The 115,543-nt window shown below is 39.4% G+C and overlaps 8 protein-coding genes and 1 pseudogene across 10 annotated transcripts; 3 read left to right on the plus strand and 6 right to left on the minus strand.

Annotated features, from left to right (window-relative positions):
• Positions 1-953: 953 nt before the first annotated feature.
• Positions 954-9,785, minus strand: LOC117832593 (cytosolic phospholipase A2 gamma-like). The gene is made up of 14 exons (XM_034711791.1): positions 9,715-9,785; positions 6,967-7,077; positions 6,096-6,238; positions 5,028-5,214; positions 4,828-4,933; positions 4,492-4,632; positions 3,167-3,232; positions 2,890-3,036; positions 2,593-2,739; positions 2,429-2,512; positions 2,179-2,333; positions 1,516-1,687; positions 1,249-1,420; positions 954-1,160 (listed from the first exon to the last, which is right to left on the minus strand). The coding sequence occupies exons 1-14, from the start codon at positions 9,739-9,741 to the stop codon at positions 1,151-1,153; spliced, it is 1,668 nt and encodes a 555-aa protein (XP_034567682.1). The 5' UTR covers positions 9,742-9,785; the 3' UTR covers positions 954-1,150.
• Positions 9,786-11,416: 1,631 nt separating this feature from the next.
• LOC117832545 (cytosolic phospholipase A2 gamma-like) lies at positions 11,417-20,660 on the minus strand. 3 transcript variants are annotated; one of them, XM_034711726.1, is made up of 13 exons: positions 20,483-20,660; positions 20,066-20,176; positions 18,065-18,207; positions 16,818-17,004; positions 16,612-16,717; positions 16,304-16,444; positions 15,262-15,327; positions 15,099-15,167; positions 14,735-14,881; positions 14,564-14,647; positions 14,052-14,206; positions 12,139-12,310; positions 11,417-12,048 (listed from the first exon to the last, which is right to left on the minus strand). In XM_034711726.1, the coding sequence occupies exons 1-13, from the start codon at positions 20,507-20,509 to the stop codon at positions 11,873-11,875; spliced, it is 1,584 nt and encodes a 527-aa protein (XP_034567617.1). In that variant the 5' UTR covers positions 20,510-20,660; the 3' UTR covers positions 11,417-11,872. The 3 variants fall into 3 exon arrangements, with proteins under 3 accessions (XP_034567617.1, XP_034567616.1, XP_034567618.1); XM_034711725.1 differs by having other exon boundaries at positions 14,543-14,647; positions 20,483-20,659; XM_034711727.1 differs by lacking the exons at positions 18,065-18,207; positions 20,483-20,660 and having other exon boundaries at positions 14,543-14,647; positions 20,066-20,161.
• A 1,360-nt stretch (positions 20,661-22,020) lies between these two features.
• LOC117831887 (cytosolic phospholipase A2 gamma-like) lies at positions 22,021-33,109 on the minus strand. Its single transcript, XM_034710783.1, has 13 exons — positions 32,608-33,109; positions 32,120-32,230; positions 30,476-30,618; positions 28,854-29,040; positions 28,648-28,753; positions 28,338-28,478; positions 27,406-27,471; positions 27,152-27,298; positions 26,788-26,934; positions 26,621-26,704; positions 25,846-26,000; positions 22,743-22,914; positions 22,021-22,652 (listed from the first exon to the last, which is right to left on the minus strand). The coding sequence occupies exons 1-13, from the start codon at positions 32,716-32,718 to the stop codon at positions 22,477-22,479; spliced, it is 1,746 nt and encodes a 581-aa protein (XP_034566674.1). The 5' UTR covers positions 32,719-33,109; the 3' UTR covers positions 22,021-22,476.
• A 792-nt stretch (positions 33,110-33,901) lies between these two features.
• Positions 33,902-48,084, minus strand: LOC117832527 (annotated as a pseudogene).
• Positions 48,085-50,636: 2,552 nt separating this feature from the next.
• On the minus strand, positions 50,637-56,104 carry clpp (caseinolytic mitochondrial matrix peptidase proteolytic subunit). Its single transcript, XM_034711028.1, is given in 8 exon segments — positions 50,637-50,868; positions 50,871-50,987; positions 51,379-51,484; positions 52,527-52,714; positions 52,894-52,990; positions 53,085-53,156; positions 54,628-54,729; positions 55,979-56,104. Coding segments are annotated over 8 exon segments (801 nt in total). The 5' UTR covers positions 55,991-56,104; the 3' UTR covers positions 50,637-50,761.
• Positions 56,105-56,114: 10 nt separating this feature from the next.
• Positions 56,115-63,849, plus strand: si:dkey-204f11.64 (uncharacterized protein LOC100537752 homolog). Its single transcript, XM_034711029.1, has 4 exons — positions 56,115-56,347; positions 57,988-58,082; positions 62,357-62,483; positions 62,661-63,849. The coding sequence occupies exons 2-3, from the start codon at positions 57,990-57,992 to the stop codon at positions 62,480-62,482; spliced, it is 219 nt and encodes a 72-aa protein (XP_034566920.1). The 5' UTR covers positions 56,115-56,347; positions 57,988-57,989; the 3' UTR covers position 62,483; positions 62,661-63,849.
• Positions 63,850-65,757: 1,908 nt separating this feature from the next.
• carm1 (coactivator-associated arginine methyltransferase 1) lies at positions 65,758-90,784 on the plus strand. The gene is made up of 16 exons (XM_034711026.1): positions 65,758-66,076; positions 76,275-76,400; positions 77,257-77,363; positions 77,873-77,977; positions 79,401-79,511; positions 79,603-79,780; positions 80,003-80,093; positions 81,222-81,303; positions 82,928-83,013; positions 83,099-83,188; positions 83,278-83,415; positions 83,598-83,687; positions 83,811-83,923; positions 84,386-84,463; positions 86,664-86,732; positions 87,533-90,784. Exons 1-16 carry the CDS (start codon positions 65,773-65,775, stop codon positions 87,670-87,672), a joined length of 1,908 nt encoding a protein of 635 aa, XP_034566917.1. The 5' UTR covers positions 65,758-65,772; the 3' UTR covers positions 87,673-90,784.
• Positions 90,785-94,554: 3,770 nt separating this feature from the next.
• On the minus strand, positions 94,555-102,695 carry yipf2 (Yip1 domain family, member 2). The gene is made up of 9 exons (XM_034711027.1): positions 102,399-102,695; positions 102,077-102,142; positions 100,551-100,735; positions 100,387-100,467; positions 100,208-100,295; positions 99,338-99,454; positions 99,086-99,252; positions 96,524-96,706; positions 94,555-96,430 (listed from the first exon to the last, which is right to left on the minus strand). The coding sequence occupies exons 2-9, from the start codon at positions 102,105-102,107 to the stop codon at positions 96,341-96,343; spliced, it is 942 nt and encodes a 313-aa protein (XP_034566918.1). The 5' UTR covers positions 102,108-102,142; positions 102,399-102,695; the 3' UTR covers positions 94,555-96,340.
• Positions 102,696-103,323: 628 nt separating this feature from the next.
• timm29 (translocase of inner mitochondrial membrane 29) lies at positions 103,324-107,862 on the plus strand. The gene is made up of 2 exons (XM_034712143.1): positions 103,324-103,547; positions 106,923-107,862. Exons 1-2 carry the CDS (start codon positions 103,442-103,444, stop codon positions 107,588-107,590), a joined length of 774 nt encoding a protein of 257 aa, XP_034568034.1. The 5' UTR covers positions 103,324-103,441; the 3' UTR covers positions 107,591-107,862.
• Positions 107,863-115,543: the final 7,681 nt, after the last annotated feature.

Below are 115,543 nucleotides of genomic sequence, written 5' to 3' on the forward strand. Positions count from 1 at the left end.
TTGAACTAGTTGGAGTCTGTGGAGGGAGCTCTGATTGATACCTGTTAAAAGTGCATTACAATAATCAAGATGAGAAAAAATTAAAGCATGGATCACTTTGGACTTTGAACCATGACACTAATACATAATGATTCACTAACATCTTAGGGTATGAGGTATAGGAATTACTTAATAAATGTGATTATTAACCTTCTATTTTGATGCATTTCTTTGATGTTTTGTGGATGTCTCAGATGTATGATTGTATTTCAACAGACATACTGAGTGTTTGCATTTAGATCCAGTGTCTGACCTTTGAGTTTATAGCTTCATTTTTGCATTTGCAGATTTTTTTCCTTGCATATGCCTTGACTTTATTTGTATTCAATTGTTACCATGTTTCAATTTATTTTCCTGATACTTAAACTATCTAAAGTTTGGTTCATTTATGTTTTATGTACCGTATCAGTTGCTCTCTTGACATCATTGTAAATGTATGGTGGCCCTGAGGGGAAAACACAACAACATTTAACCTATCTACCGTGGACAGTCCATGTTTGGGATCTGAACCCAGGATCCTTGGATTGGAAGGCAATAGCCCTATCCACCACATCACCAAAAACAGATGTTTTATCACTCTTTGTAAAGCCAGAGTAGGTCATTTTTCTTCATGAATATGAAGAAGTATTAATATACGAGAAGACAAATGCGAGTTCAGGCTGTCTCCTTGAGCATCTCTGATTTCACATTTGCTTCCTTTTCACAGTCACCTGACCGTGTTTACTCACAATATGGTGGTGAATTTGCACTGAAAAGATTTCCAATCACTACCTCTGCTCTGTCATTGCCACCGTTAGGGGTTTTAAAATGTTATCTAATCACCTCAGTTACTGCAATAAAAGTTTCAACTGATGCAGTGTAAATTGTCTGACTGAAATCAATGTGCCAAGCCAGAAGACAAGAAAAATCCAACATCAGGTACTCTCACGCATTGATCTTTATTTGTGGTATATGTCAGTGCAGCCCATCGTTTAAGGAAACATGAGTACATGGTTGGGTACTGGTAATACTATGCTGAAAATTCTCAGAAATTACATTACAGGTACAGTTAAGACACACAGTTGGGTTGCACAAAACCAAAAAGACAAGAATCAGAGATTTTTTGCAGTAATCATTGACTCCTGTAAGAGAAAAGGAAAAGAGGAGCAGACGTGTTAGATATCTGTTTGGTTGTTTTTCATCTTTAGGTTCAAAAACAAAATGACTCACCTCTGCCTCTTGTCTCTGCGGAGAGCGGCCCTGTTGATCTCTCTCAGCAGATTTTCTTTGTTGTTCTCCATGTTTGCTTTTGCCGTGTCCAGCACAAACCGGGATTTCTCCTGATTGAAGGGACGCTGGAAGGTGGAGAACTCTGACATCCTGGCTTGGACCTCCTCTGCATCTGGACCAGAATCAAAAGCATGGGTGATAAGAAAGATACTGTATTTCAGCTGGAAACATTATCTTTATTGAAGGGTTTCGTGGTTTGTATCAGACCTTTGCAGTTTTTCTTGTTGAAGAGCGGCAGGTAAACGATGGTGGGCTCCTTCCCTTTACCTTCGAACACGTAGAAGTCCGCTGGCCAGTCTCTGTCCTCCAGGATCTTCTCATCTATCTCTGGAAAAGGCTTCTTCAGCTGGGCTGCATAATCTCTGGCCAAAGTCAGAGGCTGTGCAGAGAGCAAAGTGTGCATGTTGTTTCATAGTTCACATACTCTGCAAAAGAGTCTGGGCAATAGATCGCTCTGTTGTTAATCTTATAAATAAAACATTGGCTGGAATCGCTTTATGTTAACTTTTATTTTTTATTTTATTTTATTTTATTTTATTTTACTATTTTTTTTTTATTTGATAGGATAGCTGAAGAGACACAGGAAATGTGGGGAGCAGAGAGCAGGGGAAGACATGCAGGAAATGGCTGCGGCCGGGAGTCGAGCGGGCGACTTCTGCGACGAGGACTATAGCCTCTATATGTGGGGCGCTTAGACCACTAAGCCACTAGCACCCCATATCTTAATTTTTTTTTAAAGCAAAATGAAGAAAAAAAAAAAAAAGGACACAAAAAAATTATTAAAAAGTCAATAAAGTGACCTGGTGCAAACACACACACACACACACTCTCTCTCTCTCTCTCTCTCTCTCTCTCTCTCTCTCTCAGTACCTCGAACATGATTCCTGCGCTGTACTCTGGAGCAATGATGAGGTCAATGTCTCTCTTGTCTCCCAGAAATGACGGGTAGGGGTTATTGATTAGAATCCCGGCGTCTACCAGGTAGAAATTCTCCCGAGAAGTCAGGCAGGGCGGAACGCTGGAGTCTGCCCGGCAACAGAATGTTAGAATATTTGAGACATGTCCTGTCCATACATAAATAAATAAACACTGAGTAACTTTGAAGGGTCTGTCTTCTCACTTCTGTATTTGTAGAGATAGTTGTTGGTGGTTCCCCACTCCCACTTCAAAATCAGAGGAAGGACACGAGTAATTATAAAAGCGACTGAAACAGAAATGCACAGATGAGTTTACATCTCATTTCAGGTTTGTTTTGATCAGCCTGACTGTCTGTTTTGAACTGACCCTGTGTTTTAAAAGGTCCCTCCTCCAGACTCTGGCTCCAGAGCTCCACCACGGCCACCAGCTTCAGAGTCCACTGCTTGAATAAACTTTTCTTTTCTTCTGCACTCATTGACTCATGGCTTGCATGTTCATCTCGGTTAGTCTTGTCTAGAAGAGATAAGATTCATAAGGACAGTCTGACATTTGCAGCTTGTAGAAAATTGAGCAACTTATTGCGTTTCTTTCTAAAATCCAGAGGCTACAATCTTGTGAATTCTTTTGCAGAAGTATTTTGTAGTAAATCATCATCCTCATCACCAATGTCGGCAAGAAGTTTCTGCAGTTTATCCAGGTTAGACTGAGATCTTGGATGCATCATGGTGTTTCTGGTCAGAGCGATGAATTTATCGAGGGCAGTGTAAACAAGCAGGTACTCGTCTCCTGCAGAGTCCATCTGTCCAGGCACTGAAACACACAAACCCTAAAATGATGTCTTCTTCCTGCTTCAACAACAGATCAAACCACTGCAGCTTCTGTGAAAATATGCAGGTCGAGTCGTAATAAAGGAATATGTATTGTGATTATTGTGATGTACCGTTCAGCCAGTGAGGGATGACCTCTTTGATCATCTCTTCATGCGCCAACGCAGAACCCAGAACACCTGCATGGTGAGAAAATCATGATTTAGAAACACTTGAAGCACATTTTTTCTGAATAAAGAAATTATTTTTTTATCACGTAAAGGGAAACTACACTCTTATCTGTTTATGCTTTTGCTGATGTACCATAGTTGTGTTGATTTTACAAGGGAACTATCAGTTTTTCTTCCTTCTTTCTTGCTCTAAATTATTAACAAAGACCCAACAACAAAACAGGATACGATCCAGTCCCCTCTTACAGACAGGACTCAGTCTGATCTCATCTTAAACCACCATGAGCAGAGCACCTTGCAGTATCTAGCTTATTACAGTGGCAAGGACAAACGTCCTTTAACAGGCAGAAACCTTGAGCAGAACCAGACTCATGTTAGACAGCCATCTGCCTTGACGCATGCTCACTCACGTTGTCATCGGCTGTTCTATTCACCTGGTCATATCTATCCAATTGCACTGCAACACACTTTCATCATTAGCTGCATCATTTTTGCTGCTGCCCATTTTAAATATGGCTCTCTCTTCCTTCAATTATTCATTTGATGCCCGTGACCCTCCACCTCCCAGTCACCACCCAGAATTGGCACAGACGACATTGTCAGCAATCTTGCCATCTCTGCCCAGTCTATGCAGTCCTTCAGCATCATCAGCCCTAAATGACTTCATCAACCATTGCATCATTACCACCAAGTCTTTTCCGCAGTTTCCCTCAGCTCCTTCATGTCATCAATCTCAGACATCTTCATCGGCAACACCTCCTCCACCAGTGTCTGAAATCTGCGCCCTTTTAAGTGTTACTTCTAACGATGTCAATTACTTCTTTTAGACTCATTGTTTTCCCAGGTTTGTCACTCAAACCGCTAATTGATCGATTATTTTAAAGGCTTGTTTTTAGGGAATTAATTTGATGATTAGAGAATCAAGGATATCTTTGTTGTAATCGAGATGCAATTTGTATCACAGCCAGTTATATCACACAACCATCACACAAATGATAGAAAGTAATAATAACACTATAATATGATGAATAAAAGCAGTGGCAATTGGTAGATTTCATAAATAAGTATCACATTGAGCTGTTTAATAGGCTAATAGGGCTTGAGCAAGATAGAATCAACTGAACTCTCCAAACAGCTGTTTTTTGGCTGAGCTTTTTTAAGAGTCCTGATTCCGGACACCTCACCAAATCATTCAAAGTGGTTCCCAAAATTTCACGGCGCATGTTGGAAAACCTTTTTCATAGACTTGTCGTTGCTGTTGCACACACCTTGCAGTTTGACCATGTCCATCTCAGGTTTCTTCTCAACCAGCGCTCCGCTCTGAAACTTGCTGCCAAGAAGGGAGGTTTCAACGTAGAGATCCAACTCTGTGAAACCGGCCTCATGAGGAGTCACCTCAAACCACTTCCCTGACAGACAGACAGACAGACAGACAGACAGACAGACAGACAGACAGACAGACAGACAGACAGACAGAAAGACAGAAAGACAGACAGACAGACAGACAGACAGACAGACACACAGACAGACAGACAGACAGACAGACAATTTTATTCGCAAACTCATGAGTGCAGAAAATACTGTCGTCTATGAGGTGTGTGTACCTTCCATCGGCCCGTCTGAATAGCCGAACTTCTCGATGGCACAGTAGACGGGATAGGGGTTGGTTGTGTTTCTGTTGGCCTCACCAGAAAGATTTCGCAGGTCCATCTGATGAAACACAGCATACATTTAATATGCTGACTACAATTACAATGTGGTTCACGTTAGATTAGGCAAGAGTGTGTCTTTTTTCTCCAGGGACCTGTTTCATGATCCCAGCAGAGGTCAACGCCCCCCAGATATCAGTTAGGGAGAAATCCTCCTCAGTCGCTCTCTTGACCAGCCAGGACAGAACCGCCTCCAGCTCAACCTCTGAATCCATCAGCCTGGACAAGGTCATGTCCATGTCCTTGCTCCATTCTGGGTCACTGTACAGAAAGGCCATGGCCCTGACAGAGGAGACAGAAGGTAAGGAGAGACTGTCATGAAGAACATGCAGTAACAAGAATCTACAAACCTTTATCTTTCTTTCTTTCTTTCTTTCTTGTTTGTTTCTTTGTTTGTTTCTTTTTTGTTTGTTTCTTTCCTTGTTTGTTTGTTTGTTTGTTCCTTTTTTCTTCCTTTGTTTCTTTCTTTTTTGGGGGTTGTTTCTTTGTTTGTCTCTTTGTTTCTTTGTCTTTCTTTGTTTGTTTGTTTCTTTGCTTATTTCATCCTTTCTTTATTTGGTATTTCACTGTCAGCAGGCAGGTCTTACTCAGGTCTAGCAGGACAAACAAGTAAGGAGAGGGGAGGAGCCAGGTGCAAGTAAAGAAAGAAATAGATCATCTTCAAAGCTGATTTTTAAATCAATTAATTAAAGTTTTTGTAAAGTTACGTTTTGGGGCTTTTTCACCTTTATTAGATAGAACAGCTGAAGAGAGACGGGAAATGTAGGGAGTAGAGAGCTGGAGAAGATGTACAGCAAAAGGGCGTGTTTGGGAGAGGCTGTGACGGGACCTATGGCCTCTGATTTTGAGGTGCTCTCCTACAGCATCACTTTGCAGCCAAATAAACTCAGTTGGCTCACTGCCAGAATTAAAAAAACTCTGCATGTATTTGTATACACAGTATCAAAACAACTCCTATTCCATGTAAGACTTAATGAGCACTGCATTTCACACCCGTCCTTAGGCATGTCACAAGTGACAAAATGCAGCAGAATAAACCTTAGAATTTGAAATATATTATAAAATCAGTTTAATTCGCTCTGCTGAATCTGCACCTGTTCATCTAAGCAGCTTTCAGTTATTCACACACTGATGTTAATGTGTATCAGGGGGGTTATAGTCACCATGTTGACCCAGAAACTCCTCCCAGGTAGAGCACAGAGTCCAACAGACCGTCTTTTTCCATCTGATAGAGGGAACCCACCAGACCCACCGCTGACCTCTGACCGCCACCTGAAGCCAGCAGAGCGATGTTGGGAACAGAGTCCTGTTTGATTGTTCCATAAAGAGATGATTAAAACTCAGCTACAAGGAAACGTCTTGGTCATTACATCACTTTTGTAAAATAAAATTTTGGGTATGATTAATTATGAGGATATGCATCTAAATACGTAGCTTTTGTGCAAATTCACACTGCCACCTAGTGTAAATACTAAAATAAAAGCTTCATAAAGCGATACAGATATCCCAATCATAGCCTGTCAATACTGACTCCTGGGTTACTACCCGGACTGCCAGCCATCCATAATGTGCACTGATTTAGCAGAAAATGTATGATTTGCATATTAGCTAAATATTTAGGATTGCAGAGCAACATCTGACATTTAGATTGAACATTTAACATTTTGATTTGAAATGTATCATTTTTCACATTTAGATGTAACATTATATTTATTTATATTTGAAATTTAGATCTTACATTTAACATTTATATTTATATTTAGCATTTCAGATTTAACGGTGGTTTTCACATCCATAAATAGTCACAACAAAATTAAATGTGAAAAGATACAAAATATTGCTCTATATATGATTTTTAAAAAGACAATTAAGAGCTAAATGCGGAGAAATGTTGCTGTTATTTACAGTGTGCACAACTTTACAAACGGCCCTATACAAAGCATCCTAACAAGATATCTTTAGCGCTAAAGAGGATATTAATACTGGGAGACAGGGATACATATTTCATAGTTAAGTGAGACTTTTCTATCTTACTTCAGAACAGTTGACTCCCAGTCCGTTGAGAGACGCCAGAACAATTTTTTTCCTCTTGTGAACATACTCCCGTTCACCAGCACACATACTCTGCGACTCACGGATGGATTCCTGAAACAAAACAAAGAAAACAGTCTGGACATTTGGACCAACATCTTCTTTGTAGTTTTGGAGCCAGAAGTGTCAACACGGTAGTCACTTGTCTGTCAATCACAGGTAGCCCGGCCCAAGCCCCAGTTTAGTTCAAACAAAGCAGAACTATTGCAACATCCCGAACACAGGGATCTGCGGGACCCTATTGATTATCTATTTGTATGTGTAAGGCTGTCAGTGCGGTGCTATAGGAGAAGGCTATAAATCGGTGCTGAAAACGAGCGCTCCCCCTCTGTCACCGGTGCTAGACCAGGAAGCGCAGCAGGGGGAGACGCTCCACCACGCAGGCCAAACAATTACTCGCATTAAGTTGCGCGTGTCATTAAAACGTTATCTCTGTCATGGAAGACTGGTGACACATTAAATAATTACTAAATAAACTGTATTCATTCAGGTACTTCTAAGAAACGCTGAATACAGGTGGATAATCGGACGCCGCGAGGCACGTTCATATTATGGGTAGGCCAGCTCACATGACGCAATGATTTTAATTATCCCTATAACCATGAGTTTTAATTTATTATAGCTTTTATGCAATTGCTTATAGCTTTCATGTGTAAACTGACGATATGATGGCAATTGTGTGTTTTTATAGCAAACTAAGAATGTTTAGATCAGGTTGCAGTGTGTCTAATTTATTTTCTTTTTTTTAGTATTGCTGAGAACAATGAAACGCACATCACCAGTTGGGGTACCAATTCAATGATTTGAAGGTACAATAATATGGGTACATTTTATAAAACAAGTTATACAGTTTTAAATATGTTTAACAGTGTATTGAATATTAACAAGGTATTTTTAATATTGTTTACTTTTATAGGGCTCTTATGTGCAGTATTGGTGGTAAACTTTTGTGGACACAATACAATACTTGGTGGATAGTTTAGTCACCCAGAGAGTAGAGGCTTCAAAGTTAAAATCCCCTCTGTGTGTCTGAGGGGGACGAGCTGGAGTACAGGGAGGTCATTATGGACTTTGTCGACTGGTGTGAGCTAAACCACCTTCAGCTCAACACCAGCAAGACCAAGGAGATGGTGATCGACTTCCGCAGGAAAACAGCCCAGACTGCACCGGTGAACATCCAGGGGTTGGACATCGAGAGGGTGGAGACCTACAAATACCTTGGTGTTCACCTCAACAATAAACTGGACTGTTCACACAACACCAACGTCCTGTACAAGAAGGGCCAAAGTCGTCTGCACCTGCTGAGAAGACTGAGGTCCTTCGGAGGGTGCAGGACTCTGTTACGGACATTCTATGACACTGTGGTAGCGTCTGCTTTCTTCTATGCAGTGGTCTGCTGGGGAGCAGGGAGCACAGACAGGGACAGGAAAATACTTAACAGACTGGTCAGAAGGGCCAGTTCTGTCCTGGGCTGTCCTCTGGACTCCATAGAGGAGGTGGGTGAGAGGAGGATGTTAGCTAAGCTGACATCCATCATGGACAATCCCTCTCGTCCCCTGCATGAGACTATGGGGTCCCTGAGCAGCTCCTTCAGCTGCAGACTGATACTCCCACCCTGCAGGACAGAGCGCTACCGCAGGTCCTTCATCCAATCTGCAATCAGACTGTTTAACACCAGCACTGCTGTGTCCCGTTAATCATCTGTTCTCATCTTTCATTACACTACATGGAAGTTACTATGTGACTTGACACATTCACAAAGAACTACTGTATCCATCTGAATCGCACTGTTTTTCATACTGTGTATGTTTGTTTTTAAATAAACCTGGTGCAATTTTTATCGTGCAATAACTTACCTTATCTATTTATCAGATAAAAGTGTACATAGTGTTTATACATCTGTAATAGTTGCCATATTTTATTTTGTTTTTACTTTATTTTATTTTATTCTATTTTATTTTATTTTATTTTATTTTATTTTATTTTAACCTTGTCGTTGCTGTTATTACTGTTATTATATATTTTTTAACTATGTTAGTACATTGTTGTATTCCCCTGTCCTGTGTTGTAAGCTGCTGTAACAAAAGAAATTTCCCCTAGCGGGGGGCAAATAAAGTATATCTTATCTTATCTTATCTAGTTCTGTGCATGCAGATTTGGATCATGGTATATCCTTTCCTTATTTAGAGCGTGATTTATCTCATTGGGTTTTAAAGTGTGCAGTGTAATTTGTGTGATATTTGAGGGGTTCTAGTTGCCACTTCTCTGAGTGGTCTGCTATTTATACCAAGCGATTTGTAGTTTTACCGGTATCATAGACCAGTCCTGTAGTGTGAGTTGTACCACCTCTGATTTAAGGAGGCTACTGTGTAGCTCAAACCCATTTTAGTGTCCTTGTTTAATTGTTTCTTTATTTGAAGATTTTGTGAATTAATTTTGTAGCTCGATAGCTATCAGCTTCTTGTCTCCTTAATAGAGACACTTACCTGTTTATGCTGAACCAGTTTAAGGATTAGTAGTTAAAGTGATATAGTGGAAGGGTAATAAAGTCTCAAACTTAGTACTACATATGTGTGTCATAGCAAGAGCTCAACTGATATAAAATATGATTCCATTTCTGGTTAAGGACATAAGACTGGAGTAGATCATGCACATCACAGTACTGATAAATCTTGATCATGCCTTTCTTACCTCGGATACAGCCGTCTCTCCCTCCATGTTGCTCTCTACTGCCAAAATTCCAGAAATAGCAAACCCAAACAATATCCCTGTGACTAAAAAACCTGTATATCCGGTCCAGTGTGGGTGTGGATGCATCTTGGATTAAAAGTGCATTAAAGTCTGCAGTGAAACCCCTTGCACGCTGACTTCTCTGCAGTGAAACCCCTGCACGCTGACTTCTCTGCAGTGAAACCCCTGCACGCTGACTTCTCTACAGTGAAACCCCTGGACGCTGACTTCTCTGCAGTCACAATACTCCAGTCTGTTTTCTAAATCTTCCTCTGAGGGGGCTTCACTGGTGCCGCCTTGACAGATACAGGCATGCATATGCAAGATCAGACGCGAAGACTCAAACCCAAAACAGATTACACAAGCCGTATAAATTCCTGATTTCAAACACTGGGTGCTGGCTTTCAAAGAGAAGACTTTGTGTCAAAAACCAGATGAACAAACAAGAATCAGATTGCAAGACAACATAGGTTGGGTTTGCTGCTGCAAAGGCTCGATAGCCCCTTGTTTTTAGGCGAGTTTTAGGCACATCCAGGAGCAGCTGGTTGGTTGACCTCAGTGCTCAAGCTAGAGTATAAACATGGAGAAGATCAGCCAAGTAAGATGGTGACAATCCATTGAGGGCCTTGTATGTAATGAGCAACATTTTAAATGAAAACATGTCTCTAATTTGAGATCTTTTTGAGCACATGATCCCTTCACGTGTGGACTCTGTTGAATGTTGTTTGTGTTGCCTTGAGGGAGCAAACACACCCTACCAATACGGCGGTCTATTTAAGCTGCAAGATCTCGGGTCTTCCCTCTGGTCTACCACTTTCACCACTGCCCTGCATAAGTCATATCATATGTCATATGTCAATGAACTTCGTGACACTGGCTTTCTTGTATCATAATATGTTTAATTACAACAAACAGCATCAGCATCAGTAACAAGCATCGCGACTGCTTGGAGGACGACTAGACCAGATGAAGTCACCTGTCCTCTGTGTCCAAAGGCCATCTAATAAAGGGTGTAGGTGTCATCACAACACACATATATGGACATCTCAATACCAGTACAACAATGTTAGCTGCTATTTGACTCCATTTCTGGAAACCTTGGTGATAGCCTTAAACAATGCAACATTGAGTTGTTGGACTAAAATAAATGTATCAAGACAGAAGTGGATCAATCAATCTTTACTTATATAGAGCCAAATCCTATCAAATGTTATCTCAAGACCATAGACTGTAAAAAATATGAACGTAGTATCCGTGACGTGACCCATCTGTTCCTGAGAGCTGTTTTGAAGCCAATCGATGGTGGCAGCCATATTGGAAATGCAGAACTTAACCAGGCAGAGTGTGACGTAAAGGGGAGCCATTTGAGCCTCCTAGCCATCAGCTGTGTTCCCGACCGGGAGTCCAGTCAGTCATATCCTTATTTGGGCAAAAACTTGTAATCTTAATATATTTTGAACCGTTGCATTAGAAAAAAATTCACTTACAGTGGCAATAACAAACTTCCTTTAACAGGCAGAAACCTTGAGCAGGACCAGACTCATGTTAGACAGCCATCTGCCTCGACCGAGTTGGGGTTAGAAAGAGGGATAGAGGAGATGAAGAGAGAGATCAGAAACTCCTGTGTCTTACAGAGTGAAATAAAAACAAACATATACTCTCGCACATTGAACACATCTTTATTTATTGTGTATGTCCAAGAGCAATACATCATCTCAGCTTGCATGATGGCATTAAATGGTTGTGTACTTAAAGTGTTAAAATTTCCTCTGAGAGTAAGATCAAAACAAGCAAGGATCTAGACAGAAAGGAACTCCATTAATGACAATCCCAGACTGCTTCAGCAACAAAAACTAATCATCATCCACATTCCTGTTTAACCTGAATATCATCATCCATCACCGTCACCATCATTATCATCTACTCTAAGAGCATGCATTCATAGAAAGTGAAGACCTGCCACCAGAATGAAACTGCAGATTCTGGATCACACCAAACCAAAAAGACAGGAATCAGAGATTTTTTGCAGCACTGACTTCCTGCAAAAGAAAAGAAGGATATGACATGTTTGATATCTGTTTAGTCACTTTTTTGTCTTTTCATACAAAAACAAAATCACTCATTTCTCCCTGTTTTGTCTGCGAAGAGCAGCCTTGTTGATCTCCCTCAGCAGATTCTTTTTGTTGTTCTTGATGTTTGCTTTTGCCGTTCTCAACAAAGTATTAGTGCCCTCCTTGCTGTAGGGACCATGGAAGGTGGAGAACTTCGCCATCCTCTCTTTGATCTCCTCTGCATCTGGACCAGAATCAAAAGCATGGGTGATGAGAAAGATATTTCAGATGGAAACATTATTCTGATTGAATGGTTTTATGGTTTGTATCAGACCTTTGCAGTTTCTATTGTTGAAGAGTGGCAGGTAAACGATGGTGGGCTCCTTCCCTTTCCCTTCAAACACGTAGAAGTCCTTCGGATACGCTTTCTCCTCTGCGGTTTTCTCGTCTATCTCTGGAAAAGGCTTCTTCAGCAGGGCTGCATAATCTCTGGCCAAAGTAAGGGTCTGTGCAGAGAGCAGAGTGTGCATGTTGTTTCATAGTTCACACACTCTGCAACAGAGTCCGGGCAATAAATCACTCCATTGTTGTGAGTCATATAAATAAAGTATTAGCAGGTATCTCTCTGTGAAAAGTCTTTTTGGGAATCATGAAAGTTAGCTTGTTAATTATCAGATTTAGTTATACATATCCTTTCTACTGCATGAATAACATGTGAATTAAGAGAGAAATGTGTGACTGTTCAAAAACAAGGAATACAGTTATGGAAGATATTATTTTAAGGATTTCAAACTTTCAATTTCAGCTGGGTATAAGTGAAATAAGAGGTGGGAGATTTGTCTCTATTGATTTTTTTATTTAAATTATTTTCAAAAAATGTGAAATTAGTTAAAAAGAAACATTCTTTCTCTACTCATCACAGCTTCAGATGAGCTGAATTGTTTTATTTCATTGTTTAATGAGATGTGGCCTCTGAAGCTGAGCGAGGTTCCTTTGTCAACGGTTGCTGGACAGGTTGGCAAACTCCTACATCAGGAAATGGCTGGGCCTGCCAAGGTGCCTCTCAGAGGTAGGCCTCTATGGCAAAATCGCACTCCAACTGCCACTGAAACCCATCAGCTTGGGATGTAGGCAGAAGAAAGCTTGTCTGGTGCTTGAGCTGAGGGACTACACTGACCAGCTGGTGAGAGCAGCTGGTCCCAATGTAAGAACAGGGATGAAGTGGAAAGCCCAGGAAAAAGTAGATCTGGTAGTAAGCAGACTACAGCACCAAGAGGTTGTCGGCAGAGTCCAAGAAGGTCAAGCAGGTCTTGGATGTAGTCAGGCCCCCCTTTTCTGGTCAAAGACCTCCAAGGAACAGCGGAAAGCCATGGCGGTGGGTGAGGTGGCAAGGTCCAAGTAGGAACGGATTAAGACCAGAGCCGTGTCCCAGGATCGACAGTAAGGATTGACAACCTGGGAACGACTCTTGAACAGGCCCATGTCATGGCAAGATCTGTGGAAGATCCCACAAGCCAGGCTCAGCTTCCTGATCAGGGACACCCTACCTTGCACCAGGAACCTGTTATCGCAAAACTATCAAGGAGCTAAGCGATGAGGCAGAGAAGGCCAGCTTCTGGCTCTTGATAACGAGGAAGCAAAGAAGTTGGGGGCCAAATAACACCTAAGGACATCAGCAGAGGGTGGCAAAGAGCTATCCCTGCCATCGCTCTGCCACCAGGAGATATACTGGGATTAAATGAGTGAAACATCAATGACTGGTGGTCCCAAGCTGAAGGTAGAATGAAGTATGACTGTTTGATCTGTTTTGCAGTATGCTGGGTCAGGCGTCGTTGGTTTCAGAAAACGGAAGTAAATAAAGATCAAGCTGATAGTGAAACTGCTTCTTTAGCATTCATGTATGATTTAAAAAGTTAAGAAGTGGTTTATATGGAAGTTAATAATGTTCACGGACATGAACAGTTACCTGTGAGATGTTTACTGCCTCTGTAATTACTGGAAGTTACAAGATTCACTGGCGTTTATTTCACATTACTTCAATGTAAATGTAACGGACCGTTAAACGTCTGGTCCACGCTCAAACACAGTAGGTGACGCTAATGCACATACAAACTGAGTGCAACTGCCATAAACAGAAAACTGCAATCATGTAAACATTATTATCTTCTTCTATCTCCTCAAAATACATTGAAATGCAAAATCCAAAATAAAAGTCCATATAGTGCCCAGCTTGACTTCACTCAGTACCTCAAACAGCTCCCCTGCGCTGAAATCTGGAGCGATGAAGAGGTCAATGTCTCTCTTGTCTCCCAGAAATGACGGATAGGGGACGTTCATCAGCAGCCCTGCGTCCACCAGGTGGATATCCGTCATGGATTTAAGGTTTTCTGGAATGCTGTCATCTGCCCGGCAACAGGACAAAAGAATATTTCAGGTAAACTATTTATTTACCTACCTATGATATTCTTTATTATTATGTCACATTGAACAATACTTCACAGAATTACTGAAAATGGTTTTCTTTTTGTCTGTTACTATTACTATAACACTATAATGAAAATACAGTCAATTAGCTTAGCTTAGCTAAACCACAGGCATGTTTCTTCTCAAGCCACATCAGCTCGAAGCTGCACTTTCATTTTTACTGGTATCAATCTTTCTCTCTGCAAGAAACCCAATTAGATTATCCAAATATAACACAATTAATTTCCCTACAGAAATAAATGCACACTGTGTACCTTTGGAGGGTGTCTTCTTACTTTCGTATTTGTAGAGATAGTTGTTGGTGGTTCCCCACTCCCACTTATGAATCAGACGATGGATGCGCCTCACTATAAAAGTGACTGAAGAAGAAATGCCCAGATAAGTTTACACCTCATTTCAATTGATTTATTTTGATTTTTTTTTCTGTCTGTTTCTTCTAAACTGACACATATTCTTCAAAGGTCCCTCCGGCATTCCTTTGACCAAGTTCTCTACCACGGACACCAGCTTCTGACTCCACCTCTGGGAAATACTTTGCTTCCCTTCCGTACTCTTTGACTCATGGCTTGGATGTTCTTCTTGGTGATCCTTGTCTAGAAGAGATAAGATTGATAAGGAAAGTCTGACATTTTAAATAAGACATTTGCAGCTTTATGAGACAAAAAAAGAAGCAATCTGAGCCACTTATAGGGTTCCTTACTTAAAATCAGAAGCTACAATGTAGTGATTTGTCTTGCAGCCTTCATAGTGATTGGATGAGGAGAACATAGCTGTTGGGAGGTCAGTTTTGTAGAAAATAATGATCATTACCAGTGTCTGTGATAAGTTTTTGAAGCTCGTCCAGATCAGGTAGAGCACTCGGATGGCTGAAGATGATGTCTTTATGGACGGAAGGGTAAATATTCAGGTACAATTTATGTACAGCAGATTGTGTAATAACATAGATATGTATGTTGGGTTCATTGTGATGTACCGTAAAGCCAGTCTATGATGTACTCTGCGTTCTTTTCTTCACAAGCCAACGCAGAACCCAGGATACCTGCACGGTTTGAAAATGAGGATGTATAAACACTTCAACAATTCTACTTTATAAAAACAAGCAGATAAGTCATAAAGAATCTCACCAACTAAAGGGAAAATACAGTCTGTACTATATGTTATCTGTTAATGCTATTTTGTGCCATGATTTTGGTGATTTTATATTAAAGTTTCATATTATATATTATAATATATTATAGTTGTAATAATATTAAATCATATGTTATTATTTTATATTTTTATTTTTATTGTGTTATTTTATTATTATTACATGATATTTCATTTTACTATATTATGTGAGATCACATTATTATTATTATTATTATTATTATTATATTGTATTATGTTATATTATGTATCACTATTATATTATTATTATCATTATTATTGATATAATATTATTATTCATTAAACTGATCATGTTTCTTTTATATAGTGCTTTTTATTATTCTCTATCTCTGTATAAAAACAATTCTACATGCCCATATATAAATATATATGTATTTATTATTGCATAAAAGTTGCCATAACCCCACCATAATCACACCATATTGATCTGTCACTCCTATATAACATTTCCTTACTGCCTGTTTTTACAACCATTTATACTACATGTAACAATTGTATCAATTTTTTGTTTTACTTTTAAAAAAATGTATCGCTATTTGTTATTCTTGTAATACTACTAAGTCTGTGTTGCTGCAACAATAAATTTCCCCCCGGGAATCAATAAGGTATTTTCTTATCTTACAGTTAACTGACAATATGCAACAACTCGCAGCTTTGAGACTGAACTTGTTTGGGGTAATACTTTGTAATAAGATTTCAGGCTTCAATGTCAAATCAATTAAATCACTTCAACAACATTAACAGGTGCCAAATGATCCAGTGATTGATGTAACTCTGTTTTTAACTCAAAATCAAAGCTCACTTTAACATGCCTGCTCCTGTAACTCCAATACTTTTGTTGCACACACCTTGTAGTTTGACCATGTCCATCTCAGGTATCCTCTCCACCAGCTCTCCATTCTGAAACTTGCTGCCCAGAAGAGAAGTTTCAATGAAGAGACCCAACTCTGTTAAACCGGCCTCATGAGGAGTCATCTCAAACCACTTCCCTGACAGACAGACAGACAGAAAGACAGACACACAGACACAGACACAGACACAGACACACACACACACACACACACACACACACACACACACACACACACACACACACACAGTTTTATTCACAAAGTCATGAGTGCAGAAAATACTGTTGTCTATGAAGTGTGTGTACCTTCCACTGGCCCCTCTGTAAAAAAGAACTTCTCGATGGCACTGTAGACGGGATAGGGGTTGGTTGCATTTCTGTTGGCCTCTTCAGAAAGATTTCGCAGGTCCATCTGATGAATCACAGCATACATTTAAAAGACTGCACCTACAATGTGTTATACTAAAGACTGGTTATATAAGGAGTAAGAGTGTGTATTTTTCTCCAGGGACCTGTTTCATGATCCCAGCAGAGGTCAACGCCCCCCAGATATCAGTGAGGGAGAAATCCTCGTCAGTCGCTCTCTTGACCAGCCAGGACAGGACCTTCTTACGATCCACCTTTGAATTCGTCAGCCTGGACACATTCTTGTCCATGTCCTTGCTCCATTCTGGGTCACTGTACAGAAAGGCCATGGCCCTGACAGAGGAGACAGAAGATAAGGAGAAACTGTCATGAAGAACGTGCAGTAACAAGACTCCACCAACAAGTTTTTGTTTACCTAAAAATGAACAACAGACAACTTTGTTTGTTTCTTTGCTTCTTTCTTGTTTTGTTTGTTTCTGTATTTGATTTTTTGTTTGTTTGTTTCTTCCTTTTCTATTTCTTTCTCTGTTTGTGTGTTTGTTTGTTTGTTTCTTTCTTTTTTGTTTGTTTCTGTTTTTTGTTTCTTTGTTTCATTCCTTGTTTGTTTGTTTGTTTCTTCCTTCTCTGTTTCTTTCTTTGTTTGTGTGTTTGTTTGTGTCTTTTTTGTTTGTTGCTGTTTTTTGTTTCCTTGTTTCCTTGATTGTTTGTTTCTTCCTTTTTTTCTTTCTTTGTTTCTTTGTCACGCCTCCAGAGTAATCAAGTTGTGTTATTTAATTCCCTCATGTTACTTTTCTAGTGTTTCCTGTTTTTGTTCTCACCTTGGCTGTTTTCAAAACCGTCTCATATACTAGCAGGAGTTTTGATTTGGCCAAAATTCTGTATATAGTAAGTTTTATGTGAACACGAACAAAATCTGTAGTATGCCAAAACTACCCGGATGTCTGCTGATTCAGGAAAATTTCACAGTATGCATCACTTTTTCCGCTTTTTCTTTTAAAGTGAAGAGCTGGAGAAGATGTACAGTAAAAGGGTGTGGCTGGGTGAAGCTGCAACTGGACATATTGCCTCTGATTTTGAGGTGTTCTCCTACAGCATCACTTTGCAGCCAAATAAACTTTGTTGGCTCACAAAAAAAACTCACTTTTAAAAAAACCCTGCATGCATTTGCATACACAGTATCAAAACAGCTCCTACTCCATTTAACATGCGCTGCGTTTCACACCCATCATAAGGTAAGTCAAAAGTGACAGAAATGCAGCAGAATAAACCTTAGAATTTAAGATATATTGTAAAATCAATTTAATTTACCCTGCTGAATCTGCACCTGTTCATCTAAGCAGCTTTCAGTTATTCACACACTGATGTTAATGTGTATCAGGGGGGTTATAGTCACCATGTTGACCCAGAAACTCCTCCCAGGTAGAGCATCAAGTCCAACAGACCTTCTTTTTCCATCTGATAGAGGGAACCCATCATACCCACGGCGGCCCTCTGACCCCCACCTGAACCCAGCAGAGCGATGTTGGGAACAGAGTCCTGATAGGATAAATCATAAAGAGGTGATTAAACTCAGCTACAAGGAAACATCTTGTACATTACATCACTTTTGTAATATAAATTTAGGGTATGATTAATTATGAGGATATGATATAATCCTCTTGCTTCAAACACAGCTTTTACAGGTATGATCAGGACCTTTGACACTCCTCTGAAAACATCACGTGGGTTCAATATCTTGCCCAAGGCTTGACCTCTAAGATGCATTCAAACTTGTTTAGATTTGTTTTGTTCCAATATATTAACACTCAAATTAATTGATTTACCAGTGTGAGATAACGCATCATTTTTGGAGAAACATTATTTTTAAAGCATTAGGAAACAATACATATGCGACGCCGTTGTCCTAGTGGGCTAAGCGCGCCCCATAAACAGAGGCTATAGCCCTTGCCACAGAGGTTGCAGATTCAATTCCAGCCTCGACCATTTGCTGCATGTCTTCCCCTTCTCTCTACTACCCACATTTCCTGTCTCTCTTCAGCTGTCCTGTCCATTGAAGGCAAAAATGCCCAAAAATAGAAGTTTAAAAAAAAGATAAGAAAACAATCCATATATCGTACACGTTTGGCCAGTTGCTTTAGCTTCACACGTTATGACATCATGTCAGTGTGCTGTCTATTTTTTGTTTCCTGAATATATAACACCATCCCTGCTATGGGGTGCCGTTGGTAAAGTTGTGCTTACTGAAACTAACAGCAACATTTCTCCACATTTCACTCTAAAATGTCTTAAAAATGTAGTGTGAATTTTTAAAAGTCTCTTTTTATCACATTTAGAGCAATATCTGTAACTTTTTCACTTTATTTTTGTAAGGACAAATATATTACAGTTAAAATCACTGTTAAATCTAAATGCTAGATATTAATCTAAATGTAAAGTGTTAAATCTTAATTTCTAATATAAATCTAAATATTAATGTTAAATCTAAATGTTAATGTCAAATCTAAATGTTAAATATTAAATCTAAATGTTAAATCTAAATGTTAAATATTAAATTTAAATGTTAAATGTTAAATCTATATGTTAATTGTTGTTCTGCGATCCTAAACATGTAGCTTATAATCAAATTCACACTGCCGCCTAATGGAAGTACTAAAATAAAAGCTTTGCAAAGCGATACGAATATCTTAACCATAGCCTGTTATTACTGACTCCAATGGACTGCCAGCCCTTGATAATGTGCGCTGATTTAGCAGAAAATGTTGGAAAGGCAGGTTTGGAGGTCATTAAGAGTATTCACAACACTCAGAGACAGTACTGATTCAGTCTATGGTACAGAAAAGCTAAGTTGGTGTTGCTAAGTCTGTCTGGTTTTATGAAGCTTTTATTTTGGTAATAATACTGGGCGGCAGCACAATTTGCAAATTAGCTAAATATTTAACATTCATATTTAACATTTAGATTTAACATTTAACATTTGTATTCATATTTAGCATTTAGTTTTAACAGTGTTTTTAACATAAAGAAATAGTCAAAACAAAATTAAAAGTGAAAAAGATCACAAATATAACTCTGAATAAAAAAAGTAGCATTGAAAAATTCACACTCCATTTTTAAGAGATTTATAAACATGTGTAAAAATGGTGCTGTTATTTTTAGTGTCCACAACTTTACAAACTGGCCCCATAAGAAGCATCCTTACGAGATATTGTTAGCACCATAGAGGATATAAACCCTGATATAAAACTATGTAAGACATGAACTGCTCTCCTCCGGTGAGTGTAAGCCTTCATAAAGGTTACTAAGGATGCGACACAGCTAAAGGAAGAGAATTTTTCAAAGATAAAAAGAGACAGGGAGAAATATTTCATATTGAAGTAAGACTTTTCTTTCTTACTTCAGTACGTTTGGCTCCCAGTCCATTGAGAGACGCCAGAACAATTTTTTTCCTCTCCTGAACATACTCCCGTTCACCAGCACACATAGTCTGAGACTCACGGATGGATTCCTGAAACAAACAAAGAAGAACAGTTTGACATTTGGACCAACATCTTCTTTGTAGTTTTGGAGCCAGAAGTGTCAACACGGTAGGTAGCCCGGCCCTAGCCCCAGTTTAATTCAAACAAAGCAGAACTATTGCAACATCCCCAACAGATCAGGGATCTGCAGGACCTTATTGATTATCTATTTGTATGTATGTCGTAGCAGGAGATCAGCTGATATAAAATACGGTTCCATTTCTGGTTAAGAACATAAGACTAGAGTAGATCATGCACATCATGGTACTGATAAATCTTGATTATGCCTTTCTCACCTCGGATACAGCCGTCTCTGCCTCCATGTTGCTCTCTACTGCCAAACACCCGGAAATTTGCGAACACAAACAAATTCACCGTGACTAATAAACCTGAATAAAAAGTGCATAAAAGTCTACAGTGAATCAGAGTGTTAAAAAACACAGGTAAGGTTTGTTGCTGCAAAGGCCGATTATTATCTCAGCACTGCTCGATTTCTGCATGTACGAGGGGTAATAAGGAAATAGCCTTGAACAATGCAACATGAGTTGTTGGACTGAAATAAAAGTATAAAGACAGCCGTGGATCAATCAATCTTTACTTATATAGCGCCAAATCACATTAAACATTATCTCAAGAGGCTTTACAAACAAAGCAGGTCTGGAGTCCAGATTGTTATCATGTTCAAATATTAACAAAGACCCAAGATCCAGTCCCATCTTACAGACAGGACTCAGTCTTATCTCATCTTAATCTTCCAGAGGAGAGCACTTAGCAGCATTTAGCAACTTACAGTTGCAAGGACAAACTTCCTTTAACAGGCAGAAACCTCCAGCAGAACCAGACTCCTGTTAGACAGATAGATAGATAGATAGATAGATAGATAGATAGATAGATAGATAGATAGATAGATAGATAGATAGATAGATAGATAGATAGATAGATAGATAGATAAGGTAATAGCCTTGAACAATGCAACATGAGTTGTTGGACTATTTCGTGTCTTAACAGCCCGTGATGTGCAGATGCAGAATGAACTTCGTGACACTGGCTTTCTTGTATCATAATATGTTTAATTACAACAAACAGCATCAGCATCAGTAACAAGCATCGCGACTGCTTGGAGGACGACTAGACCAGATGAAGTCACCTGTCCTCTGTGTCCAAAGGCCATCTAATAAAGGGTGTAGGTGTCATCACAACACACATATATGGACATCTCAATACCAGTAGAACAATGTTAGCTGCTATTTGACTCCATTTCTGGAAACCTTGGTGATAGCCTTGTACAATGCAACATTGAGTTGTTGGACTAAAATAAATGTATCAAGACAGAAGTGGATCAATCAATCTTTACTTATATAGCGCCAAATCCTATCAAATGTTTTCTCAAGACCATAGACATTAAAAAATATGAACGTAGTATCCGTGACGTGACCCATCTGTTCCTAAGAGCTGTTTTGAAGCCAATCGATGGTGGCAGCCATATTGGAAATGCAGAACTTAACCAGGCAGAGTGTGACGTAAAGGGGAGCCGTTTGAGCCTCCTAGCCATCAGCTGTGTTCCCGACCGGGAGTCCAGTCAGTCATATCCTTATTTGGGCAAAAACTTGTAATCTTAATATATTTTGAACCGTTGCATTAGAAAAAAATTCACTTACAGTGGCAATAACAAACTTCCTTTAACAGGCAGAAACCTTGAGTAGGACCAGACTCATGTTAGACAGCCATCTGCCTCGATCGAGTTGGGGTTAGAAAGAGGGATAGAGGAGATGAAGAGAGAGATCAGAAACTCCTGTGTCTTACAGAGTGAAATAAAAACAAACATATACTCTCGCACATTGAACACATCTTTATTTATTGTGTATGTCCAAGAGCAATACATCATCTCAGCTTGCATGATGGCATTAAATGGTTGTGTACTTAAAGTGTTAAAATTTCCTCTGAGAGTAAGATCAAAACAAGCAAGGATCTAGACAGAAAGGAACTCCATTAATGACAATCCCAGACTGCTTCAGCAACAAAAACTAATCATCATCCACATTCCTGTTTAACCTGAATATCATCATCCATCACCGTCAACATCATTATCATCTACTCTAAGAGCATGCATTCATAGAAAGTGAAGACCTGTCACCAGAATGAAACTGCAGATTCTGGATCACACCAAACCAAAAAGACAGGAATCAGAGATTTTTTGCAGCACTGACTTCCTTCAAAAGAAAAGAAGGATATGACATGTTTGATATCTGTTTAGTCACTTTTTTGTCTTTTCATACAAATACAAAATTACTCATTCCTCCCTGTTTTGTCTGCGAAGAGCAGCCTTGTTGATCTCCCTCAGCAGATTCTCTTTGTTGTTCTCGATGTTTGCTTTTGCCGCCTTCAACAAAGTATTAGTGTCCTCCTTGCTGTAGGGACCATGGAAGGTGGAGAACTTCGCCATCCTCTCTTTGACCTCCTCTGCATCTGGACCAGAATCAAAAGCATGGGTGATGAGAAAGATATTTCAGATGGAAACATTATTCTGATTGAATGGTTTTATGGTTTGTATCAGACCTTTGCAGTTTCTATTGTTGAAGAGTGGCAGGTAAACGATGGTGGGCTCCTTCTCCTTCCCTTGGAACACGTAGAAGTCCTCCGGATACGCTTTCTCCTCTGCGGTTTTCTCGTCTATCTCTGGAAAAGGCTTCTTCAGCTGGGCTGCGTAATCCCTGGCCAAAGTCAGGGTCTGTGCAGAGAGCAGAGTGTGCATGTTGTTTCATAGTTCACAAACTCTGGAACAGAGTCTGGGCAATAAATCACTCCATTGATGTGAGTTATATAAATACGTATTAGCAGGTATCTCTTTGTGAAAAGTCTTTTTGGGAATCATAAAAGTTAGCTTATTAATAATCTGATTTAGTTATACATGCATAGCCTTTCTACTCATGAATAACATGTGAATTAATTGAAATGTGGGACTGTTCAAAAACAAGAAATACAATTGTGGAAGATATTATTTTCAGGATTTCAAAATAAGAATCAAATGTTCAGTTTGGTATAAGTGAAATATGAGGTGGAAGATTTGTCTCTATTGATTTTTTTGTTCAAATTATTGTCAGAAATGTAACATAGGAAAAAAATCATTCTAATCCTGATCGTCACAGCTCCAGATTAACTGAATTGTTTTATTCCATTCCTTCATGTTTCTTGTTGTGCTTCCTGTTTTATTTTGACACTCACCCTTGTGTCTCGTTTCAGATCTATGACTTCCTCTTCCCTTGTGTTTCCTGCTACCCTGATTATCTTAATTTGTTGCACCTGTGTTTGGCTGTTTTTGGAAAAGCCTGCTACATACTGCCTACGAATGTAGTGTACAGAACGTACTGCATAGTGCGTTTGAATGTAGCATGAAGTATGACTTTTCTGTTCGATCTGTTTTGCAGTATGCTGGGTCAGGCGTTGTTGGTTTGGAAAGCAGAAGTAAACAAAGACCAAGCTGATGGCGAAACTGCTTCTTTAGCATCCATGTATGGTTTAAAAAGTTAAGAAGTGGTTTATATGGAAGTTAATAATGTTCACGGACATGAACAGTTACCTGTGAGATGTTTACCGCCTCTGTAATTACTGTAAGTTACAAGATTCACTGGCGTTTATTTCGCATTATTTCTTTGTAAATGTAATGGACCGTTAAACGTCTGGTCCACACTCAAACACAGTAGGTGACGCTAATGCACATACAAACTGAGTGGAATTGCCATAAACAGAAAAAGAAGAAGCAGTGCATTGTGGGACAAAATTTCCCCAACCTTGGCTTGATTAAATGGATTCTGAACTTTGGAACTGTTTAGTGACTCTTGCGTTTGGGCCCAATTTCTTGGTTCAGTGTTCGACTAACTCTTGTATCTGCATGGTTTAGATCAGAGGCCCTCAATAGGCGCCCCTTGGGCCGTATCCGGTCCGCCGGCCGCCTATTTGTGGCCCCCAAACTGTTATCCCTTCACTCTGTGTTTTCGTCGGGTCACTGCGTGTTTACCGGGACTTGTCTCCATGTCAACGATACGCAGACAGGCTGTTACTTGGTCACTTAAGGCTGATTTATACTTCTGTGTTGAATCGACGGCGTAGCCTATGCCGGGGGTCCACGTAGTTCCCGTACCTATGCAGAGGCCTACGCACGTAGCTGACACGCTCTGTGATTGGTCCGCTCAGCGGCATTGTGATTCCCGCATCTACAGGACTTCCGTGATCCCAGACATTGGCCGTGTACTTCATCTCCTCCTCTCTATTCTTCATGTAATCATGTCTGTATGATAAACAGCAACATGTATCAGCTGTAGATTAACATAACACGCTCTGAATCGCTGAGGAAAAGTAAACAGAGACCGTAGCGGGGCCGGAAGGAGGCGACCGGCTATCAGAGAGACCACACTGCCCTCAAGTGTTTCGGCAGAGAATTGCTGCGCGACACGGACACATCGACGCACAAGTATGTGGGGCTCATGTCTGAGTCAGCCCCTGCTGCCTAGGGGAGAGGCAGAAGTATAAATCAGCCTTTACCGTCCACTGCTGCAAGTGCAATTTTTTAACTTTCACTTTCATTTATGGAGCAGTTTGCATATTGGCACTTTGCCAGCTGTAGGACCCTAGAATGCACGAAGACGATGTGTTCCAAGTTTGCTGCTCAAAGAAAAGTGGACAGTGAAAATCAGCGATTGAAAGGAGAATTGAGTGAAACTTTTGAATTCACTCAACCTCCAACCACCACAAGACCCATGTGCTTAATATGCCAGGAGACTATAGCTGTGCTGAAGATTTCCAATTTGAAACAGCATTATAAGACGAAGCATAGGAATTCTGAAGAGATATTTCCTCAAAATTCAGAGGTAAGAATTACAAAATAAATTCACTAAAATCTTTATATCAAGCTGCAAGCAGGACTCTTGACACATGACATAAAAAAACACAACATTTACAGTTGCTCATAAGTATACATACCCTGGCAAAATATATGATTTCTTGGGTTGTTTCTGTTGTCATTATGATATAAAAAGAGTAAACACAGTTGTTTGATAATAATTTGCTTCACCCAACCGCTAACCATGAGTGAAATTTTTTTTTTTTCTTTTATCTTTCATATTCTCTGAAAAATGGTCAAAAAAATACACAAATTCTGCCTTTGGAGCTCAAATGTAGTTCATTTTTTTGTTGTTATTTTGAACGAAAAGGACATTTTGTTTTAAATATTACAGTATTATTGCATATGGTCTGACCAACCTCATTAAATGGACCTTTGGCTCATTGAAAACATTATTTGTGGCCCTTTAAGATTTGTATTTGAGTACCCCTGGGTTAGATAGACTTCAACAGAAACCAAATCCTAATCCAGACTTGACAGTATTGTTAAAATGTGCCTTTTTTGTAAACTGATACAATGGTTCTGTTGTTTAAAAAGATTAGGCATTAAAAGCTAACCATTAATAACTACACTTAGTAAATGGCTGGATGTGCAGCGAATGATATGGTAGGTGAATTAGCTGAATAAAATTCAGGTTAAATTTGTCTTGATGTTGCTCAATCATATAAAACAAACCTAAAACTGCAATCATGTAAACAGTATCTCCATTGAACTCAAAACTTTAAAAGTCCATATAGTGTCCAGCTTGACTTCACTCAGTACCTCAAACATCTCCCCTGCGCTGAAATCTGGAGCGATGAAGAGGTCAATGTCTCTCTTGTCTCCCAGAAATGATGGATAAGGGACGTTCATCAGCAGCCCTGCATCCATCAGGTGGATATTCTTCATGGATTTAAGGCTTTCTGGAATGCTGGAGTCTGCTCAGCAACAGGACAATACAATATTTTAGTCCAACTTAACTGCAGGCAAACTATTTATTTCCATACCTATGATATTCTTCATTATTGTGTCGTATTGAACAATATTTCACAGAATAACTGAAAATGTCACATGGCTGGAAGAAAGGCCCAGAGTGTCTGTGGGAAGTGGACTTGAAGGATCTGTTGCTAATGTCTTGGTCCCAGTTGTTGCTTGAACTGACAGAAACTTAAATTGACCTCGGGGCTCAGGGGAAAGGTTTTTATTTGTCTATTAATTTTTTTCTTCAATTGATACCTGCGTTTTTTTTTTGTTGGTTAATGTCAACCTGCAAATAACTGCCTCTACAGATACAGAAGGCAACCTAAAGTGTCTTGTCTGGGTTCACAAAGTGCTTAAGTCTTAACACTAAAATGAAAATACAGTCAATAAGCTTAGCTTAGCTGAACAACAGGCATGTTTCTTCTCAAGCCAAATCAACTCGAAGCTGCACTATCATTTTTACTGGTATCAATCTTTCTCTCTCCAAGAAACCCAATTAGATTATCCAAATATAACACAATTAATTTCCCTACAGAAATAAATGCACACTGTAACTTTGAAGGGTCTGTCTTCTTACTTTCGTATTTGTAGAGATAGTTGTTGGTGGTTCCCCACTCCCACTTCACAATCAGAGGAAGGACGCGCTCATTTATAAAAGTGACTGAAACAGAAATGCAGAGATTAGTTTACATCTAATTTCAATTGATTTATATTGATTTTTTTCTGTCTATTTCTTCTACTGACATGTAGTCTTCAAAGGTCCATCTGGCAGTGTTTTGCACCAGTTCTCTACCACAGACACCAGCTTCAGACTCCAAGTCTGGAACACATTTTGCTTCTCTTCTGTACTCTTTGACTCATGGCTTGGATGTTCTTCTTGGTGAGCCTTGTCTAGAAGAGATAAGATTGATAAGGACATTCTGGCATTTTAAATAAGACATTTGCAGCTTTATGAGACAAAAAAAGAAGCAATCTGAGCCACTTATAGGGTTCCTTACTTAAACTCAGCAGCCACAATGTAGTGAATTGTCTTGCAGCCTTCATAGTGATTGGATGAAGAGAACATAGCTGTTGGAAGGTCAGTTTTGAGAAAAATAATGATCATTACCAGTGTCTGTGATAAGTTTTTGAAGCTCGTCCAGGTCAGATAGAGCACTCGGATGGCTGAAGATGCCTCTGACCATACTGATGACTTTATGGACGGCGGTGTAAGTATGCAGGTACAATTTATGTGTAGCATCCACAACTCGAGGCACTGAAACACAAAAACTGTGAAGTGATGTCTTCTTTCTATTTCAACATCAGCTTTTCAGCGGACTGTGAAATATCAGAGATATGTATGTTGTGTTCATTGTGATGTACCGTGCAGCCAGTGCTCGATGTACTCTACGATCTGTCCTTCACTAGCCAATGCGGAACCCAGGATACCTGCACAGTTTGAAAATGAGGATTTATAAACACTTAAGCAATTCCACTGTATCAAATCAAGCAGATATGTCATAAAGAATCTCACCAACTAAAGGGAAAATACACTCTGTACTATATGTTGTTATCTGTTAATGCTATTTTGAGCCATGATTTTGGTGATTTTACATGAGAATGTTCAGTTTTCTTCCTTCTTTTTTGCTTTCCTTTAAGGGCCCTAAAATCTGTAAAAAAAAAAAAAAAAATAGGGCTGTGATCAGACTCAGGCTCAGTGGTGAAATGAAGGGTTAAATGAACATGACACAATATTAATTTTGTATGAGTGTGAGGTATGTATCATAAATTGTACTTATACTTGGTTGTTAAAGTAAATGCATATTATATTATATTATAATATATTATATTATATTATATTTTATTATATTTTATTATAGTATATTATAGTATATTATGTTATTGTTATAATATTATATCGTATTTTGTCATATGATATTATGTTATATTATTATAATTATTACTATTACATTGTAATATGGTATTAATCTGATCATGTTCCTATTATATAGTACTTTTTACTATTCTCTATCTCAGTTAACAAACAATCCTAAATACCCATATATCAATAAGGTATTATCTTATCTTACAGTTAACTGACAACATGCAACAACTCGTAGCTTTGAGACTGAACTTGTTTGGGGTAATACTTTGTAATAAGATTTCAGGCTTCAATGTCAAATCAATTAAATCACTTCAACAACATTAACAGGTGCCAAATGATCCAGTGATTGATGTAACTCTGTTTTTAACTCAAAATCAAAGCCCACTTTACATGCCTGCTCCTGTAACTCCAATACTTTTGTTGCACACACCTTGTAGTTGGACCATGTCCATCTCAGGTATCCTCTTCACCAGCTCTCCATTCTGAAACTTGCTACCCAGAAGAGAAGTGTCAATGAAGAAACCCAACTCTGTGAAACCGGCCTCATGGGGAGTCATCTCAAACCACTTCCCTGACAGACAGACAGACAGACAGACACACACACAGACACACACACAGACACACACACAGACACACAGACACACAGACACACAGACACACAGACACACAGACACACAGACACAGTTTTATTCACAAAGTCATGAGTGCAGAAAATACTGTTGTCTATGAAGTGTGTGTACCTTCCACTGGCCCCTCTGTAAAGAAGAACTTCTCGATGGCACTGTAGACGGGATAGGGGTTGGTTGCGTTTCTGTTGGCCTCTTCAGAAAGATTTCGCAGGTCCATCTGATGAAACACAACGTACATTTAAAAGACTGCACCTACAATGTGTTGCACTAAAGACTGGTTATATAAGGAGTAAGAGTGTGTATTTTTCTCCAGGGACCTGTTTCATGATCCCAGCAGAGGTCAACGCCCCCCAGATATCAGTGAGGGAGAAATCCTCTTCAGTCGCTCTCTTCCCAAGCCAGGACAGAACCTCATCCGGATCCACCTCTGAATCCACCAGCCTGGACATGGTCATGTTCATGACCTTGCTCCACTCTGGGTCATCATACAGAAAGGACATGGTCCTGACAAATGAGACAGAATGTTAGGAGAGACTGTCATGAAGAACATGCAGTAACAAGACTCCACCAACAAGTTTTTGTTCTAGCTAAAAATGAACAGACAACTTTTTTTATTTCTTTGTTTCTTGGTCGGATACTGTTTTTTTGTTTCTTTCTTTACTGCTTTCTTTTTTTCATTTGTTTGTTTTCGTTTGTTTCTTGGTTTGTTTGTACTTTTGTTTTTTTTGTTTTTTTTTTTGCTTGTTTCTTTGTTTCTGTTTGTTTGTTTCCTTGTTTCTGTGGTGTGTTGTTTATTTTTTCTTTCTTTCTCACCTTCTTTGTTCTTGTTTTGTTATTATTTGTCTTGGTTCCTTTCTTTGGTTCTGTATTTGTTTATTTATTTATTTCTTTGTTTCCTTCTTTCTGTTTGTTTCTCTGTTTCTTGGTTTTTTTTCAATTTTTGTTGATCTGCTTCTTCCTTTTTTTCTTTGTTTGTTTGTTATTTCTGTGTTTGTTTCTTTGTTTCTTTCTTGTTTGTTCTTTGTTCTGCGTTTGTTTGTTTTCTCTTTGTTTCTGTTTGTTAATTTGCTTCTTTCTTTCTTTCTTTCTTTCTTTCTTTCTTTCTTTCTTTGTTTCTGTGTTTGTTTCTTGGTTTGCTACAATTTTTCTTTGTTTGATACGTTGTTTCTATGTTTGTTTATGTCTTGCTTTGTTACTATTTTTCTGTTTTCTTTTTTTGCTGTTAAATGGGATGTGGCCGGGAGATACTACAACAGGACCTATGGCCTCTGATTTTGAGGCATTGCTTTGCAGCCAAATAAATTCAGTTGGCACACTACCAGGATTTAAAAAAAAACTCAGCATGCATTTGCATACACAGTGTCAATACAGCTTTCATTCTGTGTATGCTTAAGATTTAATGAGCAGTTTACTCGTCTTTACTCAAGTCACCAGAGAGAATATCTCTTTCAAACTAACAGAAATGCAGCAGAGTAAACCTTAGAATTTAAAATATATTGTAAATTTCACAGTATGCATCACTTTTTCCGCTTTTTATTTTGAAGTGAAGAGCTGGAGAAGATGTACAGTAAAAGGGTGTGGCTGGGTGAGGCTGCAACTGGACATATTGCCTCTGATTTTGAGGTGTTCTCCTACAGCATCACTTTGCAGCCAAATAAACTTTGTTGGCTCACGAAAAAAAACTCACTTTTAAAAAAACTCTGCATGCATTTGCATACACAGTATCAAAACAGCTCCTACTCCATTTAACATGCGCTGCGTTTCACACCCATCATAAGGCAAGTCAAAAGTGACAGAAATGCAGCAGATAAAACCTTAGAATTTAAAATATATTGTAAAATCAATTTAATTCACCCTGCTGAATCTGCACCTGTTCATCTAAGCAGCTTTCAGTTATTCACACACTGATGTTAATGTATATCAGGGGGGTTATAGTCACCATGTCGACCCAGAAACTCCTCCCAGGTAGAGCATAGAGTCCAACAGACCTTCTTTTTCTATCTGATAGAGGGAACCCATCAGACCCACGGCAGCCCTCTGACCCCCACCTGAACCCAGCAGAGCGATGTTGGGAACAGAGTCCTGGTGGGATAAATCATAAAGAGGTGATTCAACTCAGCTACAAGGAAACGTCTTGTTCATTGCATCACTTTTGTTTTGAGGATATGCAATAATTCTCTGCCCCTCTGTTGGAAAACTGCTACCACAAAGCTAACACTCTGCTCTTTGTGCTCAAGGATACATTCATTATCTGTGAGATTCAAATGATTTCTTCACACATTTTTGGCTTCAAACACAACTTTTACGGGTATAAATAGGACTTTTGACACTCCTCTGAAACCATCACGTGGGTTCAATATCTTGCCCAAGGCTTGACCTCAAAAATGCATTCAAACTTGTTTCGGTTTGTATTTTTCAAATATATTAACACTCAATTTGATTGATTTACCAGTGTGTGAGATAACACATAATACTCAATGGGGAAGCTAATTTGGCACCAAGTCAATTTGTTAACACAACAAACAATACAGACAATACATTCACAATACACTTCAAATATATATGTAACACTGATAAACTGGGCTATTCGTGCAAACCCAACTTACGTTATCATGTGTCTGTCAGATACATATGATATAAGACGTTACTGTGAGCGAACAACACGTTTCACTAGTATTCTTTATTTCTATTCTTTTTCAAGACTTTTTTTAAAGCGTTAGAAAACAATACATATATTGTCCGTGTTTCGCCAGTTGCTTCCTCATCTCACCCTTTATGACATCATGACGTCAGTGTGCTGCAGTCTATTTTTTGTTTCCTAAATATATAACACCATCGAAGCTATGGGGCGCTGTTTGTAAAGTTGTGCGCGCTGAAAATAATAACAACCTTTCTCCACATCTAGCTCTGAAAATGTCTGAAAAATGAAGTGTGAATTTTTAAAAGTCACTTTTTATCACATTTAGAGCAATATTTGTAGTCTTTTCACTTTATATTTTTCAGGACAAATATATTTAAGTTAAAATTACTGTTAAATCTAAATGCTCAGTATGAATCTAAATGTTGAATGTTGAATCTAAAAGTTAAATCTAAATGCTAAAGTTAAATCTAAATGTTAAATATATATATGTGTGTGTTAAATCTTAAATGTTATATACAAATGTTGATTGTTATATCTTTTTTTTTTTTTTTCGTCCTTCTTTTTTTTTTTTTTTTTTTTTTTCTCTCTTGTCTGCATATATATTTCTGGTTTGTGTCATGTTTGTCACAAACTGTCAAATATTAATGCAATTTATTCTTGCAGCAAAAGAAAAGAAAGAAAACCTTTTTCTTGATTGTTATATCTAAATGTTTCAGTGTGAACAACTTTACAAACTGGTCCCATACCAGATATCTTTAGCACTTAAGAGGATATGAACACTGAAATAAAACTATGTTGAACATGAACTGCTCTGCTCCAGTGAGTGTAACCCTTCATGAGGATTACTAAAGATGCGACACAGCAAAAGGAAAGGTTTTTTTTCAAAGATTAAAAGAGACAGGGAGAAATATTTCATAGTTAAATGAGACTTTTCTGTCTTACTTCAGTACAGTTGACTCCCAGTCCGTTTAGAGACGCCAGAACAATTTTTTTCCTCTTGTGAACATACTCCTGTTCACCAGCACACATACTCTGAGACTTAATGATGGATTCCTGTAACAAACAAACAAAGAAAACAGTTTGGACATTTGGACCAACATCTTCTTGGTAGTTTTTGGGTCAGAAGTGTCAACATGGTAGTCACTTGTCAATCACAGGTAGCCCGGCCCTAGCCCCAGTTTAATTCAAACAAAACAGAACTATTGCAACATCCTTTATTACCTCATCTTACTTATAGAAATGCTTGATATTGAAGTTATTTCCCTTCCTGCACAGGGTTCTACAGGACCTTGTTGATTATCTATTTGTATGTGTGTCATAGCAGGAGCTCAGCTGATATAAAATATGGTTCCATTCCTGGTTGTGGACATAAGACTGGAGTAGATCATGCACATCATAGTACTGATAAATTTTGATCATGCCTTTCTCACCTCAGATACATCCGTCTCTGCCTCCATGTTGCTCTCTACTGCCAACATTCTGGAAATCGCAAACCCAAACAATATCCCTGTGACAAAAAGGCCTGTCCATTGTGGCTGCATCTTGAATTAAAGGTGCAAAAAGTTAAACACACTTGAAAGTGAAAGTTCTGCACGCTGCCTTCTCTGCAGTCACCTTTCTCCTGACTGACTCTTCTTCCTCTGAGGGGGCTCCAATGGTGCCGCCTCGATAGATATAGGCATGCATACACAAGATCAGACGTGAAGTCTCACCCAAAACAGATTACACAAGCAGAATACATTCCGGATTTCAAACACGGTGTGCTATCTTTCAAAAAAAAATACTTTGTGTCAACAACCAGGTGAAAAAACAAGAATCAGAGTGTAAGAAAACACTGGTTGGGTTTGCTGCTGCACATCCAGAAGCAGCTGGTTGGTTGACCTCGATGCTCGAGCTACAGTATAAACATGGAGATGATCAGCCAAGTAAGATGGTGACGATCCATTGAGGGCCTTGCATGTTATGAGCAACATTTTAAATGAAAACATGTCTCTAATTTGAGATCTTTTTGAACACATAATCCCTGCAGGTGTTTAAGTGTTGTTTGTTTTGCTTTGAGGGGGCAAATGCACCCTCCCAATATGGCGGTCTATTTAAGCTGCAAGATCTCTGGTCTTTCCCTCTGGTCTACCACTTCCACCATTGCCCTGCATAAGTGCTACACACACAGCGTCCCCCTGCATGCTCCAGCTGAGGGCATCCATTATTATCAGCAGTCCTCGATTTCTGCATGTACGAGGGGTGATAAGGTCATAGCCTTGATGGTCAAATACAAACAAAGTTCTCCTGTAGCATTAAGCTTCAACAATGCATCATGAGTTGTTGGACTGAAATGAGTGTGTCAAGACAGCAGTGGCTCAATCAATCTGTACTTATAATGCGCCAAATCACAACAAACGTTATCACAAGACCCTTTACAAACAGAGCAGGTCTACCGTACTCTATGTTCAATTATTAACAAAGACCTAACATAAAGACAGGATAAGACTCAGTCAGATCTCATCTTAATCCACCATGAGCAGAGCACTTTCATAAGTATTTAGCAACTTACAGTGGCAAGGACAAACTTCCTTTAACAGGCAAAACCTCAAGCAGAACCAGACTCATGTGAGACAGACATCTGCCTCGACCGAGTTGGGGTTAGAAAGAGGGATAGAGGAGATGAAGAGAGAGATCAGAAACTCCTGTGTCTTACAGAGTGAAATAAAAACAAACATGCTCTTGCACATTGAACAGATCTTTATTTATTGTGTATGTCCAAGTGCAACATGTCAGCTTGCATGATGGCATTACATGGTTGTGTACTTAAAGTAAAAAAAATCCTCTGAGAGTAAGATCAAAACAAGCAAGGATCTAGACAAGAAGTAACTGCTTCATGTCAAATCACTCACAGAATTTATGTTTTTTTTTTAAATTTGTCAATTTTTGATTTACATCATAATTTCCACAGCAACAAAAAGTATTCATCATCCACATTCCTGTTTAACCTGAATATAATCATCCATCACCATCATTATCATCTGCTCTAAGAGCATGCATTCATAGAAAGTGAAGACCTGCCACCAGAATGAAACTGCAGATTCTGGATCACACCAAACAAAAAAGACAGGAATCAGAGATTGTTTGCAGCACTGACTTCCTGCAAAAGAAAAGAAGGATATGACATGTGTGCTATCTGTTTAGTAGCTTTTTGTCTTTTCATGCATAAACAAAATTCAAAAAATCACCCCTCTTTGTTGTGTCTGCGAAGAGCAGCCTTGTTCATCTCCCTCATCAGATTCTCTTTGTTGTTCTCCATGTTATCTATAGCCGTCTGCAACAATGCTTGAGTGTCCTCCTTGCTGTAGGGACCCTGGAAGGTGGTGAACTTTTCCATCTTTTCTTTGACCTCCTTTGCATCTGGACCAGAATCAAAAGCATGGGTGATGAGAAAGATATTTCAGATGGAAACATTATTCTCATTGAATGGTTTTATGGTTTGTATCAGACCTTTGCAGTTTTTCTTGTTGAAGAGTGGCATGTAAACGATGGTGGGCTCCTTCCCTTTCCCTTCGAACACGTAGAAGTCCTCCGGATACGCTTTCTCCTCCGCGGTTTTCTCGTCTATCTCTGGAAAAGGCTTCTTCAGCTGGGCTGCATAATCTCTGGCCAAAGTCAGGGTCTGTGCAGAGAGCAGAGTGTGCATGTTGTTTCATAGTTCACAAACTTTGCAACAGAGTCCGGGCAATAAATCACTCCATTGTTGTGAGTCGTATAAATAAAGTATTAGCAGGTATCTCTGTGAAAAGTATTTGGGGAATCATGAAAGTTAGCTTGTTAATAATCATTTTAGTTATACATGCATAGCCTTTCTACTGCATGAATAACATGTGAATTACTAGAGAAATGTGGGACTGTTCAGAAACAAGGAATACAGTTATGGAAGATATTATTTTAAGGATTTCAAACTTTCAATTTCAGCTGGGTATAAGTGAAATAAGAGGTGGGAGATTGTCTCTATTGATTTTTTTATTTAAATTATTTCAAAAAATGTGAAATTAGTTAAAAAGAAACATTCTTTCTCTACTCATCACAGCTTCAGATGAGCTGAATTGTTTTATTTCATTGTTTAATGAGATGTGGCCTCTGAAGCTGAGCGAGGTTCCTTTGTCAACGGTTGCTGGACAGGTTGGCAAACTCCTACATCAGGAAATGGCTGGGCCTGCCAAGGTGCCTCTCAGAGGTAGGCCTCTATGGCAAAATCGCACTCCAACTGCCACTGAAACCCATCAGCTTGGGATGTAGGCAGAAGAAAGCTTGTCTGGTGCTTGAGCTGAGGGACTACACTGACCAGCTGGTGAGAGCAGCTGGTCCCAATGTAAGAACAGGGATGAAGTGGAAAGCCCAGGAAAAGTAGATCTGGTAGTAAGCAGACTACAGCACCAAGAGGTTGTCGGCAGAGTCCAAGAAGGTCAGCAGGTCTTGGATGTAGTCAGGCCCCCCTTTTCTGGTCAAAGACCTCCAAGGAACAGCGGAAAGCCATGGCGGTGGGTGAGGTGGCAAGGTCCAAGTAGGAACGGAATTAAGACCAGAGCCGTGTCCCAGGATCGACAGTAAGGATTGACAACCTGGGAACGACTCTTGAACAGGCCCATGTCATGGCAAGATCTGTGGAAGATCCCACAAGCCAGGCTCAGCTTCCTGATCAGGGACACCCTACCTTGCTCCAGGAACCTGTTATCGCAAAACTATCAAGGAGCTAAGCGATGAGGCAGAGAAGGCCAGCTTCTGGCTCTTGATAACGAGGAAGCAAAGAAGTTGGGGGCCAAATAACACCTAAGGACATCAGCAGAGGGTGGCAAAGAGCTATCCCTGCCATCGCTCTGCCACCAGGAGATATACTGGGATTAAATGAGTGAAACATCAATGACTGGTGGTCCCAAGCTGATGACCCAAGTAGGCCCATGGTGTTGAAAGAAGCATCCCAGGAGGAGGTCCTGGAAGAGGACCTCGACACATGGCACCGCAAGAGGTGCATCAGGCAGCAATGCCCAGCATGTATACCAGCAGCCTGTATGAAGCTACTTCATGTTTTTGTCATGTTTCCTGTTTTATTTTGACACTCACCCTTGTGTCTCGTTTCAGATATATCACTTCCTCTTCCTTTGTGTCTCCTGCTGCCCTGATTATCTTAATTTGTTGCACCAGTGTTTGGCTGTTTTCGGAACAACCTGCTACATACTTCTTATGAATGTAGTGTACAGAACGTACTGCATACAGCGATTGAGGGTAGTATGAAGTATGACTGTTCGATCTGTTTTGCAGCATGCTGGGTCAGGAGTCGTTGGTTTCGGAAAACGGAAGTAAACAAAGATCAAGCTGATAGTGAAACTGCTTCTTTAGCATTCATGTATGGTTTAAAAGTTAAGAAGTGGTTTATGTGGAAGTTAATAATGTTCACGGACATGAACAGTTACCTGTGAGATGTTTACCGCCTCTGTAATTACTGTAAGTTACAAGATTCACTGGCGTTTATTTCAGATTACTTCACTGTCAATGTAACGGACCGTTAACGTCTGGTCCACACTGAAACACAGTAGGTGACGCTAATGCACATACAAACTGAGTGCAACTGCCATAAACAGAAAACTGCAATCATGTAAAAATTATTATCTTCTTCAATCTCCTTTAAACTCAAAATACATTGAAATGCAAAATCGAAAATAAAAGTCCATATAGTGCCCAGCTTGACTTCACTCAGTACCTCAAACAGCTCCCCTGCGCTGAAATCTGGAGCAATGAAGAGGTCAATGTCTCTCTGTCTCCCAGAAATGATGGATAAGGGACGTTCATCAGCAGCCCTGCATCCACCAGGTGGATATCCGTCATGGATTTAAGGTTTTCTGGAATGCTTTCATCTGCCCGGCAACAGGACAAAAGAATATTTCAGGTAAACTATTTATTTACCTACCAATGATATTCTTCATTATTGTGTCACATTGAAAAATACTTCACAGAATTACTGAAAATGTTTTTTTATTTGTCTGTTAGTTTTATTCTTCAAATTGATACCTGCGTTTTTTTTGTTGGTTAATGTCAACCTCCAAATAACTGCCTTTCCAGATACAGAAGGCAACCTATTGTGTCTTGTCTGGGTTCACACAGTGCTTAAGTCTTAACACTATAATGAAAATACAGTCAATTAGCTTAGCTGAACCACAGGCATGTTTCTTCTCAAGCAGAATCAGCTCGAAGCTGCACTATCATTTTTACTGGTATCAATCTTTCTCTCTGCAAAAAAACCCAATTAGATTATCCAAATATAACACAATTAATTTCCCTACAGAAATAAATGCACACTGTAACTTTGAAGGGTCAGTCTTCTTACTTTCGTATTTGTAGAGATAGTTGTTGGTGGTTCCCCACTCCCAATTCACAATCAGAGGAAGGACGCGCTCAATTATAAAAGTTACTGAAACAGAAACGCACAGATTAGTTTACATGTAATTTCAATTTAATTATATCGATTTTTTGTCTGTTTCTTCTAAACTGACACATTTTCTTCAAATGTCCATCCTGCAGTCCCTGGTTCCAGCTCTCCACCACGGACACCAGCTTCTGACTCCACCTCTTGAAAATACTTTGCTTCTCTTCTGTACTCTTTGACTCATGGCTTGGATGTTCTTCTTGGTGAGCCTTGTCTAGAAGAGATAAGATTGATAAGGACAGTCTGGCATTTTAAATAAGACATTTGCAGCTTTATGAGACAAAAAAGAAGCAATCTGAGCCACTTATAGTGTTCTTCACTTAAAATCGGAAGCTACAATGTAGTGATTTGTCTTGCAGCCTTCATAGTGATTGGATGAAGAGAACATAGCTGTTGGGAGGTCAGTTTTGTGTAAAATAATGATCATTACCAGCGTTTTCGATAAGAGTATGAAGCTCGTCCAGCTCAGATTCATCACTCCAAGGGCTGAAGATGCCTTTGATTATACTGATGACTCTATGGACGGTGGTGTAAACATGCAGGTACAATTTATGTATAGCCTCCACAACTCCAGCCACTGAAACACAAAAACTGTGAAGTGATGTCTTCTTTCTACTTCAACATCAGAAGAATCCCTGGAGCTTCTCAGCAGACTGGGAAATAACATAGATATTTACAGCGGTGGCCAAAATTATTAAGACACTTGCATAACTTAAGAGGTTCAGTTGTTTTTGTTGAATCTGCTATTTTTTACCCATCAAACAAATGAAATATCCACAAAGTCATCATTATTTTATATAAACTAGATAAAGCCATCATAAGGAGATTTGGGTCATTGTCCTTACAAAAAACAAGCTAGGCCTATCTCACTGTCATTGTCACATCATCATGTTCCTGCACAAAAGAAGCCAAAGTACTTGTGTAATCATTGTCAGATTTTGATCATGGTTTAATTGATGGAGAAAAGCTGTGTCATTCTTTTGGAATGTCAAAGGCCTATCATGCTTATTAAGTGATTGGTAACATCAGGATTTGTCACTGAGGCCACACTACAATTTGTATAAATTCAAAGCCTCTTTCTTAACAAATGTTGTTCTCTGAACATGGCTAAGGTGAAGCAGGAGCTAACAAGTGAGCAACAGGTTTCAAATAAAGGCACTTTTTGATGGCTGGCTGAAGTTACTGCCACATAGCCAATAACTTGAGATGCAGTCCAGCAACGTTGAGTACACTTTAGACCACCGAGATGCCACTATTCACACCAGAACCAAGGGGAAAGGTAGAACAAATGAACTCTCAAACAGACAAGTGAAGCATCTCAAAATGTCATTTCAGCCGAAGGAACACGTGACTTCCGTGAAAATTGATGGCATCATGGATAAAAAAGTATATCACAACATTCTGGTGAGGCACGGAGTACTATCTGGGAGTTGTATTATTGGGCCTGGATTTATTTTCCAAGAGGACAATGGGCCTCATTCACTAACAGTGCGTAAGCACAAATAAGTGCTTAAACTGTGCATACGCACGTTTGAAGCACAAATCTGGGATTCATCAATATATTCTTACTTGAATTTGTTCTTACACAACGACAAAATAGAACTTCCTCAAACCATGCGTACGCACAAATGATGAAGACCAACTTTCTCAGAAATATAAACACATACTCTTTTAACTACTGCATGACATATTTAAACTACTTAAGTGAAAGAAAAAAAGCCAGATGACTGTCATATATCAAAAAGAAACCATTTTCTATTTTTTTATATAATGGGTGAAAATGTACTATTTTTAGATAACTTCAAAAAAAAAAATTCTGGAAGACATCTAATGACCCCCCATTTGTGTCTTGCGACCCCCACTTTGGGAACCCTGCTCTAAGAAACTGATGGCTAGTTGGTGAGCATATTTTTTTGTTTTATTTAGATAAGTCTCTAGTGTACGCGCCTGTCAATTTAGAATGATTCTGATTCACTAATATACGCAAGGTGTGTGAGAACAAAATTGGCTGGTACGCACGTGTCATGAATCTGACGGTGATTTCGCGGTAAGCACTTATTTTATGCGCAGAGTAAGAACATTCTACACATTTATTAGTGAATGAGGCCCATTGACCCTAAACATTCTTTTAACTATTGCCAGGAACTACCTGCGTCATAAGGAATCTGCTGGAACATTGAAAATGATGGACTGGCCCCCTCAAAGTCCAGACCTCAACCCCATTGAGCAAATTTGGGGCTAGTTGGAGAATTAACTGGACAGATCTATTGTACATTCAAAGGAAAGTCTTTGGCTTGAGTTGTGGAATGCACGGGATAATATTAGTGTTGAGGGTCTCAGGAAATACACTACTGTTTAAAAAGTTTGGGGTCACTTAGAAATGTCCTTATTTTTTGAAAGAAAAGCACAGTTTTTTCAATGAAGATACATTAAATTAATCAGAAATACACATCTATACATTGTTAATGTGGTAAATGACTATTCTAGCTGCAAACATCTGTTTTTTAATGGAATATCTACGTAGGTGTATAGAGGCCCATTTCCAGCAACCATCACTCCATGTGTTCTAATGGTACATTGTGTTTGCTAATCACGTTAGAAAGCTAATGGATGATTAGAAACACCGTGAAAACCCTTGTGCAGTTACGTTAGCACAGCTGAAAATGGTTTTGCTGGTTAGAGAAGCTATAAAACTAGCCTTTCTTTGAGCTAGTTGAGTATCTGGAGCATTACATTTGTGGGTCGATTATACTCTCAAAATGGCCAGAAAAAAGATAACCTTTTATATGAAACTCAACAGTCTATTTCTTGTTCTTAGAAATGAAGCTATTCCATGCGAGAAATTGCCAAGAAACTGAACATTTCCTACAACGATGTGTACTACTCCTTTCAGAGAACAGCACAAACAGGCTCTAACCAGAGTAGAAAGAGAAGTGGAAGGGCCCCGGGTGCACAACTGAACAACAAGACAGTACAGTAGAGTCGCTAGTTTGAGAAATAGACGCCTCACAGGTCCTGAAACGGCAAGCTTCATTAAATAGTACCCGCAAAACGCCAGTGTCAACGTCTACAGTGAAGAGGACTGGCCAATAAAAGAAAAAGATTAATATGGGCAAAAGAACACAGACATTGGACAGAGGAAGATTGGAAAAAGTGTTAGGACAGACAATCAAAGTTTGAGGTGTTTGGATCACACAGAAGAACATTTGTGAGATGCAGGACAAGTGAAAAGATGCTGGAAGAGTGCCTGATGCCATCTGGCAAGCATGGTAGAGGTAATGTGATGGTCTGGGGCTGCTTTGGTGCAGGTAAAGTGGGAGATTTGTAAAAGATAAAAGGGAATTTTGAATAATGAAGGCTATCACTCAATTTTGCAACGCCATGCCATACCCTGTGGACAGCTCTTGATTGTAGCCAATTTCCTCCTACAACAGGACAATGACCCAAAGCACACTTCCAAATTATGCAAGAACTATTTAGGGAAGAAGCAGGCAGCTGGTATTCTGTCTGTAATGGAGTGGACAGCGCAGTCACCAGATCTCAACCCCATTGAGCTGTTGTGGGAGCATCTTGACCGTATGGTGCGCAAGAAGTGTCCATCAAGCCAATCCAACTTGTGGGAGGTGCTTCAGGAGGCGTGGGGTGAAATTTCTTCAGATTCCCTCAACAAATTAACAGCTAGAATGCCAAAGGTCTGCAATGCTGTAATTGCTGCAAAGGGAGCATTCTTTGATGAAAGCAAAGTTTGAAGGACAAAATTATTATTTCAATTAAAAATCATTATTTCTAACATTCTCAATGTCTTGCGTATATTTTCTATTCATTTTGTAACTCATTTGATAAATAAAAGTGTGAGTTTTCATGGAAAACACAAAATTGTCTGGGTGACCCCAAACTTTTGAACGGTAGTGTATACTGACACTATGCAGAGAGATGTGCTGCTTTAATAGCTGCAGAAGGTGGACATACCGAATATTAAAGTTAAAAGTGGATAAAAACAGTAGGACTCACTTCATTTGATATATGTTGTGCTCAGAGCAACCACCTGCATGTTTCATAAACCTTATGAAATGAAATCACGTTTTAGATGCAAAAAAAAAGTCAATAAATCCAGATCTATCAGGTGTTCTAATAATTTTGGCCAACATTGTATGTTGTGGTTATTGTGATGTACCGTGCAGCCAGTGCTCCATAATGAACTCTAGGTTCCTTTCTTCACTAGCTATCGCGGAACCCAGGATACCTGCAAGGTTTGAAAACGGGGATTTAATAAACACTTAAACATTCTACTGTATCAAACAAGCAGATATGTCACAAAAAATATTGCCATGTAAGGAAAAGTACCACTCTTTGTACTTTATGGAATAAATAAGATAAGATATTACTTATTGATGGTGGGGGATATTCGGTTGTTGCAGCAACCCAGATATAAGTAGATTCAATATTATATCATATCATTATTGTTTATAACATTATATTGTATTATATTATATGACATTATATTAATACAATATATTATATTATCTTATTATTATTATGATATTCTGATATTTGTAATATATTATTTATATACAGTATTATAGCGTATTACATTATATTTCAGTTAAAAATATCTTATGCTTAATTATTTTATTTAATATTAGATTATATTAGATTAATTATTACATTATTATCATTTTTTATTTATTATTTTATTAACTTATATTATATCATTATTTATTAAAACTGATCATGTTCCTATTATAGTACTTTTTACTATTCTTTATTTCAGCATACAGACAAATCTACATACCCATATATATATTTAAATTTATATTGCATACAAGCTATTATAACCACACCATAATCACAACATGTCGATCTGTCACTTCTGCATAACATTTTCTTACTGCCTGTCATTACAACTATTTATACCATGTGTGACAATTGCATGTACATTACATTTTATTTATCTTTTTTTCTTCATTCTTGTTTTTACTTTACTTTTTTCCCCTTTCCTGTAATACTCTTGATACTAAGTCTGTGTTGCTGCAACAGTCAAATTTCCCCCAAGGGATCAATAAGGTATTATTTTTACAGTTAACTGTCAATATGTAACAACTTGCAGCTTTAAGACTGAACTAGTTCTGGGTAATACTTTTTTTATGTTTCAGGCTTTACACATACCCTCCACAATGTACAATCAACCAAATCACTTCAACATTAACAGGTGCCAAATGATCCAGTGATTGATGTAACTCTGTTTTTAACTCAAAATCAAAGCCCACTTTAACATGCCTGCTCCTGTAATGCTGTAGTTGCACACACCTTGTAGTTGGACCATGTCCATCTCAGGTATTTTCTTCACCATCTCTCCGTTCTGAAACTTGCTGCCCGAAGAGAAGTTTCAATGAAGAGACCCAACTCTGCGAAACCGGTCTCATGGGGAGTCCCTTCAAACCACTTTCCTGACAGACAGACAGATAGACAGACAAACAGACAGACAGACAGACAGACAGACAGACAGACAGACAGACAGACAGACAGACAGACAGACATTTTTACTCCCAATTCCAGTGACTGTAGGTTCTAATTCGTCACAGTGCATGTGTACCTTCTATTGGTCCATCGTCAAGGCAGTGCTTCTCGACGGCACAGTAGACGGGGTAGGGGTTGGTTGCCTTTTCGTTGGTGTCACCAGAAAGAGGGCGCAGCTCCATCTGATGAAACACAACATACTGTTTGAAGGTTTCTCAAACATTTAAAATATGTTGCACTTAAGATTGGTTCTAAGGAGTGAGAGTGGACCTGTTTCATGACCCCAGCAGAGGTAATTGCCCCCCAGACATCAGTGAGGGAGAAGTCCTCCTCAGTCGCTTTCTTGCCCAGCCAGGACAGAACCTCCTCTGGATCCACCTTTGAATTCTTCAGCTTGGACAAGGCACTGTCCATCTTCTTGCTCCACTCTGGGTCACCGTACAGAAAGGCCATGGACCTGACAGAGGAGACAGAAAGTAAGGAGAGTTGTCATGAATAACATGCAGTTACCAGACTCCACCAACCAGTTTTTGTTTTACCTAAAAACGAACAACAGACAACTCTCTCTCCTTCTGTTTCTCTGCGGGGGAAGGTTACTGTCAGTAGATTTGTCACACCATATAATTAACTAATCTGACTTTTTTAAAGTTACGTTTTGGGGCCTATTCACCTTTATTACATAGCACAGCTGAAGAGGGACAGCAAATGTGGCGAGTAGAAAGCTGGAGAAGACGTACAGCAAAAGGGTGTTGTTGGGAGTCACAACAGCAACCACTGCCATGGGGCCTGTGGCCTCTGTACATCGGGCTCATACCATACCAACCTCAGCCAAAGTGGTGCCCAGATTGAATTAGATTTTTTTTTAATTCCAGCTGTTCCTGAGATCCAGTGTTTACAAAAAAGGAGCCGTAAAAACCTCCTGAAACGATTGAAAATCCAAGATGGAGACATCCGAAGTGTAAAACTCAAAACTGTAGAGCTCCATAAACCAATGGATGATGTCATTGTGCCTACATTAAGCTAAACATGGCTTTGTAAACAGTAACTTCTTGAAGTGAGTATGTTTTCACCCTTAAGTTAGTGGTTAGCTCACAGCCAAACTCTACAGAGCAGCATGGCTGTTTCTTGATGTCTCTTATTAACAGGTTAATTTTAACATCTCAAAATTCAACCAAAGCTACAAACACTGCCCGTCCCAAAAAAAGTCACCAGCTGGATTTAACAAAGCAAGTAGGTAAGGGCCTTCCATTGGATAATTACTGCAGGGATGAATATGTTTCAGCTAGCAACAACTTATTTAACCCAAGCTGATAGGGGGAGTAGCTTCTCATTTCTTAAACAACAACGTCGGAAGACATTTCCCTCGGTCGTGGGAAGGATGCTAATCTGTTTCAGAAGGGTCAAATTATTGGCCTGCATCAAGCAAAGAAAACAACTGAGGAAATTTTCTAGGGAGCATAAAGATTAGACTCTGGAAGAAGGTCATGTGGTGGAATGAGTCCAGATTTACCCTGTTCCAGGGCGATGGGTGTATCAGGGTAAGAAGAGAGGTGGATGAAGTGGTGCACTCATCATGCCTAGTGCCTACTGTTAAAGTCTGTGGGGGTAGTGTTATGAGCTGGGGTTGCTGCAGTTGGTCAGATCTAGGTTCAGCAACGTTATGCGCACAAAGAATGAGGTCAGCTGACTACCTGAATACTGAATGACCAGGTGGCACAGGCATATTCCACGATGACAATGCCAGGATTGATTGGACTCACATTGTGAATGAGTGGTTCAGGGAGCATGAGACATCATTTTTATACCATCATTGATACAAGGTCTTGGTAAAAAATGAATGCAACTGTGGATGGAAATAAATGTTGTAACGTTGCAGAAGTTAATCGAAATGATGCCACAGCGGATGCGTGCAGTTCTCAAAGCTAAAGGTGGGCCAACGAAACATTAGAGTGTAGGACTTGTTTTTGGACAGGCAGTGTGTAACACTGGCAGTGTCTTATTTCTCATAAAAATGTATTTTCCCAACATCATGAGATGATTCACTTTTGACTTCAGATAACTTCTCCTATAGCCTCAATTTGCCTCCAAATGAAATCCCTGTTAGCTCACTGCCAGGATTTTAAAAACTCATGCATGCACCGTTAAGACGTCTGTATCTCCCTCCAAAATGACTGAAAAATTGTAAAATAAACCTTAGAAATGTTTGTATTCATATACTGCAGTATTCATTCCATAACAAATAGATTTCCAAAAGTGCTTCAACAGCGTCACACAACTCAACCAAACCTGCACACTGGACATGTTCACCCATGCATAACTTTAAGTTATACACGTATTGATGTTGATGGATGTGATAGTGAGTGTGGTTACCATGTTGACCCAGAGATTCCTCCCAGGTAGAGCATCGAGTCCAACAGACTGTCTTTTTCCATCTGATAGAGGGAACCCAACACACCCACGGCAGCTCTCTGACCCCCACCAGAAGCCAGCAGAGCGATGTTTGGAACAGAGTCCTAGTGGGACAATTTATAAAGAGGTGATTCAATTCAGCTGAAATTTCACTCTAATATTTTTGGGTTTCATTCAAAACTTAGGTTTTTAATGAGAATGTCACTTATGTGACTTGTCCCACTGTTGTAAAGCTGTTTTACAAACAAAGATACCACTCGGCTCTCTGGACCCAAGAACAAATCAATTTTCTGGGAGATCAAGATTATTTCTTCCACATTTTGGCCTCAAACTATGTTTTTACAGGCAAGAACAGGACCTTTGACACTCCTCTGAAACTGTCATGTGGGTTCAATACCTTGCCCAAGGCCTTACCTAAAAAATGCATTCAAACTTGTTTTAATGTGTCCTTTGCCTTTTTGATGAGCCCCAATTTAATATCAGTGTATGGGATAACACACAACAATGTTTGAATCCAAACAATCCACCTCGAGGTTATCAAAAGATGGTTATAAAAGAAACAAATATTAAAAGAGGTTCACGTTTATCTGCGGCAAATCTATCCCATGGCGTTCCACAGGGTTCAGCCCTTGGTCCTGCTCTTTTTTCCGTTTACAGTATATGCTCCACCTCGGCAAACGGCGACATAAATATATGCCTGCTATCATTACTATGCCGATGACACGCAACTTTACATCCCAATGAAACTAATGAACAATCAAAAATCATACATTAAGATTCTTTTAATAACTTTTAAAGCAAAACATGGACTCTCCCCACTCTATGTTGCTGTGCTTTTATGAACCTGGACGCAGTCTGAGACCTCTGGCAGTGCTCTGCTGGCTGTTCCAAGGTCCTGACTGAAAACCAAAGGGGACAGGGCTTTTTCAGTCAGGAACTCCTAAACTTTGGAACAGCCTGCCAGAGGAGACCAGACTTGCAGTCAATCCCTTGTTTTATTTCATTACTCAAAACACATTTTTACAGGAAAGTTTTTGTTGTGTGATTTCATTTAATTTTAACTCTGATTTTATGGGTCTGTTATTTAAGTCTGTATGCTTTAAAACATTTTATCGCTTCATTTTGTTAACATTTCTACTCGTTTTTATTGCCCATTGTGAAGCACTTTGTTACCTGTATTGAAAAATGCCATATAAATAAAGTACTATTATTATTCACAAAAACACAGAGCAAGGGCGTAGTTACAGCGGTCCTCTTCTTTCCATCTTACCTCCGCACATTTGACTCCCAGTCCATTGAGAGACTCCAGAACGATTTTTTTCCTCTTGTGAACATACTCCTGTTCACCAGCACACATACACTCAGACTTACGGACGGATTTCTGAAACACATAAGTTTGACATTTGAACCAACATCTTCTTTGTAGTTTCAGAGCCAGTGGTGGCCGGTTTTGGACCTATTGTAACCCTTGATTCTCTCCACTGGCTTCCTGAGCATTTTAACGCATCACATCATCAAATGTTGACACCATATGAGCCCTATCGCAGCTTTACATCCTCATGTGGGGCACCTACAGTCATTCTAAAGTCGAGGCTTAAATTGGAAGGGATCATGCTTTCTCTACCTCTTCTTAAAACTCCTTTACAGACTTGCTTTTATGTGATTACAACTTTTTAATTGCATTTATTTAACTTAATTAATTTGATTTAATTTATTTGTTTTATGACGTATCTATTTGTTTTTGCCTGTTTCATTTATTATTTTAACGCTCTTAATCTCTTTATTTGTTCGCAAGACCTTCTCTGATCCCTTCTATCGGCATGACGTCCTTACGTTTTTAATTCTATTTTGTTATTCATTCATTTCATTTAATGTACTGATCTAATTTATCTCATTGCTCCACACCCTTTTACCTGTTTTAATTTTCTCTGATGTGATTTTATTCACCTTTAATGCTCTTTACCTCTATACTAATAAGGATTTAATGATCTACTGTTGCATCTTTTTAATCTTTTATTTTGCATGTATCTTTTTTAATCTTTTATTTTGTTTTTCCATGGTTAAAATGTCTTGTCTGTTAGGTTTATTTATTATCTTCCTCCTAAGTTTCTGCCATGCTTTGTCCGTCAAATCACTTTGCAAAAAATTTTTTAAGTGTTATCTAAATAAAAGTTATTATTCTTTTTTTTTAAATTTAATTATTATTTTCATAGAACAACTGAGAAGAAATACTAGAGAGGATCATGCACATCATGACACTAAGTCAATATCATGCCTAACTCACCTCAGATGCAGCCGTCTCTCCCTCCATGTTGATTTCTTGTGCCAGAGCTCCAAAAATCGCAATCTTAAATATAGTCACCTTGAAACCTGTTTGTCAACTAAGGCACGCCTTGACCTAAACTCTGAAGTTGGCGACTGATCAGATCAGATCAAATGGTCCCTCCCTGAGGGACAAGTGATGGGGTAACAGATAACAACATACAATAACCCACTAACAGATAACAGCCTACTAACAATAAATAACAACGCAATAACAGATAAACCACCTCCAGCTCAACGCAGGAAAGACCAAAGACCAAAGAGCTGGTGGTGGACTTCAGAAGACGCAAGTCCCCTCCTCCCATATATATAGATATATATATTATATACTGTATGTGTATATATATATATATATATACATGTATGTATGTAATGTATGTATGTATGTAGTATGTATGTAGTATGTATATATATATGTGTGTGTGTGATTTTAAGATATGCTTATTTTTGCCTCTTTAATTTTAATTTTAATTGCTAATGAATGTTTAATAATTGTTACTTTATAGGCTCTTGTTTGCTTTATATATTTATTTTGCACTGTCTACTCTGTTACTGTAACACTTTCCCCGTTGTGGGATGAGAAAAGGAATTTTCTTATCTCTTATCTTATAACAACATACAACAACCTACTAACATTATAACAAAAATAACAGCCTACTAACAGATAACAAATAACCTAATACAGATAACAAATAACAGCCTACAAACAGATAACAAATAACAGTCTACAAACAGATAACAAATAACAGTCTACAAACAGATAACAAATAACAGTCTACAAACAGATAACAAATAACAGCCTACTAACAGAAAATAACATAACAGTCTTCTAAGAGATATCATCAAATAACAGCCTTCTAACAGATATCATAAAATAATAGCCTAACAACAGCTGCCTCTGGATTCCTGATCTCACACATATAGATTATTTCAGCTGTCGAGGACCAGATTTCAAATTCAAACCAGATGGAAAAAAAACAAGAATCAGAGTTTCCGAAGACAGATAACGGGCAATAGAGAGATGTCTAATGTATTTATATTAATCATATCGATAATAATTAGATTAAATATCAAAACCTAAAATTGAATTCATTTTAGGCCTAGATGCAATCTGGGTGGAGAAGCAGCTGTAATTCAATATAAAAAGAGGAATAAGGAGGTGTAAGAGCACGTCCACGATGGGTGGGGTTGCCAATGTGAGGCTTGATAAGGTCATGAAGTTACACAACAGAATGGGAAGGAAAAAAAGGGAAGCCCCCGTAAGCAGTTATCTGGAAAGGATCAAACATCCAGCCGTTGAATCTCTGTTGAAGCGTGAGAGAGATAACACTTAACGAGTTACATGGAAATCAAACCATTTCTCTGTAAGAGGGGGAAAATGGAGTGAGTCATGGTTTTCTGAAGAAAAAACATTCCTGACAGGTTGGTTCACACAAGTTATTATTGGTCTGTATCCAAAACAATCCATCTAAGGGGGATTAAAAGCTGTGAGAAAATAAAAGGACAGATTTTTCTTCTTGCAAAATGACTTTATTGATTGCCGTTAATCAAATGTCATCATCTTTCTCTTCACTACATGGCAGTTACTTTGTGACTTGACACTGTCTCTGTCTTTCCAGGTCATTGTTTATGATTCTCGCACAAACTGTTGTAACCATCTCACATTTGAATTACACTGTTTTTCATCCTGTGTATGTTTTTAGTAACCTGGTACAATTTTATCTGCGCAATAACTTACCTTACTATCTATTCATAAGCTAGAAGTACATAGTGTGTATACATCTGTAATATTTGCTATATTCTATTTCATTTTTTCCTTTATCATTATTATTATAATATTTCAACTATGTAAGTACAACTGTTGTATTACCCTCTCCCGTGTTGTAAGCTACTGGAACAAATAATTTCCCCCTTGGCACCTTTAAAAGACACGCCATGTTTGTGGAAAGTATGCTTTATAGAGGCTTGCGTGTCTAAAAGGGGATGAATGAGGAAAGGAGATTGAGTTACTGGCTTTGAAAGAGGGGGAAAAGGAAGGTGAGAGTCCAAAGAACTATCATGCAAATTTTCTCTATCCTTGTTTCAATCTTTCAGCCAAATGAGGAAATACAAGTCATGCAGAGCTCAGATAACGGTCAGAAACAATGTGCTATTCAGTGTTATGTATCAAGGGGGAGTTATAATGCTTTACTTCTCAAATTTCTTTTGCATGTTTTTTTAATGCCTCACCACGGAGCAACTGACGCGCATCATCCTGGTTTCACACACAGGATAGTGTTGGGAGGTCGCTCCTACCTGAAGATGGAGTTTACATGTTAGGGAGAAGAAGAAGCAGTTGATTTCGTGGTCAAAATAATCATATTTATTAAAAATATGAGTTCAGATAAAGGGTAAGACAGTCCTCTCTACTGTTAAGTATCTGCAGCAGGACGGTACAGACAAACATGGCTCCACGGTCTTAATGTTCTTCCACTCTCTTCAAAAAACTGTAAATCATGTAGCTGTGTGTTGGTAACTTAGCTGTAGTACTCAAGTGTTCTTGAGTTATGAGTTATGAACAGCTTGTGCGCCCAAACGATTGACAAACTATTTTCAGAATCTGTCTTTTCCTTCCACTTTATTTCATGACTGGGGAAATTTAGATCAACCTGAAAATGTGTTTTAAAAACCTCCAACAAACATGAGATTCACATTCCATGAAAACAAGTCTCTACTGTCAGATCTTTGCATAAGATCCCTGCAGGTGTGGACTCTGCAGAGTCTTGTTTGAGTTGCTTTGAGGGAGAGGAAAGAAGCCAGTAAGACAAAAGATGAACACGCCACAGAGGTTTTTGGCTTCAGGAAATCCAGTGAGCTGCGCCACGGTGCGTTCATGGCTCAGGTTTGTATGAGGAGGGGGGGTTTGTGCCTGGGGAGGTGTTCTCTGGAGCTGTGGACTCAGGCTGCGGGGTGGGACTGGCTGTAGATGCTGGCTCTTCTGAACCAGCTCAGGTTCGTCCTGGCCGGCCTGAGGTGGATGGACTAGGACGCGATCAATGATGCCAAAGTCCTGCGCCTCCATGGGGCTCATGTAGCGATCCCTCTCCATCACGCCCTCTACAGGGAAGAGAAAGGAGCATCCATTCAATACTGACACCTTACAGTACCATGAGCACGTTTTACATATGTCTACACAGCAGTTTATCAATGAACACCTCCTGATGCACTTCTCCACAGCTCAGCAATACTCCCTGTTCTTAACTTGTACACTTTGTTGAACATTAAAGCAGAAATAGTTTGCTAAAAATCTCAAAATGTGCCTTCATGAGTACTTTTCATTTCAGTGGAGTTATTTCAAAGTTTAACAAAAGGTGGCAGAAGAAGCAGAAAATGCAAACAGACATTTTATTCCCTGTATCAAGTTGTTTTGGCCAACATACTGAAACTAAATGTGTGAAGTGAGAGATTTTCTCTGTAGGCAGCAGCAGCAGTGACTTGTTAAACCTACCGATGGTTGCCAGAGGCTGCCCCGTGTGTTTGGCGTAGATGGTGTTGATCTGTCTCTTCAGCTTCAGGATCTCTTCAGCCTGGATGGCGATGTCTGTGGCCTGACCCTGCACACACAGAAACACAGTTTTTACTTTATACTAAAGCCTTCTGGAAACCCCTCTTTGTCAGGTTATTAAAAACAAGAGAGGAGACAGAGCCTTAATAAAAAAAAAATTAAAAAAAATTGTTTAATAAAAAAACAAAGTATGACAAAATTAAGAGACAATAATTCAGAATTCCAATTCTTAACACATAATTACAAATTAATCTCACAATTTGAATGTTTCACTCATAACTGTGACTTTTTATTTCACAATTATATCCTTTTATAATTTAATTAAAATTACTTACTCTATCATTTCATTTTTATCTCATGATTTGGTCTTTTAATCTCATAATTTTAATTTATCTCAAATTTTGATTTTTAATCTCATAATTTAAACTTTCAATCTCATAATTTAAACTTTCAATCTCATAATTTAAACTTTCAATCTCATAATTTAAACTTTCAATCTCATAATTTGGAGTTTAAATCTCAAAATTTTCAATTTTAGTATCATAATTTCTATTTTTGAACTCGTGATTTTGACGCTATCTCATGATTTATACCTTTAATCTTTTAATTTGGAGTTTTAATCTCAATTTCAACTTTTAGTCTCCTAATTTAAACTTTTAAACTCATTATTTTGACTTTTAATCTCAAAATTTAGATTTTTAAACTCATTATTTTGGCTTTTAATCTCATAATTTAGATTTTTTTAACCCATCATTTTGACTTTTAATCTCATAATTTTGATTTTTGATCTCACAATTTAGACATTCTCATGATTTAGACTTAATCTCATTATTTAGACATTTTATGTCATAAATTTGACCTTTTAACCTAACTATTTGGACTATGAATCTCATAATTTTTAAATTGAATCTCATAATTTCAATAATAATTTCAACAATATATAATTTTTCATCACAATCAAATCTCCTTTTTTTCATTAGTGTGGTGGAAAGTCTTTCACACTTCCCCTCTAAATGTCAGACCTTGTATTACTACCAGCCTACTGATTTCAGATCTGTATTAATGGACCCCCCGGTGAGTAGACCCCCTACCCTGGCTCCTCCTGATGGCTGGTGAACCATGATGCGGGCATTGGGCAGTGAATGCCTCATGCCCGACGTTCCTGCTGCCAGGAGCAGACTGCCCATGCTGGCTGCCTGACCGACACACCAGGTGGAGATGGGATTAAGGATGTACTGCATAGTGTCATAAATGGCTAGGCCTGCTGTCACCACACCGCCTGGAGGGAGAGAGAGGAGGAATATTAATTTTATGCACTCATACTTAAGCAAGATTCTTGAACTTAGGTTCTGAATCACAAGAGGGATCAGATCACTAAAATATATCTGTGTTATTTGATATCCTCATATTCAGGATGTTATGTTTTGTACATTCTCAGCTCCTTTCTGCCGCTCTTACCAGGACTGTTGATGTACATGTGGATTGGTTTGTTGTTGCTTTCTGACTGTAAGAAGAGCAGCTGGGCAATAACCAGGCTGGCTACAGAGTCATCGATCTGCGCAGAGGAGAGAGAGAGAGAGGGTAAATATCAAAAATAGAAACACACATTTCTAAAAGGTTCACTATAGTCACATCATGGAGACACTTACAGGACCCATCACACAGATGATTCTCTCTCTCAGCAGGCGAGAGTAGATGTCGTACGCCCGCTCTCCTCTCCCCTGGGAACAAAACAAAAAGACAGATTTGGTTTTAACTGCAGGAACACAACAAACCACTTCATGAGGGATTGTGTCGAATGAAAGAGCTGAACCGTTGTGTAGGGACACTTCTTTTGGTTGAGTTTTTAATCATATTATGATGTCATCACCATGCACAGGAGATATGAGACCTTATCCTCCTTTGTGTCTGTTTTTAAATTAATTTTTGACTGTTGCTGTATTTACAACGGCTGGGAAGTGCAATGCAGATTTACAAAGTTGGAGACAAATTTACAATTTGGAAACATTTTAAAATTTTATAAAGCAAAATTACATTTGCAAAACACTTTTACAGAGGACAGAACACATGTACAAGATTAGAAACACTTTTACAAGCAATGAGACCATTTTACAAGCAACGGAATATTTTAGCGGTCACGAAACAAAATTACAAACGTCAGATTCTGACAGAAAAGGAGTGGACCAATGATTTTCAAAAAAAGATGTCTGTAATATGAAAATGTGCAGCAGCCAGGGAATGCATATATATTTGACATTAATAACCATGTTTCCTCTAAAATATTTTGACTCAGACTGGTAAGAGAACACCTCAAAATGTGTTCCTACCAATCACAGCTATCTGATTTGGAATTTAAAATAAAAACCATTTATTTTGAAATACCAAATCAGATATAGCTGTGATGGGCAGAAACACATTTTGAGGTGTTCTCTTATCAGTCTGAATCAAAATATTTAAGGGAAAACAGGGTTGTTAATGTCAATATATATGAATTCCCTGGCTGTTGCACAGTTTCATATTACAGACGTCTTTTATTTTGAAAATCGTTGGTAAATTCCATTTTTTTCAGGACTGATAAAAATGTTCCGTCACTTGTAAAATGGTCTCATCGCTTGTAAAAGTGTTTCAGATTTTGTCATTTGTTGGGGCCTTGGTAAAAGGGTTTTGCTAATGTCATTTTGTTATATAAAATGTAAAAATGTTTTTTTCCAAAATGTAAATTTGTCTCCAACTTTGTAAACGCGTTTCATCCTTCGTAAATTTGCATTGCACTTCCCAGCTACCATAATTATTCCCTCATAGTCCCTCTTTAAATGTCACTGGAACATATCTTACAAACTGGATATCTCTGATCTTCCTCAGAGTTTTTGTAATACTCCCACGCTGCAGACATTTACTTTGGTGTATGAGCATGAAATGTGAACCAGCTGTTAGGTGAACTAGCTTTCACCTGCATTGAATTAATGCCAGAAAGATGAAGATAAGATGGGATAAGATACAGATAATCATCAGCTACAGCTTATGTTTGTACTTGTCTTTTTAATGCATTTGAGGACGCTCTGACTTGATGTTTCTACTGCAAAAAAGATGACATAGGATTATATTGATTACGTGACCCTCATAGTTTGTGTGCTCGTCAATGCATCAGCTGTTAGAAGATGAGTAGATGAGTATTATCTTCATCTGACTTACCGTCTGCTCTACAACTATGGGTATAAGAGGACTCCTCCATACAGGACTGTGGTGGATGGACCTGCTGTGCTTCAGTGTCAGGCCTCCAATTTGTAACACCCTCTGAAAAGCAAAAATTGGTAGATAAGTTATCATATATTTAAAAAACAAACAAATAAAATATAAATATCTCTTTGACAACTTTGCTATAGTTAAATATACAGATATTAAGCAGTTATTGCAGCTAATGTGGATCGTTTCTGTGCTGGAATGAAAATAGATCTCATCTTTGAAGACCTTGAACTGATACATGTAGATATACAATGCAACAATTCTCAAGCAGAATTCCATATTTCTATTTTTGTATTATTTAACTTCTATTTTATAATGTAAAACTACCTCTGCAACTCACCACTGCACTTTATCATATTTTTACCTGTACATATTAGTCAAGCTATTTGTTGTTTCTTTGTATTTATAGCTAAGGTTATTGTTATTATATTTTCATTTTATTTTTTATTGTAGTTCTTATTCTTATTCCTATTCTTATGCCTTGTACAAAGAGAGCACAGTTTACCAAAGTCAAATTCCTTGTGTGTTCAAGCATACTTGGCGAATAAAGCTGATTCTGATTCTGATTCTGATTCTGATTCTGATATGTACTCACAAAACTGCCTCTTTACATAACTTTAAGCGCAATATTTAACATTAATAACTACTGTTTTTCTATTTATAGTGTCTGTACAGCGGTGATGCTCTGCTGCATGTGCTTCAAACAGTGCTGAAAGGATTGTAGATGACGGAGTCATGGCACACAATAATACAAAAATAACCCTCTAGACTTCTGTCAGTGTGATAAGCAGCTTATAAATGTTTTTTAAAAAGAATCTAAAATATTTGATTCACTAAATTGTTTAAAATTATTTCAACTACAGTGCAATTATGTTACTTATTTAGTTTATTTGAGCGGTATAAATTGTTATATCTTTGTAAGAACAGCTGATTTTGTAACATAAGGTTATTCACTCTGTAAGAGACACAGTGTACACAACACCACTGTTATGTCATCCTTAAAACAACAAGGTGTGAAAATGTTACGGGTAAATTTACGATTACATTGGCTTTATGTCTTCGGAGAGAGGTATCATATTAAGGAGATTATTGTTTTAAAGTTTATCAGTGACGTTAGAGATGGAGCTGTCAGGTTTAGAGGTGATGCCATGAAGTAATGTTACACAAGCTAACTCAGAGCAAACACGCTAAACACGACCAGCTGTCCATAACAACACGAAAACACGCTTTTATCATCAACTTAATTACATTAAGACTGGTATTAAGAAGAAGGTTCCAGAAAAATAAGAGTAGTACTCACTCGTAACAGCATTTTAAAGTCTTTAAGGTTTTACTCCCCCCGTGTGTGACCCCGACGTGAGCCGGAAACAGTTCTTGTTTGAACTTTGAACCGTGTCTTCTTCTTCTACGCTTGAATTTAAGCAGTTGTTGCTGAAGCGCCCCCTGCCGGACTGTCTGTGGAGCGTTTCGGTGTTGAGTTTATATCAAACAACACATCAAACTCTGGCTATTCTATGCTCATAAAAGCCGACTCAAAACATTTAGTATAACAATCCGATACATGACTACCTTATAGTTTGATTTCGGTTAAATCCATCTATATTTAGTACATCTGCAGTGATTACTCCTCTGTTGAAAATTAGGAATCAGGAACGGGTCCATTGCCAAGGTTTGGTTTACATATACACACAGACTGTTTTACGTAGGTTCTTTTTATTTTATTTTTTTATTGAACATTAAGTAAAATACACAACATATCTATGAGGATAAACAGAATATACATCATAAAGAACATATCCTAAATAACCTTGAAATAACAAGATAAGAGATAAGATAAGATATTCCTTTATTTGTTCCACAACGGGGAGATTTAAAGTGTTACAGCAGCAAAGTAGATAGTGCAAAACAGTATAAAGTAAATAAGAGTCTATTAATAGTCATTATTAAAAAAGTTATTAGCAATTCAAATTAATAAGTAAAATAAGCATATCTTACGAAATTATATACACAACTAAACAAGTAAATTACAAATATTTACAAAACCAGTGATGCGGTGCACAGACTTGTAGCATAGGTACAAAACAATGTACAGAACCTAGAGGATGGGTAGAAAAGTATTTCACATGTAAGAAGAAGGGATGAAGTAATTATTGCACGTAAATAGAGTCTGATAAACAAAATTAAAAAAATAAAATATGTACTATATCTGGGGTATAAGTAACAAACAGTTTTTCAAATGTAAATTTTTAAATAAAATACAAGGTATATACAGTATATAACACAAAACAAAAGGAGAAATATAATTTAAAAAATACAAGATCATAATTTAAACCAAGAGTAAGTTAGAAAATTTATGTTTTATCTTTTTTGCAATCCTACTTGAGTTACACTTTTTCAGTGATGGAAAAAAGTCTTAAACTTGTGTATAAAACAGCTAAAGGAGGGTTGTTGTTTTATGTAGGTGCATACAATAAACAGAAATAGCACAGAAAAGAGAGCAAGCAAACAGCTTTACTCCTACTTTAGAGAAAAAAACAAGATAAAATAATGAAATAATAATTAAATGATATTTAAAGTGTACATTTTATAACAGTTAAGGCCATCTTGACTTTATGTTAATACTTTCCTTTAATATTTATATTCATTAAACATAAGAGTTTATGTGTTGTGGTGAACTTTAAAGCCTCAAATTATCTAATAGAATTTAGATTTAAAGATTTAAATTATAGGCCCACCTTGACTAACTAAATAAAAGTGACCAAAAGTTGCTTTTACATCAGTACAACTTTAGCATTTTTATCAACATTGATATAATATCAGAACATACTATATTGTCTAATATAGCAATGATCATGTTGAATAATGGCACATTTGTGGTCATACACTTACTGTGTAATGCACAGTATTAAATAAAATGTAAATGTCATTATAAAAGAAAATGTTAAGGATCTTCATTAGAACTACATTAACAAACTTAATAATAATAATAATAATAATAATAGTAATTAAAAAAAGTGAATTGTTAAATTCGTAACACACACTGTTTTGTTAAAGATTAAGAATATTTTATTAGAGTGTTTCTCTGTTTACTAAAGCAATATTTTCTTCACCATTAAAAGCAGGCTACAATAATTTACAACAAGTTATTTACAGAAACAACTCTGAACTCAATGTGTGTGTGCTTGAGAGTGTGTGTATGTGTGTGTGTTGATGGGTGGGTGGGTGTATAAAGCAGTGAGTGAATGGGCTTTTGTGTGTTATTAGCGCCTTGCACTGAAACAGAACTGACTCCTCGTGTCTCTGTCTCAGTCATGTCAAATAACAGCGCCGCCAGCAGCAGCTTAGCTCTCGCTCAGAAGGCCGTGAAGCAGCTCCGTTTGGAGGCCAGCGTCAGGAGGATCAAGGTACACGACACACACCGTACACATGCTTGTATCAAATCAAAATTCAGAGTATGTATGTGGTTGTAGAGTTCTGATTTGTGTTTCTGTTTAGTGACTACACACTTGTTTAGATTTTTTGAAACTCCATAAACTTCAGCTACGAATAAGAAAACTTTTTTCCAACACGATAGGTTTGTGTGAGAAGTTATTTAAAACCCAGGGTGTTGTATCCTGGTGTGCAAAGTAGTGCAGTGAAATGGTAGCAAACAGACGTCTCTTTGCGAGAGCAGCACAGTGAGATCTTTGTTGATTGTGCTGCAGACTGCTGTGATTGATTTAGAACAGAAGTCAGACCAGCTTCAAGTGTGTCTGTGTTACACATGGAGCAGTGGGCTGCAGAAGAAACAAATCACAGAAATACTTGACATTAGTTACAGTCGCAAAGGTAGTCAGTAAACAAGCAAACAGGATTTCATACTTCACCTTGTGATTGATAGTCAGGATGATGGAAACACAGCTGGTGAAGGCTCAAATGATTTTGAATGAGTGCTGTGGTGTGAGGTGGGGGACACTTTCAATGTTGTATCGTCAGATAAATTGTATATTTGGATTAAAATGACTCACAGTTACAAACAGTTTTAAAATTGCCCCAGAAGATTGCTAAAGTCCATTTCTGCAAAAGTGCAACTCAAAGTCTGTCCACGAGAAGTTCTTGTTCTTGTCACTGACAGGCTCGTACTGTTATTCAAAGAGTCTGACAACATTACAGAAATGATCCCCACAGAGAGAGATCTTCAGCTCATCTAGCGCTCTCTTCTAAGTTACTAAACTCCACAAATAATGTAAATGTACCTCAGAGACACAGGTGTTATTGGTTTATCAATCCATATCATCAATCTATTCGAATTAGCTCCAATCCATAACAAATGTAAGACAGTTCACCTTAAAAGCAGGTCTAAGCTGTACATTTTGTAATATTATTTACAAAGACCCAACGTCAATCTACCACGAGGGGGCCTTTGGCAACTCTTGACAACAGTGGCAAGGAAAAACATTCTCTAACAGGCAGAAACCTCAGGCAAAACCAGACTCATGGTGAACAGCCATTGTTGTGATGGTGTTGGATAAAGGGATGGTGCGATATCATCTCTCTGTCTTTTCATCCCCTTTATCCCTCTTTCCAACCCCGACTCGATCGAGGCAGATGGCTGTCTAACATGATTCCGCTCGAGGTTTCTGCCTGTTAAAGGAAGTTTGTCCGTGCCGCTGTAACTTGCTAAATGCTGCAAAGTGCTCTGCTCATGGTGGATTAAGAGAGATCAGACTGAGTCTTACCCTGTCTTGATGTTGGGTCTTTATTAATAATGTAACATAGAGTACAGAGCTAGACCTGCTCTGTTTGTAAAGCCTCATCAGATAACGTTTGTTGTGATTTGATGCTATATAAATAAAGATTGATTGATGGATGGACAGACAAAGAGTAATAATTTCTGCCTCTACCTGGATTATGTGTTATTAGATAAATACATGTATACATACACTACCAAACAAAAGTTTGGACACACCTTCTCATTCAAGGTTTTTATTTATTTTGATTATTTTCAACATTGTGGTTTAATACTTAAGACATCTAAACTATGAAATAATCTGGTTTTGCCATAATATGGGTTACAACAGTAGTCAAATAGGGCTATCTATTGTGTACTAACCCTACCTCTGAACAACACAACTGATGGTCTCAAACACATTAAGAAGGCAAATCATTCTACAAATGAACTCTTGACGAGGCTCATGTTAATTAGAAACCATTCCAGGAGACCACTTCATGAAGCAGACTGAGAGAATACCAAGAGTGTGCAAAGCTGTCATGAAGGAAAAAGGGGGCTACCTTACAGAACCTAAAATATAAAACATATTCTGGTTTGTTTCACAGTTTTTTGTTAATTACATAATTCCATATATGTTATTTTGTTGTTTTGATGTATTTGGTATTAATCTACAGTGTTTCAAATAATTAAAATAAATACAAACCCTTAAATGAGAAGGTGTTTCCAAACTTGTGACTGGGAGTGTATACACAAATGTTGCTCCAAAGTACCCTTCAAAACACAAAAGTCCTTTTAACCCTACGAGAAATACAGAGCAGAACGTTCCTCATCTAATATAGTGTCTCCAGAAATGTAAAATGTTACATTCACATTAAATAAAAAGAGCTGACATCAGAAATGTGTTGTGTGTGGCATTCAAAATATGTTATTAGTCATATCTGAAAATGTATTATTTCAATCTTATCTGATAGTGTCATAGTGGTCCCATTCTGGATATCAGATATGCTCCCGATATGGCATCCTAAGTGCTGTAGTTAGACAATATCCAGTACATCTCATATCATCATACTTAAAAGAATCGAACACACACTCATACAAAGACAGGGACGGACTGGGACTACAAAACAGCCCTGGACTTTGACTCGGCCGGCCCACAACAATCGGTTCGCGGAAACTCATCAACGCCTGGCACAGCTGTCACAATACTTTAATCATGACTCACGACACTATACCATCCAAATTATACTGATGTTGACTAGATGTTGTGTTACGAGCATAGTATTCTAGTCTTACTTTGAATACTCACAAAGTTATTCAGGTTGCTACATTTTTTTTTATCTATACCCAGTTTGTGTTGCTCAGTACAATTCAAAAATGAAATGAAATAAAATAAAGTGAAACAATGCTTGTGCTTTTACTTTTTAAAGTTTAGGTAAAGACTTTGAATACTGAAGTTACATTTGTAGTGGTGTGTTTTACATTATTATTTGCAGTAAGATTAATTACTGCATAAATTAATTAAGATTATTAGTAATAAAGTAATTTTAAGATTGCATGGAATAGATGATATATGCTGTTATAATCAATTGGATACGGGTCGTTGAAAAATAAGCCTCAAAAAAGTTTTTTTTTTTAAGTATTTCCAGAATGGTTGCAATGCATATTTTTGTGTCTGGAATAATATGTTCAAACAAGGCTTGTTTGAACATATACCATTTTTTTAAAGCGTTTAAATTGTTGTTGTTTTTTTACCCTTTTCTTAACTTGAACACCCAAAAAATGTCAGATGGAGCAACCAGATATTTGTCAAAATATATGTACTTACCTATCATTTATTCTAACTGAAAGTTTAAGGAAGTATTCCTTTACAATATTAGGATTTTTGCATTATTTTGGCCAGGTATAAATATAATTTTTACAATTTTATGTTGGTTGTACCACCTGACATGGAAAGTGTTACCGTCCACCTATAAGTTGATAAAAGCTTTTCTATTGTTATTTAAGCGAAATCTACAAACCTTTTAACTCAGCCAGAAGAATTATTTAATATGTTGAAGTCCATTATAACTAGTTACTTTCAAAATGTAAAGGTCCATTAGTACGGTGGTGCCACCCTGACATTTGAGAACATGCAAATTGCCGGACAAAAGTTTTTAAATAACCTTAAGTGCCTTAAAACTATTGATATTTATGAAATTATGTTTATTTCAAAGCTCTTACATGTAAAATCATGCCATGGTGTTTTAATTTGAATTTATTATTATTAAAATACATTTTTATAGTGTTTTAAGTCAGTTCACTTGCTCGGAGGTTGCACCACCGGACATTTTTAGGGTTTGAGATACTTTAAAATAAAATAAATCTCAATATTTGAATGTACTGAAATTGTATTCAAAATAAGCAGGTTTTATAGAATCAATTGATGTATGTCTTAAAAATAACAAATTATTTCAAAAGAAAATAATAGATTCGGACACAAAAATATGCACGTCATGTCAATGACCAATACATAAAACCATAAAAAAAAATCATTCCATCATTTGTTCAGGTTCAGCTTAGACCGAGGGCAGAGGATGACACCCACGCCAGCTCAACCTTAAATTTCTTTAAGCGCCCCAAGTCAGACAGTCACAGCCAAGAGGTTTTTATTTCTTACCACCCTCAGAAAAATGTATGTTCTTAAAAAATACCAAAATTAAACCAGAATCAGAATCTTTGTTTCCCCCGATATAGTGTAAAAACAAAACTTGTCTTAAGGAAAATGATATTGTTTATTTTCTTTGAAGAACCTATTTTAAAAGGTTGTGTCACGGAAATGACTGTATAGATAAGGTTCTCATCAGTGACATTTTGAGTGCCCTCAGTTCTTCATGGACAGTAAAATAGATCTGGTTTAGCGCTCATCAAAAAGTGCAAATAAATGGCAGACCACAAACCAAACAAAGTGATATGTGGATAATTTTCCAGGTCTCTCAGGCTGCTGCAGAATTGAAGACTTTCTGTCTGCAGAATGCTCACAAAGACCCCCTCCTCACCGGGGTTCCCTCCAGTGATAACCCTTTCAGACCTCCAAAGTCATGTGTGCTCCTCTGAGGTGTGAGTACAGCTCTTCTATTATTGACCGCTAATATTTGCATTCCCTCTTTTTCTTTTCTGCCCTTCTATGTTATACCCTCCCCCTCTTCTCCTCTACTAAATAATGACCCTGTTTTAAGTAAGAGCACAAGACTCATCCCCGTAAGCTAAATATGCTTCCTGTTTGTTTTTTTAGGGCTTTGTAAAACATCCAAACATGCACTTGATCTGATGTTCATCATGTGACCCGCTGAAGATACAGAAGCAAGGACGCAGAGAGTCAGCAAAGCGACTGAGGAATGATGCAGACAAATCCAGTTTTTAAACAAGGATTTCACACTTACTCTGACAGGATGAGTTTATGAAGACTTTGGAATTTTCCAGGATTCAAAGTTTAGATGATAGCAGATTTATAGCGGCCTTAATATGTGTTCTGTTGACCATATTCTCTCGTTGACCTCGTGTTATTTTTGCTGTGATAGCCGCACTGCACTTTATAAAGCGGTTGCAAATTTAAGAGATCTTTGAGTTCATAAAACACGCTTAGTGTCTCATGAAAGTCACACTGGTAGATTCCTGACTGATTGCAAGCAACGCCCAAAGCGAATCTAAAAATTAGACTCCATGTGTTTTTTTATTCCTTCTTTTGCACGTTTTCAATAAACATCCAATCTCTGCCACACGTGATCACAACCAGACAGAAACCTTTTTGTATCCTCACTTTGGCATTTCCTTTCATAACAGCGTGCACTCAGAGACAAGGTTTGGTTAGATTCTGTTTACCAGCAGCTGCATTTTGTGAGTTTTTTTTACCCCATTTATTTATTCCATATTTCAGAGTAACAGGAGGAAAAATAATTCATTTAGCTCTTAATCATGTAAAGCTACAAGAAAGCTATCAGAAGGACAATATAAAGCCAGAAAATAAGCCCCCCCCCCCAACTAGGTTTGGATTAATAAATCAGTAAACATGTATCAGTTAATTCCCTATAACTTTTTCTTGCATTTTTATTATCAAGCAATAAACGCTACCACATATTGTTTATGTCATGTGTTTGTGAAGCTGTATGGGGTATGAAAGATACTGATCTAAAGATATCTTACCGCAAATTGCAAATAAATCAGATTAATATCACCTGACTTGTGCCCTCTGGTGAAAAACCCCCAAGTTTTTTTGTTTTTTTTCATGACACATAAAGTGTAATTTCAAAAAACACACTGACATTGCCGAGCACACTGACAAAACGTCATTCTGGTGATTCTTTGTGTAAACTTAACTAAAGCATATAGTATATAGTATACCTTTGTGAGTAACAGTGATATTGTCTCTTCAAATAAATGTGTCTGACTGATTTTTTTCTACATTAAACTCACTTTACATATTATTTGTTGAACCTTGCATACCTGAGCACAAACACATTTGTTTGCATTTGTTGCCAATTTTATTTAAGATGCTTCTCTCTAGATATACAATGGTGGAAAAAAGTTTTCAGACACCCTTAAAATTGTACAGAATCTCAAATATTGTCATGAAATATTTGTAGAAAAATATTTTTTTGTGTTTCAAGAATTAGACAGACATAAACAAATACAAATTATATATTTTCTGTTTATTGTTTACAAGAAAAACTAACAAAATAAATTCTTGACAGTTTCAATATGTCAGTTCTCAACATTGTTGGTAAAGTCAACAAATAATAGAGAATGTGTTCAAAACTGAACAAAAAATAAATAAATCTGGCTGTGACTGTACTAAAAGAAGTTGCACTTGAAGACCTAAGAGTGATTCTCAATGCAATATATCACAAATGCATGGGGTGTCCTAAAACTTTTTTCCACCTCTCTCTCTCTCTCTCTCTCTGTCTCTCTCTCTCTCTCTCTCTAATAAATTATTCCCAAGGTCATTTTGTCTTATTGTTTCCTCGATTTTTCATGCTTTTTTGTTGTTGTGATTGTCATGATTGGCCTACTTTGTTGTTGTTTGTTTTGTTGTTGTTGTTGTTTTTAGTATTTCTTATGGTAGCCCTGAGAGCTCACAGCACTGCAACTTAAGAAAACACATGCAAAAAGACAAAACACAAGCAAATTAAGAAACATCTTCATCATGTTAAAAACACATGCACAGCATTTAGAAAACGCGCTCCAATAACCACAAAATAATACATTAGAAAAACGCGCTGCAAAGACCACAACATAATACATTAGAAAAACGCGCTGCAAAGACCACAACACAACAGAAGTATTTCCAGAGGAAACTTAAAAGTGATGCACAAGTCCGGACGGACGTATAGGCTGAATCATGAGATCACAATGTTAAAATAAATCAAAAACACTTACTTTTTTATCTTATCTTTATCCCAGCATCACTGAAGGTAGATAACATTAATAGTGCTGCGTTTTTTTTATGTGTTGTGGTCTTTGCAGCGCGTTTTTCTAATGTGTTGAGGTCTTTGCAGCGCATTTTTCTAATGTATTGTGTTGTTGTCTTTGCAGTGCGTTTTTTGAATGTATTATGTTGTGGTCTTTGCAGCGCGTTTTCCTAATGTGTTGTGTTGTGGTCTTTGCATTGCGTTTGTCTTATCTGTTGTGATGTGGTGTATGCAGCGTGTTTTTTTAATGTGTTGTGTTGTGGTCTTTGCAGCGTGTTTTTCTAATGTATTGTGTTTTGGTCTTTGCAGTGCGTTTTTCTAATGTATTATGTTGTGGTCTTTGCAGCGCATTTTCCTAATGTGTTGTGCTGTGGTCTTTGCATTGCCTTTGTCTTATCTGTTGTGTTGTGGTCTTTGCAGCGTGTTTTTTTAAATGTGTTGTGTTGTGGTCTTTGCAGCGCATTTTACTAATGTATTGTGTTGTGGTCTTTTTGCATGTGTTTTCCTAATGTGTTGTGCTGCGGTCTTTGCATTGCATTTGTCTTATCTGTTGTGATGTGGTCATTGCAGCGCATTTTTCTAATGCATTGTGCTTTGGTCTTTGCAGCACGTTTTTCTAATGTGTTGTGGTCTTTGCAGCACGTTTTTCTAATGTGTTGTGGTCTTTGCAGCGCCTTTTTTTAATGCTGTGCATGTGTTGTAAAATTGCTGAAGATTTTTCTTAATTTGCTTGTGTTTTGTCTTTTTGCATGTTTTCTTAAGTTGCAGTGCTGTGCAGGGCCACCGTAATTTCTGTATATTTGGAGTCAGAATTCCTCCATCTTTGGCTTATGATTTCTGTTGTCTGTCTGATGAGATTCAATTTGATGATGAAATATTTCCTGTAATATTAGTCAGAAACATGTGTTAGTCAGAAAAACGCTCCTGAGGTATGAGGTCATGACGTACGCAGCCCGTGTTTACGTCGTTCCCGCTCTCGGCCGTTGGGTATCGCTGTTGCCGCGGCTCCTCGTGTTGATGCCCGAGCCGCTGCTCCCAGAGAGCAGTGCGTTGGTTGGATGTGAGCGCCACCGACCTGCTGTCTCTACTTCCAGATCGAAGATGGCGGTCTCGGTGTTCCCCGGCGTGCGGCTCCTCTCCATCGGAGACGCGAACGGAGACATCCAGCGGCACTCGGAGCAGCAGCCCCTGCGGTTAGAGGTGAAGAGCACACAGGATGCTGCTCTCATCAATCTCTCCAATGGTGAGTTGACCTTTCCCGCTGCCGCTGCTCGGATGATCGGCCTGTGCGTGTGCTAATGCTAACACAGCTAATCTGGCAGTACGTAGCGCTAGCCTGAAGAAGCTAACACATCCTGAGAGACCACGTCGCCTCCCCCTGTTCATCACGAGGGAGCCCCAGAAAGTCCTCGTTTTTCTTCTTCTGATGTTGTCTTTAGGCTCGTTTATATCAGACCCCCGGCTTCCTCTAAATCTCACTACTTTTAGATATTTCTAAAAACATTCTGTGAAATACTTGAGCTTACTTATCCACATAAATATTGAGGGCAGCTAAGTGAGGTTAGCGTGTAGTTTAGTGCTGGTTAAACAATGAGTGCAGCCCGGCTCAGTGATGCGCCAACGGCTCATTCCAAGGTCTCTGCCCTTCATGTTTCACTAACACTTATTTTGTCTTTAATTCTTACTGATGACTAATTAACATTAATGTTTGAGTCCTGAAATCACACTGCAATGTTATTTAGCTTTTAGCTCCTGGATTAGCTTGTCCAGGTTGTTTGGAATAGTGATGGGAAATCCGGCTCATTTTTGGGAACCGATCATTTGACTCTGAAGAGGGTTATAACGGCTCAGTTTTCATTACTTTGATTTACTTACTTCGTTTTGACTTTCTGTTTTCAATTTTAATTTACTATTCATTCATTTTCACTGCTTTTTTGAGAGCAGGTTTCTTTTTTTTAATGGTAATTTTTAGTTGAGATTTTTTTTTTTTTTGTTTTAGAGGTAGTAGTAATCGTATTTATTTCTTTATTAGGATCCTCATTAGCTTCCACATTGTGGTTGCTAGTCTTCCTGGGGTCCACACAACCAAACAAAAAAAAGAAAAGAAATATTAAAAATCACACATTATCCATAAAACAAAGATGCAGTAGCAGCCAATTATAAAAATCAAGAATGTAAATGACAAATAAACTAAATATCTGAGCAAATAAATGATGTGTAGCATTAAACTGCAAAATGATGGAAACAAAAGCAAAATTGTCACAAACACATGGCACCAAAAATTAACAAAACAAAGATTTTCAGTGATTACATCATAAAGTCTATGAGAAATTCATCAGCATTTGTTGAAGTGACTTTTTAAAAGAAAAACTATTTTTAATCATTCTCATGTTGGTGGGGAGTTTATGCCAGGCATAGGATCCTCTAAAAGAACAGACTTTAACATACAATTAGTTCTAGGACTTGAACCAGTGCTCACATGACGTTTTGTATACCTGTGATTAAAACCAGAATATTTGAGTCTACCACAAAATAACTGGTGTGCTATTCCATATAACAGTTTGCATAAATGACAGGAGACATGATTTGAATTTAGCCTCCACAGTTAGTCAATATAATCTTTTAAGAATCTCAAGCACATTGGTACGAAAAGAACAGTTCAGAGCCAATCTAGCAGCTCTATTTTATACAACTTGAAGTAGTGTTAGATGTTTTTCAGCAGCACTTGACTAGATAAGCGGACAGTACTCAACGTGTGATAGAACAAGTGACCTAACAACATCTTCCATGACAGAAGGTGGAACAATCCAGAACATTTCCTTGAAATAGCTTTCCTTTTCCCATCTTGGAGACAATATAAAAGTATGGCCAGACTCAAAAGAACCAGGAATTAATCTTATGTAACAAAAACTCAAAATCAAACCATTACAAAATGTATTAAAAACCACAATATGAACAACCACCATCATCCATAAAAATCTAACATCACAAATCGTGTATTTGTCAATATGTGCCACAGTTTGTTTGTTTTATACGTATGAAATCAATTGACAAATATGAAACTTAAGACCATTCCTCATAGTTTGAGATCATATTACTAGTTTCAATGTAGTTTCAGTTAGTTATGGTATTGGAAAGCCTCATTTTATCTCTTGGTTGGCAAACAGTGTAAGACAATGTGGTTGTTGTTGTTGTTTTGGTAGCTTTCATTAACAATAATAAGCATGGCCCGATCAGTACGCTGAATTTTTTAGCTACCAAAGTACACTTATTTAATTCCCACGTCTAACTTCTACCAGTCATTTGGTTTTAGTAATCTTTAAAGTGGTGCATGGGCAAAAATATTATTCAAAGCATTTAATAGTATTATACTTCACTTAATTGTCTCCAAAATTACATATGGTTTTGTTTCCCATGGTATGGTTTTGATATTAATAAGTATCCATAAGTATTTTATAGGAAAATTCAAAAATATATCTAAAACATAGAAATGATCATCATAACCATTTTTTAATTCATTGCTGACATATATTTCATTCACGTTGTGTAAATTGAGAATACTTCTGCTCCATACAAAACTCTTACTGTAATGTCAAATTATGTATTAAGTAAAATATAAAAGAAAGAAATAGTCTGTCAGACGAGATATGGCTCTCCCGCTCACAAACAGGAGTTGGCCTTTAGAGCAGACTCGTCCAGGAAAGACACATCAGTAGTTGGGGAGCCAGGAGCAGAGGGCATGGCTCCTGACCCGCCGCTGTGCACTGTGGTCTGACCGGCTGTTGCAGTTTTAACTCAACATTACAGCTAGTAGCACAGCCTTATAAAAGCAGTGGACGATCAAACTTTTGAACCTTTTATTTTTTGGGGGGGAAATACGGCCATCAGGTTTGAAGTGGTTCAGAAAGAGCGAGCCCTCATTACTTATGCAGCTTTGTTCTCATTGGAACAATAGCCGGGACCCCGCCGCCTCCTGCCCTCCTGTGAGGAGACAGCATCAGAGCCGCTCTGCTGCTTTTCTTATTCAATGGGGTGTCCTGCTGAAAAGAACAGACCTCCTCTGATGGGATGCTCAAGTGAAAGAAAAGAACCCACATTCATTGTGGATCTTTTTGGAGCGGTCCTGCATCAGCACAGCTTTAGCGGCGCACATTAAAAAAGATTAAGTTTGTGGGAATCAAGGCTATTAGTGAGAAAATACAATGAGTCAGAGAAGTTTAAGTAACCACTAAGAGCTCCTTAAAAAATTAAGAGTGTATGTTATGGATTTTTATAACTTAGTCTACAAATATCTTCTATCTGGCCAATAAAAGATATAAAGATGAACGACTCCTTTTAAGACTGGTGTAAAGATTGTGTCTTGTATTAGAGTTGATAATATTTCTTTTTGTCATTTAAGTTTTTTATTAACTTTTCATTGTATTACAGATAAAACAATAATGAAAAGAAAGAACAAAATCAAACAGAAATATAAAATACTGGGACACATTGCACAGGCCAGACAGACAGGATACATATACTGACAGGACATCTCTTCAAAGAGAAAAAGTCCATTGTATGTTGTGACTGGAATAATACAGTGTTAAAGTAATAGTCATACCGGAGATCCTTATACTGTTCAGATCTCCACAGTGTCTCGGTCAGTTTTTATGTGAGCCCAAAAGCAGTCCCAGGAGGTGGTCCCACCTTCTGTATTACCTTTTAATCTGTGCATCATGGATTTGTAAGATGCCGTCTCTATAATTGCATCTACCCAGTCTTTCAGACTCGGGCTTGTGTCAGATTTCCAAAGTCGTAAAATAATTCTGGATGCAGTGATCAAACCAACCATAATGACAAAAAAAAATCACTCTTTGAAACATTCTGTACTTGAGATTTATCACCCAGAAGACATAGATCTGGGGTCAGAGGGATCTTTGAACCAAACCAGCTGCTCAGAGTTGATAATTTTTCTAAACACGAGACCTGTTTCACAGATTTCTAATTATAATCGACTAAAAGGTACAAATGTTCGAGTTCAGTGTAACCCTTGAGGCAAATGCTCCAGTTTAAAGTAGAGACCAGACTCAAATAATACAATCAGTCATTTCACAGTGTAGGAGTTGCAGGTCTTCCTGGATTGGTAAGTCTGCGTCTTTTACTATGAGTTTGATTTTTGAGTTGGGTATGAACTTGCCCTTTCAAAATCCATCAGTCATAAATTAAACTAAGGCGAACAAACTATAAAAATGGAGGCAGAGGTAGAACAGCAGCCTCAGATGTCTGGAAGGTTAATGTAGCTTGGTGGTTTTGTGGAGAGTGATGTAACAGCTGTTACCGGTTAAAAGAGGAGCCCAACAAGCTTTGAGGTTTTTTTTAGTCACCTCAATATCCTTTATATACAACGCACAGTATAAACTTTCTATTAAGGGAGAACTTCTTCATGCATCAGAGTCTGTTTGTGAGTCTTAGGTGTGATATTTACTGAGGTCTTTGAACACCCCAACTTCTGCTCGGTCAGTCTTCTCCAAAGAGTTGTTCCAGAGGGGTTTCCCAAGCTGAAGTCCAGACATCTGGAAGGCCCCACTTTGACTGAGTGTGAATTTTAATCTGTTAATTTCGTTGGCTTCAACTAAGTTTAGTCAGCAATCCTGCTAAAGATCCTGCCGTGCTAAAAATAAAGAATTCCTTCTGCTCAGAGGAGGCTAACATTATAGACACTCTGCTTATGTAACATGAAATCCCTGCATGAGAGTTAATTATTTATCATGTTGCCGTCATCTTATAGTCAGGCTGAGCTTATGTAGGCCTGCAGAGCACGTCATCCCCCTGTACCGAGACTCACTGTGGGGTTTAATCCTTGTCTGAAAGAAGAGCAGCCTGTCTGACGGATGGATCAGGGTGCACTTTTATGAATGTTTACCCCATAGAAACAAAACAGGGTTACATTTACCCAGACTAAATTTAATCTCACAGTTTAAGAGATGAAAACATGACATCAGCGTGCCAAGAGCCCAGACTTGAGAGATTGACGGCTCAGTTGTAAGCTGTTAAAATGACGAAAGTAAACGTCTGGCAGCTCAGATAAAAGATTAAACGTAGTTCAGTAGTCCAACGGTTTTGGAGAGGTTTATTGTTGGTGAGAAATAAAACACAAACAGAATTTATTAGCTGACCTCAGTTAAAGAAATACCGGACAGATGAATGCGATCAGTGACCGACAATGACTTGTGAACGTGAGTTCGGATAGTAGAATCACATATCATTATGATACATGGGGCGCATTAAAGCCAAGTAACTGTGATGCTCGACTCACTTTATTTATAAAGTAGCTTTCATACATACAAGCATGCAGCCCAAAGTGCTTCACAAAAGTAGGGCCCTATGAAATCTGTTTTATTTTTTCCAAATTCCATTTTTTTTCCATTTAAATTTTTTGGAATTCTGCTTTTTTACCCTTTAACACTTATTTACCACCATTTAGTGTGTTCTTTTTGTGTCAGTGAATAAAATATCCGTTAATGAAATGAGATCAGTTGAAGATAAAAGGATCAGATAAATACAAGTAATAAATAGATAACTAAATACTTAGGGTAGATCAATGGTGTTAAAACATTGATATGATAATTATAATATAATAATGCATAATAACAATGCTCCACTCTTTTTAATTTCAATCAATCAACCCACCTGGAGCAAAGAAGCATTTATCAAGTTACTGCAAGGACAAACTTCCTTTAACAGGCAGAAACCTCGCGCAGAACCAGACTCATGTTAGACAGCCATCTGCTGAGACCAAATTTGTTGTTTATTGTAAGGCTGTTACTTACTGCATATCAATCGATCAATCTTTATCTAGATAGCACTAGATCACAATGAATATTATCTCAAGAGGCTTTACAAACAGAGCAGGTCTAGACCGTATTCTGTTATATTAGTAACAAAGACCCAACATCAAGTCAGGATAAGACTCAGTCTGATCTCATATTAATCCACCATGAGCAGAGCACTTTACAGTATTTCGCAAGTTACAGTGGCAAGGACAAACTTCCTCTAACAGGCAGGAACCTCGAGCAGGACCAGACTCATGTTAGACAGACATCTGCCTCGAACAACTTGGTGTTTATTATAAGTTTGAAAAAAAGAAGCCTCAAAATGCAGATTTCTTTTGTTATATCTGATCATTTCCCAGCTGTATGAGGGAGTGTGAAGGAAAACTACAACACTCACTTTGAATAAGAGCCATTATTTATTCAAAAACATCCCTCGCTAAGGGGTTACTGATGTGACTCTGTCAGCATCCAGCTCCCACAAAGTCACCTGTCATAGCCCGTCCAATCAAAAACAACATTATAATAATGTAACGCAGCGTCTGCCTGTCTGAGCGGCGGCTGAGCCGTGATGGCACTCTTTAATCGAGACAGGAATAAAATCACTAACCGGATTAGTGATCCTGTTCAAAACCTGACAGCTGCAACAACTCAGTTTATCAATTTATTATCGGGACAGAAGCGCCTTTCTCTCCCTCTCTCCCTCTCTCTCTCTCTCTCTATCTCTCTCCTCTCTCTCTTCTCCTCTCTCTCTCTCTCTCCGCTCCTCTCTCTTCACTAGAATGTGGAAGTAAGAAGATACAGACATTTCAGCTGTGTGTGTGTGTGCGTGTCGTTTTCTCATGCTTTTGATCAAAAGTGGATGTTCTTAAAGGGAAAATATCCCGCTGACTCATCAAACAGGATGTCCACTAGATTTCACAAATGTAGGTCAGTTTAGTTGTCACAGTTAGTTATACTCACCGTTTGGAAGCACTCGTGTAACGCTCTCTGCTCCTCTACTTCATCACGGCTGAGAAAGTAAGCCTCTAGAAGATAATCATCAGGGTTGTTTTTGTTTTGGACTGAGATGACTGGTTTAGTACGGGAAGTCTACTGGACGAATTTTGAATGATCGGGAACATTTTACAGGCCAGGTAGAGTTTAGATAAAAACAAGGGAAAGATGCTCCAAGTGAGCCGGGCGGCAGGATATAAGAAAACACTAAGATTATGATGTCAGTGAGTGGTTTTTATGTTCGTATAAATAATAAATAAGCACTATTCTACCTTGATCTCACACTGTGTTCAGCAGCTCTGACACCGTCATGGAGAAGAAGAGAGATGAGACGCAGAGAGTCCAAACGTCAATTTTTCTAACAATGTTCAGAGTTACATTAATCAGTCACATGATCCGCCCTCTGAGTGGATCTTCAGCATCCACACTGGAGTGATTCTCCCACATCACTCTCGCCCTGTTGGTGAGGGTGAGGGTTAGGGCCCGTGTATGAGGCCACAGCGACGTAGACCAGCATCAGGACAAAGTGCTGCCGGTAAAACCCTCATTAGAGATCTGCCTCGTGTAACTCGGTGCCTGCGTCACGCACAAGCGGCAACCTCCGGTCTAAAAATATGATTCCAATGCGGAAGTGCTAAAAACTGCAGTTCTTCGAGGATCTGCTCAAGGCTGACCCCGGAAGTACTGGAAACCACATACAGACTAATTCAAAAAAGCCGATCTTTACAGCAGAAAATAAACATGTTTACAGCCTGGTACAAAAGACGAGTGTAGTCTGGATAGCTCATTTCTAGATCGGTACACACTGTACGGGAGTTAATTTTTTTCTAACAAGGCAATTTTGAAGATATTGAGATTATGAGTTTTCCAATGAGAGGCACAGCTGACTTGATTGACAGGCGGGAACACTGTAGCTGTTGGCTAGGAGGCTCAAAGCCCCGCCTCTTTACGTCACAATCGCTCAACAGCAGCAAGCTGGCTGCCGCCGCCGATTGACCACAAAACAGCCCTTCAGAAACAGGTGGGTGACATCACAGATACTACGTCCATATTTTATACGGTCTATGGTCACGCATCATGTCCAGGTATCTGTGAAGGCAGTAGTGTTGCGTACAAGTTAACATTTACAGACTCGGCATGCAGAGTCTGTAAAACTCTGGTGGACTTCTTGTCGATCAGTCGTGGGAAATGAGAAGCTGGTGAGTTTCAACAAGAAGTGGTTTCAGGTCATATTTCAAGTTTTGTGATTGACGCTGCACTGCTAGTGTGATGGTTAAACAACACATCAACAAAACACAACCAAACTCATCCATGTTCACGTTAAACCGGGCACCACCTGGTCCATGTCTTGTCCGTCTCCGTCCGTAACAGCACCGAAGTCGACAGGTTTCTATTCTAGTCAATGTGTTAACTTCCACTGGATCCTCTGCGTTTGCGTTCCTGTGTCTCAGATCCAGCAAGCCAAAGCCTTCCGGATCAGATACACAAGACTTCTAATTTTGTGGGGTGCCTGAGCATACATCACAACAGAGCACATGGAGGAAGGAACACAGGAAGTCAGGCACCAAAACAAAATAAAACATCCAGTTGATTTTCAGAATAAAACTCTGTGTTGTCACCAGATCATATTTCACTTAGCTACAACAACAAACATCATAATGAGAAAAGCCAGGTCTGGAGTCATCAGGTCAGAAGCCGATAAAGACAGCATGGATGAGGAGAGGAGTCGGATAATCGTTGATCAAGTAATTACCGCGGGAAAAACCTTGGTCACATGACTCCACCTGAAAGCATGGAGCCGGACCAGACACGGATCTGGTGGAAGTCTTACGTCAGTGTATCAGAGTTTCTTTAAAGCACTGGTTTTCACCAACATATAAACTTCTGACTACACCAGCCAGCTGAATATGACAGAGTCAGGGTCTTCTGACCTGAGTCCTCAGTGGACACTACTTGTCACTTCTGATCATCACACACCTCACTCACTGTCTCCAGTATACTCAGCTTTGTTTTTGTAAGTCTGCTGCTTCAGGTGTCACTCTGAGATCCTGCAGGTAGCAGTGAAGGGAAACACTCCTCAGCTCTCTTATCTCTGGAGAGATGTGTATGAGTTCATAAACAACTTGAATAAACCATTCGCCTGTCTTCCTGGATCCTTTGTGTTTGTACTTGAAGCTGTACGTTCTCACGTTGTCTCTAAGTGAGCAGTGTAAGTGGTTGGAAGGACAGCTGAGGTGCATGTGTTTCTCTGAAGTGCTGATCTCAATCCCTTAATTTATGCTGGATTAGCTCAGGCTGGTTACGGAGTGTTTGCTGGACCAGGAGCTGTCCAGGAACAGGAACAGAAATCTAGACTCTCATTCCTTTATTCTGAAAAACTGACAACCATCAAACAACCTGTTTTACTGTGAGGACACTTAAAAAAGAAAAACAAAACATCACACCTTTTTAAAAACTCTCTCTGTCCCTTTAATTGTCTCTTTATTTTGACTATTTTCAAATGAGGTGGTACATTCTAAACCGGTTTGAGAAAGTCTATTTTTACATACATTGTATTCTAATGACATGTTGAAGGAGCTCAGGAGGTGTGGGACAAGTGTGTGTACTGTTAAATTGAGAGACATTTTAAAAATGTGCATTCCAAACAATTAAAGATGGCGTCCCAAAACTTTGTAATTATCAAGCATTTGTAGAAGTGATCAGTGTACGACATGTCAGTTTTATGAAAATTGATTATTATTATTATTATTATTATCATTATTATTATTATTATTATTATTATTATTATTATTATATTAACTGATTTTTTAACTAATATTATTATTTTACTATCATATTGTTATTATTTTTAACTATGATTATAAGTATATAGTTTAACTATAATTTCTTCTTTTTTTAGTAAGTAATTAAAAAAACATTTATTGTAATTATGATCTATTAAGATTATTTTAATTTTTTACTGCTATTATTATTGTCACTATTTTTCACTATTATTCTTTTACTACTATTATTTTACTTGCTGTAATATTTTACTATAATTAGTTTGTATTTTTTACTATTGTTCTATTGTTTCTATTAATTTATTTTTTAACATGTTTTTTTTCTTCTTTAACATCACATTACATTTAACATGCAATTGTTACTTTTTCTATTAGTCGTATTAATTTTTACTATTATTGTTACTATATATTGTTTTAACATTATTATCATTATTTTATATTGTAACTTATATATTATAATTTTTATTTTTATTATTGTTATTATTGCTTCTACATATTACTTTGAAACTGTACTTTTGTGCTGTTTTTAAAGATATATTCTTGCACATGAATGTCAGAAAGTAACCAGAGATGTGCTTGTGTATTTTTTTTTTGTTGACAACATGTCAGCCTTTGTGTTTGAAGTTTTTGTGGCTGTATTTTTAAAACCTCTGTCACGCACAGTTTATCTTAAGTTAGTCAAATATTGTGATCTCCAGGTTTGTCTAATAAAAAAAGAAGTAAAATCATTCATTGTTCTGTGTATTTTCTTCCTCTCTATGCCTGGAGATATTCCGGAAATTTTCCAGTAAATGTTTGCAGTGACTCGTGTTTCATGTTTTCCTGACCCTCTCCATCCTCTTCCCTTTCTCTCCAGGAGAGGAGGCGAGTGTGTTCAAGTGTTCGGTTTCCAGGGAGACAGAGTGCAGCCGCGTGGGGAAGCAGTCATTCATCATCACGCTGGGCTGTAACAGCGTCCTGCTGCAGTTCTCCTCACCTGCAGGTACACGTTATGTAGCAATGTAACATGTAGGAGACACGGCTGTAGAGTGCTGGAGAAATCACAAGGTCGGGTCAAAAAAACGACTTTGACTTTTACCAATAAAGAGAGTGTTTCTGCGAAGAAGAAAAAAAATACATCGTTTTTATTTGCGTCAGTTTCACTGTAACAGAAAGATTTTAAAGTCCTGCAGCATCACACAGGCTTTGAAATGTTCCAGTTTTTCAACCTCAGAGTGTTCAAATGAGTTATATAACCAGTGAGCCTGTTCTTCCCACACACTTGATGCACTTTTCTGGAGTGTGGAGCAGGCGTCATCAGCTTTGCCCCACACCTTGTCTGCTTAAAATCCCAACAAGGCCCCCCTATAGACTCGACTCATGTGGTCCTGGAACCTTGCTCTCTTAGCTTTTGTAGCCATCTTTATCTACATTAGGTTTAATGCCACTACACACTGCTGTACTGATCTACAGCGTGGCTGTGACTACTTTTACAGACTACTTTTAAACCTTTTAGTTCTCCTCAGGAAGAACCACAGTTGAGGTGCTACCAAAACGTTCTCCAGGAACTATTTAAGACTTGATTGAAAAAATGTGATTCCCTACAGAGCCGAGTCTAGCAGAAAGTAGAGATTCAAATTCAGTTTCCATCTTTGTTGAGCTGCTTCTGAACCTCTCCACCTTTTATTTCTCTACACTCCATCCCTCTGATTAAGCACTAGCATCAGTTTTTTTCACAGCATCCTCCCACCCGCAACAAACTTTAAACCATCTAGTCCCTCAAGGTTTGTGTCGAGTCCTCGGGTTCATTTCTCGCTGTGACCTCACGTGTTTGTGTTTGTGTTTGTGTTCTGCTGCAGATTTTCAGTCCTTTTATAACGTCCTGAAGAACAGTCGTGGGCACTCCAGTGAGAACTCGGCATTCAGCGATAGAACAGAGGAGTCCTCTGCTGTACAGTACTTCCAGGTGAGACACCGGCACACTCACAGTGTGGTGTATTTTACTGTTCAACACACACGAATACTCCCTCTACATGATTAGTATGTCTTAAAACACTGAGCAGACTTGCGTCTCTTTGCAACATAAGATTTTTAATGAAATAACCAAGGACAGGTTCCTTTATGAACACACAACAGCTGTTCATTTGTCATTCTGTCGACGTGCTGATTCTGTGCTTCACTAACTATTCATAGCTTCAGAATTTCCATCAAAAACCTCTCTTGGAACCTTTTGAATCGCTCTTTTTTTTGGCTGTAATTCAGCTCCAAGACTGACAAAAGACGGCATCCTGCAGTCAGCTACCAGTAACAGAGGAACAGTTCCCTTGTTGGTATCATTTCACAGGCTGGTTGGCTCATTAGCTGCCGAGTCGAATCACATTAAACAGCCTGTACCTGCAAATGTGGGTCACTTTTCATGCTCACTGGTGTGGTTCTTAATTGATTGGTGTTTAATTCTTGTGTTTGTGTTTGCAGTTTTATGGCTACCTCTCGCAGCAACAGAACATGATGCAGGACTACGTCCGGACAGGGACTTATCAACGGGCTATTCTCCAGAACCACAGCGACTTTAAGGATAAGGTGACTTAATGCTGCTGTAAAGTTCAAATAGAAAATAATTAGGGATGTAACAACACTCAACCCACGATTCAATTTGAATCACGATTTCGAATCACGATACGATTCACTCAGTCAGCGGCGGAGAAAAGAAGCGTTTGTGGAGACCTGTCACTTAGCCGAAGCCCCCAGCTGAGCGACTCTGCTGTATGCTGTCAGCTGGTTCTGAAACATGCTTTAAACTTAAAACAAATCCACTCAGCGACTGACAAGAGAGCAGCGCAAGACTTAATGATGTTGAACAAGTGGAGTATAATGCAGATAGCGCCACCACTGTTTAAAAATAATATCCCAATACAAATTATGTTTAATCGATTTTAATCCATCCTTATTTGTATTGATATTTACCGTCTCCCGATATATCGTTGCATCCCTAAAAATAATCTGTCTGGAACTGGTTTGCCAACTCCTCAGTAAGGAAGGTAGCTATTGGCTGTCCTAAAAGTTGCTAATTGGCCTCTTCGCTTAATTTGCATAATTGAAATTGTACTCGACGTTGTAGGAGACGAGTAACGTCGTGAGAGAGACAAAATTTAGGGATGAGATAGGATCCCGGTGTATCAATGTGCCAGTTCCCCCTGCAGTCTGAGTTTATAGCAGCATAACTGAGAGCTGGCCTAAGCCTGAGCCAGCTCTAACTATAAGCTTTATCATAAAGGCAAGTTTTAAGCCTACTCTTAAAAGTAGAGAGGGTGTCGGCCTCCCAGACCCTGACTTGTAGATGATTCCAAAGGAGCTGTACCTGATAACTGAAGGCTCTATCTCCCATACTACATTTAGAGACATTAGGTATGACAAGCAGGCCTTCATGTTGGGAGGGTATTGCTCTAGAGGGGTAACAGGGCACTATGAGCTCTTCTGCTGCTATGCCACAATTCCAACCCTGCTCCCATACAGAATTAGGACTGGCAAAAGTGACCCTAAAGAGACATTCTGGCAGAGTTGTTTCGTTTTTATACATATATATATATATGTATATGTATATATATATATATATATATATATATGTATATGTATATGTATATATATATATATATATATATATATATATATATATATATATATATATATATATATTTATATATTTATATATATATCATATGAGTATTATTATTATACTTTTTTGTTTAGACTTTTTACATTTGGTTTGGTTTTTAACCTGTCAGTCCACTTAGGAGCCTACAACAATTCACAGTAAAAGATGGAATATTTTTTCCCAAGATTAGTTTTTATTAACAAAATGTAAACTTTACGATGCATGTCCTATATTCAAGCATATTTCTATGTGTGTTAAGTTGGCAACATGGTTAATACAAAACACAAAGGTATGGTTAGTTGAAATCTCCAACAAACAGTCACTGACACCATATATCTGTCTTTCCTTCAGGTGGTGCTGGATGTCGGTTGTGGCTCAGGGATCCTGTCCTTCTTCGCAGCTCAGGCTGGAGCCAGGAAGGTGTATGCTGTAGAGGCCAGCACCATGGCGCAGCACGCCGAGGTGCCTGCATACTCAAACACGGACACATCAATGCTAACATCACATCAATCTGATCGACCTGCTTGATTAATCCCTTTTCATTGCCTCACAGGTGCTTGTGAACAGTAACCGTCTGGGGGAGCGTGTGGTGGTCATCCCAGGGAAGGTGGAGGAAGTCACGCTGCCAGAGCAGGTCGACATCATCATCTCAGAGCCAATGGGATACATGCTGTTCAACGAACGCATGCTGGAGAGCTACCTGCATGCCAAGAAGTTCCTCAAACCCAACGGTGAGGAGGTTCAGAGAACATGGGGGACAGGGAGATTAGAAATGCAAAGAGTGCTATGTAAAGCAGCAGCAAAACGACCTTTGGCTCCTGCCTTCAGTTACTGGTTAACATGTTGGGGCCACTGTGAGGGAATCAAAGTATATCTGCTGCTGTGTGTTTGGTTGGTTTGATGTCTGTATTGAACAGTTGTCAACTGTCTTCTTTTGTGATTGTGTGTTTCAGGTAAAATGTTCCCCACCATAGGAGACGTCCATCTGGCCCCTTTCACAGATGAGCAGCTCTACATGGAGCAGTTCACGAAGGCCAACTTCTGGTGAGGAGGGAGAGAGGCTGAAAGGGACATCAAGTATAACATAGTAACAGTAAAGCTCAATAGATGTTAACACTTACCTAAGGTTGAAGTGTCAGTGACACCATTAAAAGACTCCAACACACTTCATCTGTCTCAATGTTGACACTGCAAAAGTGTCAGAGACTTCCCTAGTTCCATTTCAAACTAGTTAAAAAGGGGGGGATGAAGTTGTATGGAGTTAAACTGCTGTAGAACCACTTGAGCAAATAGCAAAGGGCACGGACAGGCGGATGTTAAACTAATATAAGGACATAAGGCTGGTTGTGCTAGCTCTGCTAACATAAGCCACACCCAGCAAACCAATATGACATTGTTTACTCAGAGACTCTGTGTTTAGCCACGTTTAGGTGCTTTACGACCAGGAACCGCTCTTCAAGGAACTTAATGGTTCCTGTTGCCTATTGCTGTCTGCGTTTCCACCGAGGCCTGAAGTCCCGTGGAGATCATGCAAATCAGGCTAGTGATGTTTGGAGAAAGGGAAGAAAAAGAGAAAAAAGTACCATACTATTATACCATACTATAGCACTACATCCCCAGACCAGTAGAGGGCAGTACGAAAAAGACGAAGGCCATACAAGATAACACCATAGGCGACAGACAGGCTGGCATCTTCATGTGTAACCTTACAGCTAGCCTGTTATTATGGAGGAGATTCATCTTGTGCTGTTTGATTGTGCTTTATTGCATAGCTAACAGATTTGTTGATTTGGAATTTAACAAGTGGACCAGCAAAGCCGTTCAAACACGCCCTAAATACTTGACTTAAGGCAATTTTAAAAGCCACGGCAGAGATGGACTGGTGTTTCTGTTCAAAGAGCAACCCTGTTAACTGAGCAGGGGCTTTTCAGGGAGGACATGAACTACCCCAGAATTAAATTTACCTTACCTAAATTCCTGCTGTTGAAATGCGCAGAGTTCCTCGAAAGGTCCCCTACTTCTTGGAGAAAGTTCCTGCGGTCGAAAAGCACCTTTTGACAGTTTTTTAAAAATCTTATCCTACCTTTGAAGGATTTGCAAATGAGTCACTTCAGAACATTCCTTGCAGAAACCCATCAAAACATTAGAGTGACTTCCTTTCTCTGCCCTCAGGTACCAGCCCTCCTTCCACGGTGTAGACCTCTCTGCCCTACGGGGGGCAGCAGTGGACGAGTATTTCCGCCAGCCAATTGTGGTATGTAATTCTTCCTAAACACACACATGGATAAACTACAGCTCTTTAAACTGGTTAAGATTGATGATGTGTTCCTCATGTGGTTCAGAAAAGCGGTTCAACCGGCCACTGTTACTTTGCGAGAAAAAACAAACACTGTATTTCATGACAATCAGTTTGCTACTGTGCAGAAAAGGAGGAAGTTTAATCTTTTTTTGTTAATCAAACTATTGTATAACTTTACCTTTTTATCAAAAAAACTGAAATGCATGCTGGGTAGTGCCTCCAGCCTGATGTGTCAATATAAGACAGTCCCCCAGGAAGTTGCGATTTACTGATCGCAACTATCAACGCAAATTCAACCAATCAGCGCGATTTTTTCGCAGCCTTGCAATCACAGCAACTTTCCCGCAAATTTGACCAATTACCTCAATCTCAGCCCCTGCACGTCATCGGTTTCATCATCAATTTCACTTCCTTGGAACATAAACATAAGTCCTCACTTGATTGGCACTTTTCAACAGCAAAACACGCACGGAGAACGGGTGAAAAGAGGGGACAGCAGGCAGGACAAGTGACGATGACACTATTATTTATAGATACTAAAGTTATTATCTGAGGGGCTCAGTGTTAGCTTGGTCTCTACCTGCAGCAGGTGTGCTTTATGAACCAGCTCTCCCTCCTCCATGCATCTGTCTCATCTTCATTGATGATTTTGACCCCCGGTGTGCATTAGTGACAAAGACACAACCGGGGACCTCTGTTTAATATTTGAGGTTTGACGTTTTTGCAGTCATTACCGTAAAAAGCTCTGCATCTACAGCTTGATTTACTCCAGTTTGGTGAAACATCAGACACATGTAGTAAGTTTTGATCAACTCCTAGTCATCAAATATGCAGATTAATTTCAGAGTGCCGTGAACTGACTGTCTGTCAAGTGCCTCTGTCACTGCGAGGTGCATTCAGGGACCGTCGTAAATGTGCAATACAGTCCTTTCATGGCATTTTTCTGTGAATCAAGAGAATTAAAATACAGTCACAGTGGACATATCAAGAATGTTTTCTAAAAACAACTGTAATTTAGCATATTTACTTAACCCTGAGAAGTTATTGGGGGAAAAAAAGCAACAACAAAAAAAATCGCAACTTTCACCGCAATTTTTTCAAAAAGCTGTCGCGAAATCAGGCTTTTTGGGCCGCAACAATCACAAACAAATCCCGCGAAATCCTGGAGGGACTGATAAGAGCCTGTTATTGTTCAGGGTGTTTCTAGAGGAACTGTAACTGTAAACACTGAAATTCAACTACAGTGTCGAGTTCCACCACCACTGCGTCTTTGTTCTTACATTAGCACTCAGATTACACATTGCATTAGTGAGTTGCGGAAGCATGAGAGGCACACACAGAGGGAGCGCCACATACACACACACTCAGACATGCACTTACACACAGCCCTGTTCCGCCCTGCCGGCTCCAACGCTAAACAACACAAATGCTTTCCCCACATTACGCCTCTGTTAGTACCTCCATGTGTTACACAGAGCAGTGCAGATAGGGGCGTTAATATCCCGCCTTACAATGGGAGTGTGTAATAGCCTTGTGTGTGCCGTCATCTCGTCTCATGAGCTTTGATATTCCTACACAGGACACGTTTGATATCCGTATTTTAATGGCCAAGTCGGTCAAACACACAGTCAACTTCCTGGAAGCCAAAGAAGAGGATCTCTACAGGTATGTGTGTGGCATGATACTGTGTATGTTCTGAATATGTGTTGTTCTTGGTGTAATCAGCAGTCTCTTTTCCGTTGTCCTCCAGGATAGAGATTCCCTTTAAATTCCACATGATGCACTCAGGTCTGGTGCACGGTCTGGCTTTCTGGTTTGACGTGGCGTTCATGGGATCATCGTAAGTCACAGAGGATGGTCCGTGTTGTTCAGGACATGTCTTTGATTTGTCCGTAGCTTGACCTCACACCTTCCACTTCCTCTCTGCAGGATGACGGTATGGCTGTCCACGGCGCCCACAGAGCCGCTCACCCACTGGTACCAGGTCCGCTGTCTTCTGCAGTCTCCTCTCTTCACAAAAGCTGGAGACACTCTGTCCGGCACGGCGATGCTGATGGCCAATAAGAGGTGTGCAGCTAATAAATCTAGTCCTCTGGTGTTTAGTCTTTGGTCTCTTTGGGGTAAATCAGATGATCCTGTTCTTCCCATGTGATGTTTGGAGGAACTAGTCTTGATTTGCTTTGTGCTGGAAGAAGCCAGGCTATGTCTAGTTTTCATGCTGGGATAACATTTGATCTCCCTCCCAACAGACAAAGCTACGACATCAGTATTGTTGCCCAGGTGGACCAGACAGGATCAAAGTCCAGCAACCTTCTGGACTTGAAGAACCCCTTTTTCAGGTGAGTTCAAGCCTCCCTCCTCCCGTAACACACACAAACCTGCAGACGGTCCTTTAAAAAAAGTTTAGTTGGGGGGCGCACCGTCCGTCCTTCTGGAGTTAAACGGTGTGTTTGTATGCGCAGGTACACAGGCACCACCCCAAACCCCCCTCCTGGCTCACACTACACCTCCCCGTCCGAGAACATGTGGAACACGGGGGCGGCCTACAGCATGAGTCAGGGAATGGCTGTATCAGGTGAACACACACAGAGACACGGGTTGTAAAGAGTTCAGATTTTTGGTAATATGATGGGAAGTGTAAGAGACGGGGACCAGCAGAGGGTTTGGGGTAGTGAGCGATGAGGGCCAAATGTTAAAACAGTAACATCAATTTAACATTTTAGGATTCAGTGCACATCAAATAGTTAATAGGCTAGGCCATCACATTCAGCTTTGGATCACAGGGGACACTCATACTTCCACTTTGTTAAATGTCTGTATTGTGTAACTCACAGCTTTTAGTGGTTTGGTAAGTAAAAGGAAGCGTCGTCTTCTTTTATTTCTGTGGAGGTACTAACCCAGTGTGAAACTCCTCGTCTGCTCTGACGCCACTGTCGCCCGTCAGCGGGCCTTCTCGTGATTAAATTTGTGCATGATGACAAAAGCTGAAAACGAGATGAGAGAATGTTGATGTATCACTTCCTGTGTCTCCCCTCAGGGATGCCTGCAGCCTATGACCTCAGCACAGTCATCGGCAGCGGCCCGCCAGTGTCTCACAACAACCTCATACCCCTGGGTACGGATCACACTCACCCTCACTGATGGACGTGTCATTGTGTAGTGAGAGAGACAGGAAGGAGACAGCAGAAAACTATTGATGTTTGATAAAAAAAAATGTCATGATTCTGTGGCCTGTTGCACCAGCTTTGTATAAGTTGTCAGATTCAGAGAGCTTTATTAATCCCAGAGGGCAATTTGGTTTGCAGTGTACCAGCTTGTCGATGAACAACACGAACACTAAAAAACAGACAAACAACACTCAACATTCAACATGTCAGTGACAACCACATTGCAAGATTGGGCTTGTCATAAAAAGTAAAATATTAATTAAAATAGACTAAAATAACTGTAGTTGTGTCCTAAATGAAGGTGTAAAGTCCTCACTAAACCACAAGTTAGTTTGTATTATGAATTGTGTCACTGTTTGGTTACAACACAGAGAAGTCCAAATATTTATATATTTTTAAGAAAACTTTATTTAAAGGCTTTAGAAAACAATACATATCATTGCATACGTTTAGACATACATGATAAAGCACATTAAAGCTGCTGTTGGTAGTCACAGAGTAAACATCTGTTCACAGAGAGAGACTTCGAATGTCAACACTTTTCCTCCCAACTAGATTTCCTCTTAGACCCCCAACACAGATCGGTGTGCAGTCATGATAGTGCTGGACTCATAACTAATTGGAGGACGTAGTAGGGGCCGCCCCTTAACCAATCAGGATTAGAGATTAACTATGATTGGTCCGTCATAACAGGAACAAGGGGAATAATAACATTGCTTGATACAAAGGCATTGGAAAACGCAGAGATTTCACAATAGTCTCAAATTACTCCACTTACCGATGAGTACCGATGGGCCTTATGACCTTTTCTCCAAACCCAGCAGAAAAAAAGTTACCTTTTTACTTCATTCCTACCTACAGCTGCTTTAATCAGAAATGATCGATCCAAAAATGTTCTGCATTTCAAAGTCGTGAATATTTGTAGTGGCAAAATCAGCCTTAATGGCCTTAAAGCATCGTTGTTCATCTGAAAAATGTTGAAACCGTTACTTCGCTGACCGATGAGTACTGATGGTATTATGACCTTTTCTCCAAACCCAGCAGAAAAAAACAAACGTTTTGGACACCATTCCTACCAAAACATTGTTGCAGTTATGAAATTTCATTCAAGTAGCTTATCAGCGAACAGCTTTTCTCATGGGCATGTTTAAGTGCTAATTCCCGTTGGTCACATTGCCTCTAATCAAGCTAATGGTTAATGATAACGGCTGGAACTCCTGTTAATCGACAAACGCCAAAAAAAGGTGCGTTGAATATGACAGCACTTTCATATGGTGATAATTAATCCACAGTTTTAAGAAACAGTGACATTGAGTGGTGAAACCATCAACTACAGCCTAAGTTACATTGATATAACAGTCTTGTGTTGCGCACGGTAATCGTCTGCACGTGGGACGAAAGTGTAACAGTTTTTAGTTTTTGATTCATGTAATTTAGTGCAGAGGACATGTTGCAGACAGTACAGCAGGTAAAACTGTGCTTCTACTCGTCCTTCAAATGAGCCTGTAGTTGAAAACAGCGCACCATGACAAGTGGTCTTTAACGTAGGACTTTACACCGACTCAGAACAAGTTTGAAAATGTACCACGTAACCTTATGTTAGTGGAGTAAACGCAGAACATTCAAACTAGGTAACTTTTGAACTTGTGCGAAGCTGGTGCAACCAAGTGCTGGTCTTTACAGAGATATTCTAATACAAGATGTCCTCTGTTACTCAGCTAAAATAACTTAATCTTTGAAAAGTTGTTTTAGGAGTGTAAGATTATTTTCCTTATAAAATATCTGCAGAAATGAGACTTACTAGAGATACTGCAACCTCTTTATTCTGTCTTTTTCCACTTTAAATATTAAAAACATAAAGCAGCATATAAGATACAAATATTTGGATTATTTCAGAAGCATAGAAAAGACTGTGTGAAGTGTTGTGATCAGTCTTTGCCATCTGGGCGTCTGACAGTCACAGGATGTTCCACTATTCCTGGTTGCTCAGCTGCTGCACCAGATTGTGCATGTGTGTGGATGTCTGTGTGTGCGTAGGGGGGGTTGTGTGTGTGTGTGTGGGTGACAGGAGGCAGCAGGCTTAAGTCGACCACAGTGCCGCACATATCTTTTAACTCCCGCTCTCCCCTCTCTCCCGATTGGTCACAGTGAACACAGGAATCGTAAACCACACCCACTCCAGGATGGGCTCCATCATGAGCACAGGAATCGTCCAGGGTACGTTCACGGGACACAAAGGCCCAATCACAACCTCCACCTGAGCTCTGAGCCCCCTCACAGACTTTACTGAAGTCAGCTGTTCGGTGTGTGTGTGCGTGAGCGCGAGTTCACGAGGGGGTGAGATAGTGAAGGATTAAGGAAAGGGTCACGCTTCATGACACGAAACAGCAGCATCATCATACAATACTGAGAAAGAAGGTGTCATTTTGTATCTTGTATTTCAGTGTGTGTCTCTCTTTTAGTGAACTACCAAAAGTGAAATTAGCCATAAAGTACTTTGGGAAAATTTGCCTAAAAACAAACAACTCTTAAAAACATGGAGTATCAAACCACAGCAGTGCTTAACTACGTTTGTCTCTTACAAATAAACGTCTCTGGGGTATTTTTCCGTCACAGTCCATGCTCTCTTTGTTAACATTAACCTTTTATTATAATTTGTTTTATGAATACTGTTGATTGTTACAGTAGACATCATTTGTGTGTACTTTATTTGCGAGTACTGTTTCATGTATGCTGTATTTGTTTGCATTTAAGAGGTGGGCAGATCATGATCACAACACGTTTTTATGTCACTGATTGTTTACAATGGACTCTGGACAAGTCTTACAAAAGCTGCGAGCCCTCACACGCTCGACAAATTGACAATCCGATGGCACTTAACACTTATACACCGGGTATAAGTCACAAAGTCCACGAGCCTAGAGATTGGGATTGGGGGCAAGCACAACCAATGAAAACTCTTACATAAGCATCTATAAGTGAGAACATTGATTTTCACGCTGTGTTCTCCCCTCCAGGAGCCACTACTGGTCAGTCAGGCCCCAGCAGCAGTGGTAATTATTACCCGGTCACCAACCAGTTCACCATGGGGGGCGCTGCCATCTCCATGGCCTCGCCAATGGTCATCCCAAGCAACACCATGCATTACGGCAGTTAAGACGAAGACCTCCCAGAGACCTCTTCGTCCTCCCCGCCCCCCTGCATGACAAGAGACCCCTTCCCTTCCCTTCCCCCCCTGTCCCATCCTTCAACCCTGACTGACCCAACAACTGCAGCCAAAACCAGTATACCAAAACCAGTGCTGAGCTGGCACTCCCTCCTCTTGTCCTCCTCCCACTCAGTCCATCACTCTATGAACGGTGAACGCTCTCGTATCCGTCCATGCTCTCGTCTAGTTGTCAGACGAAGCCTCCCTCCCCCTCCCTCTCCCCTTTTCCCCCCCTCTCCAGGAGTTCTTGGGACTGTAACACGTGCACAGAGACGCACTGCAGCTATCATCTACCCCCTTTCCCCTTTGACATGTATCTCGACCCCCTCCCCTCTTTATTTTTTGTATCATTGTGTGTGTCATAATGAGCCCGGTGTTCCTACACACGGCTTCCTCCTGAGGAATCAACCCGTCTACAGATATCAGCCCGTTCCTGTACACAGACCTACACTAAAGGAAGGTTCTCATTACAACAGTAGGACACTATTATCATTAAAAAAAAAACTCATCTCTGGGCAGCCATCATGGCTTTTTCATATCCGATCCAGACTTTGAAGACCTCGCAGCTCTTCTCTGAACAGACTGACTCATGCCGGACGCTTCGAATCACAAAACAACAAATCAAGCCATCGACGCACTGAACGACGCTGAGGAGTCTGTGTGGGAATAAGTTTTACTGTGACACGGACAGACTGACCCTCCGAGTCTCCGCCTCCTGCTCACGATGCAACGTATGGTGTCGGTGTGTTTCAGTCAGTCACCTGAGCGTAAAGTTTCAGTTAGACCGTCACACTGGTCCCCCTTTGTGCTGGGTTATGAAATACACACACACTCGCAGTTTAATCATCTGCTGGTAGGTCTGGGTCCGCCAACTCGCACCATGGTGACAGGAAGTGAGCCCTGTGATAACATATATCACGCCTCTTTGCACATTATAAACACGTGTTGCGTTCAGGAGATTCATACTGTCATTTTAAAGCTTCAGGAAATAACATTTTAACTCCACGCTCTTAAAAGAGCTCCTATAAAGAAGTAGATATGTGATGAATTGAAGTCGAACATCACTGTAGTTATTGTGCTTTAGAGCTGCTTATAGCTGCACTATGTTAAACAGCTTGTTGCTCACCGTCAGTCACCTGACACTGAAATAAAACAGCCCCCAAACAAGTCAATTTAATTTTAAGCATTAAAAATGAGCTTAAGGATGCTAAAAAAAGTTTTATACAAGTCCTTTTATCCATTGATTAAATCAAAAACATCTTAATATGTGCTATTACATGTTGTGGAGTCACAGTTAGCCTCACTTGATTACAATCAGAAATCTTCCAAAGAGGTGTTAAACTTGAGATCAGTTTGAAGTATTTTCGGATCACAGCTGGGCGCCATGTTTGCAGGCAGTCTCCCTGAATTCCTGTCCTCGTCGTGGGGTTGCCAGGTTCAAGCAGCGGACAAAGAGATCAAACCCCTGCGTGACAACATTCAACTTAAACCTGCAACTAGCATCACGGCTAACCTGAGCTTTTAGAAACAACTCTGCAGGATGATCACTGAAATAGATTTAATGCGTCAAAGATGATGTTTGTTGGTTTAGAGCTGAAACGCGTGATAACCATCTGACTTCTAAGGGAGGAGGAAGATTTTTTAGTGCTTCAGGCGGTCTAACTGATCATGTGTTTAGAGCACTCTAAGCCCTCCTGGTCTGTCTCCAGCTAGACTTAAAGTCCCCTTACAGATTTATTGTTGTTGCCATGTATTTGACTCACAGAGCAGCAGCAGAAGTAGAGTTGATGATAATAGGAGACAGCTTGGCAAAGATGTGAAAACCCCGCTTTCACACCTCCAAACAATCAGCAATTAGCTGTTGTTGTTTTTCACAAACATTGACAGATGTATCCGTTCTGTGCTGACTCTGTCTGGCTCAGATGAGCAGGGACTTCGGGAGGATTTCAGTGAGTGTTTAATACCCGGCGCAGAAGGCGACCAATGCAACAGTCTGCCAGAAACTTTGTATCTTTCAAAGCCAGTCCTGAAAACCTGAAACACACCTGCTGCTGCTCTCCATCATCCGCTCCCTTCACCCTGTTTCAAGCAGCAGCTCCTCTGCCGACCGGTCCCTGTCAAGCCAGATTGCTCCACACATTTAGAGGAAGAAGATTCAGAGAGAAAGGACACAACTCGGGTCTGCTGCCATCTGTGGGAATGAGAGGAACCGGGCAAATTCCTGGTTTACATCCTTGCTTCCTCCACCCTTGTGTACCCCCCCCCTCACCTTTCCTCTGAGACTGAGAGACTGTCGCACGGAGACTTCGATGTCGAGGTGGAGGTGTACGAGGCAGGGGGCCACTCCCTCTCGCCTCCCTCCTCTTCTGCTCACTATGGATGACCTCCAACATATCACGCCCCCGCCCCCACACCCTATGACACACACCCACAAACCCCGCCCCCTTTTTATCAGTTCAGGAGAGAAAGACTGACACACGAACGCAGTGCTTCCAGTGTCGCACCAGTTGGACTCTGTTTCTTTGGGATTTATGAGTTAGTGAGTTTAAGGAGAGCTGAGAGAAAAATGTGTCTTTGTAGGATTAATCTTTCTGTTGTCTTTATTTTGTTTTTTTTTTCTTTAACAAAAAAACAAGAAACAATGAAAAAAAGAGAGCAAATTAAATATGGTGGAGATGTTCCAAAACCATCCTGGATCAGGTGTTGTAGTATTTTACTTTGTTGAATAGACACAGCAGATGTTCCCATGTGGTAGCTAGCTGTTAGCATCATGCCTTCTTTTTCTTTTGTTGTTGTCATGGAATCATTGTGTCCATAGAGGCATCCACGTTTATCATGGAAAGTGTATGAGAAGTCTGTCATGTTGTGTCATTTCTGTGTGTTGACCAGCAGTAATAATACCTTTCTCACTGTCTCACGTTGGCAGAGAACGTCTCTGTCCTCAACTCTGTCGTGAGATTTTCTTCTTCTGTCCACGATTTAAACATCCTCTGAAGCAGTTGAAGGTCCTGAGACCTCGGCAGGATAGAATGTCATGCAAAAAAAAAAAAAGGCACATTACGCCACTGACTTGATTAAATACAACATGATACAAAGACTGCAGCACATACAAAGTTAGTCCAGCGGACACAAACCATAAGAATTGACTTTCTTTATTCCTGTCTGCACCACATTTTCAACAACATTAAGAAACTTCTTTTGATGTGTTTAAATTCCCCGGAGATTAAAGCTGCTGTTGGTAGTCTGGGTAAACATCTTTCCAGAGAAAGGGACTTCGAGTGTCAAAACTATCCCTCCCAACCAATCATGATAGCAATCATGATAGTGCTGGACTCATGACCAATTGGAGGACGTAGCAGGGGCCGCCCCTTAACCAACCAGAACGGAAGATTGGAGATAAGCTATGGTTGGTCCGTCATAACGGGAACAAGGGGAATAATAACATTGCTTGATACAAAGGCATTGGAAAACAGAGATTTCGCAATGGTCTCAAATGACTCCACTTACCGATGAGTATCGATGGGCATTATGACCTTTTCTCCAAACCCAGCAGAAAAAAAGTAACCTTTTTACTTCATTCCTACCTACAGCAGCTTTAATTAGAAATTATTGATCCAAAAATTTTCAGCATTTCAAAGTTGTGAAGATTTGTAGTGGCAAAATAAGCCTTAATGGCCTTAAAGCATCGTTGTTTATCTAAAAAATGTTGAAACCTTTCCACAGGTTATCTCACTTTAAAATTATAAGCTAATTATGACGCAGTAAGCAGTAGAAACCCCTAATTTCCGACAATAAGCGCTGAGGAAATAATAAAAAAAAAATACTAGTGTTAGACCTTTAAACAAGGTCCTGTCTACGAGATGGATTGTGTGTTGCAAACGCTTTAAGTTCCACCCAGAAAAGACCAGTGAGTGGGTCCAAGTGGAACCTGAGAACAACACAACAAATGCAATTTGGGCAGGAACCATGAGATTATACTTGCAGCTAGAGATTTCCAATATTATGTTTTTTAATCATCATTACTGGCTCCTTTGTTTTTTAGCCCTGAATGGAGCATTAGAAGGTACCGGAATAACTAAATTATATAACAACAACCTCTTGATATGTGTTGCTCATGGGTGCATTTAGATGGTTCATTTGATGAGCTGATTCTCCTTTTGTGTTATCAGTCAGCCCTCCATGCACCTACTTTGTCTTACATAAGCAGGTTTATGCCCATTCACAGTCATTGATTGGTACGGTTATAAAGTCAAAGAACACACTAATTTAGCAGATGAATACAGAAGAACATACCTCAGCACATTTGAGGCTTGCAGCAAATCTAGTCCTCAGTTCCAAAGTAAATTGAGGTTAAAGGCCTTGGAAGAGTGTTCAAAAGGACATAGTTTGTAATTTCCGGTCTACATTTCACATATGGGAACAGGACCTCTAGTGCACAAAGGTCAAAACTTGAGATCTTAACCCTGTCAAGTATTGAGTCAGGCATCTTCTGGTCTTCTTCCAGAGTCCTTTTATTGCTGCATCAATCGGTTAATTTCAGCCCCTAGTCTTCATCCTAGAAATCTTTTATTTAGTTTTGAGTTATTCTTTGTCTCCACTCTGACTCAGATGTCGTGGGAGTCAGGATGATGTTGAAGAGTCTGTTTGAGTCAGTTCAAACCTCACCTAAAGCTGTTTCTGATGATGAACACAGGCAGGGCCGGGTTTTCATTTCCTGGGGCTTTTGTAGCGTTGAGGTAAGAGTAACTGAAGAACGAGGGGTTCAAAACAACAAGGTCAAAGACATGCTGGATATAAAAGATTATTTTAAGATGACGTGATGACGAGCTCAAAAATCGTTCACATCACAGCTTTGGTTTGATAAACTAGCTGTTTTTAAATGAGGGCTGCATTACCTTATTAGACAGATCAAAGCTACATTTAAGAAAGCAAAGTACATTCAAACAAGACCATGTCAATCAGCTAAACCAGGGGTTCCCAAACTTTTCAGCCCACCCCCCCCAAAATATAGGTGACAAAGACCTGCGACCCCCACTTTCCCTCGAAGTGATTAAATGCAGCTTCTTACTTAATTTAGCTGGTCTGCAGAAAAGTAGCCACCTAAATGCACATGTGGCTTTGTCTGTAATTAACTGCTGCTACTGATGCTTTTGTTAATTAACTCTCAACTAACCTTAACCTTTGGAGTCATCTAAAGAAAGGCTGAAAACGAATGAAAAAAAATGTATTTGCAAGGTTTTAGTTCTAAATGAATTACTTAAAAAATATGTGTATTTACAGTAATAGCAATATATGACATTTTTCAATTGAAGAAAAAAAAATCTTGGGACCCCCACTTTGGGAACCCCTGAGCTAAACAAGTGGTAGTCTCAGGTCTGTATCCAACCAAGTCAAAGTCTGCATCCAAGTAAAGACTGAAGTCTCTCAGGTCTTTGGTTTGTGTTGACTGTCTTTGCAAATATCTAAAGTCACTCAAGAAAAAACAGCATAATTCAAATCCCTCGAGACAAGTTTGAGTCACCTTTTTATGTCATTAGAACAAAATAACGTGTCACATCTATACATGTCCAAGTGCCATCTAAAATAAGGCATGACCGGTCAAAGCCAAGTCAAATCACTTCAGACAAGTCCATGTCGGGTCTCAAGTCACTGGAGGCAAGACGGAGTCGGGTATCAAGACAAGTCCATCTCATCTCACAAGTGCATGTCTGGTAGAGTAGCTGAAACAAGTACGACATCAGGTTTTATGTCTGTCAAAATAAGAGAAAGCTAGCTGTCTATATAATGGAGAAAAAAATCCATGCAAGTCTTAAATCAGGGAAAACAAGTCAGACTCCATATCATGTCTGAAGTTACTTCAGATAAGTCCTAACTAAGTTATGACCGGTCTGTGTTCAGGTTCAGTCAAACTGGTTCCAAGAAGCCCGTCAACAGGGGGAGACAACCGGGTCAGTTGTCCTGAGCCCTGGATGAGGGGATGGACAGAGGTAGGAACTGACTGAAAGCAATTCATGGAATAGTTTAAAAAATAATAACATGTATATTTTTGTAAGTATTGTGTTTGAGTCTCATATTAAGCTTGGTCTTGTTTTATTTTCCTAATTTCCACAGACATAGAGCCAAAAACTATTTTATTACCCCCTCACGCAAAAATGGTTTGGCCTACTCCCCTCAGAAGCTCAGGAGTCCCCTTCAGCTGGTCTGATAACTAGGGGCGTGCGATACCACAAATTTTGGTTTCGATTCGATACCAAGTAATGCAGGGCCAGAATCGCCGATATCGATACCTATACTTTCTATTATTAAAAGTATCTTATGTACTTGATGTATTACATGCCTGTTAAAACACAGGAACATTTTTAAAGGCAAACAGCAAATACTCTGCCTGAAGCATTTCCCTCCTCCTCCCTTCTTTTCTCTTGAAACTCAGAGTTCTCTTTGATGTGGATTTTTATATGTTTTAACAAATTGGTGGTGTTACCACAGAAGCGTCCCACACACGTCGCAGTTCACTATATTTTCAGTGACAGCTGTAAAATAGCTCCAAAAGATGCGTGTGCGCAACACGTGATGCGTTTGTTCATTGTTTGAGCACACAGGACAGCAGCAGTGGAGAAGCAAAGAGTGTGTTCTAGAGAACGTAACGTTGTTAGCACAGACAGCCTTACTCTTTGATGAAATGGATAAAACCTAGAAGAGAGAAACTGAAACTGGTATCAATCCTATTGACGCTAGAATGGATCTTGAAAAACGAGGCGTGGTATCTGTATTATCGATATTTTGGGATTGATCTGCCCACCCTTACTGATAACGAGGAATTAGAGTCAATCAGTAGTCAGACTGTAAGTTTATTAACAAAAAAGACAGCATGACAGTAGGAAATAAATACTCCTGTAGAGAACAACCTTTTCCTCAAATTAGAATAAACCAAAGTTAAATTAAAGCAACTTAATTCATGTTGACAGAGCTGTCTTACGGAGGAGAAGCTGAGAGGTACACCAGCAGACGTTTCTTTTTTCACATTCATAACCTTGCATTACCGTCTGACACGGTGTCGTTTCACATGTCTGTGACTGAAGCATTATGGGATACATTCACAGGAATTTCCAGGAGAGTTATGTAAAGATTTCACTGAGTCAAGTTAGTTAATAAAATGATGAATGGACAGAAAACAATTGAGAGCATGTCACTTTTTATGCAGACCTGTGTTGCTGTGCGAGGACAACTGAAGGCGGATGTTTAGCTAGTAAAATATTTACCCTGTTCATTATCTTAGCTTAGCTTTAGCATGCTAATATTTGCTTTTTAAGGCCAAACTAGGCTGAGGCTGGAGTATCATACTTTCTCAGGTTTTTAATAAGAACTCTTATTGGACAAAATAAAATGTTAGCTTGATGACTGCTCGTTCGGGTATTTAGGGATCCCCCAAGTTATAACAACTTAAAGTCACATTTGGAGTCTTTTTCTTACATTTAGACTGCTGGAAAGTGTTGCATTCATGCTATAAAAGCACTACAAACTTGTAGTTACATCATTCAAAAGTCTACATTAGCTTAATGGTGTTGTGACGACTTCTTTAATATCTTCAATAAACTGTACTTGTATTGATATTGTCATTCCGAAGCAGTTGCCATTAGACTTTCATCTACAGCTCAAAGATTCTAAGCTTTACTCAAAAGTATAGTTTGAGCAATACTAAGTAAACGCAGCAAAAGTACAGTTGTGAATAATACAGTGAATGACAGCTCAGGATCCTGGGACAACCTATACGGTCAGACTTACTGTGATTCATAAATACACCAGCATCAGCGCTAGAGCTTCTCTGATCTAAGCCACAGTGTCCCATCTTCAAGCTTCTCATCTAAGGTACATAACTTTTCAATGCACTATCAATTAAAACACCCATTCCCTGTTGGCGCTGGCACCATTTTTTTGTTTTTACACATCTTCTGAGCAACAAATAAAAAGTAATCATTGTGGCAGCCCTTCTTTTACTTTAATCACAAGTACAAGCCTCCTATACATCATATGGGACTCTCAGTTACAACAGATTTAAAGAGGGGCGCACAATCTCACAAACTAGGTGCTTTTTGTTTTAAACAATGTCTTGGATCAGCACCATGTTTCAAACTGAAATTAGCTGTATCTTAAGATGTAGTTGTAGGATGCCACAGCGTTGGGATTTTTGTCCTTCTGACAGCTTTAAAACGGACTGATTTGCGGCAGCATTTTTAAATGTTTGTAACTGGTTTCATCTTCTCCTGACTCTTCACATCGTCTCTTTTTTAACTTCTGTTTAAACACTGGTCGTGAAATGAGAAATGTCACAAGTACAAGTGTGAAGGAAGCCATGTCAGACTCATGAGATGCACCATCACAGTAGAAATGTACAATTATTGCGGCGAACAAAGTGCTACTTCAGTCACAGAAGAACCACCTGCGTATAAGTTAGAAAAACATACACACACACATCCCTGCTCTTCATCAGCTCCACAAATCATAGAACGGCAACAGCTTCTATTGCCTCAACCCGACAGTCTGTACAGTTTGATGTCTGCATGTGATTTGAATGCAACAGAAACATCCTCCTTCTCCCCCTCTTCCTCCTTCCTGCTGGTCAGTGAGGGTTAGTGACCAGTGTGACTTGAGCTGGGGTGGCCGTAGTGAGGGGTGCTGGTATGTGAGCTGCTGTCTGGAAGAAGTACATCTAAAAGAAAAGAGAGAGAGGTAACTCTTCAGTCAAAAATCATCGTGTGTGTGAAACTGGTTTTCAGCTGTGTCCCCCGTCACCCCGACTAACCTTACAGCCGACGGCCAGCAGCGTGTGAAGAACCACGATGGTGGCGACTGTAGCCACTGCCATCACCTTGGTGTCGTCACGGACCACAGGCCAGAAAGTGAGGACCAGGACGGAGCCGGAGATCACCATGGCTATGAGGATCAGCGTCCAGCGTAACCACTCGAACGGTATGATCCACAGAACCTGCAGAGGGTTGGGATTATTGAAGTGTGAGGGCGCTTTAAAACCAAACGAGTGTGCCGTTTCTTTCTGTAATTTGTTTGGGATGGGGTGAAAGTTGTCCTCTAAAGGCTGGTTTATACTTCTGCATTGACCCTACACAGCAGTGGCTAACATGGACGTGAGCGTCGGTGTGTCTGTGTTGTGCAGCAGTACTCTGCCGAAACACTTGAGGGCAGTGTGGTTGAGTTTGATAGTCGGGTCGCCTGTTTCCAGCCTTGCTTCATTTTACGTTTACTTTTTCACAGTGATTCTGAGCATATTATGTTAAGTTAGAGCTGATACATGTTGCCTTTTATCATACAGAAATGATTACGGGGAAGAATATAGAGGAGACATCAGAGGAGATGAAATACACTGCTGATGTGCGGCGATTCAGGAAGTGCTGTAAATGCAGGAAACAATGCCGCCAAGCGGACCAATCTTTTCGATCAACACGAACTGGGTTGTATTTCCGGGCTGGTGCCCGCGCTGGTTCGGAGCTGGTTGAACTTGCGAACCAACCATATACTGTATAAAATATGGACGTAGTATCCGTGACGTCGCCCATCTGTTTCTGAAGAGCTTTTTTGAAGCCAATCGGCAGCGGCAGCCATATTGCTTCTGTGGAGCCAGTGTGACGTAAAGAGGCAGGCTTTGAGTCACCTAGCCAACAGCTGCAGTGTTCCCACAGGCAGCTGTGCCTCTCATTGGAAGACTAGTAATCACAATATCTTCGAAATTGCCGCGTTAGAAAAGTATTCACCCCCCTCACAGTGAGAGGACATCGAGAAATGAGCTATTCGGACTACACTGGCCTTTTGTACCAGGCTGTAAACATGTTTAGTTCCGCTGTAAAGATCGCCTTTTTCCCATTCATGTGTGTGTGACTTCCGGTACTTCTGGAGCCAGCCTCAAGCGGATCCTCGATGAACTGCAGCTTTTAACACTTCTGCACTGACTCATATTTTTAGACCGGAGGTTGCCGCTTGGAACCAACATGGCACTCATTTGTTATTCCGCTCGCTTGAGCCCGTGAAAGAGTCACATCATGACGTCAGATTTTCGTGGCTGCTTTTCCCAGCAGCGCTTGCGTCAACTTCCCCTCACAACAATCAACGATGGAAGACAACACTAGCCTTTCTCCTTGGCCAACCACTGCTTTGCCTTGGAATCCATTAGTCTCTTTTATTTTTTCGCTGCAGGACAATGGCGGAAACATGTTTGGTTTGTGTTTTTGATCTCGCCCCTGATGTAAGCAGTTCGCGGTTCTAGACCAGCAAAGAGTTTGAGCCACTCTGGAACCGGTTTTCCCGGCCGGGTGACGGGTTCACTCACAGTTGAAACACAAAAAATCAGTTCTCAATTGAACGCCGGTTCCGAACCAGCCCTGAAACTGTCTCGGTCGAAAAGGGGTATCATACAGGTTGCCAACCGTGTCGATTCTACACAGAGTTACATTTCGGAGGAGGTGCGCATCGGCTTCTTGCGTAGGCCTCTGCATAGGTACGGGAGCTACAAAGACCTATGTACATAGGCTACACCTGGCTTTACTCGTCCAAGAATTAAAAGTTGTCAGCTGAATGACCCTAAACATGGCTGTTTCATTTGAAGCTCTGGCTTTCTTTTCCCTATTTCTCCTAATTTCTTATTACCATCTTTTCAACAACATCTAACTGGATGAAGGACTCTTCTCAGCTAAAGGGTTCCAGTGACCCTCAAATTAACCACAAAGGCTCATTGAGACTCTGCTTAGTCGTGCTGTTGTTGCTGCATTGCTCTGTGTAGAGCTAACACGAGACAGCTCATATGAGACAACTCAGGATCTTCTGTACTGCTGATCTGAGTCATCCACTTTAATGCCAAACTCTAGAGCACGCTCAACAACAATGGGGTCTCAGTTGGCTTCAAAGCTAATCCTCGCATTTATTTTTTATTGCTGGACTTCTTAATAAATGTCATAATTGTTTCCTGACCTCCTGCGAGTTTGGAGGTCTGGGGATGTGTCTTTTTCTTTCCTCTTTTCTATATTTTCATAACTGTTACATCTCTACACCAAGAACCAAACTGTGACAGTCAGATGGGTGTATGATTTCTGGTGTAGGGGCCTCTTCTGATATCAACATATGGAGTTTTTTTCTCATAGAAATCTTGATGGTTGAATGTTGTTTTATTAGCATCAAGAGGTATTCTCCCCTTTCTTCTCCTTCCATCTGCTGAGGAGGATCAGCAGATGGAAGAAATGATAAGAAAAACAGTTCCTGATTGACCAAGAAATATAATCACAGCGAAGAAGCTGGAGCACAGATATGCTGTTATAGTGTTTGACATTTATAAAAACTCTGCAGGGAGTGATGGACTCACAGAGGTGGGGATGTAGATGAAGAGCGAGTAGCCGTACACACACACGGTCTCCAGGAAGGAATAGCCTCCAACCTGCCTCTCGTTCCCCTGCCGCCAGGTCAGGAAACCCCACAGACAGACAGGCACAAGCCAGGCGTACAAAAAAATCACAACTGCAGCTATCGTCACTGAGAGGACAGAGAAACAGGGTAGGTCTCAGTAAAGCAAAGACAGACTGATTCAGTCTGATCAGATACAAAGTGCTGGGCTCACCTCTGTGGAACTGCGGTCTGTAGTGATACGCAGGGTTTCCCATTTGACTCAGGAACGTGGACAAGTTCCCGCTGATCGCTACCGAGAACACCAGGGTCACACAGATCCAGAATGGACCTAAATACACACACAGAGAACATTTTACATTTTGTTATCTTTAAGGAGTCAACAACTCAACTCGTTATTTATATAGAATGTTTTATACACTCAAGCATGCAGCCCAAAGTGCTTCACAAAAAAACAACATATAAAAAAACAGGGAGACGTGAAAAAACAGCAATAGTTAAATGATAGAAGGCTAAAGCAAGATAGAGGAAAGTTATATAAAATACTTAAATATAATCACGATAAAATCAATAAAATAAAATCAGATAAACAAAAATAAAATCAGATAAATACCAAAAAAATTCAATAAAATAATTACCATAAAATTAATACAATAAGATCAGATAAATAAAATAAAATCAACAAAATAAAATCAGATAAATATAAGAACATTTAAAAAAATCAACAAAATAAAATCGGATATATACCAGAAAAATAAAATAAAATTGTGAAAATAAAATCAGATAAAATAAATAAAATCAATAACAATAAAATAATATCAGATAAATAACAGAATAATAAAATAAACAAAATAAATAAGATTGACTTAAATAAAAAAATAAAAAAATGCTAACACAATTGTCATTACAGTAATAAGGCAGTCCTGGGCTCAAAAGGAATTACTCCAAGTTAAAAGCCAGATTAAAAAGGTACATGTTTAAAAGTTAACTTAAAACATACAACATTAACTCTCTCTACTTACCTGTGCGTAAGCCCAATGGTTCTATGATTTTTAACCATAAATCAGATGTAACATGTCCTCACCATAAAGGTCGGGGTTGCTCCTGATGTGATGCTTGATGAAGTTTTTCCCAGGTAATGGCATCACAGAGCCTTTAACTCGATCCAGGACCTGCAGCACATAATAGGTGTCACATAACAACATCAAAAAATATATTTTCATAATGAAATGTGTGTAATAAACAGACTGATATGACTCCTACCTGTACTGTGTCAATATTAAAGAAAGACTGATAGTACTCAAAGGTCCAGAATCCACCGGTAGCTTTCTGACCTCTTAACAGCTGGAAGCACAGACACCATTTAAATATCAGGACTCTAACTTTTGTTTCAATGTGTCAAGAGTCTACATAGATAGTTTACTCACCTCTGAACTCTCCTCTTGACCCTCCTCATCATCTGACAGGTCCAGTTTCACCTCCTCTCCTCCTCCTCCCCCTCCACCGCCTCCTCCTCCTGCTGGTGCTGTAGTGTTGCTGGTGTTTGAGACTGACATGCTCAGTGTGGAGGCTCCGGGGTTTGAAGACAGGAGCTCTGCTGCCTCCTCGAACTCTGCAGACGTACAACAAGAAGCATAGAGAGTAAGAAGATCGAAGTATTAGAGATAGAAGGATAAGAGTGTGCACACAAAGAAACAGTTCTAGACAAGGAATCTTGTTACAACATGCTGGTTATCTACTGGCTCTGTTGACTGAGCACCAAAGAAGCAAACAAGATGAGACAGGAGCTATATTTATATGGAGCCAGAGAGCTAGTTTAAACCTCTCTGCCAGCATTAATTGTCATTTCCTACTAAAAACTGTAGTTTGACAATACGATACAACATAATAAGATAATGATGTTTTGAATTTACAGCCCATATACACAGAGTAATGTGACAACAAATAGTTTCAATAGGGGTACCAGAAGTCTGCTTTGGGATTGATTTATTAGATATTTTAAGGAATGTGTGAGTTTGGATTTTTGCTGGTATTCCATATGCCAATACTTTCCAACTCATTTTGGTCAACACCGTTATCCATACTGATATTTACACCCTTTTTTTTTTCATTTTAAAGAACACAAAGTCACTCTTGTAGTACAATTAACCTGTTACTGTTATTATGACAGTCTATTTGTTTTGGAGCAGAGAGGCTGCAGACTGGTTTTAGCCAGCGGTGCATTGAGTTCTTATTTTTATTTGAGATGCTAAATAAAATTGGTAGAGTTAAAGGAGTGGTGTTTTACGCCTCCTTGCATAACCTGTGCCTCAAAAGCATTGAAAACAGCTGTTTTTCTGTCTGTTTCTGACACTTTAGAGAGAAACTTCCATACAGCGACCATTTTTAAGCTAGCTGTTGGCACGCAGGTACTCACAATTAATGCGTCACATATAAGCAGCAATTTTTGTTTCTGCCAGCACGACTATTAACATTTTAAGCTCTTCCTATGGAAGCACATATGTACCAAAATCAAAATTAAAAAACTCATTTGAAAATGAAATTGCATTAACAGTAATGCTTTTTAATTTTCTAAATATGTGCCAATTATTTGACTCAAATAAAATGAATATTCAATAATCCTATTTGCATTTTAGTTTTCATCTTCAACAATGCTATATTATGTCACAATTAAAATGAAAAAGAAAAAGACATTTGCTTTTTGATTTTCAAAAAATGCCCCTCCTAAATAAGCATTATAATTCAAATCAAAAAGAAAATTTCACCTTCACCTTTTTTCATTTTAAATTCTGGTACAAATATGCTTCCATACTTTTCTGCCGATACCAATACTATGCATTTAATATAATGCATCCCTAATATTTGTATAAAGAGATATGGAAAGTGAAATATGAATTAGGGGCAATAAACAAACACTGCAGCAGAATGTTGGTTTGAATTTCACAATTCTAACCTTGAAATTGTAGATCATTTGGACTGGCCATGACTGCAGTGAACGATCAGAAACCTCAGGCAACACCTGTGAGAACATGAACACTGATGTGAGACGTTTTCACACAGAGAACAGCCCCCTTAAAGCTGAGCATAGTCCAGAAGTTAACTGATACACTGTCAGACCTGTAAAGATAACATATGTTACATCTCAGATCAGTAAGCTAACCGTTCAGAAAGCTCACATTAATAGTTAAATATAGTCATTCAGCTTGATATTAAAAGACAATGAGACAATCTCCCCATGTACTTGTGTGTGGTGAGAAAAGGTCTTTAAAACCTACCTGTGGGCAGCAGGATGTCCCTGATGGGGATGATGGCGTGACAGTTGCCACGAAGCTGTGACGGCCGATGATAGCTACCTGCTAGGATACACGAACACAAGAACTCTTTCTAAACATATGTTTAAAGATGTAAAGGTGTAAAGCTTACATGTAGGACAGCACAACCATTATAGGGTTAGTGAACGGACACAGAATGATAGTAATAAGGCGACACAGCTAACGTCTATCTTTCATTGATCGTGTAAAAACTGTCAGGCAGTCCAGTTGACATGTCTTCCGGTACACGTCACCTCGTAAACAAAGCTGTCACGTGGTCCACGTTCTTCTAACATGGTTGTTGAGTTTATTTTTTTATTTTATTGAAATGTTTATTTTATTCATGCATTACTTAAATAAGATGTTATCTACACAGCCATCTTTTTTTTTTGATAAATATATTAATTATTCTGAAATTTTGGTTTATCAGATCTCGCATGTTGGCGTGTAGGTTCGGGCCTAAAATGCACTCGTTTTAGTTATGTTAATTTAAGAAAAGGAATGAATGTTTGTTTTCTCTTTAATTTTCACTGTGAGGTTAAACTGCACATTTTTTTCTCTGGTCCCCTTTATTTAACATTCTTATTATTGCTATTATTATTAGATTGTTGACTTATTTATTTTCAAACTGTGAATACCAATTCCATTATAATTTATATTACTTTATGTCTTTATTTCCTTTATTTTCATAAAATGTAAAACAAAAAAAAAAAACAAAAAAAAACTGAGCACAAATGATTTACTTTGACTTTAAGAAATAAAAAATATTATTATATATAATAAAAGGAATGAATCTCAGATTAAAATCAAAGTTAGTAAAAGTTATATTAATCTTTTTGTTCAAGTGACAGTTATGCGGAACCTTTCTGAGGCAGATATTTCAGTCGGAAGATTTACACCGCGTCACCTTGCGGGCGCCATCTTGGCTCCATGTGAGCTGTCTGTTTGACAGGCAGGATGTTGGTAATGGGTGAAGGTGACCGTAGTTGTGAATAAAAACTTTAAAAATGTCTACGTTTCGTGTAGTGAGGAGGATGTTCTGTGTCGCGGCCGAAACAGCTGCAGCTCCGGTCGCAGGCAGCAGATGGGAGAGACTGAAAAAGAGCAAAGCGGGTGAGAAACTGAACACCGTGGACATGCAGGGGAGACAGTCAGTGAGAGGTTTCAGGGACGACACCAAGCTAGCTTCAAGTCACAAATACTTCATCCCTGTATCAAAATGTCAGGAGTTTAACTATTTTAGGACGATGCAGTTGAAAAAAAGAGATGCCTAGAATTAATTATGGCCTCATATATCATTACGAACTTCAATGTAAAGTGTCTTTTTTTTTACACTGACATTCTCAAATTGTTATCTAATGGAACAGCTCTACTGTTAGTTGGTTGTGTTCAGTGTAGATGCTGTTACAAAATATAACAATTTGAGAAAGTGCCTATCATAATAAGGTCCTACAGACAGTGACCTTTTATTATGATGCATTAGATTTTGTAAGACTGGCAGCCCCAACGTCAAAGCCAACAGACCACATTCACGTGACAGATCATTAGCAGCAGGAGTTGCTGGCCCACCTCTGTTAGTGGGTTATTGTAAAGGGAATTTTGTGTTGAAATGGTAAGTCAAGATCTGACAAAACAGTTTAATAAAACACAATAACCCCCCTTTTTTTTTACATTCACATTTAACCTTATACACAACAATAAAACACAGGGGACAATTATATTAACAGTAACACAAAACAACAAACAAGCAAAAACAAAATCCACAAACAGAACAGAGAGAGAGAGAAAAAAAAGACTTGTATAGATATTAACTCACTCCTCACACGACAAGTTCAACCTCTATAATTTCATAATTTTTCTTCTTTAAATATTTTTTAGCCGTTAAAAAATAAAAAATAAATAGATTGAAATAACCGAAAATCTTTGATCAGTGATCACAAATCAAATTTTGCGCTAATGTCACTAAAACTTCTGAAATAAGTGTGTGTAAAACTTAACCCCATAGGTTTTCAAAATGAAATATTTGGTTCTTTTCAAAGGCTATTGATTTTTCCAATTTCAAATATCTCAGTTCATTACTCCAGTGTTTTAGAATAACTTTCTTAAATACAAGAGGGAAAAAAAACACAATAACCCATATTAAGGCATCAGAAACATATAAAAACGTACTTCACAGGGTAAGATTATTGGTTTTGTGAAGAGAGCCTGGTGGCAGTTATATATAACATTTGTTTCCGGTTCATACCACTTACCTCTTTAACTTAAAGGTCTATCTTAGAAGAAATCCATCCTTTGATAATGTTCTCAGACCCTTGAAGCCAATCGGTGGCCAAAACACACTTTTATGGGATGTACCCACAGTGTGTTTGAAAGCTACGGACTACATTCACTGGAGCAAGTCTCTCTTTTGTTGACTTTAAAGGGATACTTCCGTTTTTTTTAAGTGGGGTTGTATGCTTTTTATGTCACTAGTAATTGTTCGGAGGCCGGTCAGCTCTGCCTCTTTAATGAGAAACTCCAGAGACAAACTGCACAAAAGCTAGGCTACAGTTTCTGCAGATGGGGCCAGTTCTGCCACGTTATTTAGACAATTTTGAAAGACTCCGACCTGAGCACTCGTCTCGGTTTAAGTATACGCTCTGCTTGCAAATTTTTTAGAACTTCATTTTGCCACCAGAAAGCCTGTTCGTTTTTCACACTTTTGCAGAGGCAACCTAGACGTGTTCTTCTGCCTGATCAGCTAATCCGATCTATGATATGCCTCACTTATATATTGTCAACTTTTGACAGTTTTACATATCAGTTTTGTATTATATGAAGCAGGAAATACCTATGATTACCCGGCGGACACAGTAATGTGTGAGGTTGTTATATCAGCTCGGTCTTCCCCCTCAGCGCCTAACACAAGGCAAGGCAGCTTTATTTGTATAGCGCATTTCATACATGAGGGCAACTCACTGTGCTTTACATTAAAACATTAAAAGCATTGGAGACATTCAGACAGGCATAAAAGAACATAATTAAAATGACAAATATAATAAAACAGAAAAGGAAAAGGAAAATTGGAAATATATTAAAAATTACATTAAAATTTTAATTTAAAGTGGGTTAAAATAATCTAAGATAGGAAGGCAGTGGCAAATAAAAAAGTTTTAGTCTTTGATTTAAAAGAGGTGAGAGTTGGAGCAGACCTACAGCTTTCAGGGAGTGTGTTCCAGATATGTGGTCCATAATGACTAAACACTGCTTCACCATGTTTCATTCTGACTCTTGGGACTGAAAGCAGACCAGTACCTGATGACCTCAGAGGTCAAGGTGGTTCATAAAGTAGCAGCCGATCAGCAATGTATTTTGGGCTCAAACCATTCAGTGCTTTATAAACCATCAGCAGGATTTTAAAGTCTATTCTCTGACAGACAGGAAGCCAGTGTAGAGATCTAAGAACTGGAGTGATGTGGTCTACTTTTTTGGTCCTTGTTAGGACTCAAGCAGCAGCATTCTGTATTAGCTGCAGCCGTCTGATGGACTTTTTAGGGAGTCTTGTAAAGACCCCGTTGCAGTAGTCTAGTCTGCTAAAGATAAATGCATGGACGAGTTTTTCTGCATCCTGCTGAGACATAAGTCCTTTAATCCTTGATATATTCTTAAGGTGATAGCAGGCGGACTTTTTAATTGTCTTAATGCGGCTGCTGAAATTAAGGTCTGAGTCTATGATTACACCAACACAGTGTATTTTGATAATGTAAGAATGTTGTACAGATCTTGGGTTGTATCATTACTAGGGTTCCAAAGGGGTGAAACATTTCCATGGGAAGTTAAGTTGGGGAATTTTGGAATTATTCGAAATTGGAAATTATGGGAATTAATGGGAATTAACTTGGAATTTAATGGAAAGGTATCATATCCAAGCATAAATATTTGTTTTGTTTATAAGCAGACATCCATCCAAAGTAATACAATTAAAACAGATTTATTTATAGGTAGAACTTTATCAATCGTTAAATATTTTACTGAACAATCAATTCTTTCATTGAAGAACAAAAACATGAATGTTGAGTTAAATACTACTCATCCACCCGACCCAACCCATTCAAAAATGAACAACAATGCAATCCCCACACAGTCCCATTCAAAATGTTAAATGAAAAGAGCCCCTCTCCCTCCAAAAAAGTCTGAAACCTTGTTGTTTAGTCAGGATTATGCTAAAATATATTTTCCCCAACTTAATTTAAGTTCCCTATTAAGAGCCAACATTCAATTAATTCCCATAAATTCCCATGGAAAGTTTCCAACTTTGAAAATTCCTGGAATTTTGCAACCCTAATCATTATGCAATAAAAAAACAATCAGATATAAATATATATAAGTTCCATGTTTAAAAATACCAGAATTACTTTTCAGGTTTGAAAAGTGCAACCTCATATTTTAGAATCAGCAACTAGGATCAAAAGATCTAGAACATATATGAACTTGTCCTTACGTATACAGGTGTGTGGTGTCGCGGCCTGGTGACGGACTACAAAGAGGCGTGTCGGGAGATATTCGTGGGAGCGTGGGAGCGACCAATCAAAGCCTCGGTATACGGGACTCTGCTGGGCGGGGCCTTGGCCTGTTTTTACACTAAACCTGATCAGTCATCATTCGAGGCCGCCCTTCTGGATCGCTCAAATGAGCTGGGCCTCCTGTCCCCCTGGATCCGTAACGCCACCTCCGACGGCCACGTGCAGAGTCTGGTAAAGCTTCGTAACGAGGGACGCCTCCGTCACATCAGCTTTGGTTTACTTTCCCTGGTTTACCGTGCAGACTACGACCTGGCCGCCTCCCTGTACGAGGCCCAGTGCTCCAACCTGTCGGTGCCCTGGAGGGAGCTGCATCAGCGGGTGCTGGATGTGGGATTTGTTGGCTTTTGGTGGGTCCTGGACTCAAAGATGAAGGACTATGATGTAAATGATGATGAGTTCAAGCACCTGCCAGTATACATGCAGCACACTGCCGCTCCTAGTGTTCAGGAAGTGGAGAGGAGTGAGAGGCTGCATAAAGAGTCGTGGTTACCTCCGGCTGTGGAGGAGGAGGAGGCGGGAACAAAAGTAGTGGACCGAAAAGAGGAAGTCATGAGTGAGGAGAGCCAAATTAAAGAGGAACAGACTCCAGCCTGAGTTTATCACAGACATTTCAAACATTCTGGATGTCAAACGGTAGCCTACCAGAGTACTTATATCCTTTTTTACATAACGTCTAACTCAACAAACTGCTGTGAGCTGACGCTTTACAACCTGCAACTTTCCCAATGGTTTACTGCTACAAACCAGGAAAAGTAAACGTCATAAAAACATAACATTTGTTATTTTTATTTATTGTCACATGCTATTTTGTTTCACATAAAATATAAGAAACCATTAAAGCTATAAAACATGTCTCAATAAATCAATCATCTCAAGATGTCTTCCTTTCTTTCCTGCTGAATTCCAATAATATATTAGTGCAGAGAATCAGCCGTTCACTTTTATAAAATTCCCACATGCAGGGTCAATTTAGTATCAGTGTGAGACTTTTGTGTAGTGTGCACTCTTACTTTTTGTGCACTCCTCAAGGCCAATCCGTCACGGCACCTGATCTGATCGTTTTCTATTCTAGTCAATCTGATAACCCCCACCGTATCCGTTGCGTTCGGGCTGCGTCTCTGATCCGGCAGGTCTGAACGCAACAGATTAGATACGCAAGACTTCTATTTCTGCCGGATGCCGGAGCACGACGCATCAGTTCAGCAGAGAGCAAATGGAATGGGACAGGAAGTCGGGCACCTAAACAAAATGAAAGTATCTAGTTAATTTTCCGAACAATACACTCAGTGTTATCGTTAGATCGTTTTTAACTTAAAGGGATATTTCAAGTTTTTTTAAGTGGGGTCGTATGAGTTACATTACACTAGTACTCCTGCTAGCCACAATGAGTGCCGGTGAGCACTTCCCCTTTTAATGAGAAAATTCCCAGATGACCGGCAGGCGAGCTAGGCTACAATTCTGAAGACGGGGACACCTCTTTTGCTTAATTTCGCTAAAGTTGAGAAAATATGGTCCAGGCACTCATCACGATGCAATTGCATGCTCTACTAGGAAAAAATGCAGCTCTTGACTTTGTTTTGGCACTATTTTTGGAGGCACCTCGCAGACCTGTGTTCTTCCGCTGCATTCCCACCCCCCATCACCTACTTAAACTCTCTCTGTCCCATTAAACTTACTAACCATAGACCTTTCTGGAATCCCTGAGCTCCTCCTGAGTCACTGCTGTAGATGGATGCTGTGAATGTGCCGGACTCCAGCAGCAACAGCTACTACTACTACTATCCATCTCTTCACTATCACCTCTCTCTCTCTCTCTTAATCTCCTATATCCCTCTTTCCAACCACAACTCAGTCGAGGCAGGTGGCTGTCTAACATGAGTCTGGTTCTGCTCGAGGTTTCTGCCTGTTAAAGGACGCTTGTCCTTGCCGCTGTAACTTGCTAATTACTGCGAGGTGCAATGCTCATGGTGGATTAAGATGAGATAAGATCGAGTCCTGTCAGTAAGATGGGACTGGATTGAATCCTGACTTGATGTTGGGTAATCATCAATAATTTTACATAGAGTGGTCTAGACCTGCAATGTTTGTAAAAGCTTCTTGAGATAACGTTTGTTGTGATTTGGGGCTGTATAAATAAAGATTGATTGACAACTAAGCCTAAATCTCCCCCATGTGTCTTACATCTTTATGCATTATTAGCTGCAGTTACAACAAATCAACACATTAAGTGTCATTATATCTGCGTCAGTATCAAAGTCAGGTTTAGTGTAAGCGTTTTGTCCTGGCTTCATAGGCTCCTATGAAAAATCCATGCTGCCAAGAGAATGCAGGAAAAAAACAGAAACTTGCATATTCCAAGTTTTAAACATTTGTCTGTTAAACTCTGGTGACTAATATATTTGGAATTGCTTCAGCTCAGTGCCTTCATATTGGCTGTAACTTCTCAGAAATAATATTTGAGGTCAAAACAGCCTGATCAAAATTCATCCTCTGAAACACGACCAAAATCCTCCGCTGTGTCTGTAAATACCAAAGTGACGAAAGCGAACAACCTGTTGCACTGATGTCCCGGCTGAACAACTGTGTCTGCTGATATTTGTCCCTTGTTCAGATGTCAGTAACCAATGTTCATCTGTCATGTTTGCATCAACTGCTGATTCAGACAGGAGGCTGATTATTCGAAGATGCTGGCACCGCGTATCAAACTGTCTCTGAGGAGGACCAGTGACATTTCAAGTGGAGTGGACTGCTAGCAACAACTTCAATACATCAGATTAGCTTGAACTGCTTACTCCATGACATCTGAAACATGAACAGAAGCCACATGTAGACCTTGCTTCTAGCGGTTGGAGCGCTCTCCCCAGTCTGACTGCTGTTCCAGGTGTGAGCCACCAGAGGGCACTCTAGTGCAAAACAATTTTTGGAACCTGGCCCACAGCTCAGCCCCATTTCATTGAGCTGGATGTTGCTTAATGACCAATCCTCAACATCTCATTAAACACTAATATGAAGCAGTAAGAACATAAAACCCTCACGCCAGATGATTCTGTCCAGACTTTATGGCTTTTACAACTGAATTTCACTTAAATGTACCACTTAGTTTCTAGAACAGTCTGTCCTCTCGGTTTAATCCTTCAAGTCTGTGCTCGACATGAAATCCTCTTTGATACATGAGTGTTTGAAAATAATGTTCGTCCTTTCTGCTCGTAGTGCGGAGTGTGCAGCCCTGCAGCCATTAAAGTGCATGACCTCTCTCACCAGTTCAATAAGAGCACCGCTCATCAGTGTAAACTGGTCAATATTCCCATTTTCCTGCTTCACAACAATTATCGTATTCTGCTGCGGGTGGATTCCTTGGGCGGTCTACGTTAGCTCTGTGGCTCCCACTTAAGAGCTGCTGTAAACTAACCTTCCTCGCTACAAGACAGGCTGACCCACATGCAGGGGATTGTGCCTGATCGTAACTACATACACACACGGATGGTTGTGTGTTTGTTTGAGATTATTGATTGGGAAGCTGTCATCCTTATAAATTAGCTGCTTGCACGGCTGTGACTAATGAAGAGACTCCCTGTAGATTATGATATAAATCTTCCTGACTGGTGTTCAGATCTTACCTTGACCATCAGAACGTTACAACAGAGCATGTGGGAACTAACCTGAGCTAATACATCAACAATTAAAGAGATTTGAATATGTCCAATATTTTAAATCTCATCCATCCAGGTGAAATGTTTTGTTTTCACTCAAAAAAGTTCCAAAGTTACTGTTTTAACTCTCTTAATTTCGGTTGTTGGGTTTATAGAGAATTTCATTTACATTTAAGTATTGGAAAATGAAGTTTGTACTTAAGCTGGCGCTTTTACCCTATATGGAATACAAATGTCCACCCAAAATTTGAAGGTGCTTGTTGAGGTATTTCACTAAAAAGGCCTCGAAACATCCCAGGGTCTGTCCACTGGGCACCATGAATGTATGTGCAAGATATTATGGTCATCAAACGCAGGTGAGATTTTTCTATTCAGACCTAAGTGTATGTAAATGTTTGAATTAGATCAACTTCTGTTACCAGGCAGAAACCTCGAGCAGGACCAGATTTGACGTGCTATTTTCAGAAGTGAAAAATGCAGATCAAGCAGAATATGTTCCTGCGTCTCTGTTGCATCCTCTCAGGCTTCCTCTGCGTGCATCTCCCTCCATCTTTGCCTCCTGACCTCCATCGACCCCTCGCTACCATCCATCCTGCCCCCTCCTCCACTCAGACAGAGAGTCTGTCGGCCAGAGGGGTCAGCGAGGGCGGTCACTGTCAGGTGGTGTTTGAAAAAACACGCTCCTTTATTCATTTTCTATACCAAAAAAATGGAAAGCGAGGGATAAATATCCGATAGTCCTCAGAGACAAATGTGAAACATTTCACATGAATTAATGATTGTTTGTTTTTGGTGATGTATTTTTTATACATAGAGGTATCACAGTTCTCCTAATGGTGTTGAACCTCTGAACTTTGAGCTTTAAATGGTTAAAGAGTCACTCACTGCACCTTTAATGTTCTGTCTGTCACTTCTTGATGCCACTTGAACACATGATGTGATGCTGTGCTACACATTGCAAGCCTGTGCATTCATTCTCTGTCAGCTGTGATCAGATGAGCCGTTAGGTGAGTTCACCAAGGATGCTGACGCTGTCGTTCAACGCCTCTTTCCTCGACTACACCCGCTCACCCCCTGAGAGGCGCGCGCAAAAAGAGAGAGAGGGAGAGAGAGAGGAGGTGATGGAGGAGGCAGAGAGAAAAAAGAAACCAACCAAAAATGGAGGGGGGTGGGGAGGTCTGTCTGGCCACCATGTTGACCTCATTGACCACAGCAGGACCAGGCTTGTATGCACTCACACACACACACACACACATGCACAGAGAGAGAGAGAGAGAGAGAGGCGACCTAATCAATATGTAACTAAGGAAGGAGGTAGGATGATGGAAGGAGTGGGGGAGAAGTTGCAGTAGATGGAGGAGGGTGGAAAAAAGAGAAAACGAGAGCAATGTGGTTGATGTTGATGAATGCAAACACACGGAGACATCTTTTATTAGGAAACATCATATACTTAACAATAATGCTTTGATATTTATGAAGTATGAACAATGTGCTGATAATATTAACAGATGTGAGGCTCATTTATAAGAACTGGGCCCCTCCAACTTTAGAGAGGATTAAAATAATGAGTAAAATATCTTTAGGGACAGAAGTGTGATTATGAGTTTTCTGTGACGTGTCAGGACCGTAGTCTGTAAATACAGGAAGTAAAAGTATCCAAAGTGACATCATGATTGATTTGAAGACCTCTACTTTAGAGCTTTTTGCTTTTTCTGTTGTCAAACCTGTTATTTGAAGTCAGAGCCAATCATGCCTTGATTACAGGGTGGATACACGTGTGATACTTCTAATCTTTAAATCCAAATGTGAGCTCACGTCATAGAGACATACCTGATTCTTAAATACTTGAGTTACATGAAATGGAAAACCTGATCATGTCACCTTTATGTCACATGTAGACTCTTTTGATCACATGCAAAAACAAAGACTGGCAAGATATAACTTGTATTACCCAAGCGGCAACCTACGGCCACGAGAATTGAAGCCAATGCTGAAGTCTTAAAAACTGTAGTTCCTCGAGTGTCCACTTGAGGCTGGCTCCGGAGGCACCGGACACCACATACACACCCATTCACAAAAGCCGATATTTACAGCAGAAATAAACATGTTTACAGCCTGGTACAAAAAACGAGTTCAGTCTGAATAGCTAATTTCTCTATCGGCTAATTTCATAACTAGTTAGTTTCAAAGATATTTAGATTACGAGTTCACACAGATGACTTGATGGACAGGCGGGAACACTGTAGCTGTTAGTGAAGAGGCTCACAGCTCGCCTTTTTACGTCACACTAGCTCTACAGAAGTTAGGTTAAGTTCAGCTTTTTCAATATGGCTCCCCCCAATGTTTGGCTTTAAAACAGCGCTTCAGGAACAGATGAGTAACGTCACGGACAATACGTCCATTTATTATTCAGTCTATGGTATTACTCTTATGTACATGCATTATTAAAATTCAACTTTTGAAGTGTTTGCATGTGCGTCATCTCGTTAAAAAAAAACAAGTCAAATAAAAAAATTATCTGAAGGTCTTTGAGATTTTCTTATTTGCTGTGATAAAAGCGCTGACAGCTTTTCGTCCTGCTGCTTTATACAACATGTGACAGTTTCAGGTGACAATTCAATTCAAAGATGTTTCCGAATCAGCCGTCGTGATCTGGTCTAAATGTGCTAATTTGTTCTTGATTTTTACATTACACCTTCAATTATGCTAATGAGCTAACATGGATATGATGAAGGGCGTTTCCATGTCCCTCTGTAAAAGCAGTGACAACAGAATATGCACACATTAGACGTTATGGATGTTGCAATGTCAACAGTTTTAAAAACATAGTGAGTCAAATTTCTCTGCTCTTTTAAACCATGTGTGATCTTTAGGTGTTTGCCTACAATGTACAGCAACTGGAAGGTTCACATAAGGCACATGTGGTGCATTGTGAATGAAACATAATGTTCTATCCACATCTGGGACCAAATCTCAGGATGCATGCAGTTGGATGGACTTCATGTATTTTACAAAGGATATAGTTTGGCATAAAAGCATACACGGAAGAAATTCATTTTCATGGGGCACATACATTTGAAGGTATTTGTCACCGAATTCGATGTGAACCAGTGTTTTTCATGCACATGTGCACTTCACATGTGATGAACTCAGAACCTTGAACTTTTAGCTCACAGAAGGAAGTATGATGAAAATTTGGTATGCAAAAAATTCTTCATGGACCTGGTTTTCAGACATCTCAGGGGGAAACTTCATTTTTTGAAGATTTTGGACATTTCACGTGTAAAAAAAAAATTCTTGCAGGAAAAATTTAAGTATACATCTTTTATTTGATGAATGATGATAAAATGACTCCTCAGAGTGTGAACTTCAGTAGTTTGAACATTTGAGGACGCTGTACAATTAAACAAAGGCGCAGCGGTCTGTTCAGAAACACACTGAGTGTTTGTGTTACAGCGTGTTCTGAGGAGATGATAATAAACACAAACAGACAGGATGTGCAGCTGCATCAAAGGGTTAACTGTCTGGGTCTGAGTGAGAGTGTGTGTGTGTGTGTGTGTGTGTGTGTGTGTGTGTGTGTGTGTGTGTGTGTGTGTGTGTGAGAGAGAGTGAGTGTGTGTGTGCGTGCATGTTTGGGGGTGTCATTAAGTGCAGCTCCATAATGTCACTCAGTCTTGGAGTGTGAACATGTTTGAAGGCAGCAGCGAGGGAGGAGGAGGAGGAGGAGATAGCGAAGGAGGGCAAAGCTGGAGAAGAGTGGAGGAGGGGTGTCTGGTCGACAGAGGGAGGGAGAGAGGGAGGGAGAGAAACGGGAGGGGGGTCGGAGAGACAAGCCGAGTGTGCACAATATTCATTCAAACTGACAGAGGCTGTGTGTGTCCTGGTTTGCACTTCCCACTGCTCCTCGCTCTCTCTCTCCCGACCTCGCCTCCCCCTCCTCTTTTCCCTCTCTCTCTCTCTCTCTCTCTCTCTCTCTCTCTCTCTCTTCGTCTCCCATCTCTCTCTCTTTCTCTCTCCACTCGCCAGACAGTCTGCAGTTTACAGCAGCAGGAAGAAGACACCGGAGAGCCACCGGAGAGGAAGAAAGAAAGGGAAAGAGTGTGATAAACGACAGAAGAGAAGGAGGCGGAGGAGGTAAGGAGTGAATGAGGTGGAAAGATGAAAGAGAGTGTGGTTTTTTTAAAGGGAGAGGCAAAGATAGAGACAGAGGAATGCATGGAAAGAGGGACAGAGACACTACTAATCCTACAGGAGAGGATGCTGGGTAAGTCAGTTTGTTTCCTACATTCGGGCAGGTTGATTGTTGTACATGCAGCAGACTCTGATCCCAAATCAGCCCTCACATCTACTTTCTATTGTCACTGGGAGAGGCTCCAGGCTGGCAGACATGAATGCGATGTGACAGTGTGTCAGCGGATGTTTGCCCACACTGATGTGCATGCATGATGCAACGGCAGGGAGGAACGCCCAGAGAAGAGGCAGCCAGGGGGAGAGAAAGAGAGAGAAGAGGCAGGGGGAAGAGAGGAGAAGCATGGACAGGATGTAGTAAAGGACAGAAGGCTGCATGCTAACGTAGCAGAGAGTGTGTGTTCACGCTATAAGGATTTTCATTCATGATTCCTCATGTGATCGGATGTGTGTGTGCGTGCAGGATGGGCATGATTATTCTTTCTTTTCTGCATTTGATCTTTAAGAAGCATGTGTTTGCGTGTATATTGCATCTGTGTGTGTGCGTGCGTGTGTGTGTGTGTGTGTGTGTGTGTGTTTTGGCTGTCCCAGTGGAAGCGAATGACAATTAGATTAAAGTATTGATCCAGTCTGGGCCAGGTAGCGGGATGCAGACTTGGTCACACACCCAGTAGCCAGGGGGAGGGGCAGGAAGGGGGGGGTCATCACC

The sequence above is a fragment of the Notolabrus celidotus genome, chromosome 20 (assembly GCF_009762535.1).
Source record: "Notolabrus celidotus isolate fNotCel1 chromosome 20, fNotCel1.pri, whole genome shotgun sequence".
NCBI classification, from domain to species: Eukaryota; Metazoa; Chordata; class Actinopteri; order Labriformes; family Labridae; genus Notolabrus; species Notolabrus celidotus.

What these genes read in the sequence shown, in the direction of transcription:
- LOC117832545 (XM_034711725.1), bottom strand. Translation starts at nt 20,509, where the DNA reads ATGGAGGCAGAGACGGCTGTATCCGAG. An exon ending in TACAGAGGGGCCAGTGGAAG is followed by an intron (nt 16,445 to 16,611) that starts GTACACACACTT and finishes TCTGTCTGTCAG; the next exon opens with GGAAGTGGTTTGAGATGACT. An exon ending in AAAACTTATCACAGACACTG is followed by an intron (nt 14,882 to 15,098) that starts GTAATGATCATT and finishes TATCTCTTCTAG; the next exon opens with ACAAGGATCACCAAGAAGAA.
- carm1 (XM_034711026.1), top strand. Translation starts at nt 65,773, where the DNA reads ATGACGTACGCAGCCCGTGTTTACGTCGTTCCCGCTCTCGGCCGTTGG. An exon ending in GAAGTTCCTCAAACCCAACG is followed by an intron (nt 79,781 to 80,002) that starts GTGAGGAGGTTC and finishes TGTGTGTTTCAG; the next exon opens with GTAAAATGTTCCCCACCATA. An exon ending in TCAGGGAATGGCTGTATCAG is followed by an intron (nt 83,924 to 84,385) that starts GTGAACACACAC and finishes GTCTCCCCTCAG; the next exon opens with GGATGCCTGCAGCCTATGAC.
- LOC117832593 (XM_034711791.1), bottom strand. Translation starts at nt 9,741, where the DNA reads ATGGAGGGAGAGACGGCTGTATCCGAG. An exon ending in GAGAGACGGCTGTATCCGAG is followed by an intron (nt 7,078 to 9,714) that starts GTAAGAAAGGCA and finishes GTTTTGTTTCAG; the next exon opens with GAATCCATCCGTGAGTCGCA. An exon ending in CTATCTCTACAAATACAGAA is followed by an intron (nt 2,334 to 2,428) that starts GTGAGAAGACAG and finishes GTTGCCGGGCAG; the next exon opens with ACTCCAGCGTTCCGCCCTGC.
- si:dkey-204f11.64 (XM_034711029.1), top strand. Translation starts at nt 57,990, where the DNA reads ATGTCAAATAACAGCGCCGCCAGCAGCAGCTTAGCTCTCGCTCAGAAG. An exon ending in CCAGCGTCAGGAGGATCAAG is followed by an intron (nt 58,083 to 62,356) that starts GTACACGACACA and finishes ATAATTTTCCAG; the next exon opens with GTCTCTCAGGCTGCTGCAGA.
- timm29 (XM_034712143.1), top strand. Translation starts at nt 103,442, where the DNA reads ATGTCTACGTTTCGTGTAGTGAGGAGGATGTTCTGTGTCGCGGCCGAA. An exon ending in ACTGAAAAAGAGCAAAGCGG is followed by an intron (nt 103,548 to 106,922) that starts GTGAGAAACTGA and finishes TTACGTATACAG; the next exon opens with GTGTGTGGTGTCGCGGCCTG.
- LOC117831887 (XM_034710783.1), bottom strand. Translation starts at nt 32,718, where the DNA reads ATGCAGCCACAATGGACAGGCCTTTTTGTCACAGGGATATTGTTTGGG. An exon ending in CAGAGACGGATGTATCTGAG is followed by an intron (nt 32,231 to 32,607) that starts GTGAGAAAGGCA and finishes TGTTTGTTACAG; the next exon opens with GAATCCATCATTAAGTCTCA. An exon ending in GGAGTTTCTGGGTCGACATG is followed by an intron (nt 29,041 to 30,475) that starts GTGACTATAACC and finishes CTCATTTGTCAG; the next exon opens with GACCATGTCCTTTCTGTATG.
- yipf2 (XM_034711027.1), bottom strand. Translation starts at nt 102,107, where the DNA reads ATGGCCAGTCCAAATGATCTACAATTTCAAG. An exon ending in TTAATATTGACACAGTACAG is followed by an intron (nt 100,296 to 100,386) that starts GTAGGAGTCATA and finishes TATGTGCTGCAG; the next exon opens with GTCCTGGATCGAGTTAAAGG. An exon ending in TGCTGGCCGTCGGCTGTAAG is followed by an intron (nt 96,431 to 96,523) that starts GTTAGTCGGGGT and finishes CTTTTCTTTTAG; the next exon opens with ATGTACTTCTTCCAGACAGC.